General features: G+C 42.7%; 1 protein-coding gene across 1 annotated transcript; it reads right to left on the bottom strand.

Annotated features, from left to right (window-relative positions):
• Window positions 1-33,692: 33,692 nt before the first annotated feature.
• Window positions 33,693-136,428, bottom strand: ADAMTS18 (ADAM metallopeptidase with thrombospondin type 1 motif 18). Its single transcript, XM_035118770.2, has 23 exons — window positions 136,340-136,428; window positions 136,164-136,248; window positions 131,855-132,171; window positions 100,330-100,612; window positions 94,723-94,922; window positions 90,494-90,577; window positions 89,805-89,964; window positions 88,709-88,814; window positions 84,395-84,532; window positions 82,600-82,753; window positions 79,295-79,390; window positions 77,883-78,031; window positions 71,283-71,455; window positions 69,949-70,079; window positions 69,365-69,488; window positions 68,176-68,420; window positions 54,019-54,160; window positions 52,155-52,281; window positions 47,611-47,815; window positions 44,920-45,111; window positions 43,036-43,248; window positions 39,666-39,813; window positions 33,693-35,846 (listed from the first exon to the last, which is right to left on the bottom strand). The coding sequence occupies exons 1-23, from the start codon at window positions 136,379-136,381 to the stop codon at window positions 35,731-35,733; spliced, it is 3,630 nt and encodes a 1,209-aa protein (XP_034974661.2). The 5' UTR covers window positions 136,382-136,428; the 3' UTR covers window positions 33,693-35,730.
• Window positions 136,429-144,179: the final 7,751 nt, after the last annotated feature.

Raw genomic sequence — 144,179 nt, 5'->3', positions numbered from 1 at the left:
AACCAGAACTTTGTCCTAGGAGTAAACACCTAGCAGTCACAGGTCTTAATGTGTTAACAGCACTCTATAGAAGTAGGTATCAAGACAGGTGTTTCAACCCTTGACGCGTGGGTTTCACCGACAATTATCAGGTTTAACAGGCACACAGTGTTTCTCTGAGCAGCAATGAAAACAAATTCACAGCAAACTGAAGGCTGTGATGAATGTGATTTGAAGTAAGCCCTCTACAAGCATTATGTCTACACATTTAATTAAAGCATGAACAGCTCCACACCCAATAGCCTTGCCTACTAGTGTGTGACTGTACACCATGAACATCTGTAGGATGGAAGTCTTCATGCATATATGAAAAGGCTTCATATATGCTCCAGACTGAATATGTACATGCCAGGCAATGGGGCTCGGAAGCACAGCACCACACATACATTGACTGAATATTTGAGCATAATTTATGAAGAGGACTCTGGCAATCTAAACAGATCCCCACCCAGTTAATCTCATCTACTTTCCACCCTCTTCCAGTTGTCAACTGACAAAGAGTGGTATTCAGCTGAGTTTCCCTCACAGTAGACCCATTGAAATTAATTGACTTAATTTCAATGGGTCTACTCATAATAAAACTTGCCTGGTGGGTGGGATTCACCCCATCCCCACCCTATCTATTACTTGTTGTGTCCTTCAGTTTTTTATTGCCATGTCAAGCAATTGCCTCCATCACCCTTCCAAACAGAAGCCCCATGCACAGTTCCTTCAGTGACTACTTGGCTTATTTTTTCCCTAATAAATGGAATTCTAAGTCACATATTTTTGCTCTTGACACTTCCAAAGGCAATTTTTATGAATGGTTTTCTAAAATAACAAAAGTAACAACAACAACAACAAAAACCACTCTCTTTTATGTCTAAATGCCCCGTGAAGATGTTAATCACAGGCAATATAAACTCAAGCCAAAAAGAGCCATTTGGTTTCCTGAATTTATTGGAAAGCAGAAAGCAGCAGGATCCACTCTCTCTTTTTGCTTTATTTTCTGGCATTGAAGAGCTTTCAACCTTCAGACAGTATCATTTATTAATAGTAATCCGAGCAAGCAAAGTTGTTAGCAATAATGTATAGCCCAAAAACGCTATATGAAAGGGCAATAAATCGGACTCGGGTGGAAAAGAAAAACCCAAACAAAACAAAATATCCCCACATTCCATGATCAATCAGCTTTCACACTTTAAATTTATGCACTGAGTTCAGGCCATAAAGCAAAGGTAAAATATTTGGCCTCTTCAGTGAGAATTCCCCCCCCCCCAAGATGCAAGGAGGGGGATTCGTATAAAAATACCTTTGAACATTCTATGTAATCTCTCTTTAGTTTCATTTCCCCCTTTGTTTTCCCCTACCCCCTCATCTTTGATTGTAGAGAAACAATAATAATAGGATGCCATCTCAAAAAATAGCCTCGATTTTGTCCTTTTTTTAAAGGACTCATTCTCCTTGTATGAGCAAAAGAGGGGGGGGGGGTCGAGAAACTCCAATACATGAAAGGTACAAAGTATAGTATGAAACAAAGGGGACTTTTTAAGGTCACTTTGTGGGGACTTTTTCAGTCACATCCACACAAATGCATTTAAAGATGCCTTATACCACATGATCAGTCATGGTGCCCCCCCCCAAGAATCCTGGGAACTGTAGTTTATTAAGAGTCCTGGGAATTATAGCTCTGTGATGGGTGTCCTAACTCTAATGACCATTAACAAGCTGTGCCCTGTTTCCCCCTTTTTAAGGCGTAGTCATAAAGTAAGCCATGGCAGGATTTTTAACCTTTTGCAAAATATAAGACATACCCCGGAAATAAGACATACTTCCATGCCATGTGGAGCGAGACCGCCGAGCGCCCCAGCCAGTGGGATCCAGTATGCCAGCTGCGGCAGCAGCAGGAGGAGGAGGCCTGCCGTCCCGCCGCCCAGAACTGGCTGCTGGACCGCGGAGCGCCCAGCAGCGCCGGGTGGAGCGCCGGAGCCAGCGGCCTTGCCTCTGCCCGGTCGAGGAGGCCTGCTGTCCCACCGCCCGGAACTGGCTGCTGGAGCGGGCGGAGCACCCAGCAGCGCCGGGCAGAGTGCCAGAGCCAGCGGTCTTGCCTCCACCCAGCCAAGGAGGTCTGCCGTCCCGCTGCCTGGAAATGGCTACTGGAGCACGCGGAGCGCCTAGCACCTCAAAGCGCCCAGCAGCACTCAGCACCGCATGCAGCACCCAGCAGTCCCCCGAGCCAGCGGCCCGGCCTAGGAGACCATAAGGCACCGTAAAAACCGTTATATATATATATATATATATATATATATATATATATATATATATATAAAATATTCATGTCTGGAGAATGTGGCTAGAGAGGAGTTCTTCTTCCAATCTCAAGAACAACAGTCCCCCACTAAAACCCATTGGAAAAAGATTCAGGATAAGGGGCTTCATTGCACAAAACATAGTTGATTTATGGAACTCTCTGCCAAAAGGTGCCGCAATGGGCATGGGTTTAGTATGCATCCACAGGGGATCGAACCAATTCACAGAGGTTAGTTCTCTCAATGGCTATTTTAGCCATGAGGACTAAATGGAACCTCAGTGTTCAGTGTCAGTGGATGTCAGTTGCAGAGAAGAAACAGTGAAGGATGGTGATTTCATATCCTGCTGCTGTTGCCAGAAGAATGTAGTTACCACATGTGTGGAAACAATGGTGCCTTAGGTGGAACTGTGGGCTGATCTAGCAGGACTTACCTTAACCCCTAAATTGAACCCAACCACCCACTTTACAGTGGTACCTCGGTTTAAGAACAGCCCAGTTTACGAACGATTTGGTTTACGAACTCCGCAAAACTGGAAGTAGTGCCCCGGTCTGCGAACTTTACCTCAGTCTAAGAATGGAAGCCGAATGGTGGAAGGGCACCGGTGGCGGGAAGCCTCATTAGGGAAAGCACGCCTCGGTTTAAGAACGGTTTCAGTTTAAGAACGGACTTCCGGAACGAATTAAGTTTGTAAACCAAGGTACCACTGTATTTTATTTTGCTCCTCTGGGAAATAAAACAAGTTATTCTTTGTTACTCTGTAACTCCTGTTTATAAACTGAAACTATGTTGTATGAGTCTCACAAAAAGCTTAGTAGATCTTATCCCTTATTGCCTTCTACTGTGCTATGAGAATGTGTGAGATGGATGGCCTGTAATAAGCTACTCAACAAAAGAGGACTGTGAAGAAACTGCCATTGTAATTGGCTGATGTCAAGTGGATTAAAGAGACCTAATCCATATAATCAACTGTTTGCCAGATCCCTTTTATTGTAGGGCATGTGCACTTTGGTTTGAAATGAGAGCTGGCAGGAGCTCAGAGAAGCGCAAGAGACTTATCTCAAAGCATGTGCAGAACTGAGCCCCAGGCTTGTAACCTGGAGAGACCTTCTTAGGCCAAACTCATATCAGAGGTTTATAAAAAAATATAACAACAGGAAGGACATTTCCTTTCCCCCCTCATACTCCTAGAACTTGGATTATTCATTTGAGGCTGCAACACTAATCACACCTTCTTGGCACAAGTAAAGGTAAAGGTAAAGGGACCCCTGACCATTAGGTCCAGTCGTGACCGACTCTGGGGTTGCGCGCTCATCTCGCATTATTGGCTGAGGGAGCCGGCGTATAGCTTCCAGGTCATGTGGCCAGCATGACAAAGCCGCTTCTGGCAAACCAGAGCAGCACATGGAAACGCCGTTTACCTTCCCGCTGTAGCGGTTCCTATTTATCTACTTGCATTTTGACGTGCTTTCGAACTGCTAGGTTGGCAGGAGCTGGGACCAAGCAACGGGAGCTCACCCCGTCACAGGGATTCGAACCGCCGACCTTCTGATCAGCAAGCCCTAGGCTCAGTGGTTTAACCACAGCGCCACCTGGGTCCCCTCTTGGCACAAGTACCACTTATATAACTGCAAGTCAAGAGGCAGTAGATTCAGGAAAGCTTTTTTAAAAAATCACCTTCAAAGCATAACCAACTTATGGAATTTGCTGTCTGAAATGGTGATGTCTGTAAGCTTTGATGAGTTAAAAAAAATTAAAAGTATCAGAGAGAAGTAGCTAACAACAAGGCACCTGGCAACTAATTCTATTGAGCCTTCATCTCGCCATATATGGGAGGAATAAATACAGTATACCTCAGCTCTGAATATGGGATTACTGGAACAAATATGTGTGGTAGAGTGGGAATGATCAACAATCAAATGAAAATACTTGATCTTCAGCTGGGCAAATCTGATAGCTCATCATATCAGATCTGTTTGTCTTGCAAATGGGAGGACTGACATGTAAGCAAGAGACTCAAACTAAGCACAATAAGCTATTGATCCTTATCTTTCATATGAGCGCTGATTTTCTCCCAAAATGTCCATCTCAGCAATAAAGGACAATGGGAAGATGGTTGGGTCACAAATGTCTTCATCTGTGGCTTTAGTGTTCAAGTTCATAATTACACAGAATGTCTCCAGGGAAATTTGATATTGAACGTGAAATCAACTTTGTCTTGGACATTTTATTACACCTCTCTCTCTTTTTCAAACTTTTTTTGTAAAAAAATAGGGAAACCATGTGCCAACAGTGGCAGCCCAAGACATCTGGTTGTGGTAAGTGGAGTCCAAATAGGCTGCTAGGTGCAGCACTTTGCTGCAGTTATAAAAAGCATAGCTGCCAAGTTTTCCCTTTTCTCGCAAGGAAGCCTATTCAGCATAAGGGAAAATCCCTTAAAAAAGGGATAACTTGGCAGCTATGATAAAAAGTCTTGTTTGAGACTCCAGTTCCTCTTGCCTTCATCTACCTATCTCATGTTACATCAGTGGTGGGGAATCTTTTACAGCCAAAGGGCCTCATTTCCTTCTGGGTACCTTTCCAGGAGCTACATGAGGAGTAATGGGTGGAGCCAGAGGCAACAGTAAGCAGAGCAATGACTGTAAATTTTACCCGTGTATAGTAGGCTATACACACTCACACACACCTCCATCCAGGCAAACCAGATTCATTATTACACTCCAAGTAAGCAAAAGCACTCAGGGAGGATTTGAAGGAGTCCAGTTGGGTGTGGTTTAACAGTCAATCCCTCTTCTCATAGAACTACGGGAAACGTAGCTCTGTGAGATGAATAGGGGTTTACAGCCCATGTTATATTGTTGTTGCCAATGTGCTTATGCATGTTACCTCATACTGTACAATGGTACCTTGGTTCTCAAACTTAATCCGTTCCAGAAGTCTGTTTCAAAACCAAAGCGTTCCAAAACCAAGGTGCACTTTCCCATGGAAAGTAATGCAAAATGGATTAATCCGTTCCAGACTTTTAAAAACAACCCCTAAAACAGCAATTTAACATGAATTTTACTATCTTATGAGACCATTGATCCATAAAATGAAAGCAATAAATAATGTAGTATACTATAAAATAAATAAAGCAGCATTGTAGATGATAAAAATTAAAAAAAATTAAAAAAAACTTACCTGCACTGATGATAGTCATTGTTTGGATGGGGTGAGGGCTTTTATCCATTTCCGCAGTCACATAATCAATCAATCAATAGCTGAACTGGGATCCACACAGTCACAAAAAAAGCCTCAAAACAAAAAACGCAAAATAAATAGCAAAAACAAAAGCACCAAATATAAGCTCCGAATATCACCTCAGAACACTGCAATTGGAAATGGAAGGCTTGAATTACAATGAGGGGGGTGGTGTGTGTGCAAATTAGCAGTGCAACAGGAACAGAGGGCCTCAAAAGGGAGCAAGTTCGGCTTCCGAAAGAAAGTTCAAAAACCAGAACACCTACTTCTGGTTTTGCAGTGTTCAGGTTCCAAGTTGTTTGTGAACTAAGTTGTTTGAAAACTGAGGTACCACTGTACATTATGTTATTTCCAATGAGTCAGAAATCTCAGTGTCAATGATTTTAATGCACCTTTGGTATTAAGAGTATTTCCTTGCACAGACTACCAATGCACTCTGCACTTTGCAAAAATAAAACCCAATTCACTTCCCACTTCCCTAATGTGTGAGAAAAGGTTTATTGTTGCTGTTAACACAGGCTGTTAAAGAAGGACTAGTGGTATGAAAAGGCAGCACATTATCACATGGTTTATAAGCAGCAGCTTCTCATGGCTAAATGAGTTTGGGGATTTGCCAGATCACAGCATTTGCTACTACTGTTGTTGTAAATCATCACACGAAGCTTCTACTAAGTCAGGATGAAGCAAGGACAAGAACTGAGTCAGAAGAAAATGATTTCAGGGAGTTGTTGGGAAAGGAAGGGGTCAACAGTGGTTTTCCAAAATATATCAGCTTTACTACTAAACTGAAGTACTGGGGTTTTGTTATTGCTATTTAAAACAGGATCCACTTCCTCAGCTACAAGTAATACTGTGTTAAAATGGCAACATAATGCAGTTTGACCCCATGGAAGAGTAAAGTAAACAACAACAACACAGGTCAGTGGAGGGACTGGGGGACAAGTTGGATTATGTGGAGGTGTCCTTCCAATCAGATCTGCCAGCTGCCCAATGTGTGGGCAGTACACTGCTGTGTTTCCCGTCAGTGGTAGCAGGGCCATCTTTAGCATATCCGGCACTGTGGTGCAAAGCTCCCTGAACATGCGCAGAAACGACTTCCGGTGCCGCACTGCTGCTGATCCCGGATTTTTCAATCCAGGAGTTGGAGGGTATGTTCTGCACAGCTCTGCTGATAGTGGCTGGGGGGTTGGATTGCACCCTAAATCTTGGTTCTGTAAGATTTCCCCCCATTTGGTATAATGATTGGGAGACTAGAATATGCTGGGTGTGAAATATCCCATATAAATATAAATAATGATCTATTCCTGTGCCTTTTGAATTATGTCAAAAATAATATAGTGCTCTCAAAAGTCCAAGCACAAGTGTTATAGATCCTTACTCTAGATAGAATTGCCTTTGCTAAAGTATGGAAGATAACCCGCACGCCAAATATCAATATATTTGGCATTAGCAAGGAAACTATGAGAACAGGTAGAGATAGTTAAATTTACATTAACATTAAAGGGACATTAGGCATTTGAAGAAACTTCAAAAATATGGCCTCAGTAGTTCAATGCGTATAAAATAACACCTGGGAATAAATGATATAGTGATCAATTATATACTCCCAGGGCTTTTTTTCCCCAGCCAGAACTCACTGGAACTCAGTTCCAGCTCCTCTCGATTGGGAGGCATTCCTGGTGAGTTCCGCCACCTCTTTTTCTAGAATAATAGTCAACCAGGAGGGGCATTAGAGTTTTAGGCGTTAATTATGTATAAGTGGGATGGGTAGCGAGTCGATATGCATTTTTGGATGGTATGTTGATGTTTGTGTAAGTTTGATGTAGAATTTCAATTTCGTTGTTCTGTATGGGACAATGACAATAAAGAGTATCGTATCATATCATAATTATAAATGGGAGAAAAATGAAACCAAATGGGACCCACATGTATGGATTGCTTTCTCTCTTTTTTGTTATTTAAGGCATCCCCATTCATTCAGGGATTGGTGGGGTTTACATTGTCTTGTGGCAGCTTTTTGCTTTTGCCTTTAAAAATGTTTTGAATTGATGTCACACCAAGGGCATTCAGAGAAAACAGAAGAGTGGTCACCACAAGGTAGCCACTGATAGGATTTCCATGGTTCCTACCAACATAAGCTATGACAGAAACAAAAGTTAAAAGAACCTGCAAGAGGGAGAAAGAAAAAATAAGTAACAAAACAAATGTGAATGGAGGAAAGGAATTATGAAATGAATATGGTTTTGATACAGTAATAGAAGCAAATTAGCCCTCCATCTGTGTCTGTCTCACCCTCAGAATTCTCTCTTTTTTTTAAAGGTCCTTCTGCTCCTCTATTCATCTTCATATGATTCGCTGAGCTGTTGTTGTTCCTGGCTCCCTACCGGCACAGACTTAAAGGAGCTGATGAACAAGAGGAGGGAAATAATTGCAAAAATGTCGATAAAATAAAAGACATGGCTGCTTTTGAAAGCAGATCCAAAAGTTCTGACATTTAAGCTGGAAGAAAAGCAACCACTATACTTCATCCTGCCTGCTCCATCCGAGGACTTGAGCTCCTTGTGCAAAAAGTACCGTGATGAGATAAAATGCAGGGCAATATTTTCTTTCTTTCTTTCTTTCTTTGCCTAGCCAGCCAGCCATTTATTTTATTGCTCCAATCCATCTGTCTTTTTAGTGGCTTCATGATTGTATCGGGTGTCGCTGGAAGTGCTGCTGTTAAATGTCAAAAGGATCTACATAGCACTGTGCTTGTCTTACATTATTCTGCTCTGACATTTTTAAAAGGGGAGTGTTTTGATTTGGAACAGTATTTCAGGAAGCAGTTCTAAATGCACTTACCAGAGATTAAGCCCCACACAGGACTTACTTCCAAGTAAACAAGCACTTAACTCCCTATGTCTAAAAGATATGCATTCACAGAACCTACAAATTTCAGATCTACAGTAGGATGGTTAAAATATTCAGATATTTCTATTTTCCCTCTTCATTTGTCCTTCCCAGTTGCTGGGAATCACTTTAAGGGTAAGTGCTGTTGTGATCTTGTCCTGCTTCTGGGCTTCCCAGGGGGGTCTGGTTGGCCCCTGTGAGAAGATAATGGTGAACTAGATGGACCACAAGCCTGATCCTATGGGGCTCTTCTAAGGTTCTTGGGATTCTCACAAGAATCCATTCCCCAACACCCATTCCCCAACCATAACCCTCCCTGCCCCTTCCTTGCACCCTCCTTGAGGGTTTCTGCCTAGCTGGAATGTGTCCTTGAACTCTGATAATGCCCCTTGCTTCTCTGGATGGAGATGAGAGAGGGATGTAGAGTTAGAAGGTACCCTTCCCCAAGGGTCATCTAGTCCAGGCATGTCCAACAGGTAGATTGTGATCTACCGGTAGATCACTGGTAGATCAGTGGCTCCCCCCAAAGAAGCTAAAAAACATTGGCTCCCCTAAAGAAAGCTCAACATATTCGCCCTGCACCCCTAAAATGACCTGAACCACCAAAAACAGGACTTTCCTTCCTAAAAAACAAAAGCTCAATGTCGCTTTCCTCTTCCCTAAAGAACCTCAACAACTTTTATGTGAACCCCCAAAACAGGGGTTCCTTCCTAGAAAAAGCTCAACAACTTTGACCTGAACCCCCCCCCAAGGGAGTAGATCACTGCCAGTTTTCAACTCTGTGAGTAGATCACAGTCTCTTGGAAGTTGGCCACCCCTGAATTCTAGTCCAACCCCCTGCAATGCAAGAATCTCAATTAAAGCATCCATAACCTCTGCTTAAATACCTCCAAGAAATGAGAGTGCATCACCTCCCAAGGAAGTCTGTCCCACTTTGGAACAGTTCTTACTGTCAAAAAGTTCCTCCTGGTGTTAAGTCGGAATCTCCCTTCTTGTAACTTGAAGCTATCAGCAGGGACATAGGAAGATAGGGGTGGTGGGGGCCGTGTGCCCCGAGCGACGTGATTCCAGGGGTGCCATCGCCGCTGCCTGCCCCGCCCCCAAAATGCGCGCACCGCCCCAAAACACGTGCCACGTCATTGTGCATGGTGTGTCCCGCCCCAAAACGCGCACCCCGTCAGTGGGGAGCGTGCCTGCTCTCCGCCCCCGGTGGCGGAGCATGATGCTCCGCCACTGTCTATCAGTTCATGTCCTATCCTCCAGAGCAGGAGAAAACAAGCTTGCTCCATCTACCAAGTGACAACCCTTCAGATATTTGTGTGAGTGAGTGTGTAGAGACTAGCCTACTGTTCAAAGGCAAATTCCTACATGTATTGCGCCGCCCACTTTCTCCTCTATTCCCACCCACCATGGACATGTGACACTCAGAAGGTATTGAAGAAGGAAATGGGACCCTTGGAATAAAAGAGGATTCACTATGCTAACATAAGCAAAAGTGAGAGTATGTGAGTCCCTAACGCTTCAATCAAGGGAACAGAATCTACATTGCAGGTAAACTTCTGTAGTGAGCCAGTGACTGGGTTATTGTCATGCAGGGTGTTGTTCACCTAACCTAGTGCTTTGCCTGGAAACTGAGCATTAAGGACAGGGCTGATTAAGTTACAAGTTGGCACTGAAGCATTGTAACAGATGGACACAGGTAGCCAGCAGGGGAGAATCAGGAATATGTATGAATGCCACATCAGGTTTTGAGGGCATGTTTCCCATATGGGAACAGCCAGAGCAGCTGTCTGGATCTTACAGACCCTAAGAGGAAATGCCACCTCTAATCCAGATCCGCTTCACATTCACTTGTCTCAAAAATATATAAAATAGCATCTGCCACAGCTTAAGACAGGTTATTTGCCCCCAGTGAGCCAAGGAGAGTGAATGGAATAAATAAAGAGAATAGACATTCCGGTGGAGTTGAGCAGTTGGGGTTTTGATGGATTGTATGTGAAAAGGGAAGCTGAGGAAGTCAAACAACACTCTACAGCTTTTTGGCAAGCCAACAGCAAATATTTATTAAAAATGAAGGCGCAGGGCGGTGATAATCTTTTTTTTTTTTACAGCCTGATTGTGACAAGACGTCTCTTTTTTCCTCTGCAAGAGCCGATTATTAATGCCTCAAACACTTTTGGCTAAACTTGGACATGTGTGCTAAGCTGTGATAGCACATCTGAATTCTCCCTTTTCAGTTGACCCAAAATCAACCTTAGGTATATGACAAGGTCAGGGCCAGGGCCAAGGCCAGGATGGGGCCAGTGGGGCACTGTACCATAAATTTCAGCCTGTCCTCAGTTTGTCCCCACCTGCCTGCCTTCTTACTTACTGTCAGTTCATGGGCGTAGGCAGGGGGCAGGGGGGGCAGTTGCCCCCCCTAGAAGCAGGGCCGCTGGCCAGCCTGCCCTGTCGCCTGCCATCATGCTGTTCTGTGGCACCAGGGCACCTGGCTACCAGGGCCGCTGTGGGGAGGAGGACGCAGGAGGTGATCCTCCTCTGAGGCCGCCGCTGCTGCTGCTGCTGCTGCGCGTGTCTTCCTGGAAGATCCTGCAGCCAATCAGAAGCAGCAGGTGCCTCTGGGCGCCGCCCCTTCCTTCCCGCTGAGGTGGCCGAGCGGAAAGGAAGCGGGCGAGAGCGGAAAGGAAGCGGCAGCGGCATGGAGACTGCCTCCGCCGCCCAGACCAGCAGCATGGGCTCTGCACCACGCCAAGACAGAGGACGCCAACGCTGCCGAAGATGAGGCGGTGGCAGCGCCGTGAGTGGGCTTTTGGGACGGGGGTGCTTTTGGGAGGGGGTGGGTCCAGCCCCCCCCTGCACCAGCTGAAATCGAGAGCAGCTGTGTACAGTTTCCATGGCCCTTAACTTGGTGGTCTGCTGTGACCTGGGGGTGGGGGCTTGGAGAGGAGTTAGACACCCATCCTGCAGCTGTGCAGTCCTCCCACGGCAACCACTGAGGAGGAACACACATGCATAGCTTGAGCCTTCCCACGTTCCCACTTTGTGGCCCCTCCCCTCCCATGCCTTGGCCCCGCCCCTTGCCCCCTAGTTTTGATCCTGGGTACGCCCCTGTGTCAGTTTCCTCCTTCTTAGTGTTACCCCTTGAACTCAGCAGGGAGGAGAGTGTGGGCAAAACAAGTATTAGCTGACTTTGCCTGTTATTAGCTACATTCCAGCCACACAAAATTCAGAGGCTACTATATACACACACCCTCTCTGTCCAAGCAAGTCAGAGAGGAGAAATCTATCAATGACTACTAGCCATGATGGCAATGTTATGCCTCCACAGTCAATTGATAGATAGATTGTTTGATTATTTAATTTCTATACTACTTAATATATTAAAAATATCTTTAAGCAGTTTACAGAAAACTGAAGCAACAACAGACAATTTAAACAAATACACAATCACATATAAAAATGTTACATAAATACAAAGTTACTAATATATATAAATCAATACAAATCCATTTTCTTTCTCGCGCACCCTCCCTCACAGCTTCCGGGTTCTCACCCAGAGTACAAATAAACTCTCAACTCACCCACAGAAGCCTCACAATGAGAAGAGTTCCTGGATACAGCAGAAATCACCCTAGTCTCCCATGCTATACTTTTTATGGGCAGGCCAAAGAAGGAGTCTCACTTGATAGCCAAAATGGCCCCCCACTTCATTCCTGCCATCCTCAAATGGCGCAGTGAAATGGGAAGGCCACATTTCAGATCAGCCCTAATGCAGCACCTGGGAAATCAGGCTGCCTGTAACTATCTCTTAACGAAAATTTTATCAGCTATTAACATTTAAGAACACAGCATTGCACAGTTCCCGCCTGGTCCTTCAAGCCCAGCAGGTTGCCTCTGTAATAGGGCACTCTCCTTCCAAAATAAAGGCCACTCCACAAGATCAATGGAGAGAGTTGTTTCACATGAAGGATGTAAAATATGAAAGCCAAATGAGCAAAGACTCCTTTTATGTTCTGGAAGAGCTGTGGGGTGATTTTGCCATTATAAATTTTCAAAAGGTGCATGATTTAACTCTCCTAAATTAATAAGATGGTCTTGGTTCTCTGTTTTACCATCAAGCTGTGTGTATGAATTAAGCCTGCCTAGTTAGGATAATTCCTTCAATCTATTTCCTGTTCCCCATTTTCAGGGCTACTCTTCAACAAGTAGAGAACACTCTTACTATAACATTTAGTTAGCAAACAAGTTTATCCTGATATTCTTGCATTCTTCTTTTGCAAAGATTCCCCAGCTGTGTGTCTCAGGCCTGGTCAACTTTGGCATACACAGCAAGGCTGTTGTTTAAAGTTATTATTATTATTATCATTATCATTATTATTATTATTATTATATTTATACCCCACCCATCTGGCTGGGTTTTCCCCGCCACTCTGGGCGGCTTCCAACAAATAACAAAATACATTAAAAGATTACAGATTAAAAGCTCCCCTAAACAGGGCTGCCTTTAGATGTTTTCTAAATGTCAGGTAGTTGTTTATCTCCTTGACCTCTGATGGGAGGGCGTTCCACAGGGCAGGCACCACTACCGAGAAGGCCCTCTTCTTGGTTCCCTGTAGCTTTGCTTCTCGCAGTGAGGGGACCGCCAGAAGGCCCTCGGTGCTGCATCTCAGTATCCGGGCTGAACAATGGGGGTGGAGATGCTCCTTCAGGTATACTGGGCCGAGGCCGTTTAGGGCTTTAAAAGTCAGCACCAACACTTTGAATTGTGCTCGGAAACGAACTGGGAGCCAATGTAGGTCTCTTAGGTCTCGGTGTTATGTGGTCTCGGTGGCTGCTCCCAGTCACCAGTCTAGCTGCCGCATTCTGGATTAATTGCAGTCTCCGGGTCACCTTCAAAGGTAGCCCCATGTAGAGCGCATTGCAGTAGTCCAAGCGGGAGATAACTAGAGCATGCACCACTCTGGTGAGACAGTCTGCGGGCAGGTCGGGTCTCAGCCTGCGTACCAGATGGAGCTGGTAGACAGCCGCCCTGGACACATAATTAACCTGTGCCTCCATGGACAGCTGTGAGTCCAAAATGACTCCCAGGCTGCACATCTGGTCCTTCAAGGGCACAGTTATCCCATTCAGGACCAGGGAGTCCCCCACACCCGCCCGCCCCCTGTCCCCCCAAAACAGTACTTCTGTCTTGTCAGGATTCAACCTCAATCTGTTAGCCACCATCCATCCTCCAACCGCCTCCAGGCACTCACACAGGATATTCACTGCCTTCACTGGTTCTGATTTAAAAGAGTTCATAATCCAGTTCTACCTCAGACAGGATCTGTAACAATTCCCCGACTTGAACCTCCTGTTTTAAACCTTTTAACTGCTGTTATAACTATTTTAATTATTGTACATTTCAATGGTGGTTATTTTAAAGTGTTGATGAATTTCTTTTAGTGGTAATTGGTTTCAGACTTGAGCTGGATCTAGACACATCAAAGATGTGTTTCAGTTAAATGTGATGTAAACTCATACTGTATAGGGAAATCCGGTTGGGAAAGATGGGACTCCACAGTGCCATCTGGTGGCCACATTTAACAGTTGCCCAAGAAAAGAATCCAATGCAATGACGTGTTGCAGAGTACCTAATTCTTGTTGTGCAACAGCTGGTGCTTGTTGTGCAATCGGTTGCACAACTATCTTGGTGTTATACTTGTGCTTTACTTCATGTAACAGTTGGTCATTGTTGCACAACCGGTGGCACAACGATCTATATACTTGTTTACCCTTGTGCAGCAACATTTCATCGCCACAGGTCTACCGTTAGGTGACTGTAACAGTGCTACACTAGCTACAGGGTGTGCCTAATGATATGATTGTCCTGGAAAGAATATAGGGTTGTTACATCACACAGCCACTTCTGGCAATGTGTCCCATGTCAGCTCTCACTCACCAGTGCTGTACATGTCCAGTGGTGGCTGGTGTCTATTGAAGCTCGTAGAGTGAAAGGCAGAGAGCCCAACAAGAGGTGTTGGTGAGTAAGAAAAAGCAGGCAGATAGAGATTGGCTGAGAGCAGACTCAGGTTGGTATGACCCTGCTCCACTTGCCCTTATGGACAAGCCTCAAATGCATGTGCCACCCACCAGCTATGCCACCAGGATGCAGGTGGCACTGTGGTCTAAACCACTGAACCTCTTGGGCTTGCCAATAGGAAGGTCAGCAGTTCGAATCCCCGTGACTGGGTGAGCTCCTGTTGCTCTGTCCCAACTCCTGCCAACCTAGCAGTTCAAAAGCACACCAGTGGAAGTAGATAAATAGGTACTGCTGCGGTGGGAAGGTAAACAGTATTTCCATGTGCTCTGGTTTCCATCATGCTGTTCTGTTGCGCCAGAAGCAGTTTAGTCATGCTGGTCACACGACCCGGAAAGCTGTCTGTGGACAAACACTGGCTCCCTCAGCCTGAAAGCAAGATGAGTGCCACAACCCCATAATCACCTTTGACTGGATCAGGCCCGGCTCTAGGTAGACCCCCGGTGGCGCAGGGCACCATGGCGCCGGCCCGCCAGAAAGGCGCCGCGAGCTGCGCCCGCCCGCTGGCCGGCCGGTCCGCCGGTCCGCCGCGCAGCTGCGCTTGTAGGAGCCGCGCGGCGCGTGGCGCCCACCCACCCACCACGCTGGGAAACGGGGCGGGAGGGCACCAGAGAGATTGCGCTGTGCCTGTCCGCCCGCCCGTCGCTGCGCCCACCCGCCCACCGCGCTGGGAAACAGGGCGGGAGGGCACCGGAGAGATCCGGCGCACCACAGCGGCAGGGGCGTTTAAGACGGCCCTGGACTGGATTCAACTGTCCAGGGGTCCTTTACTTTTTTTACCTTACCTATGCATATGGCATGAATGAGAACGAGAGTTACATCTGTACAGCTCTTCCACACAGGGAAGAATCCTGTTGGGCCCAGGATCTCCTCCCATGTAGAGGAGGATTCTATGGTGAATAATAGTATGTGGTCTACCTCCGTAGTCAGAGGCTAATAGAGAGATGCCTCAATAGTTTCCGCAATCAGTTCTGTCACCTTAAAAGAGAGAGAGAGAGAGAGATTGATAATTTTGGCATCCCTAAAGTCTGCTGAGATCTCTTCTCTCTCCCAGATTTTTTCGATGAGCTTGTGAAGTTGTTGTGTACTTTCAATTCCACCCACTTTGAAGACTTTGACAGGTATCCCATCAGGTCTGCTGGCTTTGTTGTTTTTCATTTGGTTAATAGCTGTACACAACTCTCCCAGATTTGGAGCTACTGCAAGCTCATCTCTAACTTGTTTTTGCCGAATTCGTGAGAGGACCTCAGCAGCTACGGGGGAGTTGCGTTTAAGGAGATGCTGGTAATGTTCTTTCCAGCGCAGTGCAATAGCTTCTTTATCTTTTAGCAGTGTGGTACCATCTGCTGAGTGTAGAAGGCATAAGCCATGATTTATTGGCCTATGGATGGCATAGCTGCCAAGTTTTCTCTTTTCTCGCAAGGAAGCCTATTCAGCTGTACTTCCCAGGACAGAGCAGGGCTGTGTAGAATTATTAAAACAGCAGAGAGCATTATTGGCTGCTCACTCACCACCTTAGAACAAATTTACACCACCAGGTGCCATAAAAAAGCACTAGATATATCAAGAGATCCAACGCACCCTGGTCACCATTTCTTTCAGCTCCTGCCATCGGGACGGAGATATAGAACTATGCAGGCAAGAACGAGCCGTCTCAGGAACAGTTTCTTCTCTAGAGCGATTTTGGCCTTAAATGGAAAGCCTGGACTTTGAAGTCATCTTATTTTACTTGTTATTTTGTATTATATTTACTGTTTTTAATTAGGTTTTTATAATTTTGGATTATGCGGAATGCTTTATCGGAGTGGATGTAGCAACCGAGTAATTTCGTTGTTCCCGCAAGGGGACAATGACAATAAAGATATCTTATCTTATCTTAGCATAAGGGAATTTCCCTTAAAAAAAGGGATAACTTGGCAGCTATGATGGATGGTCTTTGTGGCTTAAAGAAACTGTACATCATGACTGTTGGCTAAGTGCTGGATCTCTTGAGCTTTTTTATCCAACAGGTGTCTTGTAGTTCTCTGGTTCTTCATTGAACCTTAGCCTTAAAATTGGCATAGTTTTTTTTTTCTCCTTAGTGGCACAGTTTCTATCTCTTTGCCAGATCTGAAAGGCCTTCCTTTTCTTGTGAATCATGCGTTCAATCTCACTGTCATTTTCATCAAACCAGTCCTGGTGTTTCTTGGTTTGGTATCCAATAATATGTTTACAGGCTGCAATAATGGATGTTTTTAGCTTGGTCCAGTGTTCCTCGATGTTATCAGGGAATTCTGAAAGCAGATGGTCCTTAAGAGTCGTTTGGAAGCAATCCCGCTTAATGGGATCTTGAAGGGTTTGAATGTTCATTTTGCGCCTTGGTTTCCTTCCTTGAAGCCTGTGCTGAGATATAATCTTGATAGCCATTGTGGAGCATATTGGTCGGTGATCTGTCCAGCAGTCGTCAGCACTCGTCATAGCTCTGGTAAGGAGCACATCATGGCGATCTTTAGCATGGACAATCACATAGTCTAAGAGGTGCCAGTGGTTTGACCAAGGGTACCTCCATGAAGTTTTAAATTTGTTTTTTCTGTCAAAAGAGTGTGTTGGTAAAAACAAGGTTGTGCGCTGCACATATTGTCAAAAGTAAGATTCTGTTCTGGTTGCTGTTGCCAATTCCTTCTTTCCCAATAGTCCCAGGCCACAGATCGAAATCTCACCCAACTTTTGCATTAAAATCACCCAGGAGGATAATTTTATCTTCCTTAGGCACCTCTGATAGGATGGTATCCAGCTGAGAGTAAAAAAATTCTTTAATGTCTTCATTGGCATTATAATGGTGCTTATAATAGTAGCCTGTTGGTTTTTTGTGAGTTTTATTCGAAGGGTTGAGAGTCACTCATTAATGCCAGTAGGGACTTCTGACAGGAGATTCACAATATCGTTTTTGATAGCGAAGCCTACCCCATGTATTTGATGTTCTTGTTCAAATAGACCTTTCCAAAAGAATGTGTAGCCTCCTTTTTCTTCCTTCAGTTGTCCCTCACCTGCTCTTCGAGTCTCTTGAAGCGCTGCAATTTCGATGTTAAAATGTCGCAGCTCTCTTGCAATGATGGCAGCTCTGCATTCAGGACGCTCGTTAACTGTATTATCCGACAAAGTCCGTATATTCCATGTTCCAAAGTTCAATTGTCTTTTATGATCAGGCCTGCCTTAATCACATCAAGCGCCGTGGCGCAAAGGTCCCTCCGCTGCCCCCCCCGGACTCACCACGGATGTAGAGGAGGGACATGGCACGGGCGGGCCGGTCGCCGAGGGCAGGCCGAGCTCAGGGGCGTCCTCCTCCTCCAGCATGGAGGCCTCTGCTGGGGGGGGGTGCTGCCGTGCAGTGCCCAGCCTCTCGTCCTCCTCATGCCCCCGACCCGCCAGGCCGAGGCCGGGACTCGAACCCGCAGCGGGGGGGGGGAGGCAGGCAGGCAAGGAGCAGGGCGAGTGGGAGGGCGGCCAGCCGGCCAGGTGGACGCCGGTGGTGCCTGAGGGGCAGCCCACCGAGAGGCGTGCCGGAGACCCCGTCGTGAAAGGCGATGCCGCCACGCAGCCAATCGCCGCGCCCAGCCAGCACGGGACAGGCGGGGCCAGGCCAGCCAGGATGGGAGAGAGGAAGGGCTCTCTGCACAAGCTGAGGAGCCCCCTCGCCCACCCCGTTGCACTCCCGGGTCACCGCCATCGAGCCGTGGCCCCCGGACCATTTCCCTGACGCCCTCCAGCACCCTCCAGTGCCCGGCGCAGTGGTTCACCGCGCCACTAGCCTCTATGGCTAGGACGGGCCTGTTTACGATTGCTAGGTGGTGACCCCACTGGGCGCAATAATCCAGTCAGAGAAAAAGGGAGGCAGACTATGTTTAGGGCACCTTTTCTAGCCCCTCTCCCTTTTCAGGGTGAGCAGAGTGGATCCTAAAAAGGGCTGCTCAGTCATGGATACAGCTGCCGAGCTGCTTAACTGCCTTGTTCCTTGAGTCAGAATGACTGAATCTGTATCCACCACCCATGCGCCAGTTCATGACTAGGGGCTTCCAGATTTCATTATCATTTGCCAATCTCCATGGGACTTTTGGTGTTTGGGTTTGGGATAGGTTTTTGGAAGACACCTGTGTGTGAATTTTATTTGTGTGTGTAGATCAGTGTTACCAACTTCTTCACAGTAAGGCTCTGTTCCGATGGCATGAGTAGTCATGATGACCAGTAGATTCTTATCTGCTGCAGCCTTCATCTGCCTTTACAGCCATTGTAACATACCACTTGTTATCCTCCGCCTGTTCTGCCATTGAGGACTTCTTGGATCATTCTTTTTCTAGCTCCTTCCCTTTGACCTTACTGCCTTGGGTGACCCTGCTGGGAGTATGAATCATAAAACCACAGAATCATAGAATCATAGAGCTGGAAGAGACCACAAGGGCCATCCAGTCCAACCCCCTGCCAAGCAGGAAACACCATCAAAGCATTCCTGACAGATGGCTGTCAAGCCTCCGCTTAAAGACCTCCAAAGAAGGAGACTCCACCACACTCCTTGGCAGCAAGTTCCACTGCCAAACAGCTCTTACTGTCAGGAAGTTCTTACTAATGCTTAGGTGGAATCTTCTTTCTTGTAGTTTGAATCCGTTGCTCCGTGTCCGCTTCTCTGGAGCAGCAGAAAACAACCTTTCACCCTCTTCTATATGACATCCTTTTATATATTTGAACATGGCTATCATATCACCCCTTAACCTGAGATTCCCACCGGCCTCGCTCACAAGGGTCATAGGAACGTGCAACCCCACTCACCACGACAAGGTGATGATCCAGCGAGTGAGGTTGACAGGAGTGATACCCTGTTAGCATATTAAACTTCCTCCCAGAGATTTGTGCTGGCTGCTTATTTGCTACCCGGGGCTAAAATCAAGATCTTTCTGTTGATATATAATCTATGGATCACCTTCCCCCCATATGTGCCCACTTGATCACTCCTGTCTGTGGAACTGGCACTTTTACAAGTTCCACATAATGTTCATTCTTCACTTGCAAGGAATCAATCCTCCATTGTGGCAACACTTACTGTTTGGAATTCCTTGCCTATTGATTAGGCTTGTTATGTTCACTGCACTGCTTTTGGTGCCTGCTCAAAATTTTTTTGGGATAGGCAAACCTACCCTGTCATGTCATTTTAACATGTGATTTTACTTTATTATGCACATTTGTGTTAAAACTGCTGGGTTTATTTATATTTAGATGAAGTTTAAGAACTTCTTTTTAACATTTGATGCTATTGGTATTATTTATATAAGCCACTTTTAGGCGACTAAACAGCATCTAAATCCTGTTAAAAAAATAACTAGGAGAACTTGTCATTAAAAGCTAGTGTCTGATTTTGCCCTTTTCCTTCTCTCTCCCAATCCATTTTCCTTTCAGCTCATATAGATTGGGTGGTTAAGTCTCAATACAGGAACTGCCTTGTTTTTTATTAATCTGTAAACCACTGCAGGAACCTTTTTGGGGTTAAGAGCTTTATTAACCAACAAGGAAAGAAATGTTTTAAATAAATAAAAGAAGCATCATGTTTTTTTTTTGGCACTGCTAAATCATCAGTGCAGTTTATATTCCAACACATATTACTCCTTAAAGATGCTTGCTATTTTTATGCAACATGGCCACTTGGTGGCGGAGTAGGAACACTTACGTTTTCCTGCTTGGTGTAGAATAAGCACTCAAAAGCTTACATTTATTTCGTTCTTCAGTCATGCACTAGAGGACAGCAAAAGCATGAAATGGGAGCACCATCGTTTCATACCTGTAGCAATACAAATAAATAACAACTGTAAGATTGAATGCATTGGGGGATGCAAGTGGCATGTTTTCAGCTGTAAATGTAAGAAGAGTTTTAAATTACCGGTAGTTAGCTCCTATAAATTTGCTCCTATAAATTTGTCTTCAAAAAACCTTCATTGTGGACCATCTTGGCTGTGAGTCCTTGCAAGCCTTTTGTCACCTGGCCTGGGAGGGTGAGGCCCTGACTGACTCCAGCTACAAAAGCTGAGGCTTCTGAACAGACTTGTGGGTTGGGGGAGCTGTTTAGGGTTCTTGTTGTTTTGCATCTTTTGTTTAAATCTTCCTATCAATTATGTGGAAATTGTTCAGTTTTGTTGATGATGTTTTATTTATTATTTATGACTACTTTTGTGCCCCCAAGCTTTTATTAACCGAAGGAAAACCTATCCTTCTGTATCCAGGCCTTTTTGTATAAAAATGGTTTTTGATCTAATGACCCCCCATCAGAATGAATGACTGTGTGATGCACCAACCACATGTGCCTGGATGCAGTGGGATCTGTGACTCTAATGATTGGTATTGCGGTGAGACAAGCTATTATGGTCTGTTCTCAAACCCCGAAAAGTGTATTTACACCTTTAGCCTTTCTTAAATGTACCTGATTTGTAAATGGTTCTTATTCTGTAATTCATAACCTATTTAAAAAAGTATTGTGTTTATCCTTTGTGTGGCTTCTTGGAGTAAGCATTGGCTCTGAATCTGTTACCTGGCTGCTTGGTCATATGCTACTGACTAACTTGTGGGTTTTTAAGGGATGCGGGTGGCGCTGTGGGTTAAACCACAGAGCCTAGGGCTTGCCGATCAGAAGGTTGGCGGTTCGAATCCCCGCGACAGGGTGAGCTCCCGTTGTTCGGTTCCTGCTCCTGCCAACCTAGCAGTTCGAAAGGACCTCAAAGTGCAAGTAGATAAATAGGTACCACTCTGGCGGGAAGGTAAACAGAGTTTCCGTGTGCTGCTCTGGTTCGCCAGAAGCGGCTTAGTCATGCTGGCCACATGACCTGGAAGCTGTACGCCGGCTCCCTCAGCCAATAAAGCAAGATGAGCGTCGCAACCCCAGAGTCGGTCACAACTGGACCTAATGGTCAGGGGCTCCTTTACCTTTACCTTTAACTTGTGGGTTTAGTGCTCAAAAGACCGTGAGTGGACTGTTTGGTTTGTGGTTTTGTATTCCAAGGACATCCAGAAACAACCTAGGTTTCCCTTGGTCCAGGATTTGCGGGGCTACAGGTTCTATCAGGAAGGGTTGGTTTTCCCTAGATTATTTTGGGGCTAAAGGTTCTTAGCTTCTTTACATGTTGTCAGCTATGGGATGTCAAACCTGAACACAGTTGCTGTCTAGAGGGCAAACACCCCCTGGGTCACAGACACCATGACACCATGCAATTACATATTTAATTTATTTTAAAAACATATTTACTGCTTTAAATTTAGAAATCACTAGAAAATAACAATTAAAACATCCAGAAAATCATAATTAAGGATGTCAGAGAATTCAAACAAAAATAGAAATGGGAGCAGAAATTGCCAGTGGGCAAAGTTGTTTCCTGCCTTTAAGCCAGAGGCTGGGGAGAGAACTTTCAGTTTTGAATGTCACAAAAATATGGTTCAGTGCTTACGAAAACCACTGTTCTTGGCTTGAAAGTCTCTTGGAAGATCAAGAAAAATTAAGTTATTCTGTTGACAAAGTCTCCCATGATATTCTTGTGGAGAAGCTGGTAAAATGTGGGCTGGATGAGGTAACAGTTAGGTGGATTTGTAGCTGGTTAACTGACCGAATCCCAAGAATGCTCACTAATGGTTCCTTGTCATCCTGGAAGAAAGTGACCAGTGGGGTGCTGTAGGGTTTTAGCCTAGGCCCGTTGTTCTTAAATGTCTTTATGAATGTCCTGGATGAAGGAACTGCAGAAGATACCAAACTGGGGGGGGGGGGGTAAGCTAATGTTGTAGAAGACAGAATTGTGATTCAATATGTCCTTCACATATTGGAGAACTGGGCCCAAACTGACAAAATGAACTTCAATAGGAACAAATGTAAGGTTCCACACATTGGCAGGAATAACCAGCTGCTCAAATATAAGATAAGGGATACCTAGCTTGCTAGTATTACATGTGAAAATGATATAGGGGTCTTAGCAGACCACATGAGTCAACAATGAAATGTAGCAGCAAAAAAACAAATGCTAGGCTACATCAACCGAAGTAGGTATAGTGTCCAGATTAAGGGAAGTAATAGTACCACTCTATTCTGCCTTGGTCAGACTACACCTGGAATACTGTGTCCAGTTCTGGGTGCCAGAATTTTAGAAGGATATTGACAAGCTGGAACATGTGCAGAGGAGGGCAACCAAGATTATCAAGGGTCTGGAAACCAAGCCTTATGAGAGATGGTTGAGGGAGTTGGAAAAGAGGAGGCTGAGATAGCCATCTTCCAATATCTAAAGGGCTGTCACAAGCTTGTTTTCTTCTGTTTTTTTTGGGGGGGGAAGGACCTGAACTGATGGCTTCAAGTTACAAAAAAAGAGGAGATTTTGACTAAACATCAGGAAGATGTGTCTGGCAGTAAGAGCTGTTCAACAGCTCTTGGAATGGACTCCCTCAGGAGGTTGTGGACTTTCCTTTCTTGGAGGTTTTTAAGCAGAGGTTGGATGGCCATCTGTCATGGATGCTTTAGTCAATGGCAGACCTTGAGGTCTCATATTTCCATAGTGCCCTGTGTGATGCCAAAACTTGGTGCCCCCCCAGGGCCGTCTTAAGCACCTTTGATGCCCTGGTGCCGTGGTGCGATGGATCCCTCTGCCGCCCCCCACCGCCCTGTTTTCCAGCGCGGCGGGCGGGGCTCAGCGCGTGGCGCAGCCACCAAGGGCACTGCTGCATGATGGGTGGTGGGCTTAGCGCGCAGCGCTTAGTGCGGAGCCGCGGGCGGGCGGGAGCAGCTGCGTGGTGCCCCCCCTGGTGGGCCGCCGCCGTGGCAACCCCTGCGCCACCCAGCCTGGCCATAGAGCCGGCCCTGTGCCCCCCATCTTTTGCCTTTCATTCTACATGATACTTGCACAGAGTTGTCTTTAGCATATGCACTGCAGGTGTGCAAAGATCCACCCAGCGCCCCCAAATTTAGTTTAGCCCCCAAATTAACTTTTATTATGCCTTATGTAACTATTATCATTTGATAAATAGCGCTCACGCCTGCGCGGCTCCAAAATGAGTTTGTGTGTGTGTATTTGGTTTAAAAACAGCTTTTCTAAAGAAGACGAAGAATACATTGGGAATGGGTGTAAAGACTCCATGCATGCGCTTACGGTGTCTGAAAGATGAGATGGGTGGTCATTGTGGGCATGCGTGGGAGAGCCATCTTGGGCAGCCTTTCATTGTGGGAGCAACCTTATTTCTAGAGGAGCTGGGAGGGCCCTTGCGAGCGCGCATATATGAGTTCTTCTTGGGAAGGTTCCAGGGCCTGTGCACATTCCCGTCACTAGATAGGCGCATTCTGTTTCTGTCTGTCTCTCCCTCTTTCCTGTCACTCGCCCTCCACCTGGCTTTGGTGAGTGAGACTTTTCAGAGAGCTCTCCCTGAAGCAGCATTAGCAGGCAGGAAGTACAAGATCAGTCATGTCAAAGGTGCCACTGACCCTGCTGCCGCATAGCAGCTCGATACAAAACGCTTAGGCGGCTTCAGCAGCAGGTGCCGGGCACCCCCCAGAATTTGGCGCCCAGGTGCCCCACACCCCTTGCACCCCCGGGTAAAGACGGCCCTGTACTTGCAGCACCCCCAAGGCTCCATACCCAGTGCAACAAGTCACACTTGCCTAAATCTGCCCCTCTTGCCTAAATCTGCAACTCCTTCATTGCAGCGGGTTGGACTAGATATCCCTCAGGGAACCCAAGGGGAATTTGTTTTCCCCAAAATAATCATAACATGCATTCTCAGTTTCCCTTCTCCTTTACTTCTTCATTACAGATGAACATTACAGTTTTAAAAAGGTAAAGGACCCCTGGACAGTTAAGTCCAAAGGCAACTATGGGGTGTGGCACTCATCTCACTTCAGGCAAAGGGAGCTGGCGTTTGACCACAGACAGCTAAGTTGTAAACAGAGAGGAACCTCTTTTATGCAGACTGTGGTTCAAAAGCCAGTGACAGAATCGTTGTTCCAGAGCCCAACATTTTCATCAGTGGAGTTTTTCTGTCAGAATGAATTATTGCAGGATTGCTTTGTGATCAATGCTATCTGAAGAAGAATGTTCTGATGAGGGGATAAACTGGGGGCCAAATGAGGAATTAAAAGAGTGTGTCAAAGTTTCTTCCCTTATCATTTTGATGTACTGTACAAAGAAATGCAAAATTTATCAATGGTTAAAGCTTGTTTAAAGCACCGAGCAACAACTGAAATAGCTATTTTCAGCTAGGTTTGTATGTATGTTATCATGAAAAGCATTAATTTCAGAGAAGGGGTTTTTTTTAAAAAAAAAAGTGTTTTTTTTTGTCAGGAAAAAACTGGCCTGGTTCCAATCAACAATTGGTTCAGAAAATGTTGTGACAAAAATCAAGAAGAGACATGTATAAAAGCCAGCTCCCAAGAATAACAAACTTCCTTAGCTGTTCTCTCACTTCAGCTCAGGGAAAGAGAACTTTTACCATATCAAAATCAGGGGAAGCTGTCTGAAGCAGACAGTTTTTTGGGGAACGCACATTATATTATCAGCCATAGACAGAGCATGAAATCTAGTGTTCTGCAGAAAATCCCCCCCCCTTTAACTGTTCTCTCTCCTTTGATAATTTTCAAATGTATTTTATTTTCTTATTAAAGTAGAGACATCTTGGAGAAATTCTCATGGGCAAGTGTGAGAGTTTCTGAGGTGCTTATCTTACTTTTGATGTGGCCAAAGGGTGTTTTGTGAGTAGGGATGCTGGAAAACTTCAATTCAATTCACATCTAAAGGCAAACCTACCTAATTCACAAGTTATGAAACTTTATGCTAACCAAAACGTGGCCATTCCTCAAAATGTGCACTGTTCCAAATTTAGGAATGCAGTTCTCTAGCCGAGAAATGTGCGCAAAAATACATATATTGGGTAAAGTGTGCATTAAAAAAAGCACATATTGCTATGGAAGGTAGGGCTTGAACCAATGGTTTCAGGTTGCGAAAGAGAAGATTCTGATTAGACATATGGGAAAACTTTCTGACAATAAGAGCTGCTCCACAGTAGTCTCCCTCAGGAGGTTCTGGACTCTTCTTCCTTGGAAGTTTTTGGATGGTCATCTGCCATGGATGCTTTAGCTGAGATTCCTGCATTGGAGGGGGTTGGACTAGACTAGATGACCATTGGTTCCCTTCCAACTCTAAGATTCTATGATTCTATGGTGAAAATAGCATTTTAAAAAGCACGATTATCAGGGTAAACTGCTTTACAAAAATGTGTGTGAAATGCATAGAAGCATGTGTACATTATGAGAAATTTGCACTAAAAGGCTGCTGAATTTTTCACGACGACATTTTTTTAAAAAAAGTCTAATTCTGGAAGGTTGCTTGCAGGAAACTATATCTCATTAATGCATATCACTATTTTAAAGAAGTTTATATGCAAAGCAAATAAAATAGGTTTCAATTAAAAACATGCAATAAAACGGAAAGTTATCAGTTAATTCTACCTTTCCCCTTTTAGCTGCCCTGAACTGAGTGAAATCATTATTCCATCTTACAAAGTATTTTCAGCACTGACCAGCAGTGGTTCTCTAGGGTTTCAGATGGAGACATTCACAACACTTCTTGTGACCTACCACTGAGACCTTCCCCACATCCAAGCTTTTTTTTAAAAAAAAAATGTGTTGGCTAGCTAGTATTGGGGGAGCCCAGCAGTCTGGTTAGTTTACTGCCATCCCCTTTGTGGATGGCAGGAGCTGAAGCCCTTTGAGCTTTTTCAATCATGCAATTCCAGGGTTCAGAGCTGCAGACAGAGTTCAGTGTGTTGTTAATATCTCTCAAGAAGAAAAAGTGATCTACTTGAGGAAGTAGATCCTTGGAAACTTTAAAAATAACTTCCCACATTGAAAGATATGTAATTTTGGTGTGTGTTTGTGTGTGTTTTAAAAGTACTTTAGGAATGGAGAGAAGAAGCCAACTCCAACAAAGTGGTGAGAGGAACTCTTTGAGCACAACTATATTTAAGAAATCTGAGACTCTGGGCGTGGTTTTGTGTGTACCAGTGGCACTTCCACTAAACACTGGTGGGCTTTCAATAATGATACCAGTGATGCTTGGTCAAAAGCAACATGACAATTTGTTTTTAAAAATACCAGTCACTGTCCGCTCCACACGTGTGCAGTGTCAGCTGCTAAAAACTCAGCTTGCTGGTTCATGTCTTGAGATGAGATGCTCCTTGGAGCTGCAGTTGTGCTCTTAGAATGATTGCTTTGAATGCTAAATGCACAAGCAATCATGGAGAGGGCAATCTGGGGAACTCTGCACATTAGGGTTAATTCATGTGATGTGATTCCATGCATGATCACATCAAGGGACTTTGTCCAGTGTTTGCACATTGATAAGATACCACACACAAGTATGTTCAGAATTGGAGGCAGTATGTCTCTGCATACCAGTTGCTGGGAACTCCAAGTGGGGAGAGAATTCTTGCATTCAGATCTTGCTTACCGGCTTTCTATAGGTTGGTTGACCACTGGGAGAACAGGAAGCTCAGCTAGATGGGTTTTTTGTGATTATGTTCTTAACAGCCAAACTTAATTTTATTGCCCTGGCCGATCTTCATATCCATGTCAAGACCACTCAATCGACAACAACTCATAGCTTTGTGAAGGCCATGATGCCCATGGGATTGTCCCAACATATCATTGGCCCAACTCTTATATAGCAGAGCACACTCTAGAATTGGTCTTCTCTATCTAGACATGATAGTTTTCTGAAAGCACAGGATTTTACAACCTGTCCTTTGCCATGGTCAGGTCACTTCTTGTTGAGCTTTGGAGTCACAGTGATCAATACATTCTGCAAGGGTAGAAGAGCAAATGGGATCATCTGGCCCTAGAGGTTACTGAATGGCCTAGTGGGAAAGCATCTGCCTTAAATGCAGAAGATCCTTGGTTCAATCCCTAGCATCTCCAGGTAAGGCTGCACGTTTCCTATGTCAGACTTTGAACAGTCTCTGCTAGTCAATGTACACAAAGCTGATCTAGATAGCTTCCTGTGTTTCTTAAATGCCCTTTAAAGATGGTGAGAGGAGGCAGTGTGATCATGCCTGAAGAGAACTGAAAAGAATTTAGTAACTGATGCTAAATTTATAGGGTGAGTTATGAATTCTCTGAATCCAGGGAATTTATCTCCTCCTCACAACTTATGGCCAGCAGGCACCTTCCAGCCCATGATGCTATTTCCTAGAGTCCTCTGACCCATTTATAATCAGATTCCTTTCCCCAAATATTACTCTGCTTCCCAGCTGGCAGTGATATTCATGAAATATTCCTATTGACTTATCAGTGTGAACCCCTGAAGCATTACATTTTGGATGACCAACTCCTGTCAAGAGGTGGCAAGCAATCACAGCACACAGCCAACAAACTGTCCAATAACCCAGAGGTGTTGCCTTAAAGGCCACTTGCCAGTCAGATAATTTTACCATGCAATACAAGCATCATTCTATGTTCCTTTCATGGAGAGTCATCAGTTCACCAGATGTGCCCTTTTCATCATCTTCTAGCCAAACCACTCAGCTCCTTTGTGGGGCTTCATTTCATTTCATTGTGGTTGTCTCATTTCTTTTATGGGATGTGGTTCTCCCTGACTATGACTTGTTTTTCTTTGGGCTTATGAGGAACTCCACCGTTTCCATGTAAGAAACGTAATATGCATTTCCCTCCTTGAAACATCCTTTTAATGAAATTGTTAGCCTTCAAAAGGACATGTTGTAAGCGAGAAGCAGTATGCATGCAGGGGGAAATTTCATGGAAATTCTCTAATGTGATGAGACTTCACTTATGTCAAGGGATGGAGTGCCTGGTCTGTGACTCCTATGTCCACCCCCGCTCTCTTTTTCAAAATAGATAAATAATGCATCTCAAAATCGTACAGGCATGTAGATCAACTGCCACGCTACTAGTCACCTCACCTGAAGAAGGACATTGTACAGCTGGAAGAAGTCCAGCAAAGGGCAACAAAATGATTAACTGGATAGAACAACTCCTTTATGAAGAAAAGTTACAACATTTGGGGCTTTTTTGTTTATAGAAAAGGTAAGGCGGTGACACGATAGAGGTGTATAAAATTATTCATGTTGTGGATTGAGAAGGTATTTCTCTGTCTCTCAAACAAAATACTAGAACTCAGGAACAGCCGATGAAGCTGTATGCTTGAAGATTAATGACACATTTCATTAAAAAGCCCTTCTTCATGCAGTGCATAGTTGTGGAATCCCCCCCCCCCAAACTTGGCTAGCTTTAAAAGAAGGTGAGACAAATTCATGGAGGGTATCAGAGGTTTCTAGCCATGATGGCTATGTTTGACCTTTGCTGATCGAGGCTGCATCCCTCTGAATCCCAGTTGTTAGGGACTGTTGCGCTCAGGTTCTGCTTGTGAACTTCCCATAAGCATCTGCTTTACCACTGTGAGAACAGAGTGGGTCTTTGGCCTCATCCAGCAGGGCTCTTCTTACTGTCCTATTACAGCCATTTGGCAATGATTAAGATGAGGGGGGGGGGAACTATCCATTTTCTTCCTACTCCATCCATATCTATCTGTCCATAACACCCTCAGAGACAATATGCTTCTGAATACCAGTTGCTGGGAATCACAAATGAGAAGGCGGCTACTGAAATTCATGTTCTGCTTGAGGCTTTCCCACAGGCATCTGGCTGGCCACTGTGAGAAGAGAATGATGGACTAGATGGGCCTTCATATGTTCTTCTCCACACAATTAGTATTACCTTTACTTTGGCTGTGATGGTAACCAAATCTGAAGGGTTTTTTTTGTGATTACTGTTTTACCATCAACTTAGACTACACAATATGATATGGGAAAGCTAAACAGTTCATTTCTACTATTTTAGCCTAATTGCACATAGTGGGATGGAACATTGGGAGAGGAAAAAAAAACTCCTTTGAAAGGCTAGATAAGCAACCCTGATTAGTGAAATTGTTTGAATTTGTTTAGCTCACATTGCCATTTTTCTTTAGTCCAAATTATAACCTTTCAATTGAATGCAATAGAACAAAGTCCTCTGCGTATATACCAACGTGGTGGTAGGCTAAACAAGGAAGGGAAAATAAGGGCAGGACTTTCCAGAAGTGTGGCTTCCTGAGAATGTTCTTGGGTCAAGAAACAAAATGTTCAACCAGAAGCAAAGCTTGGGTAGGGCTTTCTGTGGCTGGAGAGAAGCAGTGGTGCCGTTAGGTAATTTTAGACTCTGGACTTCATGGTCTTAGGGTGGGGAGCTCTTTAGATGGTAATGTGAATTACTTCACCTACTTTAAAATATGGTGAGTCAGCTCTGCTGTGCTTAGAGGAACCTTCTGCTCATTCTGCTGAGTGGAGCACTAGAAATTTACCCGAGAGTCCTGCCCTGACAATACCACTGGTGAGAAGACAGGAACGGGCCCTCCTGTAATGATGCAAAACCACAAAGTATGGACTGGAATAAAAACACTGTTGATCTGCAAAGCACAGTTGGGGAACCTCAAGCACAGGGGTCAAATGTGGCCCCCAAGTTCTCTCTATCTGGCCCTTGAAACACTCTGCTTGGTGACATGCTTTGCATCTTCCTCAACTGTTTTTTGCCTGGCTAGTCTGTGTCCTTGAACTCTGATAATGTCTTTTTTTATTTTTTGGATGGAGACTAAAGAAGGGTATGTGAGTGTGAGTAAAAATGAGTTTGCTGTACAAAGAAAAACATTTTTTGCTCTGCTGATCGTTCCTCATACCTCACTCACCACTGGCAGGTGGCCCCCAGAAGGTTGGCCAGAAGGGAATGTGGCTCTTAGGCTGAAAATGTTCCCCACCTGTAAAATGTTCCCCATCTGTAAAGAAAGTAGGGCTACTATGGGTCCAGCTTTACTAGGACAGCCCTCTGTTTGAAGGCCTGTCCATTCTAAGACCAGTTTAAATATAAAGAACCATAAGAAGGGAGAACAGGGTCCTTGTAGTTGCTAGTCAACAGTCAACACCTGGCCAGGGACACAGGTCACCTGGTCGCAGCCTATGGTGAGACTGTATTTCTACTTAAATTCTAGTAATTATTCTAAATTTGCCTCTATACATATAAATTAGCAGGTGCTAATTATATGCAAATGCTCTATTTTCAGGGATTGGTTTTCTCCTGTCTTGTGATGCATTAAGTGGTCATTCTAGGAGACAGTCAACAGTGTGGAAAGAGAAGTCTTTGGTCTTTGGCTTCTCCAATAGAGAATTGCAAACTTTAAATCTATGACTAATGTCCCAAATAAGAGTGTTTCTCTAATATATCAACTATTATTATACCTCCTAGTCCTGAAATTTGGGTTATGTGGCACTTGTATGACAGGGGTTGACGGTGTGGGGGCAGCAATCCTTCATGAAGCCTGGATTCTCAATGGAATGGAGAGTACTACAAAGGCATTACCATCAGCAAATGAGAGAAAATGTAATCAATTATGTATTTTTGAGGCCTGAAAGCACCAGTAGTAAATACCAATCATATTCACTTGATTAATGTCCACTCTGGACATGGGATGAATAAATGAACATTGTAAATTTCTTCCCCCATTTGTGTATTCATTGGAATACTCTGACATTCCCACTCATACACAGTCCCTTCTCATTGTCGCCTAGCCTCCCTCCTTCTCATCTGGCTATTTAATACCTCTTGTTGTCCGACATCCAGAATAAATTTCCAGTTCTTTCAATGGGTGTCCCAAACCTGAAACTAGAACAGCATGGATGAACTGAGAGCCTGACATCTGAGATTGTGGGCTGTTTTATTGTAGCATTAAGGAATCTCAAAAAAGCTTGGCTTGAGTTGCATCCAAGAATTTGGAGCTTTTCAAGATTCTAAATGCAATCCCCATTCTAATCTCCATTTCACCTACAGCCCTTAAACTGGAAAAAAATGTGGATCCACACTGTATTATGTTGGAAATATCTGCTTTTCGTTATCCAGAAACAGTGCATCCATAATACCAATACACAATTATCTTGCATGACCAAGCTAGAACAGAGGGTGGGGGGCAGGTAGGCCAATTGGCATGCACCTACCTTTTTGAAGGGGCCTACTCCAAGTACCCCTGGTAGAGGCAAATGGAGATCTTTGGTAAAGGTGATTGAAATAGAGCCTACATTTCATTTCTGGACTGGGCATGTTACCAGCTTTGCATGCCCGGGTTCATGATCTCTTTAATGAATTATATATTTTCCAAGAAGTCCCAGATTTACAGAAGCCATCCCAGTTTCTGATTTGATCCCAGAATGTCCCACTTTTCCTTAAGACATCGATATTTTCACAGTGGCTGTGGGGGTGGGGGGGCAGTGCGCTCCTGGTGGCACGTCTCTCGGGGCGACAAGGTGGCGCCCTGCCACGGCGGCGTGAGCAGCCATCGTGCCACCACAGCCGCATGTAGAGGATCCTCCGCGGCTGCAGCCACTAGCGGAGGATCCCACCCCTCCCAGTCTCCCTCCCTGGCTCCCCATAAGTGGCTCCTGCTTTGCCGCTTTACAGTGAGCCAGAGAGGGGCGGACAGGAGCCATGGCTCCCCCTCCCTCCCTGGTTTGCGATAAAGCGGCAAAGCGGGAGCTGCTTACAGAGCTGCCCCCCCCCAGCCTCCCTCCAACCCTGACTTGCTGTAAGCAGCTCCCACTTTGCCACTTTACAGCGAGCTGGGGAGGAACGGGGGCAGATGGGAGCCATGGCTCCCAAGAAGGTGCAGCTGTGCCAGCGCCCCAGCAAAGTGGTGTGTGGGGGGGGGTGACAAAAAAAAATCCACATCGGGTACCACCTGGGCTTGCTATGCCTCTGTTTTTTCATCAGAGAGATGTTTGAGGGTATGAAGTTAAGCAACCCCCAAGCCAAGGAGATAAGTAACTATAAAACCTTTAGTTACAGGTAGGTAGCCGTGTTGGTCTGAGTCGAAGCAAAATAAAAAAATTCCTTCAGTAGCACCTTAAAGACCAACTAAGTTTATATTTTGGTATGAGCTTTTCGTGTGCATGAAGAAGTGTGCATGCACACGAAAGCTCATACCAAAATATAAACTTAGTTGGTCTTTAAGGTGCTACTGAAGGTATAAAACCTTTAGAAGACATCAGAAGGCAGCTCTGTATAGGGAAGTTTTTTTTTTAAAATGTTTAATGTTTTATTATGTTTATATATATATATATATATATATATATATATATATATATATATATATATATTGGAAGCTACCCAGAGGCAACCTAATCAGATGGGTGGGGAATAATAATAATAATAATGATGATGATGATGTTGATGTTGTTGTTGTTGAATTTGTTGTTGTTTAGTCGTTTAGTCGTGTCCGACTCTTTGTGACCCCATGGACCATAGCATGCCAGGCACTCCTGTCTTCCACTGCCTCCCGCAATTTGGTCAAACTCATGTTCGTAGCTTCGAGAACACTGTCCATCCATCTCATCCTCTGTCGTCCCCTTCTCCTATTGCCCTCAATCTTTCCCAGCATCAGGGTCTTTTCCAGGGAGTCCTCTCTTCTCATGAGGTGGCCAAAGTATTGGAGCCTCAGCTTCAGGATCTGTCCTTCCAGTGAGCACTCAGGGCTGATTTCCTTCAGAATGGATAGGTTTGATCTTCTTGCAGTCCATGGGACTCTCAAGAGTCTCCTCCAGCACCACCAATTCTTCGGCGATCAGCCTTCTTTATGGTCCAGCTCTCACTTGTTGAATAGGACATCCCTATTTTCATCAGGGATGTGCCTGGCATGCTCTGGTCCATGGGGTCACGAAGAGTTGGACACGACTAAACGACTAAACGACAACAAATTGTCATCAGAGATATGTTGGAGGGTATGAGGCAGCTATCAGGCCTAAAATAAAGCCTCCTATATATCCACATAGCCTTTAAATGTTGGTGCATATTGCTACAGTAAGCCATGATATCAAAAATATATGCCAGGCATGAGAATGTACAAGGCAGCAGTTGTAAAATCAGGCAGCAGAAACAGAAATGCCATTCACATTGCTCTGGATGTACATCAAGCTTTTATTTAAAACGTGTATGTGTACCAAACATAATGAAATAGTTAGAGTATTTTTTTCTTATAAAACTTATAAAATAATTAAATAGTACACTTTATACTTTGTGCTTCTTTCTTTTTACACCATAATCCATACTTCTATGTAACACTATTTTGCTGTTGCTGCCACTTACTTGGGAAGCAAGTGATAAAATAAAAAGAGGGGGGAGCTATGCATTAATAAATTAATATTTTTACATCAAATAATAAAAAATGACACATTTCTAGAACAAAAGTTTACCAGGGGGAGGAAAATGTCCCCTAGAAAGTATCAGTTTACAACGTTCAATATTTAAGACATGGAGAATTTAGAAGCCAAGATATGGTTCTAATAATCATTTCTTAAGCATATCACAGAGAAGACATGAATTTTGTTTTGTTTCATTTAAGCATTTGCAAAAGCAATTCGTATTTTTAACTGACCACTGTCTGCATTGGTGCTGATGGGGATACTTTTAGTTTGGATCAGTGAAGCTGAACTACATTCATCAAATGAAACTAAGGAATTGGGTGGAAACAGAGGGAAGTGTCATTTTTAGCCATTCCTCAGAAAAATTCATTATGTTACAATCTTTCTTTAGTTGTCTCAGTTTGGGCAGAGAGGGGGGTGATAGCTTTGTCCTCCACATGTTTGCAGTCTGGGCATCCAAGATACTGTGTGCCCTGGTTTCATTGGCTTCCAAGTGTACAAATGTGAGCACCACTGCAAAAAAAATGTGTTGGTGCTTCATTATTCTGGACTAGCTACCCAGAACAAATAACACAGATCATAGGCTTGGGTCCCACATGAACAAAGGCACTTATGTCCATGCAGAAGGCATCAATAGCTTTCCCCTATTTACCAACTGTGTATTGGCTCCAGGAGGTCAGAAAACCCTCCAGAGTGGCATTTTACATGAGGGAATAATGGTGACAAGGAGAAAATAAATGACTCAATTTGCATAAGCCATTGTATTGTACTGGCACATCAGTCAGTGAATTGAATCATGCAATTTGTTCTTATCTATTGACTTTATAATCTAAAAAACAACCATATTAATTTAGAACCCTGTTTGAATTCACCAAGATTCATTTTGCAACTTCAGTTTCCAGAAACTGGTTTATGAATTTCATGCAGACCATTTATACTTTTGTGGCAACAGCTGAGTTTTCTTTCTAGGTGTAATGTCTGGAAACTCAAGTTTTGCAGCTGAAAGACCTAGTTTCTGCGAGTTCTCCAAAAGTGTGAGTGTTCAAAACTGAACTCTAAATTAGCATATTCTGGATGCCGATGGGATTCTGGGATTCTGGTGATCATTTGTTTCAGCACTGATGATAAAGATGCCTTTGTAAGTTACATGAGTTACTTGAATAAAATGCTAGTCTGCTCATCCTACATAGCAATGCCCTAAATGAAGATGCTCTAAAGAAAAGTCCTGTTGTGTTCTCTTGGATGGGCATCTCAAGGAGTGCCTGCCTCTCAAGTGGTTAGTAAATCATGACTGAGTTACTAATCAATGTGAAATGGGGAACAAAAGAAAACTAAAATTCTACCATGATATAAGCCTTGCTTTCCCAGCAGCAAGTGAAATAGAAAAGCACCATTTATCTTGATAGTGCAGCAAATGTGCTTACTGTGAATAACATCATGCCTATGTTATGTACAGCAACACATTATCTCAGCAGCCACCAACATAATTTCTCGGGAGTTGTTTTCTGCTTGTTTTCAAGGGCTATGCTAACTAACATTGAAATAGCCAACATATCTCTTCGTATTACAATGATACTGCCTCATTGTAGGTTCTGTGTGCATACCACTGAGCAGAATATTAGCACCATACTGACTGTGCTACTGCACTTTGGAGATCAGATATGACCATTAACAGAGTAGGGTTAACGACAAATAGAAAGAAGGCTAAAAGTTGCCTCCATCTGCTAGCATTCAAAAATACCCTGTTTGGAAAAAGTCCAGTCCTTGTGTACTAATCCTTGGTTAAAAGCTGTACCATAGAACATCTTGTTCTACAGTACCCAAGTCTCTTCCACTGGTCATTCGTGGTTCTGGAAGACCTTCTAGAAAAGTTTGTCATCGTCTTGCAAGGGAGGCTCTTGCCATTGAAGTGCTGGACTGACTCCATTCACATCAGTTCTTCCGTGTGCACGATTTGCAGCATTGCTTGCCGTAAAATTTGTGATTGCAGACACCATGCTGGGGGACCAGATGGCACCAAGTGAAGAAGTCCACACAAGAAGGATCATCTGCAATGGTGAAATTCCAGACAAGAATATTTAGTATTTTGCAGTATGCCCTAGGAACACTGAAGCTCTGGGACACTTCATGCACCTGGACTGGCTGATGACATGGACATCTAATTGCTCCCATGAGTGCTCTGTTCGTGTGATCTGCATTAACACTGAAGACTCAGGATTGCAGAAAAGCTTCAGTGAGCATACAAGACTCATGGCATGCCTGGATTGTGGATACTTACCTGTAAATTTCTGCTAGCTTTCTTTTCAGAAGGAAAACAACTCATGCAAATAGGAGCTGAATGCTCTTATTAGCTGGTTCGTTTCACACATGTAAGCCGCCTCCAAGGACTTAAGAATTTTATGCATTCTCTGTCTGAGAATGTCAAGAGCTGTGGGGCAGGGGGTGGGTTCCTTACAAAAAAACCCCCACCAAAATGCAGATACCTGAAAACATCTCTTGTTCAGCACATCTCATGCCCAAGAAAGTCACCCAAAGAAATCTCATTCATTGTGCTATGCTTATTACATGACGTTCTCCTGTACACCAATCTATTCAATGGCTTTCTCCTCTCTCAACATGGAATATGCAGCCACAACATACTATCTGTTAGAGTAGTCCATATGTCATGGAGCACAGTGGGAGGGAAGCAAACTGACAAATGTCTATGAGGTGCGGGGGGATTTCAGATTGTGTATTTATTTTTACTCCATCCTTGAGCCAAAAGTCCCCTAGAGCAACTTACAGATAAAAAGAGAAACAAGCCATTGCCTACCCCTCAGGCTCCCAATCTAAAGGACATGACACAAAAGGAAATAGCGATGAAGAGCAGGAGAAGGAGGAAAATATGCAAACTGAGACATCAGTAAGTGCATTGCAGAGTGCCTGGTTGAAGGGTGAAGAAAGAAAAGAGTCCTTCCAGGCATTGGAAGTATGGCCCAAATTCTCCAAAAAAGAAACACCCCCCCTTTTTTTAGACTATCATTTTGAAAAAGCAAATATCAGTTGGTTTAAAATATTGCATAGCTGAAGCATTCTGTAGTTTGGCTGCAACTGATTAATGCTTTACCTAAAAGTGAATAGCAATGAATCATGTTGCTACTCTAGAAATACATTCCTTAACAATTTAAATTGCAGCATTAAAGCAACATAAGAGAAACTTGGGAAAGATTTACTGCTGAGTTCAGCTATTATTGGAACATGGGAAAGCCTTCCAGTTTGCCCTCAAAAATAGTAGTTCATAGTACAGGAAATTGACATGGCTTTTAATCTGTATCCTTTTTATTTCAGATGAAAGGCTTAAAACTGATGGCACAGAAGAGACTCTTCTCATTTGTAAAAATCACTCACATCTTGACATAATACATAGGCTTCCAGCTATTGACCCAAAGATCTCCTGTGACATGAATAGGTCAGTGGCAGAAAGAGGCTTGGCTTCTACAGATTTCCCTCGTCATGGCTTTGGTCGCAGGATAATCCATAAGTTATTGGTCAAAGTCATGGATCCAGTAAGGACCACATGAGCCTGCCCTATAAGGATCCTCTTGCCCACAGGGATGTAAGAATACATCCTTTTCAGTTTTGCCCTGTATTCATTGCACACAACACCATTTCCATTCCACTGAAGTTCTTCTTCCAAAACCTATATTATTCATCTCACCATCTGATGTGGCAAAATTACTTAATTTATGTAATTTTTATAATTAATCATATTGTCATTACATTATTCCACCCCATTCATTTTATTGCAAAGTAAACATAATGCAAATAGTTGGGGGTGGGCAGCAATCAGTTATGTATCATTTGCAGTCTAAAAGCAACAACGAAGGCAAATACTGTTTGTATTCACTGGATTGATTTCCATTCTAGACATGGAACAAATAAGTGAAAATGGGTAGTTTCCTATTTCTATGTCTGTTGGAATTATCCAACATCTCTACTTATCCAAAAGTGTTTTCATTTTGTACCATGTTTCTAGGCATAGATCCGTACTTTAAAACTCCATGTCTGAGCCCCTTTGTGTGTGTCCCCCCCATCCCCGCTGGCACTTTCCTCAAGAGAACCTGTTATTTACCACTGAATCAGCACAAACAGCAATCTGCGGAAAAACTGCATTGCCATTTGTTCTGATTCAGCATTAAAGAACAGGTTTTCCTGCTATCTACCTGCCCTCTTACTCACATTAGTCTGCCTTTTTACATACATCTGACCCAAAGGGTGCCACTGGCTATCAGCTTCCGCCTCCTTCATTTCTGTGTTGTCATTAAGTAGGAAGAAGGATAGGAGCAAAACAAGAATTAGTTAGCTCTACCTGTTTCTGGCTCCACCTACTGTTGGCCTCTCTGCTTTTCAACTCCACTAGCCACCACTGAGCTTTGAGTTACAGTACCCTGCTGAGTGATGGAAATGAGAAGAGGGGGGGGGGACGAGCAGAGGAGCAGACCCAGCTTGTCTAGGGAAGCATGTTAACTCTCCCTGAAAGGCTCATTTCTTTCTCATGATCTCTCCCCAATGACTCACAGGGCTGGAACTATGTGGTGGGTAATTGAGAGTGATTGGCTTCAATACAGTTCCAGCGCAGCTGGCTGTGTTCGCTGGTGGAGACAGAGACTTACAGCACGGTGAAGAAATAATTGATCTCCAGAGCCTGAAGACCTAGTTACAATAAAGTCAGAAGGACTTCTACAGCTGCAGGGAGGGGGAAGGGAAGAGGCTGGAGTGAAATGAGTAACAGATACTGGATAAGAAATCCAGTTAGGGGAAGAGAAATGGAAAAAATACCGTCTCAGGACAGAAAGTGGATATTATTATTGGTATTAACTGGGCAAAAATAAAGGTGGATGAAACTAGACCCAGGAACTTCTTGGAACGAACCATTCCTGGAAGTTCAAGGGGGGTGGGGAGATCTACACACACACACGCACACCAAAAAACCCTCTGGAACTCTCTAAAAATAAGTTCTTATGTTTGTGGGTTTTTATATAAAAATGGTAGGAATAAATAAGGAAGCAGTAATTTCAGGCTAGGATTTATTTGTTCATCCCTTTTGACCATCCACGATTCAGCTGATTCTAATGATTTAGGACCGGTCTACCTCACAGATGAAAACAACTCACTTTATGACTCGTGGAGGGACTCCAACTCTATAACAGGACACAGGCCTTTTGTGCAGATGGTCGCAGGCTCAGTCCTTTGCATCTCCATTTAAAATAATAAGGTAGCAGGTCTTGGGAGAGACCACTGTCTGCATCCTGCGAGTGGTGGCTGGTGCCCATTGGGAGTGGCAGGGCAGCAGGCAGAGAGACCAACAGCATGTAGAGCCAGAGCCAATGACAGCCAGAGCCAAAAAATTCTTGATTTCCCCCCACCCTCCTAGCTACTTAATGGCAATACAGAGACTAGGAAGGGGAAAGATGACAGCCAGTGCCATCTCTTGGGCTGGATGTAAGTAAGCAGGCAGATGCCAGGGCAGGGTGGCTGATGTTAGGTGGAGCAGTATTCCATTTCCTAATGTCTCCCTGGGTAGTTGCTGCTCAGAGTAGATGACACTGGGCTAGGTGGACAAACAGTCTTATCAGGAATAAGGAAACTTCCCACGAGGCCTGCATGGAGTAGACCGCCATAGACAGGTGATGCCTAGTTCTGCAGGCCTTCCATATGTTTTACCCATATTTTGCCTTACTTTGCCAACTACTCAGGCAGAATTGTCTTGTCAAGCAATTCAACCATTCAGTTCTCACTGGCCTTTATGTATCAGCTCTCAGAAAGGGGCAAAGCTTGGGAGATCTAGTCTGCTACACATTTACTTTAAATAGTGGGACAGTCTTTACCTTTCTTCTCAGGAGCAAGGCAGAAATTAGTATTGCAGGCTCTTGACATTGCAGGTTTCTGTTGAGGCAGGCAGCCCACAGCTGGTTGACCCTGACGAAGGCATTGGACAGTCCGTGTCTGCACTCCTCCACCACATGTCACCGTGCACTGTAAGGGACAGAAAGGATAAGAGATTTTACTTCCATGAGGGCCTTCAGAGCTCCAAGCGTTGAATTCCTTTCCATTTACTCTTCTTCCACATGAATTTTTCTATACAAAAGCCATCAAAGAACCATAGGCATTTGGCACTTGATCCCTGAAAGGTTACGGGGAAACCCAAAGGTGGTAGCAAGGAGTAGGGTCTTTTCTTTTCTATTGATATATCGTTTTTATTACAGTTTCTATTCACCCCCACTTCCCCAATACAGATTGGTATAGTAAGGATATAACACCGTAATATAACTAACAACTTTTCTATCTCCTATTTGGCTTCCATTCTTCCTTTGCTGTCATTATAAAAGCAAGTTTTTGTATGCATTGGGTATCCATTGTATTAATAATTTCAGACCAAATATTTCATAAGATATCTGTACATTATATCTCAAACTTTACTTTCCCCTTCATTATTCCAATAAACATTCAAATTCATATATTCATGTTTCTTGTGCATTTTGTTCCAGCTCTACTGTTCCGATTTTCCCTAATTTATGTTAATTCCTTTATATAGTTCATAAATTTTCCCCATTCCTTGTCAAATATTCCATCACCTTGGTGTCTGATTTTTCCTGTTAATTTGGCAATCCCTACATATTCCATAATGTTTTGCCTCCAGTGTTCTACTGATGGGACCTGCCGTTGTTTCCATACTCGTGCTAACAACAGTCTTGAACCTGTTGTAGCATATAGGAAAAAATTTTGATCGTCTCTCTTAACATCTTCATCCATCATGCCCAATAGGAAGGCTTTGGGTCACTTTTTGAAGGTATACTTAAATTTTTTCTTTAGTTCATTATAGATTGTTCCCCATTTTTTTTTTAACTATCTCACATCTCCACCACATGTGGAAAAAATCTCCCACTTCATTTCCACATTTCCAACACAGTTTGTTTCCTGTTTTATACATTTTGTGTAATTTAGCTGGTGTAAGATGCCACCTATATATCATTCTGTACACATTCTCTTTTAATACTGTGGACGCTGTGAATTTAATACCTGTGGTCCAGAGTTTAGTCCATTTGTCATAATCTAAATTGTAACCTAAATCCATGGCCCACCTTGTCATCACCACCTTAGTTTCCTCATCCTTGGTGTGCCACTCTAATAAGAAATCGTATAGCTTTGATAGCTGTTTTTCTTTATTTTGTACTAGTATTTTATCTAATTCAGATCTTTGATGTGCAAATCCTCTCATTCTTTTGTCATTTTGGTAAACATTATATATCTGATGGTATTCAAGCCAGCCTCCCATCCTATCCTTTAGCTCCTCGTATGGACTACGGTATGTTGTTTTCCTCTACCAGGATCTCTTTATAGGTCAGACATCGTCGTTCCATATTTAATTTTTTGACCGCCCATGCTTCCTGCGGGGATAAGAGGAGTAGGGTCTTTTCAGTGTTACAACCTGCATTGCAGAACTTTCTCCCAGGATAAGTCTACACATTGGAGTCTGTATACCTGAAGGAGCGGTATACCTGAAGGAGCGTCTCCACCCCCATCGTTCTGCCCGGACACTGAGGTCCAGCTCCGAGGGCCTTCTGGCGGTTCCCTCACTACGAGAAGCCAAGTTACAGGGAACCAGGCAGAGGGCCTTCTCGGTAGTGGCACCCACCCTGTGGAATGCCCTCCCACTAGAGGTCAAAGAGAACAACAATTACCAGACCTTTAGAAGGCATCTCAAGGCAGCCCTGTTTAGGGAAGCTTTTAATGTTTGATGGATTTCTGTATTTTAGAATTTCTGTTTTGTTGGAAGCCGCCCAGAGTGGCTGGGGGAACCCGGCCAGATGGGCGGGGTATAAATAATAAATTATTATTATTATTATTATTATTATTATTATTATTATTATTATTATTATTTATTTCTAGTCAGGCTGTGCACTGGATCCACCTAAATCCCAGATCTCAAAATAAATCAGGCCAGTTGGGGTTGACCAGGGATTTGACTGGGCTGGGCTGAGGCTGCTTCAGGTCATACTGTGTCAAAGCCCACCCCAGGAGCAATCGAAGGCTGTCAAAGGTGGGGAAGAATCTGGCAGCGAGGAGAATGGGAGAAGAAGGAAATATGAAGGCAGTCTGAAAGCATCTCCTTCCCCAACTCCTGACTGCTTGTTTAATCAGGGTTTAAAACACCAATTAAATGCTGTGCCAGACCCCTTGCCACTTGGCTTTGAATTATCCCTCAGGATGGCTAAGAGGTATTAGGAATCTGCCTGCTATCCTTCTCAAGGGGGAGGGGCCCCAGTGTGGTTGAAATACCCTGATCTTATTTTCAAGAAACCCCACTATCCATTAAGATCATGTCCCCAAGACACTTTCATCTGATTATGAAGCTTAAGGTTCAAAAGCTGCATGTATATGCTATCAAATAAATGCTTGTCTTGGGGATATGGGACTGACAAAGTAAGCAAGTTCCAAAATACAGAAGCTTGTTTGAGAGACTGTGGAAACAAACACAGGCGGATCCAGTAATCAATCATACTATTTAAGGAATTCCAGACAATCTCTGTAGATCCCCAAGGACATTGTGCATAAAGATTTGTAATGGTTCAACCACAGTGCAGCCCTCTGAAGATTGGTATGGAAAAGATGGTGGAATGCAACATAGCTGCAACAGCAGAAACATTGTTATATAAAGCACTTCTCCGTTTCCAGACAAATGAATCACTTATACCAAAATGGTGCTGTTGCTTCTCTTCTTCTTCCTTAAGTGATGTACAAATCACAGTGACAGGAAAACAAAGAAGAAGAATAGGTCTAGGGGCCAAATGCAGCCTCTAGACCTTTCTCTCTGGCCCTCGTGACTCTCCTGAGCCACATTCCACACCAGCCCTGCTTTGCTTGAGTGTTTTTGCCTGACAGGAATGTGCTCTTCTACGCTGAGAATGCTTCCTTGCTTGCCTAGATGGAGGACAGAAAGAGATGTGCAAGTCTGAAGAAACTAGTCTACTATGCAAATGCAAAATTTGCATTTGTTGGTTTGCCTAATTTGCCTCTGCCACACTCACAATTGTCATTTGGCCTCCAGAAGGTTGCCCAGAGGGAGCTGTGGCCCTCAGGCTTAACAAGTTCCCTTTCCCTAAACTAGAGAAAAGGGAAGAACTTGGTGATAACAAAAAGTATGAAACATGGTAGAAATGACTGGTTTAGATCACCATATAAAGCCTCTTCTCTCACCTGTTGCCAAGGTGAAGAATACCACCCTGGCACCCTGTGGTATAAATGGTGCAGAGAACATGCTCCTCTGTTGCAGCCTTCCTCCAGTTCGATGTTTGGCTTCATAAGGTTTCGGCAACGGCGCTGTGGGAAAGTGATCAGTTTGCCACTGAAACTTTTCTCGCTGCACTGCATTTCTCGCCGCTTCACACCTGGGCCACAGGTGGCCGAGCACTATGGGTAGGAACGGGAGAATATGTCACTTTCGGTTTCTCTTCTTTTCTCATTTTTCCAGACTAATTTTCTCCACATCAATTTGCATTTTAAAAAAATAAAAACGTCCTCATAAAACTCATCAGTGTTTCAATATGAAATTCTTCTAATATACACTTTGCTGTATGCACTTTTGCCTAATATTTTGCAAGCAATTTCCCCTAATATAATGCATTTTTATATGTAATTTATCAGTAATACATGCATTTTTAAGCACACTTTACACTAGCATATGCATTTTTATATACAGGCATGTCTCACTTCATTGCACTTTGCAGATATTGCATTTTTTACAAATTGAAGGACTCAAGGAGCAACAGCTGCTGCTGGGTTGGTGGTGAGGCTGCAGGACCCTATCCCCCACATGCTCCTGCTGCTCCTTATGAGAATGTGGGTGCAGCAACAGGCAGCCCAGCCATTTCCAGGGGAAATTCCCCACCCTGCTTCCCCTCATCTGGCCATCGCAATGGAACTGGCTAGGGCTAAAGCCCACCCACTTCTGTAGCCAGAGGAGCCTGGGGGAAGGCTAAGCATGCTTTCTCAGGGTAGCCATCAAGCTTCTTATTTTAAGTAACTGTCACAGCCACCCCAGCCTTCAGCAACCATCCATCAGCAGCAATGACCTTCCGTGAGCAAAAAGATTATATCTAGCTGAAGGCTCAGATGATGGTTAGGATATTTTAGCCATAAAGTATGTGTTAATCAAGGTACGTACATTTTTAAAAACAACAACAACAACACAATGGCATTTCACACAGCATAATGCAAACATAATTTTACACTGGGAAACAAAACAAAAAAAATTGTGTGTGTGATTCACTTTATTGCAGTACTAACTTTATTGTTGTGGTTTGGAATTGAACCTACAGTATTTCTGAGGTAAGCATGTGCATTCCATGGATGGAGAAATGCATTGCAAAATGTGGATAAGTGTGAATTTTGAAGGATGTCTTGTTTAGATCTGCATGTTGTTTTGGAAAATGTGGACTTGGAAACTTTGCCTTTAAATACAAACTGAATCAAATGCCCCACCACCACCACCACCACTATTCCTAACAGGAGAAAACAAAGTACACAGAGAATATTTATTTTAAAGATACTGCCTGGATAATGGGGCTTCATTTAGAGAGTTAAGTTAGGGGCCATCAAATAGTGCCTATTGGCATAATGGCAACTTTCAGGTCTTCCTCTGATGCCCACAAAGCCACTAAGCTCACTGTTCTCTTGGCCATGAGGTGGCGAGTGTGGCTAGCCTTGAAATATGCAGAGAGAGCTGAAGGAAAACGTTGGAAGTGACTCTCTTTCTGCTTCCTCTTTCAGCATTTTGTGCATTTTGAGTGTCAGAAGGTGGCCCTTGGGCTGGAAAAAAAAAGGTTATACATCCCTGCTACAGGTCCACATGCCCCACAGTGGGTGGACTGCACCAACTGTCTCCCCTCACAGCTCCAAGCAAGGAGACAAACCTCTCTTCATGAAGTCCAGCGACAAAGGGGCATTGTTAACTTTTGCATTATTAACAACAGATATTGTCTGACCAACGAAGCCTGACACTCCTTTGAATATAACATCATTTGATTTTCAAATATCACCCTATGGCTATCTAAGTCCTGTAGAGCATGTTGGTTGTTGTACCTCACTCCAAGCAGAAATCACCCATTGCAGACGATCGTTTTTGGGGCACCGTTCCAACACACACGTCTGTTGCAATTCTGGCTTCGTTTGACTGCTGCACATATTCTCCGGCAGGATTTTCAGGGTGGAAGGCCCTACACTTTTGCAGACGACATCACGTTTTGCAATTCCTCTTCCACAAGTTTTGGAACACTTTATGGGAGTTTGAGAAAGTTGGATGTTAAAGACTTTAAATAGACACTACTATGCCAAAGTAGGACAACAAACAAAACGGTTCTCAACCCTGTCCTGGAATTCACTGTGGAATTCAAGGCATTATTCCTGTGGTTCCAGGCTGGTGGTGTCCCATCCCACAGTATGTTGGCTGCATCAAGTGCCTTTGGACAATGCTCAGGTAATTCATATAATTGTCACCTTCTGGGGTATGTCAACAGCCAACATGTTTGGGCAATGGCTAGGACCCCAGTGCCGTGTGACATCTCACCACTGACACTTGCCCTTGACTCTCTTCTTAAAACAAACAAATAAAAACACCACCAAACTCTCTTACCAGTCATGGTGTGGATTGGTTGTTACCTCCCCCCCCCCGAAATGTCTCAGAAGTTGGTCATTGTCTTCTGTTTGGGGGGAAAGTGGTTGCCTTATAGAATCACCAGCATCACTATGGCAAGTCCCCAAGGGGTCCTAACATACTTTTAGGAGACTCACATTTGGATGACACTGTGCAAAGGGTCACTGGCCCCGACCTTCAGAAACTTAAACCCAATCCAAAGTAGGAAAGGGAAGTAAAGGAAAGGAAACAGCTGTAGCTGGCCATTTCTCTATGGGTGAAATTGCAACACGTCATTCTAGATTGCTCTCTCTAATTAGGCAGGAGTAAAACTAATTAGTGTAAATTGCATAAATTTTGACTAAATGTTATGAGATAAAATACTGACAAAAGCTGTTTGGCTCTCCTTTGCCAGAGATGTTTAAGCAAAGGCTGGGCAGCCATGTGCCAGGGAAGAATGTAATTGAATCCTGCATTGAGTAGGGTGGGGAAACATTAGATGGCTTCCACAATCCTACTAGTAGTAGTAGTATTACCACTACAACTCAGTACTACTATTAGGTAGGCAACATGTTCAAGAAAAAATAAATGCATCGATTTTCCATAATGTTTGTTGAACAAAGAAAAGTCTTTTTTTTCTCGCGATCTCACAACTACAATGTAATCCTTAGATTAGAATGCTTTTGCACCAGCACATTCACTTGAATAAAAAAATGTGATAAGTCTCCCTTGGCAATATTAAAAGTATATGTTTCTCACTTCAGAATAAAAGCTCTCAGATACCCCACACCTTTCTGAAGCAGGGGTGTGTGCATATATTGGAATTTGCCCGAGGCCCTAAGCTACCAACTCTGCTTCTAAGTGCAGGGCTTTTTAAACAACAACAAAAACTGTACCAGGATTTTCAGCTGCTTGGAATGATACCTTATCAAAAAGAAGAAGACATCAGTCATCCTGGGTGTTACTCATGTTACACTGGATGCCTGATTAGTGGGGGGTGTGGGGGTTAATGGATGCAAATTGATGAGATAAGAAATATCTTTCCCTAAATGCCTCTTCACTCTACTCCAACTGAACATCTTAAGCCAGAGGTGGGCAACTTGAGGATCAGGAGATGAATGCAACCCTCCATCCTTCTATCTAGACCTCAGTATTCTCACAAGACCATGTCTCAATGGTCTTTCTTGCTTTGCACCCTGAGTGTTGTCCCCCCCCCCCTGCTTGGAATATGTCATTGAACTCTGACAATGCCTCCTGCTTGTCTGGATGGAGCATAGAGAGGCTGTGACGGAGAGTGTAGAAAGAAGTCTACAGTACAAAAGCATATTTGCACTTGTTGCTCCTCTCCCTTTTGCCTTGCCTTTTGCCACCGACATATGCACTGACCTCATCCACATCACCAGTGAAAGACTTTGAATGCTCACATTTCAGGGGTGCCCTGTGCGATGCCAAAATTTGGCAGCCCACCACCTCTCATGCTCTGTTCTACATCATTATTGTGGAGCCACTTGCGGAGCGGCACCCAGTGCAGCCAAACCAGTTGGGCTATCCTAAAACTACCTCTGACAACATGAAAGCAGGTAACATATGTAGGAGCACTTCTTCATAGCTTCTTTAGACATGCTTCCATGCTTGCTGGTCCAGGAATTAAGATCAATTTTCAGAGACCTTGCTTTTGGTGCTGTCTTGGGAGATTTGGTGAGTAAGCAAAAGAGCCTACCAGAGGGTCCAAGAGCAGAGCCCTTTCGCAAGCAGCACCCTGCTGCTCTTTGAAGATCCAGGTTTTGGCTATTTAAAAAGCAGCATGCTGTTTGCAAAAGGGATTTTGAACATCCCAACAATCAGGATATTCACCCATCTGTCAAATTTGACCTGGCAGGGGTCAGGAAATAAAGGTCTGGCCTCCAGCCTTAAAATGTTCCCCACTCTGGACTAATGTTAGGCCTTCCCTTATGGTGAATGAATACCAATTGCTATGAGACAGCAGTGGGGAGGGATTCTGGTGAGCTTCATGGAAGCATCTTCTTGGCCACTGTTAGAAACAGGATGCTCAAGAAGATGGAGATCCAGCAGAGCTCTTCTTATGTTCTTACCTATAATAAAGACAGTGCAAAATAATGCTAGCCTTTTCTTTTCATTACCTGAGACCATGGGCCAGGACTCCATTCCGGTGGACAGTCTTGGTGGTTACATGCCTGGATTTGTGCTGGTGTGGTTACTGGGCAGAGAGCATGAGCCACAATGTCCTCCTTCTGAAAAGCCTTTTTCTGGACACACTGGATTGGACGACTTTGTTGCCCTCCACCACAAGACTGGCTGCAAGCACTCCATTCACCTGCTGACCAACTTCAAGAAAGAATGCATGTGTTGACTAGATAGCCAAGAATCAGACAGCTCAAAACAGAGGAGACATCTCTATATCAGCCATGATTATAGCTACTAGGGGGTTTCACATGTTATATTCAATGCGTGTACAATCTGTCTACTTGTGTACGCAAACAGTTGAGCTGGATACTCATACAATTATTCACTTGTAATGTTCAATGAATGTAAAATCTGCGCACCTGTGAACACAAGAGTGCAGCCGCACTCAAGTGTACACTCTTCCACATAAACACTTGTACATGTGTAGAGACAGATTGTACCTTTCTTCAGTGAACACACCTACTAAAATGTTCCATCAAGGAACCAGAAAGTAGCAGCAATCCCCTACACATTCATTGTTTGGAGTACTTAAATAGGATGCTACAGCCTCTAAGGATGTTGATATACAACATTATGAGAAAAACTATAATGGCAGGAAAGATAGAAAGAAATGCATATATTTAGTTTGATCCTCAGTTGGAGTATTATAAGTAGTCATATTTCGCTCCCAGTAGGAGGATTATCAAAAACATGTTGGGCAGTTAACATTTCTGATTAAACTTGAGGTAATTCCCATCAAATTGGGGCTGATCTCTCTCGATCTCTCTCTCTCTCTCTCTCTCTCTCTCTCTCTCTCTCTCTCTCTCTCTCTCTCTCTCCTCCCTCCCTCCCTCCCTCTCTCTCTCTCTCTCTCTCTCCATATATTACTGCTTTTCACACACCTCCTGTCACACACACTTTTTCCTCCTTCCTCTTTCGCTTTGAATTTTACCCCATTTGTATAATTCCTGATTCACAGGCTGTATCTACTCTAATTTGAACAAATCTGAAAGTAACATTGGCCATTGGCCATTCTCTTGCCGTAGGAACGGCAGGTCCTCCCCAGTCCAAACAGCAAAATCTTAAATTTGGTTCAGTAGCCAACTGGTAGCCATTGCAATTCATTTGGAAATGATCTTATATGCTCATGGTAGGAGGCTTCACTTAGCAGCCTGACCACTAACTACATCCTGCATTAGCTGCAGCTTTCAAACCACCCTTGTGTGGAGCACTTTGCATTAACATAATCTTGAGGTTACCAATGCATGAGACACTGTGGCTAGTCTATCGCAGACCCCAATGAACATTAAGAACATGAGTCTCCCTGGGTCTAAATCCAGCATGACAGCTACTACACTACAAAGGCTCTCACCAATCTCAACTCATCTTTCAAATAAAGGAAGAAAGAAATATCTTGCTAAATTAAACCTTCCTGTAATTAGAGTATGGAAGATTTAGAAGCTACCAACTGGCAGATGAATTTCCTCACAATGGGAGGAAAGCTCCCATAGGCAGCAGTGGGAGCTTTGTTTTCTTTGCGACTAGCAGGTACGTGGTCTGAGACAGTTGAAACTGGTAGCGTGGAAGGCAGAGTGAGCAAGCGTTGGTGGAGCCAGAGCTAAAGGCAAACTCAACATTTAGGATCCACACACCCACCTTCAAAGTGCACACAGAATTTTCCCGTCAGAGTCGAGGCATGCAATGATGATAGCTACTTGTGTGGCTTTTTCTGGTGATTAAAATAAATGCTACGTTTTAGAAGTTGCCAGCCACAATTAAAAGGCAAATACAAACAAACCGGAGAAAGCTGAAGGAAACGTAATGGAAGGCTTTCCTGTCTGCAAGAAGTAAAGCCCATGGGTACAGAAATAACACTTGGCAGAAGATTAGTCACATGCAAAACAGATTGTTTGGTGAGGGGAGGTTACTTCAAATTAGTTTTCAGACAATGTTGGGGCTCAGGGCTAGGCAATGAAATTGCCGAAGCTGTCACACGATATGTTACTCCAATTAAACTTTATCTCTGCCTTCTTGTGGTTCTGCTATAATATCCTATCCTATTCGTTCTTATGCAGTATATTTGTGTGGTGATATATCATCATCATCACCACCATGGGGGGAAACGCCCACCCACTTCTGCATAAGATTCTACTCCGTGGGTGAAAATTGATGGTTTATGTAAAACTTCTTGAATTGTGCACTGGACAAATTGAATTGCACAGCAAATAGGTCCATATTTGCATACCCAGATGCAGCCCCCCTGCCCCGGGGGCCAGGCCTTCATAAAAGAAAAAGACATGATAACATCCACTTTATTGAATTCAGGTATAGGTAAACCTTGGCATAGGCATTGGGTGTGTATCCCTCTAAGCTCCCAACTGGGGGTCTGAGACATGTCAGGGTCAGTTAGGGGAAGATGGAACCAGCAGAAAACACTTGTTTACACAGGTAGGTAGCCGTGTTGGTCTGAGTCGAAGCAAAATAAAAAAAAATCCTTCAGTAGCACCTTAAAGACCAACTAAGTTTATATTTTGGTATGAGCTTTCGTGTGCATGCACACTTCTTCAGATAGTGTGCTTCAGATACTTGTTTACACAGTTGGTCCCACCCCAAATTGCTGAGGGGAGCTCCAAGGCACTTCTGCCATGTGCTTTGGACAGAGACTCCCCTCATGACCCCTCTAATGGGTTACCCTGTTATTGCTTCTGCAGGAAGCAAGTGAGTCACCTCAACTTGAGATGTTAGATTAAAGGATTCTGCCCAAGGCCTATACCGCCAAAGTTGTGACAATTGCTATGGGAAAGGCAAAACATGCAGAGCAGGGGAAATTCCTTCCAGCCTCTGAAAACACAACCATCATACAACCATAGCAATGCCCACATTTCTGGAAAGAAAAAGGGTTAGCCTGCAAGAGAATGAAAATAGAGGCTGGGCTGGGTGGGTGACGCTCTGGGCTGACTGCGCTGCTGTTAGCAGCATCAGACCCAATTTAAACTTGAGGAGAGGAGCATTGAAGCCTCCTGCAATGCAGTCTGCTCCTATTGCCCCCCCCCCCGACAGTTGCGGATTGGGCAGAATTTGAACCTGGGTTAGGTGAGAACCTAGTAGGCTCTGTGGCAGCCGGACAGGAGGAACAATGGCTGGGCAAAATGGTGTGGCTCCAGGAGGCTGGGGAAGTGCCATGCCTGGTTGCAATTACTGCCCACCCCTTGAACTGGGTAAGCAGTCATTTTCTTTTAAAAATTAATTAATTCCAGTTAAAAAAGAATCTAAGAACAAAGAAGAAGACAGAAGTGCCTAGAAAGCGATGAGTTTTTATTGACGTTTTAATAATGTTTTAATGGATGCTGTTATGAATACCAACACAGTGTTTATTCATTTGCTCCTCTGAATTGGACAGATTTGGTTAACAGATGAGCTTCCCCATCTGTGGTTCCCTTTCTTTCCTATATCCCTTCCACCAAGGAGGTAAGTCTATAAATGGCTTAAATGTTGGGAAGATATAATCTTTACTAACAGAAGCAGTATCTCTCTAAATACCAGATGCTGAGAAAAAATAAAGAAAGAAGATGGTTATCACATTCATGGACAAATATGAGCTACCACAGGCATCTGGCTGGCTGCTGTTGGAAACAGGATGAAGAATTGGTAGAACTTTTTTCATTAAAACAATTTTTATGTGATTCATATTTGAAAACAGACAGCACACCTGTCTTTCATCTTCTTTGTTCTTTAACCTTGGGTCCCCAGATGTTATTGGACTACAACTCCCATCATCCATCAATATTGGCTAAGCTGACTGGGGATAATCCAAGGCTAAAGAGCACTGCTCTAGGCTAAACACACTTACTTACTTTCATTCACATTGCCTTTTGGCTCCATTATTCTGGCTGTTTTTCCCCACATATTGTCCCATAATTGTAGTTGTCCCCCCAGCAACTCTTAGAGGATCCCATACTCAAACCAATGGAGGCACTGAGATGTTCATAGGAGTGTTCACATGTTACATTCAGTGAGTGTACAATCTACGTACACAAATAGTTGAGATGTACACTCACACAGTTATTCACATGTAACAGTCACCAAGTGCATAGTCTGTGTACCCGTATAGGCAATAGTTAAACTGTACCAATTAACAAATGTGAACACTTCCACACAAACACTTGTACATGTATAGCGACAGCTCGTATCTGTGTTCAGTGTAACATGTGAACAAGCCTATTGTCTCTTGCTATTTGCACTCATAGGCAATGTCCAGGTTGGGGGTGGAAGCAGAATTGAGCTGGAATGGGCCTGTTTTGATCCTGTTGCACTAATTTGAGGAAGGGTTCGAATTATTGCCCCATCCCTAGTCCATACAAATCAAACTCTTTATAGAGGAGGGTTTGAAATCATCTGTCTAGGAAGCAAAATAGGTTTATTCCACAGATTTGTGAATTTAGACTCAAACATAAAGACCCATAAAAGAAATGGGAAGGGATGATAAATTCATAATACATACTAGGCTGGGCAAGGATTTGCATTGCATATCTTTGTCTCCGTCAAGGGCTTTGTGCTTGGACCACAGAAAGAGGCATTGACACGGACACGATGATCTTGTAAACATACAACTTTTGCTATCAAGTGCCCTATGGAGAAAACCAGGAGAAATTAAAAAAAAATATGTAGGAGAGAAAGAAGTTATTGTAAAAATGAAAAAGTAACTGAACATAGCACTGTAGTTCATCAGGCAATTTGCCTCTGAACCTCCCCCCCCCAATCACTGGCATGTGGCCCCCAGAAGGTTTTCTATGAGGGAATGTGACCCTCAGATGAAAATGCCACCACCTTGAGCTCCAATAAATAAATTGGCATGACTAGCTTAGGTCTTAATTTCAAAAGTTCTACTGTGAGTAGTACTAATGTTGGATACAAGCCTTAGTGTTATTAATGTTACAAAGCATTCTTACTGGTTTTAAAACATGAGTCAGAGGAATTCTCACAATGTGTGTTGATATTTTTCAGTATAATTTTAAATGTTGCATAGTTACAATTGATTTGAAGGTTTTGAAGGAATCGAACCATTGAGTAGGGTTTTGAGGTTTCATTTAAAAAGAAGGGGAGCCTGTATTGGATTATTTAATGCATTGAAGTCTGGGGGGGGATGACTAAACAATAATGTACTGTAGCTTTCTTGAAGATGGCAGGAAAAAGAAGGGGAATAGGGTCACAGGGAGGAGACACTATCTCAAGCAAGTTTATCTTTGGAAACAATTAAGGCATGAATTCAGATCTTTTTGAAGAAAAGATATGATCAGAAATGTAAGAAGACGGATAAGAAACGTGAGATGGCAAGAAAGAGAAGGAAATTCAGAGACAAAAGGAAAGAAAGGGGTTTTAAAATCTAGATAGCGCAAGGCCTGAAATAATGGAGAATATAAAAGGAAAATATTGGGAAAATTGATTCATGAAATGGCAGACAAAATATGAAAAAGTCATGGAAAACAAAGGCAACGAAGAAAATTGGGGATAGATAATAGAGAATAAGTAACAGAAACCTTTGCAATAGTGCTCAGAGCAGTGCTGTATTAGCAATGGCTATCCTATACCATTGCCTTTATGTGCCAGGCAAAAATGTTTGTTTTTAACCAAGCCTTTAGTTTTTAACTATCTATGGCCTTTTTGCATGGTTGGGATGTTTTGATGTTTGTTGAGTTGGTATGACAAAAATAGAAGAAGAAGAAGAAGAAGAAGAAGAAGAAGAAGAAGAAGAAGAAGAAGAAGAGGAGGAGGAGGAGGAGGAGGAGGAGGAGGAGGAGGAGGAGGAGGAGGAGGAGGAGGAGGAGGAGGAGGAGGAGGAGGAGGAGGAGGAGAATTGATGAAATGTGACCTTGCACTAATACAAACTTATCTCCCCTCTGTCCAGGGTTATTTTCTCACCCTCAGAGCTGATGGGGGTCTTGGGGGCACTGATTTGGGGGAGAGGAGGAGGAAAGCCCCGCTGAGCTAGAAGGATTTGTTATGCTGATACCTGCAAGCACAATTATTTAATTGAATCCAGCCCCTTATGCTCTCTTTATTTTGCAAGATATTTTGTGTTAGTAGGTATGGAAAGTCCAATATATATGTAAAAATAAATAAAATCAACAAATTAATAATGCAAAGACCTATAAACAATAGGAAGACTAAAGAAAGGGAAATCAGCAGCAATAATATATTATGCACATTCAATCAACTGAAATTCAGTTCATCAACCAAGATTCCTGTAATCAGAAGACCCTACTTAAATGTATTATTCAATCTTAAAAAATATATATGCTGGAAACTATATTTCATGAATTTTTGACATATTCATTGAATTCAGACTTCTGGAGTAAGTTACTCACCCCCGCCACACGTAGCTGAGCAATCTGACTGCACTGTTACCCATGAGTAGCTATGTCTCTTTGTGAATATCTTGTTCTCATTTATAATCTTAGAGAAGGTATATTGCCAAGCAATGCCAGGATTGTTGCCTTGTAAAAGGATCTAGATAGCATGGAGAGAGAAATACATTACGAAGAATGAAGGGAAAAGAAAGGTTAAGGATGCAATCTTAGGCAAGCTTACGTGGGCGAAAGCCCAGCTGAATACCACAAGATTAACCAGGAAGCAGATGCCTTTAGGACTGTGCCTAAAATATGCAGTTAAAGATATAATAGAATCACCCTGATCTGCTGTGGTTCTGGACACTGATGTGTATCTGAAGATCCTTACCTGCAAAGGCTACCCAGGTAAGTCCCATATATTAATCATTTTCATAGGAGATTCCTTTCACACTAAAGAGAAAAGTTAACATACACTAGGTCTTCTTCCATTGGCTAGAGTGGGAATGTGCACAAACTTTCAGTTGGAGAAGGAACAGCCCACCACCTCAGTGACCTCTACCTTTATGTAACCCTCATCATGAGGATTTAGCACAAATAAAAGGAGATAATGCAATGTATTGCTCTGGACTCCTGGGAGGAAGGGTTGAATACATGTATAAGAAAGTAAAGAAACTCAGGTCCGCCAGCTCATAAGTCCTCAATATGTACAGTCAAAATGACTGTGTGTGTGTGTGTGTGTGTGTGTGTGTAGAAAAGTCTGTCTTTTCCATCATGAGCCATTTAATTTTACACTGTTGCTGATTCTGAACAGGCCAATGGCCAATTACTAAAAACCATCTGCTTCAGTTCAGATAACTACAAACTCAAGGAAGGCTTGCTGTTGGAGGTAAATTCTATTGTACCCTGCAGAAGCAGTTTCTGAGACTTTGGCTGCATTAATTCAAAAGATGGAATAAAACAAGGTTCATAAAGGCTTACAAGGAATTCTATTTTTCATTCAAACTAGGAATGTGCAGATCCCTATGCCAGCATGGCATAATGGTTAGAGTGTTTGACTAGGACCTGGGAGAGCAGGGTTCAAATTCCCACTTAACCATGAAGCTCACTGGGTGACCTTGGGCCAGTCACCATCTCTTAGCCCAGGCATCCCCAAACTGCGGCCCTCCAGATGTTTTGGCCTACAACTCCCATGATCCCTAGCTAACAGGACCAGTGGTCAGGGATGATGGGAATTGTAGTCCAAAACATCTGGAGGGCCGAAGTTTGGGGATGCCTGTCTTACCCTAACCTACCTCACTTACCCAGGAGTAAATCCCATTGAACTCAATAGGGGTTTACTTCTGAGTAGTATAGGATTGCAATGTCTCTACAAGTATGCCGGGTGGCCCAGATTCAATCTCCAGCATCTTCAGCTATGGCGGGAAAGAATTCCTGTCTGAAACCCTGGTGAGCTGCTGCTAGACAATGTAGCCCAAGGATAGCCAATGTGGTGTCCTCCATACACTGAACTGCCAGTTCTAATCAGCCCCAGCTGAAATTCCCAATGGAGAGAGACAGTGGCTGTTTAGTAGACAATACTGAGCTATGTGGACCAATAGTCTGACTCAGTATAAGTCAGGGCCCTGTGTTAGGAACACAGAAAGATGCATTATACGCCAAGTTGGTCTAAAGCACATGCCCCACCACTGAGCTACAGCCCTTCCTTGTGTATTCCCTAGGTGTTATTATATATCTGTGGAGGCTCCACATGCATTTTGGAATCTTGGGTAACTTCTCCATTTTAATAAAGCCTGAAGGGTATTGTGGTGGCTTGCCAATATCAACCCAGTCCTGCTTGGATTAAATCTATGAATGGATACGGAATCTAAATTGGAGCAGGTGTGGAGAAAGGCTTATGAAAAATCAGCAATAAAGGTTACATTAAAAAAAAACACCCAAGAACATACAATTAATATTTTTCAAGGCAGAGAAGTGGATATTAGATCTTCAGAAAATGTACACCTAGGGGAATAGGTAAAGGAATGGGGTATGATAGTGAAAACAGTAAAACAAATTTGCATATTCAGTCCATTAACACCGAACATGTAAAAGATCTGGGTAGCTCACTATTATTTACTGTTGTTATAGAAAAGTGTGCCTGTTGTGAGGAGGGAGAGGAGGCAGAGAAAAGGATGATATATTTTCCAGTCCCATTAGCCAGATTCTATTTCAGTCCACAAATTCTGGTAGAGATCCAAACCGGAAATATATGGCTTAGTCCAGATATATATATATATATATATATATATATATATATATATATATATATCCAGAAAAACTAATAGCTTGGCTCTCTGCTTTATTGCAAGACCCAGGGTTGAGGAAACACCTAATACCAGGCAAATGTAAAATAATGTATGAGATTTTATGGAGACCAGGGGTATAATCAGCCTCCCTTTTGCACCACCCACCCAGACAGACAGCAAGCACATGCGCATTGTGCACATGTGCAAGAGAGAGAGAGAGAAGAAATTATAAGAAGTTGCAATGATACATAGATACTATCATCACAGAATTGGAAGGGATCTCAGACCTAATGCAATCCTCCATGCAGAACCTGCAATGCAGGATGCAATTACAGCATCCCTGACAGATGGCTGTTCAAATTCTGCTTAAATATCTCCAGTAAAGGAGAGCTCACCACCTCCTGAGGCAGACAGTTGTTCAACAGTTCTTATTATTAGAAAGTTTCTCCTAATGTTTAGCTGAGATATGCTTCCCTGAAATTTCCAGCTACTGGTTCTAGTCCTGCTCTTTAAAACAAGCAGAACATGCCTACTCCATTGTCTGTGTGAGCGTCCTTCTGATATTTGAATATCATTATCACACCCCTCCTTATTCTTCTCTTCTCCAAGCTAAATGTACCCAATTCTTTCAACCATTTCTCAATGGACAGGGTTGTCTTAAGCCTATCTGGCGCCCTGGCACCGTGGTGCGAAGATCCCTCCGGCGCACCCCCACCCCGCTTCCCAGTGCCCGCCGTGCGGCCCGGCGCCCTGGCACCCTGCACCACCCAGCCTTCCCCTGTCAATGGACTTGGTTTACAGACCACTGACCATCCCAGTCACCCTCTTCTGGACACCACTCCATTTGGTCAATGTCTTCCTGAGTCTATTACCAACTGTGCATCCTTCCTTCATCCTCATACCTTTGGATCATCTTTCCTTAGCTTTCCTACCCATCCACTATCTCTTCCCAGTCCTCAGCCATCCCATCCAAGCCGACAACTTTCATTTCCCTCACAGAACTAGATAGCAAACTGTTTGCTCCTCTGAGTAACTGAACATTTCCTGCCACCAAACTACCTCAGCTAATCAGCAAGAAAGAATTCACTGCCACTAGTGGAATACAATTACACTCCTTTTAAAAGTAAGGCATATATCTAGTGTGAATGTGCTATGAACCAAATACTGTAGCAAATCCGGCATAAACTTAAACTGAGTGTGGGAACCCTGAGGTTTGCAAGAAAAGTGTACATTTTGGAGAGGAGCCCTACCTACACACAAGCACATGACCATAACCAAGAACGGCTACAGAAATAGGTGGCATATGTCCCTTCCATACAAAATTAATGTATATTACATGTCCCCTACTGGTTTCTGCAATATCTCTGGTAACAGGCAAGTGCTACACTTGATCAGGGCTGATTTCAACTAATGGCATGCTCTTAAGCCACAATCTTACAGCCAGGGCCGTCTTGAGCAGATCGCGCGCCATGTTGCTGAGGGGCGGAGATCGCTCCGCCGCCCGCCCCGCCCTCGCAGGGCGCAATTGGTTTCCACGCGGCTTTGCCGCGCGGCGCCCTCCTTGCCAGGCCGGCGCCCAGCTTGCCAGCCCCCCGCCGTGGTGCACTACGCCACCGGGGGTCTATGTAAAGCCGGCCTTTTTACAGCCATGTTTGTTAGGGCTGTTGAGTGTGAGATCCTGACAACATCTGGAGGGCCACGGGATCCCCATTTCTGATATATACAGTGGATCAAGCACTGCATAGCTGCAGAGTAAATAGTCTAATCTTACAATACCATATAATATTTATTTAAGGATACTGTTTATTTTCCATTATCAAGGCAGAGCTATTCTCAGCTTGTCATCTTCCAAAGTGACAAGAACTTGTAGAATGTAAAACATTATCTCTTCCTAGAATACTGTCAAGCATTCACTTAGAAAGCTTTTCCATGGGAATCCAATATCTGAAGTCAATGAGCAGCAGCATATTATTAAAACTACAAATTTGGAAAGACCTCCAGTGCTTCAGTCTACTTAACTGGACACATTCCAGAGACTTCCCTGCCAATTGGCATTTGCTCCCAAATTTACAGCTGGCAAACAACCTCCTTAAACATTTCCAGGTCTTCCACAGAACTGTTTAATGTCTACCTTTAACACACCAACCACCTGACTTCAGACACAACACTCAGCAGCTTTGACCGCAAGGCACAGAGTTATAAAATTTACAACTTTGTACGTTGAAAAAAACCACAGGCTCAATGGCTAATACCTGCCAGAACTATTCGGAAGAGCAAAACTTTTGCTTAGGGCATTAAAAAAATTGAAACAATGGGCAAATTGAACTCTCTTGCACAAACAGCCCTTTTCTTTTCCTGTTAATTTTTATTTCAAAGTAAAAACAATAAATATTCTTAAGCAGCTGTGCATCTATTTTTCTGTCTTGGTTTTCCTTCCTTCCCTTGGCTATTACTGATGTGTAAATGACTATGTACATTTGTGGATCACTGAAGCAATTCCTTGTAAATGTACATCAACACTTCCTTTAGGGGAGAACTTCCTAGGGAGATTTTAGGCTGTAAACATGCATCTAGCAATTACTGTAGTACTAACTTGCAATTGATTGCCTTGAATTATATTCAAGGTGCTGCCCAGGACTCCTCCTGCCGTGAGTGCCTACAGGCCCTGTCCCTGCCTCTCTCCACCTGGCCCAGGGCGGGGCCTGTGGGGCCTCATAAGGACTGCTGCTGCTGCTGCTCTGCTGTTGGGGCTGCCCAGGACTCCTCCTGTTGTGAGTGCCTACAGGCCCTGTCCCTGCCTCTCTCCATCTGGCCCAGGGCCTCATAAGGACTGCTGCTACTGCTCTGCTGCTGGTGCTGCTCAGGGGAACTTAAAACAGCACAGAGTTCTTTTTAAAATGTTCTTTTTTAAATTTATGTTTTTTGGGGGGGGGTGATAGGTGGAAGTGACTTTTGTCGGGTTTGGGATTTTGTTTAATTTTGGTATATTTGTAATTTTTTTACTGGTTTTGGTTTTTATTGTTTTATTTTGGTTTTTTGTTTTTGGTTTTGTTCTGTTTTTTTGCTGCTTTTTTAAATAGAGGTTTTTATCTTGTTTTTAAGGGGAGGGGTCAGGGCCAACAAAATGGCTAAGGCAGATTCCACGGGGGGGGGGATGCACTGGGGCCTCAGTGGTCACAGGTAGGAGGAGGAGTTACGCTAAGACCAGACCATGTCATTACCGAGGAGGCAGGTTTAGTCGTTGTTTGACCCGCACTGTCGCACGGCCTCCCATCAGAGGTCAAGGAGATAAACAACTACCTGATATTTAGAAAACACCTAAAAGCAGCCCTGTTTAGGGAAGTTTTTAATCTGTGATATTTTAATGTATTTTAATCTTTGTTGGAAGCCGCCCAGATGGGCGGGGTATAAATAATAAATAATAATAAAATAATAATAATAATCAATGGATGTTTTAAAGATTTGCTGAGCCAGCAAATGTGGAATGGCATGTAAAAGGTAAAGGTAAAGGTAAAGGACCCCTGGACGGTTAACAGTTTTTTTCCTGCAAATTCAGACCACAGGCTTTGACAACTGGCACTCATCTCGCTTTCAGGCCAAGGGAGCTGGTGTTTGTCCACAGACAGCTTTCTGGGTCATGTGGCCAGCATAACTAAACCAATTCTGATGCAACAAACACTGTGACAGAAACCAGAGTGCACAGAAATACCATTTACCTTCCCGTCACAGTGGTACCTATTTATCTACTAGTACTGGTGTGCTTTTGAACTGCTAGGTTGGCAGGAGCTGGGACAGAAAAATAGGAGCTCACCCCATTGCAGGGATTCGAACTGCCGACCTTCTGATTGGCAAGCCCAAGAGGCTCAGTGGTTTAGACCACAGCACCACCCGCATCATGTACCAACTATGGTATTTAGGTCTATAAAGTAACACTGTGGTTATAGATTCATAAAGTAGAATCATAAAGTTGGAAGGGATATCAAAAGTCATGGAAGAGGCTGGGAACAAACTAAAATTAGTTGCTACTGCCTATCATTGACTCTGGCTCCATCTACTGCTGGCCATCTTGCCTTTTGCTTTAACCAGTACCAGTGAGCACCAGCCACTAATATTTAATACAGGAAGTCTAATGCTACAGTATCCTGATAGGTGGCTATCCAGCCTCTACTTATCATCCTCTAATGAAGGAGAGTACAGTGGTACTTCTACTTACGAATTTAATGCATTTCGAACACACATTCGTAAGTCGGAAAAAAATGTAAGTTGAATCCCATAGGAATGCATTGGGAGAAAAAATTCGTAAGTAGAAAAAATCCTATCTAAACCGCATCCAAGATGGCGGACGGAGCTCCATTCGTAAGTAGAAACATTCGTAAGTAGAGTTATTCGTAAGTAGAGGTACCACTGTAAATCACCTCCTGAGCCAATCTGCTCCACTGTCAAACACTTCATACAAGCAGGATGTTCCTCATTATGTTTAATCTAAATCCCTTTCCTTATAATGTGGAACTATTGATTTGGATCCTACCCTTTGGTTGGAGATGGCAATCAGATCACCTCTTCTGCAGATTTTTAGAAGACATCTGAAGGCAGCTCTGTTTTTTTTTTTATGTTTTAAAATTCATCTTTATTAAGTTTCAAAAAGCATAACAAGTTAAAATCATAAAATCATACACAATCATACAATCATACACTTATTCCCAATCAAAGAAAAACAAACAGAAAAAGAAAAAAGAAAAAAAATAAAGAAAAAGGATAAAAGAGTTACCTTCCGAGTCATTTCCCACCGCTTGTCTTCTAAATATATTTTAAAAATTGCGTTCCTTCATTTATCATGTCTATCTTAATTTCGATTAATTTTGTTTTATCACACTAACATTTTCCAGATTCTAATTTTCCTCATGACTATCTAATTTAAACAGATCATCAACTCTGTTTTAACACCATTTCTTTTAAAATATTCCTCTACCACTCCCCATTCCAATTTAGATTTCTGCTTAGAAGTATTCCGAATTGCTGCCGTCATTCTTTCTAGATTCATAAATTCAATCAATTTTAATTGCCATTCTTGGATTGTGGGTAGATCTTCCTTCCTCCATTTCCTAGCTATCACTAGTCTCGCTGCCACGCTCGCATACAAAAAAATATTTCTTTTGTTCTCAGGAATATTTTCTGGGATAATGCTCAATAATAAATACTCTGGTTTTTTTCTAAAAGTCAACCTCAACATTTTTTTCATTTCTTCATAGATTTCGTCCCACCATTTATATATTTTTCCACAGGCCCACCAACAATGAAAAAAATTTCCTCCTTTCTCGCCGCATTTCCAACAATTATCTAAATCATTCCTATATATTTTGGCCAATTTACTGGGAGTCAAATGCCATCTATAAATGAGTTTTAAGATATTTTCTTTTATATTCATACTAGCCGTGAATCGCATTGAAACCTTCCATATACTCTCCCATTGTGCTGCATAGATCGGCCTCCCTAAATCTTGTGCCCACTTTATCATTACCTCCTTAACTACTTCATCTTTTAATTCCCATTCTAACAAGAATTTATATATTTTTGATAATGGCTTTTCCTTATTTTCTATTAATAATTCTTGTAATTTTGACTTTCCAATAGTAAATCCTATTTTTTTATGTTCCTGAAAAAGGCTTTGAATCTGTACGTACTGCAACCAACTGTTGCAGTACTGCTTGATCTCTTCATATGGTTTTAGTTTCCATTGTCCCTCTTCACTCACCAAAACCTCTTGGTACGTCAACCATCTTCCTTTTTTCCACCTTCTCCCTAGGGCTGTCATCTCGAAGGGCGAGGCCCACCATGGTATCTTCGGTTCCATTAGATTTTTAAATTCTTTCCAAATCTTAAATATTGATTTTTTGATCACATGATTACTAAATTGTTTATTTTTCCCTTTCTCTATTTCTAATAAATATGTATGCCATCCCCCAACGTTTCTAAATCCTTCCACCTCTAGTAACTCTTCATCTTCTAATATTAACCAATCTTTAAGCCAGCACATACACGATGATGCATAATAGAGTCTCAAATCTGGTACCCCCCACCCCCCTCTACTTTTAACATCCGTAAGTAATCTGTACTGGATCCTTGGTTTCTTGTCCAACCATATAAATTTACTTAAATCTCTCCTCCATTCTTCAAAAATCTTTCTCTCCCCCAATATAGGCAACATTTGAAATAAAAATAAAATTTTTGGTAAAATTGCCATCTTTATTGTTGCTATCCTACCTGAGAGAGAGAGATTTAAGCCCCTCCATCTCTCCATATCTTTCTTTATTTCCCTCCATAATTTTCCATAATTATTTTCATATAAATCTATATTATTAATACTAATTATGATACCCAAATATTTAAATTTATTCACAATTTCCCAATTTGAAATTTGTTGCAATTTGCTTTTGTCCAATTGTCCCACATTTTTCAACATCATTTTTGTCTTTTTTTCATTAATTTTTAATCCTGATATTTCTTCAAAAGAATTTAATATCTCCTCTAATTTTTTGATTGAAATCTCTGGTTCTTCTAACATTACAATCATATCGTCCGCAAAAGCTTTTATCTTCAAATTTTTATCTTTCACTCTGATTCCTTCAATTTCCTCCTCCTTCTTAATATCCACTATTAAAAATTCTATTGATATTATAAATAACAACGGGGATAGAGGGCAGCCCTGTCTTGTTCCCCTCTTTATTGCGAAATCCTCTAATACCTCTCCATTCAATATTAACTTAGCCGTTTGATTATTATATATTGAATTAATTCCTCTCATAAATTTATCATCTATTCCAATTTCTTTTAATGATCTTTTCATAAATTTCCAAGATAGAGAGTCAAAGGCTTTTTCTATATCTAAAAAGACAAAGGCTGCCCTCTTCCCCGGAGACCAATCCAAATATTCCAATAGATCCAGTACCACTCTCACATTTTTTGCCAATTTTCTTCCCGGTAAAAATCCTTGTTGGTCTTGCCCTATAATCCTAATTAATATTTTTTTCAATCTAGCCGCTCTGTTTAGGGATGCTTTTAATGTTTAATTGGTTATTTTATTTTATCTTTCTGTTGGCTGGGGAAACCAACGGGGTATAAATAATAATAATAATAATAATAATAATAATAATAATAATAATAATAATAATAATATGTTGTTGTTGTTGTTGTTGTTATTAACCTCTTTCAACCATTTATCATAGGATTTTGCTTCTAGAGAAATCACCGTCTTGGTCACCCTCTTCTGGACACTGATCCAGAAGCTACACTCTGGAGCAGCAGAAAGAGAGTGTGTGTATGTATCAGCTCCTTCCTAGAAGGAGGATAAGGCTGTCAATGACTACTAGCCCTGATGGGCTGCACTAGTGAAAATCCATTATGAAACCAGAGTGCTACAAATGGATCTCGTCCACAGTGGAAAATGCAGACTTCTTGCAGAGGGACTTTTCAGAATGACTGTGGAACACACTCAAATAAACTTTAGGGTGGGCAACTCCGACTTGCATGTACTGAGAAAAATCTTGAAATCGAAGACAGGGAGGTTTTATGTGCCTTGCTATTTCTAGAGGGCATTTAGAAAGCAAATCTTAAAAGTGACATGAAAAATGGAGAGTTCACACAAGCCCACTGAGGGCATTGACAGGAAAAGGTAGCCTTTGAAAGGTCCTCCTATGATCTCATTTCTTCTTCAGCTGGCTTATATTTGTCATGGTATATATTTCTCGCTCCCTCTTCTTTTGTAAACATCATGTGCAAACGGCACCCATTTAAAGGATAGAGCCCATCTAATCTTTTTCACTTAAGCAGAACCCTTTTATCCCTTACATTGAATTTACATCTGTATCTCATAAGCCAGGCTTTGCTTTGTCCAACACACACTTTCTTTAGGGGAAATCAGAGCTAAATTATCTAGTAGCTAATAATAAAAGCAAGGCTTTCAAACTCCAAGCTGGCTTTCACCCAGTGACTGCTAGCCTAAATTATCAGCAAAATCTTTCCACCTGGCTTCCTTTTTTCATTTTCCCATCACCAAAGAGGGGAAGAAATGATTTATCGATTTTAATTAGACATCTCTTTCCTGCATTGATAGTAGGTTCCTTTTTGCCTTGTCTCTTTTCTCTCTCCACCCTGACACCTTTGCTTCTTGTGAATGATTGCCACTTTGTTTAATGTCCCATCCCTCTCTTACATGTTGCAGTGGAGATAAACTTATCCAATTCTATGACAGTTTGGTAATTCCCTCATTCAATATGAGACAGTTTTGTTGAAAGCTGCAATATTCCCATTTATATTGTGATCTTCTTTTTTTTACCCAAACCTTCTTAAAGTTTTCACACATGGCAGACCATTTCAAAAGATGGAAGCAGGTGGTTTTGTTATCAGATTAATGTTATTACTGATTGTTGACAGAGTGCCTGGAGAAACCGATATAGGTCATTCTACCGTGTTTCTCATATTATAAGACATGTCTTATATTTATTTTTTCCTCAAAAAAACACACTATGGCTTATTTTCAAGGGATGTCTTATTTTTTTCCTCCTCCTCCTGCCGCAGCCGGCATTGCTGCTGCGCCTATCACTATGTCTTATTTTCGGGGTATGGCTTATATTCATTGAATGCTTAAAAATCCTGCTATGGCTTATTTTATGGGTATGTCTTAAAATATGAGAAACAGGGTATCAGACTTGAAATCTGAGGTTGAAACTATACATTAAGCCTGGGACTCTTTGCTCAGCATTTGATTTTATTTATAATCCAAATCAGCCAGGAGCAAGCTTCCTCTGAGTGGAAGCAAAGCAAATTGGGAGATTTGCCCTATTTCCCCTCCTAGTATTGTTTAGCTCAAAAACAGGGATGGGCCTATCAGTCTATTTCTGTTCCATGTCAACTTTACAAATGTTCAGTCCCAAGTCTGTTCCATCCCATTTTCTGGAGACTTTTTTTAAAAAAATAAAGACACACACATTTAAATTACACATATTTTTCTACACACTATTCTCTACAATAGGCACTTTGTGCACATTTTGCATGAATTTCACCCTTAAAATAAATATGTAACTTTGCATGCTTTCCCATGCATTCTGCCTAAAATATCCATTTGAGTACACATTTTTATATTCATTTTCAAACAAAATTGGTATCACAAAGGTTGGAGATATCTGCAATCCTATTGTTAACTGCATTCTAATCTGCATATTAATCCAGAAACTTTAAATTAGGTTAGTTCACTTTAATGTAAACCGGAGAAAACTCCCCAACTGAAAATCACCCTCCCCGAACTGCTTTTTGCTCCCACAAGGGGAAAGATACTCGGTCTTTACACCTTTACTTAATCACTCTCCGTCTGCCTTTCTCGTAAAGGTAAAGGTAAAGGTAAAGGGACCCCTGACCATTAGGTCCAGTCATGACCGACTGGGGTTGCACGCTCATCTCGCATTATTGGCCGAGGGAGCTGGCGTATAGCTTCCAGGTCATGTGGCCAGCATGACAAAGCCACTTCTGGCGAACCAGAGCAGCACACGGAAACGCCGTTTACCTTCCCGCTGTAGCGGTTCCTATTTATCTACTTGCATTTTGACGTGCAGGAGCTGGGACTGAGCAACGGGAGCTCACCCCGTCACAGGGATTCAAACCGCTGACCTTCTGATCAGCAAGCCCTAGGCTCAGTGGTTTACCCAATCTTCCCTCTGTTCCTTTGGGTTTACAAAACAAAACACATAGATGGAAGATTCACGGAATTCTGTTTGACAAGTAGTTTAGGCCTAAGGGGGGATAGGGAAGAATTTGATTCAGCTCACATTTAAAGGTGAACCTACCTAATTTGCACTTTCTGAAACAACATGTGAAACAAAACACAGCAATCTTTTAAAATTTGCAATTTTCTGAATTTTGCAATGCAGCTCTCTAGCCAAGTAATATGTACAAAAATGCATTTAGTTAAGTAAAGGAGAGCATACACAAATACAGTATATTAGGGTGTGTTTCTTTTGCAAAAATGTGTATATTAGGCACAATTGCATAAGAAATTATATACTAAGAGAAAATCACAGTAAAATGCTGATGAGTTTCATAAGGCCAATGACAGGTAAATGTGGAGAACTGAATATAAGACTGGAGAAAATGAGAAGCAGAGAAATTGAAAGCGACAGATTTGCTCATCTCTAAATACATAATCCACACACATAGAATTTGAAAATTGGAGAACAGAAAATTGAACCCAAAAATGAATCCATGCTCAAACCTAAGATTGATCATGGCTTCATTGTCTTTCTAAAGTTTTAAGGCTAAGTTACAGTGCAAGCAATGATGAACCAGGAATGGGGTCTTCTTTGTCAAAAGCCAATCCACCTCCCATCTAAGTCTTTAAATAAGTTTTATAAATTGAAACCAGATGACCTTAAATTACCCTTGCTGGAATTTCAACAAAACATGTTAGTGTTAAACGTTTTAAAAAAAATCTGCATGTCTCCACTCAAGGCAACTCATCTACATTACCAAAACCATGTGCTAAAAGCTGACATTGATTTGCAATGCCAGGTGGTCATATGTCTGCCATTTTGGTCTATTTTCCACCATCCAGTCAGAATCTGACTATTTTTGCAGGATTAAGTTTGGAATCCACTAGAGAGATGCTATTTTTAGTTGTACAGTACAGTCATACATTGGGTTACAGATGCTTCAGGTTGCGTCATTTCAGGTTGCGTCCCGCGCCGAACCCAGAACGGGTTACTTCCGGGTTTCGGCGCTCGCGCATGCGGAGAGACACTAAATCACGCTTTGTGCATGTGCAGAAGTGCTGAATCACAACCTGCACGTGCGCAGCCGTGGCGTGGTGCTGTGCTGCGGGTTGCGAATGCTGCGGGTTGCGGAAGGCCTCCCGCACGGATCACGTTCGCAACCTGAGTGTCCACTGTATCTGTTTTTATAGGCTCTGTAAATTCACAAACAGCAACCTATACATAATGCATTCTTTTGACATCAAGAAGCATTCCAAAATGACTCCCCATGTTCTGCCTACTTTTGTTTCTCATCCACGTACTTATTTTGCTAGTAGTAGCAAGAGGAGGAAGAGGAAGAGGAAGAGGAAGAGGAGGAGGAGGAGGAGGAGGAGGAGGAAGAAGAAGAAGAAGAAGAAGAAGAAGAAGAAGAAGAAGAAGAAGAAGAAGAAGAAGAAGAAGCTGTAGTAGTAGCAGCTGTAATCACCATCACCACTGAATACAGTTAAACTTCCAAGTTAAGATGCACAGGGTTGTACCTTTTGCGTTGAAAGTATTTCATGTCAATTATTTTAAAAGATTGCTGTGTTTTGTTTCACATATTGTTTCAGATATGTTTCCATGTGCTGCTCTGGTTCACCAGAAGCGGCTTTGTCATGCTGGCTACATGACCTGGAAGCTGTATGCCAGCTGCCTCGGCCAATAACGCGAGATGAGCGCCACAACCCCAGAGTCGGTCACAACTAGACCTAATGGTCAGGGGTCCCTTTACCTTTTAATCTTTCAAACAGCTATCAGAACATCTTCAGCATCAATATGAAATGCAGGAAAAGTGAATGCTGGCCTTCAGGCTGTCACATGATCCCCCCCCTCGAGCATCTGAAGTTACCCAAGTCTTTAGGCAATGGAGGAATGAGGGCAAACACCCCCACCCCTCACCCTGGCTGACAGGAACAATATTCTCTAGAACACCCAAGACAATATGTCTCATACCTCTGTAAACCATGCTTTAAAACCTTCCAGCATGACTATGCTTACAATCCTAAATAGGAACATGACTTCCTGTTCTTTTGTGCGATTTAACCTGTTGGACAGATGCTGCACCAAGCTCAGTTTGTCTGCATCAAGAAAAGAATGAGGAGAAGAAAGCTTACCTCAAATATGAGTGTCTCATTAGTTGGCCCACTTGCAGAAAGCCTCTCTGGATGGCTAAACGAGCGCTGATACTCAAACATGGTCCCAGCAAAATAGAATTTCCCAGGCCAATCAATTGTCCAGTCTTTTGTTAGGTAATACCTTTTGCTCAAGTTGCGCACTGCAAGGTAGCTGCTAGACATCTGCACTTCCTGGATTTCAATGCTGCGGGCTCCTGCTGGAATCGTAACAATTGGGTAATAATCTAAAAGTTGGAGAAAATGTAGGATTTCATTCCAGTTGTAATGTAGGATTTCATTCCAGTCGTAAAAGCATTTCCTTTTAATCAAACCAGAATATCACAGGCTTTTTTCTGTTGTAAAAGGTAAGACTATTATCCACAGATCATGGACCTTATCAGTTCTGCTCTAGGCAGGCAATAATTTCTGGTAATACAGAACCCCACTTACAATTTTCTGGCTACAATATGGCCATAGACAGGCAAGGCTTTGGGAATACAAGCAAGAACCAGAGCAAAATTTCCTTTGGGCAGGTTCTTGTAGTGCTGGCTGAAGGTGTCCATATGGTCCATATGGATGCCCAGCACACATCTCACAGGGGGCATTAATTGAGAAGGTTGCCAGCACGCTAATAAAATTGGTGTTTATTATGTTATTAGTATATTGCAATTGTCATGGCCTTTGGCTAACACAATAAACTTGTTTAGTTGAATCATAAAATGAGCAGTGATATCCTTTGGACACCACAGACCATGCAGATGCAGGCCTCGATCCACCTAGCAAGAGTGGAAGAGAAAACTTTCTGACCCAGTTTTAAGGGAAGAAAGGGGGGGAAGGGGGTCAATCATCCAAAATGACTAAGGTCCGACCATGTAAATTTTCAGGGCTCTTTGTATGTGTAGAGTTGCCATGGCCTCTCTGTGGGATGAGATGGGCCTGGGCAAAAGGTTGGTAGGATGATCTACTGTTATCTGTGGAAGGGTGAGTTTACCTGTGGAACAAAGAAAGGGTCCATTTTTAAGACAACTCTATCTCTGTGGAAGGTACAGATTTGCTGCCACATACACCTCTAACTTTTATCTCATATTTTATCTCATCTCAGTTTTGCACATCGGGAATCCTGAACTACGAGAAATCACAGTGCAGAGGAAGATATACCACAAAGTCCTAGCTCAATGGGTTTTCTTACCATTAGTTCTATGTTGGGTCAAATAATGGCCAGAGAAGAACTTGCATGTTGAATTATCTCCTTTGCAAACTCCGCATGCATCCAAAACAGCTTTAGATCCAAGCTGACGGTCGCACCCAACTTGCTGCAACAAAGAAAACATGAGTGAAAGACTAAAAGGGTACATTAGACTGTTAGGGTACTCCCCCCCCCAGCTTGCAAAGTTCATTTTTAAAAGGAACAAGTTCTAGTTCTAATTCAACATGTCCAAAAAGGAATTAATTTCAGCACCTTTAAGCTACAGCTCCCAAAATTCTTTGGAGAAAACTATGAGTGTTTAAAGTGGTATCACATCATGTTAAATGTATATGCAGAAAAGGCCTCAGTTCCATTGGTTCATACAGTCCAGTATGCCACTTGGCTAAAACTACCTAAGTTTCAGACAAATATGGTTTTCCATTGCCTGCTACCAACATACTCTTTTTTAAAACTGGGGGTGCCAGGGATTGAAGCTGGGACCTTGTGCATGCAAAACATTTGCTCTACCACCGAGCTGTAAAAAAGCAAAGTGGCAAAAAAACCAAAACCTTTTAGCTTAGCCTTACTTCACAAATCCCATCAATGCACACATCATCTCTGTTCATGGAGCAAGGGGTTCCATCTTTCACTCGGTTGGACATTGCGAAGAAAAAGTCAAAGTCTTCTGCAGTGCAGTATAGTTTGCAGCGATCTTCCTCTGAAAAGACATTAAAAGGGCAAATTATGGAGTAAAATAATTAAACAGTGTTGCCATTCCATCCTGGAGACGGATGATAGTGCAAGGAATAAAATGAACATAGGTAGCAAGAACATTTGTGTAAATAATCATACGGTTTCTGAATGGCCCAGCAAATTGGAACATAACTTACCACCTGGCCACACCAGCACACACACACACACACACCCCAATTCAAAATCAGGGACAGGCAGGCTGGAGGTGGATTTGTGATTGTTACCATTCATTATTTTATCAGTATTAGATTTATATTGCTTCCACCCTTCCTCCAATGTAGCATTCATTGGTCTGCTTTTTGCTATGTTATCCTTACAACAGCCCTGAGGGTTATGTTAGGCTGAGAGAGAATGACTGGTCCGAGATCACACAGTAAACTTCATGGCTGAGTAGTGATTTTAAAACTGATCACCCAGGTCTTAGTCCACTAAATATCCCTCAAAGTTCATGGACACTTTCCAGCCAGGAAAAACACCTAAGGGTGCAAAGCTGGGCTAGTGAGGGGGGTGGCCAGGGGGGTGGCCAGGGGGGTGGCTGTGTGACTAGGGAGGAAGTGTGGCCTGGGGAGAGTCCTGAGAGGCAGATAGAGGCCTAAAGCACACTACCTCTGCTGTTGGATAACACAATATAATTATCCTCCATATTCCTGCTGGGAAAACTGAAGCTGAAATGGAGTGGTTCCCTAGAACCACCTTGTGGGGTCATGGCAGAGGTGAGATTCAAACTAGGGATTTCCTGATTTGCAGCTTTGGTTTGTATCTAACTAAATGCTACCTAGTGTTGACCCATGGAAATTAATGAACTTAAGCTATTGATGTCCATTTACTTCAAGGGGCTGCTTTGATTATGACTAGCATTAGCTGCAACTCTCAGTCTCTCAGCCACTACATTACAACCATTCTCCTCCAGCTACATCTCTCTTTATGGACTGTCAGATTAAGTAAATCTTTAAATGCCTGAACTTTTCATAAACAATATTTCTCTGTGTTGCTGTCAACAGCTTATACTGCTGCCGCTGTTGTTATTAAGGATTTTATTGTCGATTATCTCTATAATTTGTTGAAAAGTGTCTTGAGGGTCTGTTATGATGGCAAGGCAGGGTATTAGAATTTTGAATGAATAATGCAAGACATATCAGAAACTGGTTGCATGCTGTTCCTGGCTTACCTTCCACTTTCATGTAGGGCTTCCACTTATAGTACCATCCACGAAAAGGTTTGCTGTTATATTCAGCACACTGTTGGGCACGGAAGTCAGGGCTACTAGACATGCATGGTTGAACATTGCAAAGTTGATAAATGCGACTTGAGCCCTGACAGAATTTGCCACCGTACTGAGGCCTATGGAGAAAGAAAAACCGTTTTGCAAGGCCAAACACAGAGCAGATGATCAACTCTCAAATGCATATCATTACTGTGGTAATTTGGTTTGCATATGTCTTGGTTTGCATACATTTTGGATTACAAACATGTCAAACCCGGAAGTGCGTGTCCCGGTTTGCACACCTTTTTTTGGATTACAACCTATTATTATTATTATTATTATTATTATTATTATTATTATTACGAACAATTTTTTTTGGAGGCCCCATTGGCGAAAGTGCGCCTTGGGTTACAACCTGTTTTGGTTTACAAATGGACCTCCGGAACGGATTATGGTTGTAAACCAAGGTACCACTGTATATCTACTTCAATTGTAATCAACATCAAAATAAAAATTCTAATCCAAGAAGCTTTGTTTCAGATCCTGTGTTTTGCTTCATTAATCAAAACAATGAGCTCAGAACATGCCATCCGGCAAGAACCAATATATGTTCAAGAAAATGATTTGTTACCTGGTAGGTCATTGCATCCTGAATAAAATCAGGAAATGCTCTCTTGTTTTGGATCAACTTATTTTTTATGTGCAGGATGTAAGAACACAAGAGAAGTCTGCTGGATCAGACCAATGGCCCATCTGGTCCAGCAACCTGTTCTCAAAGTGGCCAAAAGCATTCTCATCCCACTTACATAGCTGCCAAGTTATCCCTTTTTAAAGGGATTTTCCCTTATGCTGAATAGGCTTCCTCGCGAGAAAAGGGAAAACTTGGCAGCTATGCACTTATGGCTCCCAGCAACTGGTATTCAGAAGCAATCCTACCTCCAACTGTGGAGGCAGAGCATAGCCATCATGCCTAGTACTGTAGCCATGAATAGCATAATAGTCATCAATAGCCCTCTCCTCCATGAATTTGTCTAATCCTCTTTTAAAGCCATCAAGGTTGCTGGCCATCACTGCCTCCTATGGGTTCCAAAATTTAGCTATGCACTCCATGAAAAAGTACTTCCTTTTATCCCTTCAATGGATGTCAGCATGTGAACATAGTTTCCTAATCCAGTCAATCACTGAACATTTATTTATTATTTTACATTTAAATAGCTTTGGGAGGAGGAGCCTCTTTTATCTATGGTTTCAACCACACATTACCAGAATTTGTTTGCTGGTAGGGCAGAGTCACTATGCTAGCCTCCTGGCTTGTTGGACACCTTAGCTTACTGGGGGAGTCAGGGACAAGTGTGTGGGGAGACCAGCATATGTAGCATGCAGCTGTATCTCGAGGGTATCTCAAACACATTACAGCTGTCGGGTGATTGTTACCAAGATCACAATACACAGGGAGGAATGATTTATACCAGGCATCCCCAAACTGCGGCCCTCCAGATGTTTTGGCCTACAACTCCCATGATCCCTAGCTAACAGGACCAGTGGTCGGGGAAGATGGGAATTGTAGTCCAAAACATCTGGAGGGCCAAAGTTTGGGGATGCCTGATTTATACTTTCTCTCTTCAGCTGTAACACTCATACCTCTGAATGTTACTGCAAAGCACACACATGACAACAAGACATAGCTGAAAAAGTAATACATTTTAAAACAAAACAAAACAAAACAGGGTTATTATGTAGCTGTAATTGGCAAGAAATAATTTGGCTCCACTGGTCACTGAACTTCTACACATCATGCAACTTTTCCTTGACTGACCTAAAGAAGGTTCTCCCACGGGTCTGATTATACAATGCATTCATTGAGCAAGCAAGATCAATTTTGTTCCAGTTTTTCCCCCCATTCAAATGTCATCAACCACCCAAGCATGTATTCTAAATAAAACACACGTCATGTAGTCAGCCCTGGGCTAATCTTGGTTGACCTTATACAGGACTCCTTACATTATATTAAATTGCCCTGGTACATGACAGGGAGAAATGTTTCCAAATTAACCCACCATATTTACTCAACAGTGGTGCTCAAATCCCTGTATAGATAGTTACCACTGAATGTTAAGTCAGTTACATACTACAGAACAGAGGCCCTATTTTGAGGTATTAGAAATACATATCTCTTAATATCCTACTCAGTTGAATCCATCATGGGGGTAAATTGTTAACATATGTAGGACAGAAATCCAGGTGTGAGATATATATATATATATATATATATATATATATATATATATATATATATATATACACACACACACACACACACATATACATCCTCTGCTCAGACTCAGCATTCTAGTTCTTGTATTACTACAAAACAAGCTGGAACATGTTTCCATGGTTTGTGTGCCTTGAAAGCTAGAATTCTGATTCAGAATATCCTCTTGCAACCACTGGCAATTGATTAACATCGGATCTAATTTTTTATTAAATGTGAAGTTCTTGGTTCTGGCCTAAATTATTGCAATCTCCCTCCCCCGATCCCACCCCCCAACAACCTCTTTATGAATCTGAGGCTGTGCAATAGTAAGCGTCTTCATCTTGCAGATTCATCATGTTATATACTGCATATTCATGGTCCAGTGCCCATTTGATCAGATTCAAGTGGGTCCTAGTAATCTTTATGCCACAATAAATCTGTTAAAACTTTATGGTGCAATAAATATGCAAACCTTTAAGATGTCACCAGACTGTCTTGCTTTTATTACAACCTGCTCACATTCTGAAGTCAGAAACATTTTTTTTTTGGAATTTGGAATTATCAGTGTGGCATAATGTTTAGAGTCAAGGGTGCTAACTTGAATAAAATATGGTGGAGGGGAAAGGTAAGCCCCACCTCACATAATCGAACGCAAGATACAGCACATAGCTATCAACTTTTGGTGGCCCCCTCAAATATTTTATTGGGTGTGTGCGTGTGTTTGTGTGAAGGGATCTCGGCCCTTAGGAGTTGGCTCCTATGGTTACCTCCAGGTTCACAATCAGTAAATCTATGAATACCAGTTGATGGTGTGAGGAGGGAGAGCGACATTGGGGGGAGCCTATCGCTTCCCTGTGTTGCCTTGCTTGAGGACTCACTAGAAGCTTGTGTTTGGATTCTGTGTGAAACAAGATGCTAGACTAGATGGGCCTTCAGTTTCACCCACTAGGCCTCTGCTTACATTCTTATGGTCTATTAAAGTCACACCTCTTCAAAGTAAGCACGGTCATGCCTGGGCTATTAAAGCTCTATATTTTCTGTATAGAGTCAAAGGTTTATGGAATTCCATGCTTGCACCATCCCTCCAGTATTAGACTAATTACTGTTTTTAGTTGTACACTCCAATTTCATTTGCAGCCCTCCTGATCACTCATCAAGCTACAGCATGCAGCAAATAAAAAGTACATATGTTGAAGCTATTTTGTTGCTTTGGAAGATTTTTTTTTTAAGTACAAGCACATCTAAAATTGCATTCTAATATTTTTGTGAACAATACACTATTATGCAGCAGGTAAGACTCAATCCCACATATATGAGTTACTATGAACGTTTGTCTCCAGGGCTTTCTTCATGTTCTTTACAGCCAAGCTATTAAATTATGTAATCTATTTCTTTCTCAGAGAAAAATATCTCGATTGTAAAATGTTGTGATGTATGGGAAACAGATCCACAAATTTACACTACAGCAGCTTGTACAAACATAATGATTTTAGCAAATCTGCATAGTTCTGTTGTACTGTGGATGACCTCCAAAGGTGTTTGGTGCAGTAAGGTCGTATCTAATGCCTTGAGATGTTCAGAATACCAGGGCCAATTTTCTTACAAGCTCAACACATTCCATTTATATTGTACATTCTAATGATGATAAAATTGCTGGTTATGCTGGGGGGGGGGCTAGAATCATAACGTCAGACACAAAAGGGTTATGAGACATGGTAGGCTCAGACAACAGCCCCACAATAGGAGCCATGTGGTCACCATGTGGTAGGAATCAATGGAACTAGGATTGTCTGACTGTACATGCAATGAACTCCATAGTATGTACTTATTGGACAAGACAAAAAAAATGAGATTTATTTATTTATTTGGACCTTTTCATACCCCCCTTCATCTGAGATCATAGAGCAGTTTACAATATAGTAACACAAAAAGACGTAATATAATAGCAAACAAAAGCAATACTCCTTTACTCTGCTTACAGTTTAAAGGTCCATAGATTCTTTAATTAGCCAAAGGCCTGAGAGAATAGGAATATTTTTGTCTGCCACCTAAATATAAGTAACAAAGGTGCCAGGTGAGCCTTCCACGAATGCTAATGAATCATTATGGCACAAAAAAGATTAAAAGGTTCCTACCAAGTATATGACAATATTAATTTTCTGCGACCACCATAACTTAATGGAGTGATGATTCTATCTCTCAATGGCATTTTACTTCAGAAGTTTGATGCATTTCGTACTCGTTTTATGATTAGGAGGCTGAGATCCAACAATTCAATATAATACTGAAGTTTGCCAGCAAATATTTAAAGGCTCAAATAATTAAACAAATGAGGAAAAAGAGAAACAAACCATGAAAGGAGGTATGCAGTTACATATGGGAACCCACAATTGTTACATAGCAGTGGCTGAGAAGTAAAAGGGGAGGGGAGGAGAAGGGATAGGGGGCGGGATAAGGGGGGAAATATATATCGGGGATTTAAGTGTATTGAAATAATCACAAATGTCATTTTATTTACATCTTATGTTTTATTTCTGTAATTTGTAAAAAAAAATCAATAAAGCTTTGTTTTTAAAAATTAAAAAAAGGAAAAAATGTAATACTGAAGTTTCATGTCCACCACAAATATTTCCATCAATTCCAATTTGGCTTTTCACAATAATTCCATAGCAGGGGTCCACTGGTCATATAACATATCTATGTATGACCTACATGTGGAGGGAGGAAACCAGATTGAATCCAGTGTCTCCGTCCCCCACACACCATGTTTTGATTGTCTCTGTATGCTCAGAGATCCTGCAAAATGTTTGATCAGTGATCTTGCAGAATGCAGTGTTCTGAACATGTGGCATGTGCTAATGCAGGCTTCCTCAACCTCGGCCCTTCAGGTGTTTTTGGCCTACAACTCCCATGATCCCTAGCTAGCATGACCAGTGGACAGGGATGATGGGAGTTGTAGTCTCAAAACATCTGGAGGGCCCAGGTTGAGGAAGCCTGTGCTAACGTATGTTCACACATTGCATTTAATGACTGTGTAATCTGTGTACTTGTGTACACAAATAGTTGAGCTATACACTCATACTGCTATTCACATGTAACATTCAATGAGGGCACTATGTTCATGTATAGCTGTACAAATCAATGTGAGTATCACTCTTTCACACAGCTATACATACAGCTTGTACCTGTATAAGTGTAATGCCTGAACAAGCTTACAATAAGCAGAGCTCAACAATGGGACAGCAGGGGCGATCTTCCTTCTCTCTATGCCCCACTTGCACATTGTAGGGGATATGTTGTGAGATCTGCCCTACAATCCTAGAGCTAAAGCTAATCAGATCTTAGCTTTATATAATCCTCTATATTGCCTGGCTGCAAGCCTAATTTGAAGAGAAAGCTGAATATGTGTAACATGCAAACAAATAACTAACTAGCCAAAATTAGAGTTGTCTGGACATGCCATAATCCTGGTAGGGTTTACGATCTACTTCTTTCAGCTTTAGCTGAATTATCACTAGAAAGAGGGATCAACCAACATCAGACATTGGAGCAGGTGCTCATACCAGAACCCTCATAATCCAGAAATGAAATGTAATCTACTGCAATCCTCTCCATACATAGCTGACGCAGCATGAGAAATGGCATTCAGTTCTGAATGAAATATGCCAAACACTCAAATCAGTTGAGACTCCACAGTTAAGAATTGTCTTATGAGGCTGTGTTGTTGTTGTTTTATAAAAAAATGAATCACTTGACATTATTCTTTTGCTAAGGAATTGATGTGAAGGAATCTGTGGTCATCCAGATGTCAAGTGTTATAAATGTCTAACCATGTAGAGGGCATGGAGTGAAGAGCACCACCCCCTCCACACCCATTTTCCCGTGTTTACTGGAAAGGTCTGATGGGGGATTCTATGTTTTCAACCTAATACCTTTGGGGAAGGCCATAGCTCAGTGGTAAATCTAACAGGTACGGAAGGACCTCTCTCTGAAACTGGAGAGCCACTGCCAGTCAGTATGGAAATACTGAACTAGAGAGACAAACAGTCTGGGCTTTGTATAAATCAGTTTCCTGTGTTCCTGAGTCTCCCATGGTTGGTGAGACCCTACCCTTCCCTACCCTATGCTCTCTAAATATTTGAACATTCAAAACATTCAAATTTGGTTGAATCCAGCCCATAAACATCATAAAGGGGTGGGTGGGTGTGGGTGTGGGTGTGTAAACTGAACACAAATATTTACTTTGCCACCTATCTTGTTAGGATACAAATAATGATAAAAAATAATACCTTTTCATATCAATGTCTTACTTTGGATTATTGCAGTGTCTCTCTTGGTACGTGACTCCACCCCCACAGGTCCGAGAGCAACTGGACCACTCAGACCACATGGACCACTGGCCATTAACAGGCTTGGGACCATGGTCTCCATATTGTACACATTGACCTCTTCGACACCACTGTAGGAGATAATGTAGAAAACCAATGCTTTGTCAGTATCTATCAGGATGGCTGGGTAAGGTTGAAAAAAGAACCAGTTATAATCAGTTATGAACCACTAGAGTGGAAAGGAAGCTAAGGCAAAGAGTAGGTGGCAAGAAAATGGGGAAACTGGAATTAGTGGCAGAGATCTGAGTGAATGCACCTCCTAATCCCTTCCCAACCATTGTCCTGTCCTACCTTCAAGGTCAACACTGTCCCAGGTGAGCTATAACCAATGGAGGTTGGTTCCTTTGGTAGAATGAGGCATTGTAAACTGGCCTGTGATCCTCAGATGAAGGGCAATATAGAAATTTAAAATAATTGCCCCATCAGCCTCAGTCTGTCCTCAGCCAGCCCTCACCTGCTTCCTTTCTTACAACCAGTCCAGGAGGTGGCTCTGGCTGTCAACTCAGCAAGGGGGAGGATGGGAACAAAGATAGAATTAGTTGACTCTGCCCTGTCATTGACTCTGGTTCCACCTACCATTTGGGCTCCCAGCTTTCTGCCCTACCAGTGGCAATGGATACCAGCCGTCACCGGGTATAATAATACATTAGGGTGGGCACACACATACAATTCAATGTGCCTAGATGCAGAATGTGTGTGCCATTCCTAGATCTCATCTGGGATGTTTATAACACTGTTGAGGACAATAAAGGTAAAGGTAAAGGGACCCCTGACCATTAGGTCCAGTCGTGACCGACTCTGGGGTTGCGCGCTCATCTCGCATTATTGGCCGAGGGAGCTGGCGTACAGCTTCCAGGTCATGTGGCCAGCATGACAAAGCTGCTTCTGGCAAACCAGAGCAGCACATGGAAACACTGTTTACCTTCCCGCTGTAGCGGTTCCTATTTATCTACTTCCACTTTGATGTGCTTTCGAACTGCTAGGTTGGCAGAAGCTGGGACCAAGCAACGGGAGCTCACCCCGTCACAGGGATTCGAACTGCCGACCTTCTGATCAGCAAGCCCTAGGCTCAGTGGTTTAACCCACAGCGCCACCAATCACAGTGGATTTTATGTGCATATGCCTTTTCAGAAGATAGGAAGCTGCCTCATGCTAAATTGGTTGGTCAGCCTCAGTCCTGTCTATATTGACTGGCATCGGATCTCCAGGGTTTCAGAGAAGGATGTCCTCTGGCTCTGCTTGGAAATTCTGGGGTGAGACCTTCTGCATGCAAAGCAGGTTCTCTACCACTGAGCTTTGGCCCTTCCCCCACTTTTGCAGCCTTAGTAACTTACCATGCCTATCCCACAGGGTGTTCCTTCTGCAGCTGGCATAAACTTCGTCTCACATCGATGGCCTACTTTATGGCACCACAGTGATTTACATATATCCTGAAATTTATAAGAAGAAGAAGACACTCCCATTAATCTCAGTCTTTCCTGACTAGAAAAATCCAACTTGTCTATTCTGATGTGAATGAGAGGCCTGAGATTTATAGGTTAAGGTTACCAGATGTGCCCTTTTCCAGGGGACAGTCCCCAGATTTACAGATCAGTCCCCTGACAAAATCGACTGAATTCGACTGAAGTTGAAAAGTGCCCTCGGATTAATTGAAAAAAAATGGTAACCTTAATATAGGTGCTTGTGTACTGTCTTGTTATTGCAGTTTAAAATATTTTCATTTAATTTTTTCTCCTTGAGAAATGATCGATAACCAACCAACAAACAAAAAACACAATAAAATGAACAAAATCAAATCTTTGAAAAATCTAGAATATTCGCACATACATGCAGATGACTTTTACCCCCCACCAACACATCATCACTTGTTAACTGTCTGCTTTGAAATGCATTGTGATTGTCACCAGTTCTTTCAGTAGTCTTAGGTCTGTGATAACTCATTTAGTCAACTTCAAGTCTTCCCATGCTGCTGCTGTCACTAAGGATATGTGAACCAACCCGTATTGCATGCTAACTTACTTTCCCAACTTTTCCTCCTCTACAGTAGTGCCATCAAGGTATGACTTGGGGGGCAGAAGGCCTTGAGGAAAGAGCACCCATGCTGCTACTGGGGTATAAGAATGGGACCAAGGAGCCCTTCATTTGGAAAGCTCTAGTCTGGAAAGCTCCAATGGTGCTCTTGTGCTTAGGTCTAGTTTTTGTGCTTCCTATACACATCTTTGTGACCATGATGAGAACAGAATGCTGGACTGGATGGACCATTGGTCTGATCAAACAGGTTATTCTTATGCTCTCCTGAAAAGCTTTCCCAGACTTGTGCACCAGTCTGATCCAAATGCATGCTTGACTCATATTATTATTGTTCTGCTGCCTCTCTTTCATCAACAATACTATCCAACTGGTTTCCTAAACAAATCCCCTCATAGCTATTTGGATTCCATACCCTGTCCTTTGCCCACCCTGCCTCTTAACAATTCAAGCTGCAGCAAAGGCTTCTGCTTCTCCCTCCTTGAAATTAACAAGATCCACCCCTTCCTCCCCATTATAGCTGCCAAAACTCTGTCCCCTATGTCTTGTTGTGGCTTGCCTCAAATACTGCATGCTCCTCTTCTCTAGCTCTCTTTTATCACTCCATTTCCTCTACTCTGTCTAAAAGCTTGAATCTGTATGCCTCTCCCCACCCCCTGGTATCCTGTGTTCTCTTCCTCTCCTTTCATAGATGCATTTACTCTTTCATATCAGTCTTTGCCTAGTGTCCTCTTATTGCCTTGCGTTTCCCACCTCCTGCTGGTCATCTGTCAGTGCCTATATCAGCTGTTACATTTGATTTGATTCTATTCATTTAGGAATCAATTGAGACCAATGTTTAAAATCTCTAACAACCAGTGTTAGCATAGGAAAACCAGCAACATTGTGTTACTGCCAGTAATTAATTTGTGAATTGTCATGATGCTATCTTATATACGTATAAACTTTCCTTACAGGTGTCACAAGGTGTACTTGATGACTGCCATGGTCTCTTGAATCTGCCTCAACAAGAATTGCACACCAGATGTTGCTTGTTTTGAGCATGTTTTCCAAACAGTAACTTGAAATAGTGGAATGGGTTTTAAGATCAGAACCCAGAGGTATATTGTTGAAATTCTTTCAAGGGAAAACTAAATATGGATTTACAGAAAATTAAACTGGAACTAAAGAGATGTTGGAATCCTGGTGCAATAAGAGGCTGCAACTGTTCCACTCTGCTCATAACTAGTTTTTAACTATTTTTTTCCTAAACCCAAGTATATGTATAAGATTAATCAATTTAATGAAGTTGTGCTTAATTAAAGGTTTTTGCATCTTATTGATTGCTGTATCAATTAGATGAGAACTCAGACCTAAGCATGGGAGTAGCATAGTGGCTAAAAAACTGAATCGTGAATCAGGAATTTCCTGATTCAAATTCCATCTCTGCCATGAAATCACTAGGTGGTCTTGAGACAATGCCCCTCTCTCTCTCACCCTCAGTCCCCAATCTCTGATATAGGGTTATTGCAAGAATTAGAACATAAGAGCTCTGATGGATCAGGCCAATGAGCCATCTAGTCCAACATCCTGTTCTCACAGCAGCTGACCATGCCTATGGGAAGCCCAAAAGCAGGAGCTGAGTTCAACCAAGCTCTTCCAGAAACTGGTAAAGTGGTACCTCGGGTTACAAATGCTTCGGGTTACAAACACTTCAGGTTACAAACTCTACTAACTCAGAAGTAGTACCTCAGGTTGAGAACCTTGCCCCAGGATGAGAAAAGAAATCATGTGCCAGTGACATGGCAGCAGCGGGGGGGCATTAGCGAAAGCTGCCTCAGGTTGAGAACGGTTTCTGGCTAAGAACGGACCTCCGGAACGAATTAAGTTCTTAACCCAAGGTACCACTGTATTCAGAAGCATAGTGCCTCCAACAATGAGCTTGAACATAACCATTGTGGCTAGGAGCCCCAATAGCCTTATCCTCCACAAATTTGTCTAATCCTCTTAAAAACATCCTAGTAGGTGGCTACCTCTTGCAGGAGTGAATGCAGTAGTTTATGCACTGCATGGAAAAATACTTTCTTTTGTCATCTAGCTATTGCATGGGAAGAGCTTGAAAGTGCTTTACAAATGTAATTATTCTCACTTCTAGTAGCAATAGTAGCATTACTACTACTACAGGTAATGCCATTTTAGACCTGGATTACGCTATGCAGTTTGCAAGCATATCTGTAACATCCCTTTTTCGGATGCAACTATGCACTGCTTAAAAAACTGATCGGCTTAGTTCCATATTAGGCAAGAAATCACACTAAAATATACCTAAAATAACAGTGAATCTTGGGCATCCCCTGCGCCTCTACCCCGCCACCCCGGCTCATTGCAATTAGATTCTGCATCCTGTAAGCACAATCTCTCCCTGCAGCTATGCTGGACCACCTTGACTTCCATCCAAGCCAACACCTTCAAAGCAAGCAATGGCTTTGCCAAATTATTTAAGATTTAGAAACAGTGCAGACCCTGGAGCTCATTGGAACCCCTCCACTCATTCATAACCTTCCCATTTATAATTCATTGCTATTCCTCAGTGCAAGTTCTAACGTCTGTCAGGAAGATGCGAATCTCGTACCTTTACAAAACTCAGATTGCAGAGCTTTGCTTTTGCTCCAAATTGCCATTTGCACTGGGTGTCAGCATCATAGATCTGTCCTGGGAGCTTATCGGGGTATTTGTATTGTCCGGCTTGTTTGGGTTCATCTATCAGGCAAGCTGCTTGAGCAGTACTGAAGGGAAAGAAGGGAAGCATCTGTTAAGAATTGAGGTTGAGGTTGAATCCTGACAAGACAGAAGTACTGTTCTTGGGGGACAGGGGGGCAGGCTGGTGTGGAAGACTCCCTAGTCCTGAATGGGGCAACTGTGCCCCTCAAGGACCAGGTGTGCAGCCTGGGAGTCATTTTGGACTCACAGCTGTCCATGGAGGCGCAGGTCAGTTCTGTATCCAGGGCAGCTGTCTACCAGCTCCATCTGGTACGCAGGCTGAGACTCTACCTGCCCGCGGACTGTCTCGCCAGAGTGGTGCATGCTCTAGTTATCTCCCGCTTGGACTACTGCAATGCACTCTATGTGGGGCTACCTTTGAAGGTGACCTGGAAACTACAGCTAATCCAGAATGCGGCAGCTAGACTGGTGACTGGGAGCAGCTGCCAAGACCATATAACACTGGTCCTGAAAGACCTACATTGGCTCCCAGTATGTTTCCGAGCACAATTCAAAGTGTTGGTGCTGACCTTTAAAGCCCTAAACGGCCTCGGCCCAGTATACCTGAAGGAGTGTCTCCACCCCCATTGTTCTGCCCGGACACTGAGGTCCAGCGCCGAGGGCCTTCTGGCGGTTCCCTCACTGAAAGAAACAAAGCTACAGGGAACCAGGCAGAGGGCCTTCTCGGTAGTGGCGCCCGCCCTGTGGAATGCCCTCCCATCAGAGGTCAAACAGATAATCAACTACCTGACATTTAGAAAACATCTGAAGGCAGCCCTTTTTAGGGAAGTTTTTAATGTGTGACATTTTAATGTATTTTAATCTTTGTTGGAAGCCGCCCAGAGTGGCTGGGGAAACCTAGCCATATGGGCAGGGTACAAATAATAAATTACCGTATTACTATTATTATTATAAGAATAGGGTCTTTTTATCACATGTGTTGTTCTAAGTGGTTTACAAAAATAAAAAAACCAAAACATTAAAATACGGAGATCCATAATTAAAATTCACAAAATGACAGTCCCACTAAAACATTAAAATAGACATATTTGCAATTATAAAATACAATAAAGCAATCCAATTAAAACAACACAGCAATTGAAATGAGAGACTTAGATAAGGAGATCAAGTGACTTAATTATTTCTAGCTCAAATCACATTCAGATGTTTTCACCCAAGTCCCACTTACTTTTAAACATTTCATTATTCCTGTCTAAATAAGTGTCCGTGTTACTTTAATTTTATTTAATTTAATTTAATGCCTTTTGCTTGCTTGGCTGAACAGCATGTGACTTTATGTAGAAACTAGCTAATTGTACAAAACTGGCCCCACCCACCACTGGCATGTAGCCAGGATTTTTGGTAGGGTCCAGGCTTTTCTTGGGGGGGGGCAGGCTTTTGCTTGGGGCCAGAACCTCAGATTTGAATTGATTTTTATTGTTTTATTGATTGGGGGGCAGTTGCTCCCTGCCCCCCCCCCCCGGCTATGCCCATGACAGTAATGAATAGGACCAACTGGGACATTCAGCTAGTAGGTGTGACCCCAGTATCCTGCTCAATGTGATGCTAATCACTTGATTCACTATGCTCCAATAGGGTTTTACTTTTCAAGGCTATCTTCCTCAGGATCAGAAATCAAAAAGATGCCCTTCCAAGCTGAAGCCTACCTGAGAAATTTGTTGAGATACTGCCGGCTGCATACAGACCATGAAAACACTCCATTGTTTCCCGTGAGGGTGGGAGACATAATGTTACCTTCGGCTTTTCTGCAAGGATTCCCTTCTCCATCATGAATCATGCCAAAACTAGAAAGTTCCAAGATAAAATAAAAACAAAAGCAGAGGCTTTCACAATGTGTAAGGACAAATGATATGGCAATGTTGTGGTAATGCAAATTATTAGACTACTTCATGAGTGCTCCACATGGGTAAGCATTTGGAAATGACAATTGATACAGAATGTAATTGGTTAGTTGGTTGTTGGGTTGTTGGGTTGATAAGCTGGAATGTGCACAGAGGAGGACGACCAAAATGATAAAGGGCCTGGAAACCTTTGATTGTAGATGTGTCAATCACTATTTCACAAAGGGCCAAACTAGATATGAAACCAAAAGTAGAACAGGTTGGTTCCAAAGGGTCTTCATCTGATGGAATGACTGAAGCAGGAGTCTTCATCTGAAGCAGGAGTCTTCATCTGATGGAATGACTCTATCTGAGGGAAGCTCTCCTTCTGTGAGGGGGGGAAGACTCCATATGTCAGAGAAAGGGAATCTTTGGATCCAATCTTTAAACACAAAACCAGCCCATATATGCAAAATGGGGAAATGGGATCTGATTTAAAAAGCAAAAGTGGTGCTTGAATCAAGCACCAGTTGTATCTTTTTATGTGACTTTATGTTCAAGTTGTGGAAGTTTAGCTGTCAGGTCTAGTTTCCTCCAGATTTCTAACTTTAAAGCCTCTGGCTTTTGTAATTAAACTTGAGCTAAGCTGTGGTATCCTTCATTTTGTAGGGAAGGAAGTTCCACCAAACTTTAAATGATTTATTTGACAAAAAAAATTCCTATAATTGTTTGAAACATTCCCTCCCATCTATAATTACTATCTGACTGCTAATAGGATCATTAGGCAACACTTCTAAGGATCATCTGCCTCTAGGCATCCGAAGGCCATTGCTGCCAATTTCCTATATTATACAGCTGAAAAGGCACACGCTTGGACAAATGACAATGGAAGAAATTTCTAGCAGTTATTGCCAAATGAAAGAATTGCAGTCTTTCCAAGATACTTTTTTTGGAAGGCATTTCATAAATCCTTCCTGTCCGGATATCTGCATTCATATGCCAAGCTGAAAAAGGAAGGTTATAATAGGAAGAAGGAGAAGGAGAAGGAGAAGGAGAAGGAGGAGGAGGAGGAGGAGGAGGAGGAGGAGGAGGAGGAGGAGGAGGAGGAGGAGGAGGAGGAGAAGAAGAAGAAGAAGAAGAAGAAGAAGAAGAAGAAGAAGAAGAAGAAGAAGAAGAAGAAGAAGAAGAAGAAGAGGAAGAGGAAGAAGAAGAAACCTAGAGGGAATGACAAATGGTCTATATTACTTAATGACAAATAGAAGAAGAAAGTAAGATGCAAAAAATGTGTGTTTATTACCCAGCTTTACCTACTTATTTTCACTAGGCACAATCAATCAGGACAGTTGTAGGAGATGTCCTTTTGCACAGCTCCTATTTAATCTCTATAGGGCTTCTACAAGAGAGCACCACAGCAGCATTCTCTTAAGCAGTTAATTCCAATACAGTGGTATCTCGGGTTACAAACACTTCGAGTTACAGACTCCGCTAACCCAGAAGTAGTACCTTGGGTTAAGAATTTTGCCCCAGGATGAGAACAGAAATCCCGCACCAGTGGCGCGGCAGCAGCGGGAAGCCCCATTAGCTAAAGTGGTACCTCAAGTTAAGAACGGTTTCAGATTAAGAACGGACCTCCGGAACAAATTAAGTTTGTAACCAGAGGTACCACTGTACAGCCGGAGCCAGGAACCTCAGGAGAAATTATAGCATTCTCTCTTTGTCTGGCTCCCAGGACTCTCCCCAGGCCCCTCCCCTGCCTGTCTCTTTCTTTCTCCCCAGGTCATACCCCTCACCAACCCTGTTCTGTACTCTCCTTGATTGCTTTTGCTTGGTAGGAAGATGTCCTTAAACTGCTTGCATGGTGGGTGGGCATAGAAGCCTCTGGCTTTTGCCTATCTGGTATGTACAAAGGAAGAGATGCAGCTCACTGGTAGCACATCTGCCTTGCATGCAGAAAATCCCCAGAATCTCCAGATAGGTCTGGGAGGGGGCCCTGTCTGAAACTGTGGAGCGCCTTTTAAAAAAGACCTATGGTGTGACTCAGTATAAGCTTCTGTGTTCTTATCTGTTGCTCTACTTGCTTTTGCTTCTGGCTCCACCCACATTTCCCTCTATGCCCCCACAAAGTCAATGGGCAAAGCTGAAGCCCTTCGTTGCAGGCACCCACAATCTTCAGTGTGAGATGGCACCTATGCTGGGGAGAAATGAGATTTTCTGACAAATGGAAAGACAAGCCAATCTGTGCTATGTGTTGTACATTTCTTCATGGCTGAATGAATTTCCAGCCAATCAGTGGTGAGCAAAACAGACTTTTCCAACAGGGGAACCTGATCCTAGGAAGAAGGTTATTGGTATGAACCACTAACAATGTGCTTCCTTCTCAATCCCACCAATGCAATTATGTACATCTATACATAATAGACCACCCCATGTGGCGCTGTGGGTTAAACTACAGAGTCCAGGGCTTGCTGATCAGAAGGTTGGCGGTTCAAATCCCTGTTGCTCGGTCCCAGCTCCTGCCCACCTAGCAGTTCGAAAGCACATCAAAGTGCAAGTAGATAAATAGGGACCGCTCCGTCGGGAAGGTAAACGGCGTTTCCGTGCGCTGCTCTGGTTCGCCAGAAGCAGCTTTGTCATGCTGACCACATGACCCGGAAGCTGTTTGCAGACAAACGCCAGCTCCCTCGGCCTATAGAGCGAGATGAGTGCCGCAACCCCAGAGTCGGACACGAATGGACATGATGGTCAGGGGCCCCCTTTACCTTTATATATAGCCTGAAAGATCTAGTTCTGAATTCCATCAGATATTTGTTCCTGCCCCCCCCCCCACTGAAATCCCTGACAAAGTTACCACTAGGTTTAGGATTAGCCTTTAATTCCTCATTTCCTTTCAGATGGACCTGCAAAAGGGCCACTCATGTAGCCATGAGGTCACAGTCAATGCTCTACAGTATATTTACACAATGAGAACTGAATAGCTCCAAGCAGTCATGCAGAATCAGAGATCCATGTAGCAAGTGAATGGGATGACAGCAGCATGCCCATTGACAAAAGGGGGACAAGCTGAATGGAACTGTCAAGCCAACAATGAGGAGCTTCTGTGCAGGATGTGTTTTCATACAGATTCCTGAACAAAAGAAATTCTGAATTTAATTCTGCCTCCGTGCTCAAAGCCACGGTTAGCCTGCAACTGATACCTTGGGAACACAAACATTCACATATATATATTTAAGTGCAACATTCATCAATCTCGAAAGTTCAGGTAGCAAAGAGTTGATTTAAAAGATCAAATGTAAAATAGTTGATTAAAATGCAAATGTAACTAAATTATCCAAAACCTCAGATCCCCAACCCTCCAGTGGGTTTAGGCTAGTGATTTTGGAGAAATTTAATTCACTTCACTTTAAAAGGTGAATCTCTCAAAACTGAACTTTCTGAAACAGTTTGAGAACTGAAACAGATATCCTTTGAAATGCACAATTCTCCAAATTTTGTGATGCAGTTCTCTAAATGCCAAATAATTTACAAAATGCATATCTTAGGCATATCTTTAAACTGATGAAAACAACATCTCCAAAAATGCCTTATATTTGGAGATGCTGTTTGGAAAAATGTGTACATCAGTCAAAATTGAATACAAAAGTATTTATTAAAATAAATTTACACTGAAATGCTGAAGAATTTTAGCATTTATTTTTTTAAAATGCTAATTGCTCCCAGCTCTACCTTTGGAGTTGCCAGTTTAAAATCAGGCCCATGATGGAAAAAATCTTCCTCTTCAGGGGCTTTCTGTAGGTCCCAGTCAGCTGATCAGCACAGATTGTAAATCCCACTAAGGATCAGCTGCACTATGAAATCTGCCCTAAATCTCTTTTGAAGTTTTCCCCAACACTCTAGAGCAGGTTTGGGGAGGGCATGGGATGTGCATAGTTGGAGAAGTACCTTTCACTGATGGTACTTAGCACTGCATTAGATAAAAGCTGTAATGATGGAACACTGCCGGATCAGCAAGGTCATCATCTTCTATCAAACATAATAATAAAATATCAGCCAAAGTGGTGTGTATGTCTGTCTTTAGTAAACAGTAGTAAACAGTCTTTTAGTAGCTTGTAGGGAGGGAAAGACTCACGAGGAATAGCTTACTTGTGTCCAGATTCATGGGCGATAGTAAATGCCAAACCAAGCCCCGTGTCCTCATTGATGGTACAACTGCGGTATTTACTGCACATTCCACTGATTGGAGCAAAACCTGCCAGGGAAAGGATGGTTGAATGGCATTATATCTTTATTCTGCCGCCTAACATCACAGAGATTCAGAACATAGTTTGTGTTAGGAAGATTTGGTGCTCATTTAAGCTTTGTCATGCACAAGGCAAGCTCACATGCACATGGCAATGCTGGGCCTGATCCAAGAAAAATGCATTCTGTCTGCAGCAGTTATCCTACAAAACTAACACGGGCTCCTTTTCTCTGCTGACTCAACAACAGTCCCGTCAGTTAGGAAAGCTATTATGGAAAAGGGCGCCAGCTCTTTCTCTGAAGGTCATCCAGAAAGAATGAGAGTGCCCTTGGCCAGAGATATTTTCAAAAATCTAAAGCAACCTGACTGCATTGAAAATTCCCCAGGCACAGTGCCCATCCAAAATGGGTCCTCCAGAAGACCCTTTCCTTAATTTCAATACCACTGAGTCCAAAATGCTGATCAGATAATCCTGTAGAAAACTGTGAAAGACTGACATATAAACTTGCTACTTTCAAATTGACTCATTTGTGCTGGGCTGGCCTTTGGGACTGGGATTAGCAATGAAGGTAAGTATGTTGTTGAAGGGAGGGCATTAAAATTGGGAAACTCATATGTGGTTTTTGGACAGCCTGGGCAATGTGCCTCCTTTGATTCCTTATAACATGACCAAAACAAAGATCATATTCCAAGCTATTCCTCTCAAGTTTCTTTCATTGTTTTCAGTTTATTTTAAAAGCTTCTTGTTGTAACGATTCCTTAACTCTCTGGAACTCTCAATGCTTTTAAAACAGGCACAACTTTGCAGCTGGATTGCATCTACCACGACGTGAGATATGTTCATTTCTCAGCTGTGATACCCTATAATATATCCTAGCAAATGGTGTCCTGCCTAGGAAGCTACCCCTCCCAGAGCATCCATCATGTCCATCAGCCCCATAGCTGGAAACATGTGGGTGACACAACGTTGAGGGAGGCTGCCATAGAATATGCCCATACCTAAAGTGTCGCATGGTTCATTCTTCCAGGAGCATATATCGAATCCAGTAAGCAAGATGGCATGGTCATGACGCTTCCCATTCTTTCCAACCAGAGCTGATTGCCACTGGCAAAAGCTATTTAATGACTGGTCTGCATGATGGTTGATCATCAGTCCACCCTACAGACAAGAGGAAAAAATTCTACTACCAGCAACTGAAATAGGAAGAATTCTTCAAAGGCAATGAAAGTCTTATGAGGAAAGATCTACAGGGCCTGATCAAGGGAAAGGGGGGAGTGTATGTCAAGGGTGACAGGCTAGGCGAGCAGCAAAATTCCCAGTTGGCCAGGAATGGGGGAAGAGGCTTTTCCAAAGGGATTGGCTCCAAGGCCAGTGAGCTGCATCTCCTTCTCTACCAAACCTGGAAACAGAGGGTGGGTGATTGCTGTTGTCACTCAGCAAATGTGAGGCAGGAGTGGTGGGGCTGAGCTGAGGGTGCATGCCAGAGAGAGATGCAATGAGATGACAACAGGCCTGCCCTGCCACTGTGCCTGCTTTCCAGGCACACTGTAGCCTCAATCATTGGTAGTACAAAAATGACACATGCTCATATGTATGATTTACAACATCATGAGAATTCCCCTATGGAATTCCCTCTGTGGAATTGAGCTTGTAGAAACCCCTCTGAGTCTGATGAAACATCACTTACGGGTTCCTGTTCCAGAAGGAGAAGGCTCACAACTACAATATTGATGTCACTTCCAATTGTGCCATCCTTAAAAAGACTTGATACCTATGTGAAGGTCAGCACAAACAAAAAAGAAAGGAAAATAACAAGTAGTAAGCAAAAGGAAAATAAGTTTTTAATTCATCCCTATACTATATTAAATGTGGACAGCGCAAATATGTGCTGGGTGACATATTAATTTACAAAGACATGATCCTTCAGGAAATATTTCTATGCAATTCACAACATGAAATTTATTGGATCATCAGTCCAGCACCGAGGGCCTTCTGGCGGTTCCCTCGCTGCGAGAAGCCAAGTTGCAGGGAACTAGGCAGAGGGCCTTCTCGGTGGTGTTGCGCCTACCCTGTGGAACGCCCTCCCAACAGATGTCAAAAAGGAAAACAACTACCAGACTTTTAGAAGACATCTGAAGGCAGCCCTGTTCAGGGAGGCTTTTAATGTTTAATAGATTATTGTGTTTTATTCTTCTGTTGGAAGCCGCCCAGAGTGGCTGGGGAGACCCGGCCAGATGGGCGGGGTATAAATAATAAATTATTATTATTATTATTATTATTATTATTATTATTATTATTAAACATTTTTGCAGATAAACATTAATGGCAGTGACAGCCCAGTGTCTTCAATACAATAGCCGGATGACTCAGTGCCAGAATTTGAACTGGGGTTCTTCCAGGTTCACAGCTCAGTTGCTTACCAGTGGTCACATCTGAACATAGAGTGAGCCACAGCAAGCCCCAAGGTCATGTGCTACCCTCTCCCCTCCTCCTTTGGCACAGCCACATCAGGAGGCAAAATCAAGCTTTCACTTCTGTTTTCTGTTAACCACAGTTTAGTGTTGCATTCAACCCCTAAACAGTGATCACAGCTAACTATGGTTTGGCAAAAGAAGACAGCTTCATAACCCATCATTTGAAGTCAAAATTAACATTAAGCATATTGTGTCAATTTAATGGCATCACAAGATGCCGTTAAACACCACTGGGTAGTTACTTCTGGGAGAAGTATTCCATATTCCATACCCAGGTGTCCAGGTCTCTATTCCATACCCAGGTGTCAGGCTTTAAAGGTCAGCCCCAGAACCTTGAATTGAGGCTGGAAATGAATTAGAAGCCAGTGCAGGTGAAAAAGTACTGTTGTGACCCTGGTTAAAACTTCATAGGTCAAGAGCAGCACTTTGAATTGTGCCTGGAAACAAGCTATGAGCAAGTACAAAAAGCAAGTGTGGTATTCCTTCACATCCTGAGCAGCCTTCCCCTCTGCCCTGAGCTTCAGATCCAACCATCTGTACACTGTCCCTCATTAATGAAGGGTGACTGGACTGATTTCCAAAGAAGGGGGCATTCAGACTTCTGAGCAATGCTCTAGCTAGCATAAGCAAGGGGAGAGGTCAGGAGGGGAAGGAGGGAGCAAGTTCATAACCTTATTTCCTTCCTCACACCGGAGCAAGGCTTAATCACTCAAACAAGGCCTTGAATTTGAGTGCATTGTGTTCTTTAATTTAAAATGACACAGCTTCTTGAAAGCACAAAAGCCATGCGTGGACCAGGCCAAGCACTGCTGTGAAAAAGGAAATGGTTTAAGAAAGAAAAGCACATCTCCATACATATATTTCATTCTATCTTTGCTACACAAGACCATCAGGCAGCTTTGAACCAAGGCTCTGCCAAGGATTCTCTCATTTCCATCTGTGCTCTGGAAGTCGTATAGTCAGAACAGCCAAACCAAAAAAATACTGGCAGGGTGGTGAGGGAATACTCAATTTGCTGAAAGTTTGCCTTGTTTCAACGTCTGCTTTCTTGCTGCCACCCTCGATTATTGCCCCTCCCCTACAACTGTATCTATGCACTTGTGCACATTTATGTTGGGTTGTTGTTGTTTTTAAAAAGATAACATTTGTACACACGTTTCCAACACAAAAATAGTCATCCAAACTGGTTTAAAATTAAAATTGGAATAATTGGGTTGTATTCAACATAGGACTAAGATGAGCATTCTCCTTGCACAACATAATGTTCTCTCCCTCTCTCCAACACCACACAGCCCCTAAACTGCCAACTCAAAACTCAAGACTCCCAGCTTGGGCATTGTGATTATAAACTTTATTCCAAAAAATAGGGCAGGGTCCCAACAAAGGTTACAGATTCCTAAGGCATGGTAGGGCTCTACAATACACGGCAAGGCAAAAACAAAGAAATTGTTCCAACACTTGAAACACACCCTGAGCTCCCCCTTTTTAAGAGCAGGGGGGCACAATTATTTGTGCGGTCATTTCCCCCAGACCTGGGACTGGACAAGCAAGCAGTCACAGCTGTAAGTAGACAAAGTTCACAAGGTCTCTTCAAGCCAGGCAATTACCTCCACAGAGACAACTGGAGCACCTTCACCATCAAATCTATCCTTAGGTGCCTCCCTTGTGATGGATGGTCCCTTTCCACTAATGGGAGGCACCAAGGCCCTCTCCAACAGCAGTGATATTCTGTTCTGGGTATCTGATTACTTTGGTTCAGCTCCGAAGGCCGTCTAGGGGTTCCCTCATTGTGAGAAGTGAGGTTACAGGGAACCAGGCAGAGGGCCTTCTCGGTAGTGGCCACCCATCAGATGTCAAGGAAATAAACAACTATCTGACTTTTAGAAGACATCTGAAGGCAACCCTGTATCAGGAAATTTTTATTGTCTAATGCTTTACTGTTTTTTATTGTCTAATGCTTTACTGTTTTTTATGTGATGTAAGTCGCGCCAAGAGTGGCTGGGTAAACCCAGCCAGATGAGTGGGGTATAAATATTATTATTATTATTATTATTATTATTATTATTATTATTATTATTATTATTTTATTTGAGGTGGGTTGCTCTTCTGACTACCTGCTTGTTCTCGAAGCTACGAACATGAGTTTGACCAAACTGCGGGAGGCAGTGCAAGACAGGAGTGCCTGGCGTGCTATGGTCCATAGGGTCACGAAGAGTCGGACATGACTAAACGACTAAACAAACAAACAATAATAATAATAATAATAATCCAGTCCAGATCCCCACTTTGGTTTTCCCTGAGGTCTGACTCTTCTCTAGATTCTTGATTACTCCAGGGGTCAGCAACCTTTTTCAGCCGTGGGTCAGTCCACCGTCCCTCAGACCATGTGGTGGGCCGGATTATATTTAGGGGCGGGAAATGAATGAATTCCTATGCCCCACAAATAACTCAGAGATGCATTTGAAATAAAAGCACACATTCTACTCATGTAAAAACACCAGACAGGTCCTACAAATAACCCAGAGATGCATTTTAAATAAAAGCACACATTTGACTCATGAAAAAACACACTGATTCCCAGACTGTCAGTGGGCCGGATTGAGAAGGCGATTGGGCCGCATCCGGCCCACGGCCTTAGGTTGCCTACCCTGCTGTACTCCAATCCTCCAGCACCTTCCCCCAGGCTGGGCACCAATCTCTACCTTGTCATCTGAACACCCCTGTCTTCATAGGCTTCATGACATGAAGCAAATCTGGGGGTGGTGCTGGGTGCACAGAGGTTGAAAAATCCCACTGTTCTTGCTGAAATCCTTGCATTAACCGGCGAGGTTATTGGAATACTGCCCACTGCAGGCAGCAGCATCTACTGTTCTTCCTTATCACCACCACCACTGTTGGGGCCAGAGTGAACAAGCAAGTTCCAACAGTGAAGGGAATGAGCAGGTCAAGGAGACTCTTGGTACAAAGGTGTGGGTGCTCAATAGACACACAAACATGCCAGCCCCTAACACTGGCCCCAGTATGTAAGGATCTTGGGTAGGTGCTTGTAGCATTGCTAGCTAATGACAATTTTCTAGGAAGCTCATCTCGAAATACATCTCAAAATGTACATTGTGGTAAGTGGTTTCAGTAGCTGTGGTGGCAGAGGCTGGTAAGGAAGGCGCTGTCAAGCTTACCAGGCTTTGAGAAGGTGTTGCAAGGATTCCAGGGTGCTTTCAGAACCCTCCCAGCTCCCTTCCCAAAGCCCAGTAAACAAGAAAAACCCATTGAGTACGCAGATTGGGCGGAGGGGGAATAAAGACATGGAGAGCAGATAGCAATAGGTTTCCCTGGCTCTCCATTTATTAATTTTACTTCCCCACCTGCCTAACTAATGTGAGTGCAAGTCGAGGGCTTCTTGTACTGTATAAAATGATTCATCAGCTGCACCACCCTTTCTTACCATGTTCATGACTGTCAATATGTACGTAGTCACATTCTCCTTGCTGTGCTTCTCCAGCATTTTCCTGTCTGCCACAACTAGAGTTTCAACATTCAAACTTTCACTCTTCTGACTTTTAATGGGAGATCTTTTCAGCCTTGCCGAGCTCCGATATTCATCAGACAGGATGAATGTGTCCTCTGTGGGTGGTTTAGGTGTGTCTAAAAGGAAACAGAGCAGAGATTTGGAAATTGCTCAGAATTGACTTTTCTTTCTTTATGACCAGTTCAGCTCAGTCCTAAAGTGTTGAGCATAGCTGCCAAGTTATCCCTTTTTTTAAGGGAAATTCCATTATGCTGAATAGGCTTCCTCGCGAGAAAAGGGAAAACTTGGCAGCTATGGTGTTGAGGGACTAGAACCCTGAATGAATCTAGGATATTGTGATGGATACCAAATGCTGATTAAAATGGGTTATTAGATGGGGAGTCCTTTTCAATACATTATTAAGTCCTGATTTGTCTGTCTTTGTTAATTTTCTTTTTAAAGACACTTAATACACCATGTCACAGAGAGGAAAAAATCTATCTCGAAAAGAATGAGTTTCACATGCTTATGTGGGAAACATTTCTAATTTCTACCTAATTATTGGTTATCTCCCTATGGGGCATGTGTGCACGCACACACACATTCTCCTGTATATCTAGGGACCAATTCAAAAAGCTATACTGTGTGTGTGGCCCACTGATGATTCCACACACCCCAGGCTTCATTGTACACCAATCTTCAGAGCAGCAGCAACCCCAAGAGCACCTGTGCTAGGATTGTTGCAACAGCAAGCAATATTATGGTTACTGCTTTGGAATAAAGTTGCAGGAAACCTGTTGATCATAAGCATGGTGCCTTCTGGACCAAATGAAAACAGATGTGTATAGTTCATGCTAGTTTGTCCTAACAGACCAATGTTTCAACCCCTCCATCAAATAAAGGATTCCAAATGAGGGTTGAAACCATGCATTTTTAAGAGAGTTGAAGGTGGGATGACCAATGAGCCATTCTTTCTATAATGAATTGTATGTGCTTGTGGATGAACCGCATAGCTCAGTCGGTAAAGCATGAGACTCTTCAACTCACGGTTGTGGGTTCGAGTTTCCTGCATCGTAGGGGGTTGTACTCTGCTGGTACCTTCCAACTCTACGATTCTATGATTCTGTGTCTTTGTCATACTTGCACCTCTAGGCACATGAGATTTTGAAGGGCTGCAGAAACCTACACTCAGGTCTCTTTACACATGACATGTCGAGGATACATCTGAGGATGGGTGAATCAGTCCATTTTAGTTTCTCCCACTTTCTCTCTTTTTTTTCAATCTTAAATTCAGCCCTGCACATTTTCACATCTGTTTCTGATCTGTTTGTTTATTTTTAAAATCCTCAAGTAAATGTTTCAGCATTGCAGTACAAATTTCTCCTAATATAAACACTCTTGTGTGCAATTTTGCCTAATATCCACATTTTTACAAAACAGTTTCCCCTCGTACTATGCATTTTGCATGTTGTTGTTATTAATATATACATTTTATGCACACTTTACCCTAGTATATGCATTTTTGTACACACTGCTTGGCTGGCATACTGTATTGCAAAATTCGGAGAAGTGTGATTTTTGACGCGTGGCTATGTAGTTCACATACTGTTTTGGAAACTGCAAATTAGGTTTAACTTTCAATGTGAAATTAAATGAATTTCTCCTCTATCCCATGGTACACATTATTTATTTTAACAGCACACCTAAAAATGTTAAGTATGAATGCCTGTACATGTTTGCTTGGACAGCTACTGTGCAAATGCACTTACTAGGAATCCTGGTTGGCTGCAGCTCCCTTGCCTCTGTGTAATTTGAGAAATGACTCAGAGACAATCATGGGATTTGTATCTACAGCATGGGAAACATTGAATTGTATCCAATGTTAGTTCTACTCAAAGCTGACCCATTGAAATTAATGAACATGACTAAGGCTCATTAATTTTGGTGGGTCAAGTCTGAGTAGAACTTAGCTGAATGCAACCCAAAGCCTTTTACTCAACATCTTAAACTTTTCACAGCTTCTCTCACCAATGTATTTCTGTGCCCAATGTTTTATTATAGGGACAAGTATATAACTATTGTTACAGCTAAGTTAAGAAATATGTGTCTATCATACTGCCTTATTTTATAATTCTAGACATCTCATCATTTAGCTGCATTTTTTATTTCAACAATATTATTCTTTCCCTTCTGTACAGCTTTTCTCTGTTGCTTGAGTCATCTGATACTATCCGCTCAGAAGTCAAATGGTTCCTGATCTCTGCTTGTAGCACCCTGGGGACCTGAACTGTGTGGGTAGATCTGGGAGAGGAGGATCATGCCTTAGGGCAGATGGCCACCCTTAATGGCCATTGGTTTTGCTTTCTTCAAACCCTGGAATTCGATGTCTCTATAAGCCCTTTGTCATCTCTCTTACTGTGTCTGCGCAGAGCCTTGCTGAAGGGAACCAGTCTTGATTACAGTAGAAACTTCCATGTACTACAGTGATACAAAGGAGCAATGATGGTAGTGTGCATGCAGTTTATACAAATGGGCTTCAGCTACCCCTCCTATCTGTTTTGCCTGACAGCCCCACCTTTTGGCAGCTCTGGATAGTTCCAAGTGAGCTGACCCAACCTGAAGCAAGTGAGGGTTATATCAATCCAATTTGACCAAAGCCCAGATCGACCCAAATTGGCCCAGTTTGATTTCGACTTTGGGCGTCAGCTGAATCCAGTGCACAACCCTATGAAATATGCTTTTCATTCATTCGATCATGCATATGGTATTCTACTGCAAGAAACTGTGGCCAGAGAATATTTGGGCCATCTGAGCATTATCAAGCCATTCTGTGCTAGACAAAGAAGTGGTCAAATCAGGTACTGTAGAAATCAGCAGTATTGCTAGATGAAGCTTTTGCTTGACTATACTTATCCATTCAAACTGCAAGTAGGAACCATATGTTTCGGTGCTCACAAATATGTAAAATACCTGCATAGAGAAAATGGACACATTGGGGAGAAAAGCTCTACCATATGTTATGGTTTATTTATATCCCACTTTTTGGTCCAAAGGCCTCCAGTGCAGTGAACAACATATTAATACAAAAGAAAAGTACAATAAAGAGTACAGCCAATCAATCATGTCGCTTTTCAATTGGAGACCAGGCTAAGACAGAGAGAGACAATCACAGACGGGGGGGGGGGCTGCTTCAGCCTCTCACCTAGGAACAAGCACATCCACAAACAATGGCCCATGCCAGAGGTCCCTCACTCTTGCCATACCTCAAGTGAGTAACTCACTCTCCTTCGGAATTTTCCCTTTGGAACTTCTCCACCAGTGGCAACCCACTACCAACTGCGGCCTCAAAATAAATAGGCTTCCCCCTTGGAAACCAGCCACAACTGTGTCAAAGTTCTTTCCAAATGCAGCTAGCTGGCCAAATCTTTTGACTGTGCCAACAAGCTACTGTTCTGCATCTGCAGCAGGAAAAGGTTGGAGAAGCAAAGATGACATACGCCATATTTGACTACCCCGCTAGCTACTATTTTGGAAGTTGACTTGGGGAAGCAAGGTTTGGCTAAGTGAAGCAGAGTCAGGGGGTGGTCTGTAGATTTAATGATGACTCCCCTATCTTGTCATCCTTTATTTGAGAACTAGGCTCTAGCCAGAAGCAGGCTACTGGGTGGTGTGAAGCCATTACACTATCTTTCTGGCATGTGGGTCACTACTGTTTACTGCGGGGAAAGAGGAAGTTGTTTAGTCATTTAGTCATGTCCGACTCTTCGTGACCCCAGCCATACATGACTAAACAACCTCCTCATTGCCTGGCCCCTTTCCCCACAGGAAACAGTAGTGACCCACATGAGGAGGTTAGTGCAGTGCAACTGCACCAGAGGAACCAATCCAGTGCACCTGCTTGTGCATGATCACCAACCTCAGTCTCCTTTTTTTTTTCTTCACTCACCAAGTGACTGGAAAGGAACAAGTGGGGGTGCTTTTCTCTCCTCACCCCCCAAAACAACAAAACAGATCAATTTGTTCCCTTCCTCTTTCTAGGTGGTGAGAGTAGCAGAAATAATCACGTACTCCAAAGACAGAGTACTCTGAAAAATGAACATAACAAGCATGACTGTCTAGAAAAATGGGAAAGATAAAGGACTGACACTGCTGTTTAGGCACCCCAGTCCTGGGACCCATAGCCTGGTCCTCAGGTTGCCACTGCCTCCCCTAATCCTGTACAGAGGCTTTGGGGAGTGGGGGTGGGGCTCAGGGAGTAACAGCAGGAAGAACATGGGGAAAGATCAGTTGTGTAAGTAAACTTCCGTCCCCTTGCCTTTTGAAGTCAAGCCCCAAAGCACATGACTTCATTTGTTTAGCTGGGAATATGAGATTATATGGTCTTCACATGATATATATGTTTAGTGCATGCAGACAGTAGTTTCTCAGGCCACCATGTCTTGAGATTAGTCTTGTCTTTGCTGTTACTATTAAGAAGAAAAAGGTTATTAAAAAATGGGGGAAGAGTTTTACTAAAGCGTGACTTGCTAAACACGATCCACTTGGCATGCCTTGCTCTGTAATTATGTATCTTGGGATAAGTGGCTTGAAAAGAATGCTGACTAATGCTGATTCTATAAAAGCTGCATGTTGAGTGCAATTATTAAAGAAAGTTAAAAGGGGCAAATGTTACACATAGGCCGCAAATGCTGAAATGGGAAATCTTTTTCCCATTATTATTTTTTTTAAAGCTGATCTATTGCAAGTATGGGTTTAACTAAACAGTCTTTTTAAAAACTACAACAAAGTCATCTTTCAAATTGAAGCAAATGAAAGCCACACAAATAAATAACTAGGTCTCTAATGGGGAACACTAACAACCAGAAAAACAAGGAATCTCAGACGAAGCTGCAGCAATCAATTCCCATTGTAACTCAGGTTTGCTTTCCTAATGAGATTGCCAAATGCATCCAGGTTTGGTGTTCATAATGGGGATAAGCAAGCAAACTAGCTATCCAAAGCAGTCCTAATCATGGATTAATCTAGGAGAAATGAATTTGTGGTTGCCTCTTGCCCCTTGAACTCCAGCTGCTTAAGGAGCCAACATGCCCAGAGCTTCTGTTTATCCAGAGTTATGGATTTGGGAAGCTATGTATGCACTAGGCCAGTCTTTGCCAGCCTGGTGCATTCCAGATGTTTTGGACTGTAATTCCCATCAGACCAGCCACAATTCCACTCCAATTCTAAATGTATTTTAACAATCAATTCCTCTTCTCCAGGAACTCTAGAAACTATAGTTCTGGGAAGGGAAATGGTGGTCTCCTAACAACACTCAACACACTTCAGACTACAGGGAGACTGTTTACAATGGTACAATAAGGCTTTAAATGTATAGTGCAGATTGTGGGAGGCACTGATCATTCTCTTTTATTTGGACATTTAAAAAAAATGCAGCAATCACCAAAGCAATGCCTTCAGACCACTGCAAAAACAAAAACAAACCAAACACCTAATAATCTCAGAACTACTACGTCAAGAAAAGAGATAGAAAGTTTCCTTACATACATTTCTTGCGACGTCCACAAAAATGCTGCTTTTGAAACCTTCCGTGGTGGTAACCGTGAGCTTGGACGTGAGACTTGTGGGCAGTGTGATTTCTGTGATGGCCAGGGGGGAAGTGATGGGGATTGGAATCTACTTTGTACCGGTGCACCTTCTCTTCAGCGGTCCGTTTGTACAATACATGAGGGTGGTGTCCGGCAGGTGGCGTGTAGTGGTGTTCCTGTGCTAGGTGTTGAGGTAATGGAGATATAAGGAAGTCATTCTCCTGTGTCCTTATCAAACCTGACTAAAGAGATAAATATAAAGAAAAGATAAGGTTATACTTAGGTTCACTAGGCAAAGGGTTTCTTAAATGCAGCCACAAGGAATCTTAAGAGAAGGTCACCAATCTGCTCTGTTACCTTGTATGAGATTTGATCACACTATGGTCACATTCACACCACACATTGAAAGCACTACACTAGATCCTTAAACAATCATGGCTCCCCCCCCAAAAGGATTCTAGGAACCATGGTTTGTTAAGTGTACTGAGATCCCTATTCCCCTCCCAGAGCTACAATTTCTAGACTTCCCTGTGATGACGGGTTGATTATTAAACCACTCTAAGAATTGAGGCTCTGGGAGGGGAATAGGGGGTTTCCTAACAACCCTCAACACCCTTAAAAACCACAGCTCACAGAATTCTTTGGGGGAAAGTGTTACTGTTTCCTCAATTAAAAACACACAAACTGATGTGGAAATATAGAGGACCAAATTTAAGATTGCAAATTTGAGAAACTAAGAGAAACTAAAATTGACAGATTTGGTCATGTCACTTAAGGAACCGCAGGTGAACATTTGGCATGTGAACATTTGCAAATCTCTTTGTAAATATTTGCTAGTCCTATTGAGGTCTCACTTCTTAGGTTTTAAAATATCCACAGAACTGTGCACAAGTCAGAAAGCTGGCAAAGCTTTGTGAATCACAAAGTTGTGCACTCTCCTTCACACACCCCAGAATTAGGAATGAAAATGCAAAAAAAAAAAAAAAACAACCCATTCTCTTATTATTGCTTTTAATATATCCAGCTTTAGTTTAAAGGGCCAACATGGACTTTATTGAGGTCTGTGCTGCTGCAAACCTTGTTAACCACTTGTCGGCTTCTTTAGTATATGTTTAACATATTCATCAAAACCAGATGTACAAAGAAGTTTGGTTACTCAAAGACTGTATACTCAGAAGCAAGGTACCATGTTGTTATGGTATTCTAATGGTATCTTGTGAGCTGCCCTGACCATTTTACATTTAAAAGCAGTATATAGATTTTTTCACAAATAATGCTGTGGTAGAAATACAATAGCATGCAGATATGTGTCCTCTTTTGACCTTTTTGGTAACATAGTTACACTTTTTTGACTATACATATGTGGCCACCCTAAATTCCTTCTGGGTTACTGGGTATATGATGACATCCTAAGAACTCCTTCAGATGACCTGTTCATTGAGCATTCATCCTGATTTACTTGATGTGGGAGCTAGACTATGTCTGATCTTTATTGCACATTTGTCCTGATTTGTTTGCAGGGAGATTATACAACAATGAGCACACACACTAATTTGCTTTGGGAGTGTTTATAAGTTTTTCCATTAATCAGTCATTTATCCCACATTTTGAAGTGCATTACTCTGTGACTTTCCTAACTGCAAAAAATGCATGTTGTTGGGTTTTTTTTGAGTGGATTTGTTGCACTGGTGTGACAGAACTCTTTAATCCACTTTCATTGCATAAACCTCAATTTCCAGTAGCACTTCCACAAAGTACTGACAGTCTAGAGGTGACCTAAAAGGTTTCCACACAAATAGGATATCCGGGTCATTATCCTTCTTACTACACAGATTGTATCTCATGTTGCTAGTTGAAAATTAGGATATCTTCACATTAGCAGCTTAAAACACAGCAAGGTCATCCCCCATCTGCATTTCAAGCCTCATTTGCACAGTGTGTTCACATCTGAGAAGGGGCAGAGAGGTCTTCCTCAAATGTACATTATTGGTTTCCCCACCGCTGCGACCTCACTCCCATGGAACTCCTTTCTATGAAGCTGTTATCTGTGTGTGCACAATGATCTCTGCATGTGCAATGGCTTCCTCAAATGTTCCCACTATTGCCTACTCTGCATCCAGTTTTCTAGTCAGATTGAAACTGGTTTGAGAGAAGTTACAGGGAACCAGGCAGAGGGTCTTCTCAGTAGTGGCACCCTCCCTGTGGAAACCCCTCCCTTCAGATGCCAAGGAAATAAACAACTATCTGACTTTTAGAAGTAAAATAAAAAAATTCCTTCAGTAGCACCTTAAAGACCAACTAAGTTTTTATTTTGGTATGAGCTTTCGTGTGCATGCACACTTCTTCAGACTTTTAGAAGACATCTGAAGGCAGCCCTGTATCAGGAGATTGTAAATATTTGATGCTTTAGTATGTTTTGATATATGCTGTAAGCTGCCCAGAGTGGCTGGGGAAACCAGCCAGCTGGGCAGGGTATAAATAATAAATAACTATTATTATCTTGTCCCTAAGTGGAAGCAGAACATAGCCATCATGGCAAGTAGCCACTGATATTCCTACCTTCCATGAATTTGTCTAATCCCCTTTTAAAGCCATACAAGGTGGTGGCCATCGCTACCTCTTCGGGGAGAAAATCTCATCATTTCATGATTGTTCTGTGTGAAGAAGTACTTTCTTTCATTCTGATTCTACCAACATTCAGCTCCATTGGATTACCTTGAGTTCTAGCATTATGAGAGTTCTAGCCTTATGACCTTGTGTCATTCTGGGGCATACTTGTAAATGTAAATGGCTGCTTGATGCTCCCTGGAGCACTGTCATAGCAGCCCCTGTGAAGAGGCAGTGACAGAGCAGGAGGCCCAGCAGAGGACACTTTGCTCAGGGGCCTCCTCAAACCCCACGCAGCTGTGGCTGCAGTTTATTACACTATGAAAATAAGAAAGGAGACTTCACCAGGAGCTATTTGTTCCTCCCTCTTTTCAAAAGAAATTAACTAAGCCTGGCCAGCCACATCTAACATCTTCTTTGGAGTAAAACCTTTGCTGTCAATGAAAATACAAAAGAAGCTCATCTTTGGCAAGGGTTTAATTCATTTGCTTGCTTTGTTCAATGTGCTGGTAATCTTCAAACTGGCAAGCCACACTAGGGCATGGAGAAGCAGATCCCTACAGGGGACAGAACTGATATTTTAATCCTTAAGATATATGTCATCATTTATTAAGAAATGACACCATTCATACGAAGTTCTGGGCAAAAAGGGGGGAAGGGAACCTCGTAGTCTTCTGGTATTCTGCACCAGAAACAGGGCATCTGCTAACTGATTTTACAGAGAGAGAGAGAGAGAGAGAGAGAGAGAGAGAGAGAGAGAGAGAGAGAGAGAGAGAGACAGAAAAAACATAGTAAATATGTTCTTTATTTGCTATTCTAAAGGTTTCCAACATCTGAAATTATTCCTAGAGGATTCATTTCATAAATGATTTGAACCATATGAATTGAATTGTCTGTGTTTCCCTTTCAAGAACCTGCTTGTGATGTGCACTGCATTGCAGACATCACATTGGTGGGCTGAGAATTCCAATGATGTGCAAGGAACTTATTAGGACTGTCCGCTGATTAAAGAACGCTCAGATGATTGATCACCATCCCTTATTATAAATCTGCATATTACAGAAGGCTGGAAATGGGTGCCTTTTTGAGATACTGAAAAGAATGTAAGAATAATTTAATGAACAATTTTAGCTACATGTTGTTATTCATATTTGGTTTTTTTATTTCCTATTACTGTAACATGCCAAAACTACATCAAAACACAAACAAACAGGAATGTATCCCTAATTGGAGCCTTGCCAGTTTAACTATTCCTCCCTGATTAAATTTGTTCCCCATTGATTAATCAAAGCTTTAGTTGATTAATCAGTTGATTAAGCCAATTAAACCCCACAGTCCAGTTCAAAGTTGTGAGGGGTAAACTTCCCTTTGCACAGCATTGTGGGAGAAAATGGGTAAGGTTTATGACTTGAAAAAGTCATAAGTTGACTTGTAAGTTCATTGCATCTTTTCACATCGCCATATTTTAAAACATTTCATCAGCTGTCACTGAGGCCTATGACTTTAACTGAAAACAGTGAAACACTCAAACTATTTGTACAGTGGTACCTCTGGTTGTGAACGGGATCCGTTCCGGAGGCCCATTCGCATCCGCATCCTGAAACACCGTGTCTGCGCACGCGTGTGACGCAATTTGGTGGTTCTGCGCATGTGCGTGTGCGCCGAACCCGGAAGTAACCTGTTCCAGGACTTCCGGGTTTGGCGCGTCAGTAACCTGAAAAGACGCATCCTGAAGCGGATGTAACATAAGGTATGACTGTATTGTTTGGTTAGTTGTACCCTTTGCAGAGGACAGTTCTCTGTTTGAAGTGCTGTCAGAAGTCTTTCTTCTGTTTGAAGGGCTGCCCAGTCCAAGCTCCATTTATAGACAAAGAAACCTAAGGACAGAGATCAGGGGCCTTAAATTTGGCCATCAAGAGCAGAACTGAGCAGGTATTCAAATCCTCTAGTCAAAGTCTTCCCCTTTAGAGTGAGGTGTGTTGTATTTCTGTCTATACATAAATCTGTTCTGGCTCTGTCTTCCTTCCCTTATTCTAGTATAACATAATAATATTGCCATAATCCCATAACTAGCAGCGAATGGTGTGATAAGTCGTTACTGCTTACCAGGAGGGGAAGGAGAGGGCACTGTGGCACAATCAAACCACTCATAGGAGCCAACTCTGAGGGCCCAAGGTCCCTTCATCCCCCATAAAATATTAGAGGGGGTCAGGTCCCCGCAAAGTTGGTGCATGGACATTGCCATTCAAATGATGTGTGTGCACCATGTCACGTGATTGATTATGCGGGGTGGGGCTTACATGCCCCCACCCAATATTTTATTCAGGTTGACACCCTTGAAACCAGTACAGTCAATCCAACACTCCTTCTGGTCTATCAGCACTGCACCACCCTCCCTGCACCTTGCCTGTCTCCTCCTCAACAACCAGCAGCAATTCACTTGCCTGGATGTTGGCTAAGTGCCTTCACCACACAGTCTATTCTGTTTTAATACATCTACTCACTGGACAGCTGGACCAATTCATATAACAAACCAGGTAATAATGGTGAGGCTCACCAACATCACTAGTTCCAATCTCTCATTAGAAGCCATTATCTTCTTATGTATGACAATGTTTTATTGTATGTACCAATAAAAGGCCCAGTTGAGACTAAACATAAGTAGAAATTATATCTGAATCATCAAAATAAATCTGCATAATGCCTGAATGTTTAAACAAACTGGAAAAGTTTATTTCCAGAGAGAGAGAGAGAGAGAGAGAGAGAGAGAGAGAGAGAGAGAGAGAGAGAGAGAGAATGTGTCTGTGTGTGTTTTGTGACATGATACCTTACTGTATTTTTAAAATAATTTTAAAAAGGTTTAGGAAGTATGCACAGAACAGCAGGCCGCCACTTCAACAACTTGGAAAAGTGACCTAGTCTTTACCCTATGCCAACTGCAAAAAACAAAACAAAACATAGATTGGTGATATACTATCAAGCCATGAGATCTGTGCACCCAGAAGGCCAGAGATCGGTTCAGCCTTAGGTTTCATAGCACAGCCTGGTGTGATCATTATTGCTGAAGTGCCAGTGCTGGTGATGGCAGGGAACAGGTTGGCAGCTGATCACACTGTGCTAAACTATCCTTGATTTAAGTAGTACAACTTGCATTTCCCCTCTTCTTTCTTTTAGATTTTATGCTGGAAAACTTCAAATGTAATTGAACAATAGCTGTCTCACTATTATGTCATGGTGGTTTGCATTGCATCTGGTTAGAGAGAATAAAAATTGGGTGGTGGCCGTGGTTTTGAGCCCAGCCTCCAGACAGAAAACATTAAGCTTTTTAATGATGCATCTGCTAGAAGTGGTTCACACTCCAATATAGATATAGATATCACTTCATTACTCATTACTTGATGACTCACAGCTGAACGTGAAAAGTGACTCAGTTCAAAAGGATTGCATCTGACATAATCTGAGCTGATATGGAAGTTTCACCTGTAGCATTTTATACCTCTTGGCGCATTCAAGCATGCAAAGTATCACTTCCACAGACAACACTTGATCACTGCAGCATTGTATTTTGAATGCATGTCATAACCCATACCACTGCAGAGGGGTAACTGCTCACCCCTGGGTGTCCCCCACCCCTTGCTGCTGCTACTGCTGCGGCTCATTGTTTATTGGCTCTCTCTTCAGCATCCATCTGGTTGGCTGTGTGGACAGAGCCAAGAAGAAGGCAGCAAGTAAATGGTCAGCCATGACCATAGAAAGGAGAATTTTCTGTGCTGAGGCAAGGTAGGGCAAGGCAAGGCAAGGCAGATATCAGCTGGGTGCAGGGTGACATTATACAGCTTCTAGCAGATACTAAAGCAAAAAAAAATTAGTGCATGCAAACTCAGCCAAATACTACTCAATTATTCTGGACTGCATACCTGATGTTAGTCATATTGAGCAAATGAATATTATGTTAATGTAATCAAACTGTCAGATAATGAGATGTCTGAACTTGAGAACATTTATTGGGATTTGTTACACTAAAGGATTTGTTACACAAGTGCCTTTATGATGAAAACTCTTGAACAAATGGGATTATGAATTGAGTATCTGTGTGGTCAAGGTTATGATAACATGAAAGGCAAAGAAAATTGAGTATAAAAGAGAATCCTGGACATAAACACATATGTCTTTCTTCTTCTTCTTCTTCTTCTTCTTCTTCTTTTTGCCCTGAAATGCACACTCTTTAAATTTAGTAGTCAATAATGCCACTAAATGTTGTCTGGAAGCAACTAGTTTCTTCAGTTTGGTTCAACAGATCTATAATTATTTCTTTGCATCATCTCAGCATTAGCAAATTCTAACTAGCCAAATATCAGACTTAGGTATAACTGTTAACCCACTGAGCAAAACAAGATGGAGAGTTGGATCGATGCTTTGAAACCCCTGAGATATATGTAATGCTTTAATAGAGATATTTGATAACACGTGCCTAAAACGCTTATCTGGAAATACTTCCCAAATTGAAGGTGAAGCCCTTGCTGATGCAATATGTAAATTCAAATTTGTGGTATCTATTTTTACATGGTGCAACATCCTTTTTTGAGGTTAATCTTACAAGCGAGCTACTACAAAATAAGGAAGCTGATTTAAATTCAGCTACAAACCAATTGCAAGTGACCAAGAATTACCTTGTGGGCTGCAGGTGTGATGGGACTTTCAACAAGTTTTGATAGATGCTACTGAGATTGCAAAGTAGCTAGAAATGCCATTTAACGTCAAGACAGAACAAGTTAGAAAAAGGAGAAAGAAATGGCAGTTTTGAGTATGAGGCCCAAGAAGAGGCACCACAAGATCTAAAGCAGAAATTCAAAGTAGGTTTCTACCTTGCCAATGATGATTCTCATTCTCATTTTTAAAAAAAAGTCCAGTAGCACCTTATAGACCAACTAAGTTTGTTCTGGTATAAGCTTTCGTGTGCATGCACACTTCTTCAGATACACATTGTAATTCCCACTGCCCTAACAGCCTCCTGAACTCTACACCACATTGTTCAAGGGGAGTTCCATACTCTCTAGAGTGCCTTTTCAGGGCATTTCAGGGGAGAGGAGAGGAAATGTTTCATTAACTTCCTTTAGTTACAACAACACATTTTATTACCCGTCACAGAACTAGTAAAAATCCCTTAAGTTAATTTAGGATCCAAATGATTGATAGTCAGTTGAAATAACAAGTGTTGAACAACTTGTGTTGTAGGCTGAGGAGTGGACTTGGGCTAAAAATAAGACTAAAAGATGAGCAGAAACAAAACAAAAATCCTGACAAACTAAATGCTTTCAAGCTGCCTGGCTTCAGTTTTGCTATGAAAGGGGTGTGTGGATACATTCAGCATAATGACATAGGTTTCTTGTAGACTCTATATTTTTAAGCTTCAAATGTTAAACTGGCTTAAACTACATAGCATTTTAGTTCCCCCACAAATTAAAGGATCTTCAGTGATCTTGAACCATCAAACAACCATTTTGTTCTTTGGCTAGAAGACCGCTCAGTTCAAGTTAGTGCCACAAGAATGAGCACTATTTCTGAATGCTCAGCAATGGTTAAAAACAAGGTAGGAAAACTAGTCTCCCTTCTAATTATTCAGATATGAACAGAGAGAGAGACGAGGTTCCACTGAATGGTGCCTTTGTGCTTTGGCAGTTGAGTGGATCTTTTAAAAACATCTCCGAAACATCCGTTTCCAACGTTGTGTAGCAATGATGCAGTATTTAAATCCATTTCCTGGGCTGGGTTTTTTAAAGAAATCTTGCATTGTTCCGTACTTTAAAGTACAGAATTTAAGTACAAAGTGAAACACTCTACATTCAATCTTAGAATGTTTCCCTCTGTACTTAAATTATTTGGCTTTCTCTGTAAAATGAAATGCTGAAATATAAAATAAAGTGATGCCTTGCTTCCTATTCCCCTTCTCCCTACATCAATGAATGTCTGGTGGAATTACACTTTATATGTAATCCTGTCGTATCTTCTTCCATAATCTTTAACATTTTTTTCACACATACAGTCAACAAATGCAAAGAGTACAATTCAAAGTGTAGGCAAAAAAGGACATGGCTATTCTTAACATCATGCTTGGGGGAGGGGCAGACTTTGGTCATTTGGCTCCATAAGAGGGGGCAAAATTTGGTGTGCACACACATGCCAGTTACCCATTTAATATAGGTCTTATTATCATTATTTTGCACCCCCTCTGCTCAGTGTCCTATGTGGAGGAACAGCTCACACCATCCTTAATTTGGCACTACTGGGGAAGGGCCATTGCTCAGTGATAGAGCAACTGCTTTACATGGAGAAGGTCTCAAGTTCAGTCCAGGCATCTTCAAGCAGTGCTGGAATTGTCCCCTGTCTGAAACCCATGTACTGTAGGTGGTCATCACTGCTATTTTGCAAGGTTTGTTCTTCGATGTGCTTGATTATTTTAACGTTAACAAAACTTTCCTAGGACAGGTGTTGAGCTAACTGGCCTGAAATGTACAGCATCCCTTTCTTAAATTTGGTACCTACTTTCCTGCCCTCAGGTATACAAACTGTTCTTATGTACAAGTTACACAGAGGAGCAGTAATTTCATCTTTCAGTTATTTGCGAAATCTCATGCAGATACCTCTAAGCCCTTGCTGGTATTCTCTCTGCACAATTGTTTTGTGGTTAGTTGACTTATTTTCTTGAGATCTTGGGGTTTCTTTAGGTCAAGGAAAGGGCAGAATGCTTTACTTGGGTCCTGCCAAAAATAAGGGGGTCTAGAATGCACCCCCTGTGCAAAATGAGGATTGTCTGTAGAATGAGGGGATAAATGAGGTAGGAGCACTCAGCCCTGATACTCAGCTCATGAAATATGGTTTAACCATAAACCATGGTTTATGAAGCAGGGAGTAATTGTCGAAACCGGACCTGTTTCTGATAGTTTCAGATCTCCTGCCTCACCATAGTATGCTGTATGCTGTTCCGTAATATTCTGTTGTGTAGACAGTTTGCGGAAAAACACACTGTTTATTCAAACCAAATCATTTTGAGTAATCATCATCAGAGGCCCTGGAAAACAAAGCAAGACTAATTTCCTGTATGCTTTGCTGAGGGACACACAGGGAATAGCGTTGCTTTATTTTCCCAGTGTTCCCAGTAAGGTTTATTTGAAATTCATTGGGCTGAATAAATAGTGTGACTTTTGTACACCATAGGGGCTCCCCTATTTTTCATTTTCCTTCATCATACACCATATAAATCTGGAAACAGGTACCCTACAGATGCTACTGGACTCCAGCTCCCATCATCCCTGAGCATTGGTAATGTTGGATGGGGTGATAAGAGTTGTCATCCAAAAACATCTGGAGGGCTTCAGGATCCCAAACCCTGTTGTGCATCTCACTAGAGGGTCTTTTGGGAAGTGTACTCTCTATAGCCAATGCTATGACCTGTGGGGTAATGTTTGTACTTCCTGTCTAGTGTGCTTGCTCATGTTGCTCATGTGGGACCAGTGAAGACTCAAGACAAAGTCAGTGGCCAGGAATGAGGTAAGGCTTCAAATTAAATCTGCATGTAGGAAAGTACAGGCCTCACCAGGTATGAGAACTTCCATTCACCAAGGCAAAAAACAACAACACTCGATTCTCATCAGTCTCTCTTCATGAACTGCAGCAATTTGTTCCATATCTCATAGTATTTCCATGAGTCACTCAACTTTCAAGCAATTTTGGGGGTGCCATGAGAGGATGCAGAAATGTTTACCACAAGCACAAAGCCATCATCAGGCAGTGCAATTCAACATATGCAAAGCGCTTCCTTCTCACAACTGTGAAGGTGGTGGAAGCATCTTCCATCCCTTTATCTTTGGCAACCATTGCTTCCTTTTTTGTAATTCCTTGTATCCAAACTCCATCCTAAATCCACATTTGCTGACTACAAGCCATAAGATATGCCTTGTTAAATGCAGTGCAAAACCACACTCTAATGGATGCCAGATGGATTTTTATTTGCATGTACCTTCAAAGTGTGTAAGCCTGCCTGTAGCAAGGGAGAGCAGAGATATAAACTGCCCTATTTCCAGACCCACCTCTGTGCAATGTGCATCAGCTTTAACCCCAATTTTAAAGCTGGGGTTAGGGACACTCCGGGGAAAGTAGCAAGCAGGACTTTGCTTACCAACCACACATACACTTTACATTCTTTGGGGTTGGGAACTGTAGCCCAACAGCCCAAGTCAGCATGGCCAATGGTTCAATGTGATGGTAGCTGCATTCTAGCAACATCTAGACTTCATAGGTTCCCTGGCTCTAGAGCATTATGTAAATGCTACAAATATTATTCAATCCACGCTTAAATCTCCCCTTTTGTCCCTTTTCCATGGTCCTTCATAGAAAGATCTGCTGCCTTCCAGATGGTGCTGAAATCCCTTCAAACCCAACCAGCATGGCCAAGGGTCAGGGATGATGGAAGCTGTATTGGGAAGGGCTGTGGCGCAGTGAGCATCTGTTTTGCATACAGAAGGTTCCAAGTTCAATCCATGGCATCTCAAGGAAGGACTGAGAAAGGAGCTGTGTGAAGCTCTGGAAAAACCACTGCTGCCAGTCAGTGTAAACAATATTGAGCTAGAAGGACCAATGGTCTGACTAATTATAAGGCAGCTTCCTATGTTCCTAGATCAGTAATATCTGGTGGAGCACAGATTCCTCACCCCTGCTGTATTACATTTCAAATCAAAAGTATATGTCACCCTTTTAAAATAGCATTTCCAAACAGTTCTGGTCCGCAGTGAGAAACAGGCTTAAGATAGGTTTGACAATTATGTCAAGGGGAACTGTTTAAGCAAGGCTGTTGTGAGCACAGGATAAAAATATAGATATTTTATTAGTAATGACAGTTCCAAAATGCATTGCAAAGCAAACAGGAAGCCATGGGATTATGCTCTGAATTCCCTAATGCTTCGCTTGTTTTGTTGTGAAAGGAAGACAGTGCAGTATTTCTCATATGTTTGAACTGTTTCTCATGCACCAACAAGAACCAATGATGAAATGTTGAAAATATAGGTGAGTGATACAGAAAGAGTTGTCATAAAGAGAAGAGAGACAAATGCATCCCTGTAGAGAATGATGATTTAAAAAAAGCAACAAATCATTTATTTTATGCAAAATAAATGTAAGGTTTAGTTCAAATACCAGGAAGTCACTCTCTAAAACTTTAATCTTAAGTGAAGCCAGGTAGGGAGAAATTGGGCTCAAATCAGCTAGGGATGGGAGAATGTGGCAATTTCAGTTTCTTTCACGTTCTCTCTCTCTTTTTTTTTTACTCTTCAGTTGTCCACACTTCCACATCAGTTTGCATTTTAAAAAGTCCTCATTAAAATTAATCAACAATTTAGTGTGAATTTCTCTTAATATAAACATTTTTGTATGCAGTTTTGCCTAATATACACAATTTTGCAAAGTGATTTATTGGACTATAATTCATTTTGCATGCTTTCACAAATATGTGCAAATTAAAACACAAAAAGACATTGAACATTAAACTAGTGCTAGCCAGATGTTCTCATGATGTTCTTGCCTCGCCACATATCCCATGTGCCTCCGGTTTCTGTGAGATCTTCTCCCCCTCATGGAACTTCCTGCCCCACTTCCAGTATTGAGATATCCTGATTAACAGCTCACAAAAGAAATCTATCAAAATGATCTGCCAGAATCATTCTCCGTTCATCCACTATCTGGTCTCCATTTGCTCACATGCCAACTGAGCCTAAAGCTGAACCACTAAGCATAGGAATAGGGAACCTTCTTCAGTCCAAGTGCCGCATTCATTTTACTGCAATGACTGAGAGCGACATCCCAGCAGTAGGTGAGGCCAGAGGCAGAACTAGGCAGAACAACAAATGTAAATTTTAACTTGTTACAGTGGGCTAGCTTCCACACGTTCACACACCCCTTCTTATGCTATTGAACTCTAACTCTAACCCTCACCCTTCTCTACCCTCCATGCAGATAAGCAAGAGGCATTCTTAAAGTGCAAAGACACATTGCAGACAGGCAAAACGCTTGGATACAAAGCAGGGCTGTGGATAGTTCTGAAGGCCTAGAGAGTCACGTTTGGCCCCTAGGCCTCACCCTGACTAGACACCTCAAGTACTGAATGGGAACCACCACCACCTCAATCCACTCAAATCTCTAAGTCCACAGACCCAGCACACCAAATATGGTAAAACATCAGATACCACATCCTTCTGTGGAACAGACCTTTGTAGAGGGGCAAGTGAAATGTTTTGGACAGGTGCATTTATTGTCTAAAAGATAGCTTCAGGGACAGATAGATATGTTTTTAGCAAAAAAGCAATTCAGTTTTCCACCTGAACCAAATTGCTCAGCTGCTGAAGGCTGGGGAGATAGAATGGGAAAGTTTCAAAAGTGCCTAATTGTGGCCTGAAATCAGTCAATTTTGTTTTGTTTCTCTTTCTTCCAGTCTTTAATTCAGTTCCTCTAAACACATTTTTGCATGCATTTTTCACTAATAGAAATCATTACTGTATGTTATACATTCAATGTATGGCCCGATTTCCCCAAATTTATGCACCTGTTTGGTTAGAGGACTGCAGCACAAAATTCAGAGAAGTGTGAATTTTGAAGGCTAGCTGTGTTTCAGTTCCCCTATTGGTTTGAGAAGTGAGAATTAGGTGCCGTAGTTTCTCATTTAAATGCAAACAAAACTGAATCTGTCCATGCTCTCTAGTCCAAACAAAAGCTTGTGGCCAGTGCACACTCTTCCTCTGCCCTATTGCTGTTTAGATCTGCAGAGAAATGCATGAAGGTCTGAACCTGATCGTGATTTCCCTACATGCATTCACATTGCTCCTCAGCCTACTCCCCCTTATTTATTCCATTTACAATCCCAAAAGATACATTTTGTATTGAACACAATGGGAATGTTCATAGGATCACTGTGATCATTTCCCCCCTGAATGATACTAGTTTACTTGGCTTGTCCTTGGGAACCAGCAGGGAAAGGAAAGTAAATGTCATCCTTTCTGTTTTCCAGAAATTGCCCATATGCAATAAAGAAACATTCTTGGCCCATCTGAATCCCATTCTGATATTAAAGGGTGATAAAGTAGTAAATTTTATTCCTGTTTGGCTACAGTTCAGGCTGTGTTAAATCTGAATTCCAGAACAGCAAGTATTTCTGCTAAAGATCAACAGGTTTAAAGATCCCATCTCTTCGCTCTTTCCCTCAAGATGTTCTGCAACAATAAGAAACCTAGATAACAACTGTAACCTTAGATATATAGTAAACCAGATAAACATCCCCAAACTTCCAGATTTAATAGCAAACAGATCCCAGAGTGCAAAGCATGCCTGTTAAACTACAACTGAATCATCATTATGCTGTCTGTTAAAAATGACACATTCTTGAGCCAAAAGCCCAGCGTCATAAAACTGGCTTTATAGCACTCAACCAAGCTATACGGTAGTTGTGCATACAAACACAGAATTTGTGGAACAAATGTGACTAGAAATCTATGCAAGTCACACAGTGACACAAGTTCACACACCTCCCCAGCACAACTGGATATTATGAAGGACCTATGAAAAGAAGAGCCATTTTATAGTGGTTTGGTACACAGAAGATCCCATCTTCAGTTTCTGGTATCTCCAGTTACAAGGCTCAGGGAGTACGTAGCTGATGGGAAACACTTCCACCTGATATCCTGGGAAACCACTGCTGCTCGGAGTAGGCAAGACTAGGAAAGACGAACAAACAGTTTGCCCTGGAATTATATAGTGGGGAACTTTGGGTCTCCAAGCCTCTCTGTTCAGCCCTCAATACTTTCCCCAGGCCACATCCATCACCAGCCTTGTTCCAAGCCCTTCTCAAGTGCTTTTGCCTGGCTGGAATGTGTTCACTAGCAATCTTTAATTTCTAGGAAAAGAGATGCCTGGAAACATCATCCTGTCCTCTGAAAGCCCATTCCCCAATTCCAGGTGGGTGGGAATCTTCTACAGTCACTCTGTGGTGTGGGCAGCTATATGCCTCATGTTTTTGGTGCAGAAAGGAAATGTGGAGGCAGATCCTTAAAGAGCCTTAGTATCATTCCAGCACAACCTGTTGGGGGATTACAACCCAAGATTATTATTATTTTAAAATGTTCCATTTAGCACAGCAACATTGTGCACTTCCCCACCCCATACAAAGCAGTTACATGCTATGCCTTTGCAGTTCGTTTGGGATGGCTGTATATGTCCTAAACCAGGCATCCCCAAACTTCGGCCCTCCAGATGTTTCGGACTACAATTCCCATCTTCGCCAACCACTGGTCCTGTTAGCTAGGGATCATGGGAGTTGTATGCCAAAACATCTGGATGGCTGAAGTTTGGGGGTGCCTGTCCTAAACCATGCGGGAGCATCTATTGCTTATTTTCATACATGAAGATCAGTCACATGCTGCCCTACAGAAATTCCAAGATGAGAGGAATGGGTGACATGAGAGAAGCTACATGAAGCTATACTCCTTCCCTCCTTTCCCACTTTTTCTTTTCAGATGTTTATAAACAAGGATGGGGGTGGGTAGACAGAGGGGGGATCTCTGAACATTTTCTTACCATATGGCAGACATGTATTGGATTAATTTTTGTTTCAAGCTTGCGAGTACCATTTCTTCTTGCAAACCTTTGCCAAGTGGAGGGTTTCCAACATTTACTACCTAGAACAGCATGTTCTCAAAAGATGGTCCTTGGGACCACCATCAAATCAGTGGCACGAGAAGAGGCTTAATGGTGGGTTTAATAATATTTTCTGCATTAACACAATGCTTTAGAAGTGAGGAACCTACGTACTCCAGATGTTGCTGGAATACAAATCCCATCACCCCGACCATTAGCTATGCTGGCTGGGGCTGATGGGAGTCTAACAACCTCTGGAACAGCCATCCCCAAACTGCGGTCCTCCAGATGTTTTGGCCTACAACTCCCATGATCCCTAGCTAAGAGGACCAGTGCTCAGGGATGATGGGAATTGTAGTCCAAAATATCTGGAGGGCCGAAGTTTGGGGATGCCTGCTCTGGAGGGTCGTAGGTTTCCTGTCCTTGCTGGAGAGTGTTCAAAGCAACCCACATTCATGATCTCAATCATCACTATAACAGTTCTGTACAGAAGATCTGTACTGTATATTATCCTTTTATTACAAGTGGGAGACTGTGGGACAGTAGCTAGCTTTAGACTACTTAGCGACTTCTCAACTGAGTCAAGATTCCTTTTCTTTTGTTGGTGAGCTTCCTCTTCACACACATATCTCTATATCCACTCTGAGCAAGCTATGCCAAGTACACAATATGAATGAAAAAGCCTTTTGTTAACAGCAGCCAAATTTCACCTGGCTTCAGAGTGGAAATGCCCCCAGGGACAGTCTATGAAGGTGTGCATTGACAAAGTGTGGTGTTTGCTTATAATTGACAGGGTATCTATACAAATTAGGACAACTTTCTACTCTAATTGCAAATAGAATATCTTCAGGAGAAATAATATCCATTTCTGGTATATGTTGACTCTTAAAAGAGGTGTGTAAAAAGGGAACAAAGAAAAATCAATCAATCAGATAGATAGTTGTGTAATATCTTGTGTATTATGCTATCAATGAATTTGTTCTCAGGGGGCTTGGAAAAAAGAATATGTAACTGCAGGAGCAGTCTAGGACATTTTTCTGCCTGGGGGAAGAAATTTTGATTTTATTTGCATTTTAATGAAAGACTACCTATTTTGCACTTCTCAAACCAATATTGAAACCAAACCACAATTATCCTTCCAAGTTCAGCTTCTGCATTACATATGAGGAAATTGCTTGCAAAAAAGATTTATTGTAATGACTGCTTGAAAAAAATGTGTACATTAGGAGAATTTTGCGCTAAAATCCTGACACATTTTCATGAAATTTTTGAATTAATTTTTTTAAAAAATGCAGATTTCTGTGGAAATGTGGAGGACCAAATTTAGGATTAGAAAGATGAGAAACAGAGAAACCAAAAGTGAAAGATTCATCTATCCCTACCCCACATTCTGTATACAGAAGCCAACTGGACTAGGCAATTAAATACTGTTTCAACGTGGGGATGGGCAGGCAGCAAAACTAGTTTGCAGGTGGAGTAGGGTAGGTCACATGGCAAACCCAGCTCTGTACTACAACTGTGGGGAATGCCCAGAGATGGCTGGCTGGGGAAGTGGTTGCTACACTAGCTGTGAGTCACTGTCACTGACTGGGAGGGAACAGGAGAAAGGGGAAGCAGGGGGAGGTCAGCATGGTTCAAAACACACTGCTGGAGCTAATACGGCAGTCCTGCCAGTGCACTTGCACCACACTGACCTCTCTGCTGGCTTGTCATTCCCTCTCTCCTTTCTGGTAAGCATCAGTGCCCTCCAGGAGGCTAGTGCAGCAACTCCACTTCACCCAGTGGGTTGGGTGTTTGGACCTTAACTTGTCCTACACCCCAATTAGGCCTTGTTTTGATGCAGGACATGTGACCAGAGCTGCTTTAACATTAGCTTGTGCTTAACTCATGGGAAAATTCACAGCAACAGTTCCCATTCAACAACCTTTGGGTGTGTGAATGATTAAAAATGACTGTGATCAGGTCCACATGCTTGAATTTATTGTCCCATGTGATAGTGATAAATCACCCATGCAAATCACATATCAAGTTCATGAAATGGGTGTTGAGCACAATAGAAAGTGAAGTATTGAACAAATGGAGGCAGTGTTGAAGATGCTCCTTTCTGGAGCACCATTGGAACAAACGTTCTCCCATAGTGCCTTGCCTGAGAGTCCAGCAGTGAAGCGGCCTGGATCTCAGTCATTTATTTCTTTGTTCTTTTGCAGTTGCTACTACGCTCTGGCAGCAGAGTCAATGCACTCTCGTCTCACAGGGAAGCAAATCTGGCAGCTGTAATCTCCAGATGCCAGACTTGGGAGTACATTATGTGCAACAGCTGGTTCTCTGGGTATGACTGTTGAACTTCCAGCCTACTTTCTCTGCTTAGTGAGAGCTCAGCCAAAGGATTTCTTTCATCTTTCTAAGGCTGCAATCCTAAAATGGGTGGTAGGAAGAAGAACCGAACCATACCAATGAACACCCTACTAGCTGCATGTTGGTTAGGTGGAAGGGTATTCTCATGCTCCTCCATCTTTTTCCATCTGTGTTGATGGTGGTGGTGGTGGTGATAACCATTTTCCTCCCAACTGAAATGATGACAAAAACTATTCCAGCTTTAGGGCTAACATAATTACTTCCCTGATTTGGGGGCATATCAGGGGACTGTGGAGGCATTGGATCCAACACTCCCCACCCCCCTGCTCTGGCTTTAGCATGCCTTCAGTACATCCCCACCATGCTGCCTTCTGAGCCCTACTGACATCGTATGTGGAAGAGTTGTAATTTAGTGGCAGAGAATCTGCTTTGCAGGCAGAAGAACCTGGTCCAATTCCTGGTATCTCCAGGTACAGCTGGGAGAGAACCGTGTCTGAAACGTTAGAAAACCTCTGCCAGTCAGTGTAAACAATACTGAGCTAGATGGAACAACTCAGTGTCAGAGCTCTGACATAGTAGAGTAAGGCCTGTGGAAGAAGGAAGCACTCGATATCAGACCTCCTTCTTCAAGTTTGAATCTCTCTTTCTCTTTTGTCTGGTGCTTCTTATGGCCCTAGAATACCCTCCCAGGGACTGTAGGATTGCAAAACCAAGAATCTCCACACTGATCTCATTTATACATGAATCACTGCCTTATCCACATTAGTATATGCAGATCACCAGAAATATGGGAACAGCAATGGTCATCATAGGAAAACACCGCTTGCCATTATTATTATTATTATTATTATTATTATTATTATTATTATTATTATTACATTTATAACCCACCTTTCAGCGCAAAGGGCAGACAAAGAATTCATGGTACCACAATACAGCAATATCACAGAAACATAGCAATCCAGAGTAGCAGAAGAAACTAGTTCTTAAATCAGCCATTTTCATAAACCAGATAAATTAGCACTACAAAAGAAACTCACATTACACCAGTGAGGGTGGTCTTGGGTAGATAGGAAATAACACCATGAAATAGCATTGTTCTGTCCTTCATTTTATATAGAGGTTGCTTGGGAGCATTCACTTTCTCCAAGAGACAATATGCTACCATATTTAGTCTTGCAAACTTTCCAAGAAAGAATTTGCAAGAACTCTGTGACTGGTTTGAATAGCAGGTGAGTTTCATTAGCCCATTCATAATGATTGCTCCATGAGCTAAAGAGAACACCCTCGCTGCAACTGACCCAGACCACTGCACAGTGAGCAGAGACTTGTCTCTCATTATTCAGGGCATTTGTGCAGACCAGCAGAATAACAATATTCAGAAATTCGGTGCTTGGATGCACTTAACAGGATTTCTTCAGAATCAAAATTGGAGATTTATTCATGGATGACAGTCAGTAATCCCTTTATTGGCTCAAATTTCTCTTTCTTTCAGGAATATGTTATTCTTGTTAATCTACTGTGATGCTTCTACATGCATTTGGCCCTTTGAGTTCAGCCTATAAGGCTGTTACTCCAAGAACTGTAATCCCAAACTGAAGAATTTCTGAATGGCAGGCAAGGCGTGAGTATATTTATATGCATGAACTGCTGCTAATGTTAATAAGCTTCAGATATTTTAAGTTGTTGGCCTATATAAGAAGTGCCTTGCTAGCAGTTGTGACCCATGAGGTGGGACAAAGCCAGAGAGCCACCCACTTGACACTGCCGATTACCTAGGTGGGTCTAAGGTGCGACAAGGCTGCAGTGAGGTCAGGACTGCACTAGCATGGATCTGGTCTTAATTTTGCTTCATTATGATTGATACAAAGGAAGCTATTGAAATTAGAATCAGTGCCTGGAGGCAGTAATGGGTTGGATGTGGGCTAACAAATTGAGGCTTAATCCAGACAAGGCAGAGGTGCTCCTAGTCAGGAAGAAGGCAGACTCTTCAGATATTTTGAAGTCTGGGGGTGTTCCAGGACTCAGATTTACACCACTTATGCAGAATTAAAGAACAACTAGCCAGTGCCCTGAATCAAAATGATGTGGGCATTTTGTGGGGAACCTTTTTATCAATCCAAGGTCAGCATTCGCTTGTGGGCAACCTTCCGGGGTCACATGATGGGCAGGTTCAGACACAAGAGTATGCAAAGCAATGGATGTGGCTGTTAACTTTGTACAGTAAGCTGCATTCCAACCATACAAAAGTCAGAGGTTTCAATATACACCACACCTCTCCAGCCTTCTGCTGAGCAAGCAAGAGGCACTATCACAGTTCACGCATTGAAGCCCAGCAAAAGCACTCAGGGAGGATATGGCCTGGGGAGGGCCTGGGGGTCAAACAAAGGAGTTCCTTGTCCTGAAGTTACCCCATTTTTAATCTAGGTGGTATGCACTGCTGATGCTTTCTAGAGCGATCAACTATTTTTGGAATGGTGTGTCTTCAGATTTGAGAAGCCCCATGCATGTTTACAACTTGATGAAAACAACATCTTAGGCTCCATTCATATGTTATCCAGCACGATGTACAGAAGGGACAGTGGACCCACACAGCTGACCCTGCCTTCAACATTCTACAACTTTCTGGTCCTCCAACATCTGTGTATCTCATATGGGCATATGAACAGGGAAAGCCTATGCATGCATAGTTTTATGTCCATGGGTTTCCAAATGATCGGGAAGCTTGTTCAATCAAGGTTTCAGATGTCTCTATGCAGATATCCACACACAACTCTTTGTCAGGGATGGGAGGCAAGAAAGCATGCAATATTGGGGCAGGGCTAGCAGCCTGGCCCTACAGGGTCTTCTGCATGGCCCAAGCCATTTTGCCACTTGAGGGAGAGAAGATGGCACCATCCTCCATCCCACATACAGAAAATGATTGGACTACAACCTTTTTTTTCACCACAGGGACAGCTTTCTCCAAAGAGTAGCAAACTAACATTGTGAGGACAGCAGAGGCAATGCAGCCCACACAACTGCGTCCCACAACACTTCACTACCACTCCCCAGCATCTGCTACCTAAGGCAGTTGCCTAATGGTAGGGCTGGCCCTAAGCCTGCTTGAAAGGGATAATGCATGAAGCAAGCTCAAATCAGCTTGAATGCATGAAAGTAGAGTTGCCATATTTCAAACAGTGACAATCCGGACAGAAAAGCTGTTGAGCTTTTCGTTGATGTTTGGCAACCCTGTAAGAGTAATCACAGGTGAACTACCATAAGTTAAGATTACATGTCACATCAAATGCTACTCATACAAAGAGTCCTTGTTTAGCAGCAAAGACATGTGACACTGTTTGCATTGCAGCCAGAACTGAACTATCCGTCTAGGATCAGGCGATGATTTGCAGAAGAACATCTTCTTTTACCTGCATATATCTAGCATATATTTTTAACCACCTGCAAAATGTAACCATGCTTGTTCTAGACACATACATATTGGAAAGACTTATCTCAAACAGATCTAATTCATTTCCTTGACATTTCAGGGTTGCTTCTCCATAGTCTGCCCTTGGAGTAAGTGAGACATTCCCCCCCCCTTATATTCGCACTTCGGAGTTGTGATTTATTTTCAACAGTACAAAATGTGTTATGCTATATTTAACTATGTTTGAAATCACAACATAGTCTCACCACTTTGGCAGATATATATCACAAATAACCCCTTGCAATGCATATTCATTTTTTCTAAAAATGCCAAAAGGTTGTAGAAACTTGTTCCACAGTCTGAGGTAGAAACCTATATCTTCATCACATTTATCATGACTGGGATATTAGTTCTTTTGTTCTTCTTTTAAAAGAGAAGCAATGTACCGTGCTTCTCATATTATAAGACACGTCTTATATTTATTTTTTCCTCAAAAAAACACACTATGGCTTATTTTCAAGGGATGTCTTATTTTTTTCCTCCTCCTCCTGGCGCGGCCAGCATTGCTGCTGCGCCTATCACTATGGCTTATTTTCGGGGTATGGCTTATATTCCTTGAATGCTTAAAAATCCTGTATGGCTTATTTTATGGGTATGTCTTAAAATATGAGAAACAGGGTAGTATAGTGCCTTGGTGTTCATCTGTTGGGTTGAGAGCCACACATTATACCAGGGGTCACCAAACTAAGGCCCGGGGGCCGGATGTGGCCCAATCTCCTTCTAAATCTGGCCCACAGACGGTCCGGGAATCAGCATGTTTTTACATGAGTAAAATGTGTGCTTTTATTTAAAATGCATCTCTGGGTTATTTGTGGGGCATAGGAATTCATTCATTTTTTTTCAAAATATAGTTCGTCCCCCCACAAGGTCTGAGGGACAGTGGACCGTCCCCCTGCTGAAAAAGTTTGCTGACCCCTGCATTATACTCTGAACAGGACCGGTTCTATCATTAGGAAGAGTGAGATGACCATCTCAAGCAGTAGCTGAAGGACAATGACAGATGGAGGACAGAGCTGTGCAAGTTGTGTGACTTGCCCTGTGCCTCCTAAAATACAAAGCAATCCAGACACTGATCCACCATGCTGTCACAATTAAGATTTTTAGGACTTTGACCGATAAGCAGGACAACCCACCTGTCAATGATTTCAAGTGGCCACCCACTTGCCAACGTCTTAGTCTAGCTTGTCATAGTAAGAGGGTCTTTGCCCTTGACCTGGGATGCATTTGTTCACTGTCCGTAATCTTTTCAAGTACTAGTTCTAAAGTTCTAGTTCACGTTCTAAATGAATTACTGCTTTCTAACATCTTACATAGCTTAACATAGAAACTCTTACAGATGAACTTTTATTTTTTAAAAAAAATTAATAAAATCCTAACAGTCCAGATATTTCAATGCTCATTTTCTTTTGTCGGCCAAAAATATTTAAAGACTGTCACCGAGAAGGTAAGTGTCTGGCATTGCACGATACAAGAGAGAAGCTGCCCCAGCTGCCAGCCCTAAAGCTTAGGTGGTCCTTCAGATAGTGTGGTTGGAAAATCTTTGGTGCTTAAAACTTTAATTCCAGCACCTTGAATTGGGACAGAACCCCAGACAGATAGTAAGTGTAACTGGTGCAGAACAGGTGACCTATGATTCGAGCACCTAGGTCAAGGTTGGGAAACCTCTGGCACCCCCAGTGTTGCTGGACTACAACTCCCATCATCCCTGGCTGCAGCTGACGGGAGTTAGTGTCCAACAGTATCGGGACTGAAATCACAGATCAGCCACTCCTGCTTTGAAAATTGGTCAGTGTGGGGCGAATGGGCACAATCTTGATTCCAAGTAAAATATATTTAGAAAGCATGCTACCCAAACTCAAACATCTGAATCTCAAGCTCTAATATGCACATCTTTTTGCAAGGAATCATCTCTGCCTGCAAATAACCTGCCACATCAACCCTTCCCCAGGAAACCCCCTCAGCACAACAGGTGCTATGCTTCAGAACTTGCCTTCCTAACTTAAATTTGTTCCCAGCCTTCTCATCTGACACAGTTTCCAACTACTGGCAGGTTTTCTAAATTGTGACTATTTTTATATATATTTCTACCTACAAGAAACATTTTCAATTACAATATTAACTTTAAACATTTCCTGTGGTTTGGACTAGACTAATTTAAAGCATATGGGATTGATAATAACATCCTACATCCTAAGCCTCTTTGAAGGAGGGAAAAAAATCAATGCAGGATTAGGAATGTGGCACAGAACTTAAGTTTATTTTCCCCTATAAGTACATTCCCATGCATATGTGTGTGTTTTTTTTCTCAAATTAAGTATAAAATTTTGCAGAGAGAGATGGAGGGGAATGACTGTTCTGGTTCTAATGCTAGGGTTATGACGATCTATTTATTCCATGAGCATTCAGTTGGTTTGCCACTGGTAATTTAGCAGAAAGTGCATCTGTGGTCCCTCCAAGGACCAAACTAGACATCAGATCAGTGATCAGATACCATCCCATCACCAGTGATGAAGTAAAATTCAACTTGCCTGTCCAGCCAGCTTCTGTCCATGGAATGCAGAGGGGACTCCATCTTGTCCTTCCCATCAGGCAGCAACATGTCTTGGGCCACCCCTGCTCCAGGATTCTACCCTGGAGGTACCAGTAGCCCTGTACAGAAGTTCCACAAATATATGGAAGGGGATATGGATTGCATATGCATTCCCCACTCCGGATGTCCATGCATTTATTTTTTATAAAAATATTTTTTTTGAAGGTCAGAACAGATCTTTCATATGTTTCATATGTAGTTCTTTATCTCCTTGACATCTGATGGGAGAGTGTTTCACAGAGAAGGTGCCACTGCCAAGAAGGCCCTCAGCCCCCCCCCAGCCCCTCTCCAGATGGTGTCCCTGCTACTACAGTTGCTACATAATACTGGTTTTGATTTGTAAAAATTCAGTTAGTGTGGCAGTACCTGCATTTTGGTACTCCCTGCCTACTGATATCAAGCAGGCATGTATTTCTTTTTAGCACTTGCAAAAAAAAAACACCCTCTTGTTTAGACAAGCCTGCCTAGATTCTTAGAAAGTTGAGGTAATTTTAGTTATAGGGAGGTAGCCATGTTGGTCTGACGTAGTCGAATCAAAATAAAAAAATTCCTTCCAGCAGCACCTTAGAGACCAACTAAGTTTGTCATTGGTATGAGCTTTCGTGTGCATGCACACTTCTTCAGATACACTGAAACAGAAGTCACCAGATGCTTATATATAGTGAGAGGGTGGGGAGGGGTATTACTCCCTCCTTGTGGTGGGAGTGGGTGATTGACTGACTGATAGCTGTTGACGACTGTTAACGACTGCAATTGGTGCCACAGGAAAAAGCAATGGGTGAGATGGCTAAAGATAGCTTTATCATGTATAATGAGAAAATAATCCAATGTCTTTATTCAGGTAATTTTAATCAGTTTTAATATTTTAACTTTTGTATGTTTTGAAGTACTGTTTTCAATTTTTTCTTGATTTTCTTGTTTTATATTTCTGTAAACCACTTTTGAGGGTTTGTTTTGTTTTAGTTTTTTACAATCAAGTGGTGTGTAAATGTTATTAAATAAATAAATTCCCATCATCCCTCACCATTGGCCATGCTTCTTAGGGCGATGGGAGTTGTAGTTTGGCAATATCTGGGGGGGGGCATGGGTTTCCCCACATCTGGCCTAATGGTATACAGACCATTTCTGGGAAGGTTTTCCAACTAAGCTGCATTGACCTTCAACAACTCACATTAACTGTTTTTCAGCACCTGTTATGTCCCCTCACCCGAAAATATGGAGAAGGAAGCCAAGAAGTATCTGCTTGATATTATTTCTCAACACTCCTATCATCGGCAAACCCATATATCAAGATTTTTCAAGAACTGACAAGTTCCTGTATTTGAAGACAGCCGTTTAAAAATGAGAAGATTTCAATGTCAGCAACTGCAATTTGGCATCCCCTCTTATCAGTTTTAAACTGGAACGAAATTCCCGTTTGACATGTTCCTTGTCAACATGACTGCCACCTTTGTAAAACTGATTTTTTTAAAACATATATATAATTTTATATACACAGCATTCTAGTCTATTCCCCTACTGTTTGAAACCAAAACTAATTTAGCTTTCATCAGTCCATAGCCAGTCAATTCAATGTCAGAGCATATCAGTGCACAGTGCCTGCTGTTCGCTTTAAATTCATAGCAGACCTGCCAAAAAAGAATTTGGCAAGAAAGCAGCAAAGCCCCTTTCCCCACCGATAGGATCAGAAAGGCAGACAGTAACATGATCAGTGGCTTTCTTATCCAAGGAATCTACACTCAGACCATGTCTACATGCAGGGCCGGCCCTACCATTAGACAGAGTGAGATAGGCAGCAGACGCCAGGGGCTGTGGAGCAGACAGAGCTGTGTGCGCCACCCAATCTGCCCTGCACACCCTAACCTAGGCTGTTTCCCTCAGATACTGTGGAAGATGCTACCCTATCATCAATGATGAAGGAAGATTCAAGTGCAATTCCATTTGGCTTCTATTTGGGGATTTGGGGAGGCGGCATCATCTTGTCATTTGCCTCAGACAGCAAAATGCATTGGGCCAGTCCAGTCTACATGAATTTTGTGTGTGTGTGTGTGTGTGTGTGTGAATGAATGCTGATTGACAGTTGGAAGAGGAATGAAAATGAGGGGGTTGGGGATGGAGTAAAGTAGCTGGAATCCCAAACATCAGCACACTATGCTGCAGCATTTTGTTGCAGGCCTCCCTTGTATATGCTAATGTTTGAACTGTGTTATTGACATGCTGATTATTTACTGAAGTTATTTATTACTGTTATGCCTAGCATCTCCAGGCAGGGCTGGGGAAGAGTTGTATCTGGAATCCTGGAAATCTGCTCCCAGTCAGTACAGACCAGGATTGGAAACCTGAACTGGATAGCAGGCCAGATCCTCACCTTTCCTATCCCTCATAGGCCAGGTTTGACATCACAAAGATGCCAGGTGATGATTGCTGAGACTTCAAAGCACTACAAAGGCCTTGCAAAGAGCCCTGCATGGTGCTTTGAAGCGCAGCTGATTTGCAAGCAACAGGCTTGAAAAACAGTCCATCAGTCAGTATTCAGTGACTTCAAGCCTGCATTCTGCAGGAAGTGGCTTCACAAGTGAGTCCCACATGTAGAACTCAGCCATGCAGCTGATCCAGGTGCATCTCTATCTGCCCACACTTGGCATCACTGGCATGTGGGTCAAGTGGCCATGAGTTATGGGAAACAGTCATGGGTCGAACGTTGCCCACCCCCTGAGGGCCAAAGGTGTAGACAACACTGTGTTAGATGGACCAATTGTCCACTTCCTCTGCTCTTATTTGAGTGGAGGACATAGGTCACTGTTACATCAACTGTACCAGGTTCTATCTCCTATAATACCAGGTACAGTTCTGAAAGTCTCTCATTTGGAATCCTGGAGAGCTTCTGCCAGCCAGTGTAGACAAGACAGAGCTAGAAGGACCAAAGGTCCAACTTCTTATATCCCCCCTTTTTGAGAACTTAGCATGATGGATATGTCAATCAATGACACATGGAGTTCAGTGTCAGCCTCATTGTAGAGTTGTAGTAAAGCACCAGGTCCTCGTTCCTCCCCCACCCAGCTAGCTTATAGAGGGACTTTTCTTCTCTCTTCATAATCTTCTATCCAGGCAAAAGCACGAAGTAGACATCTGAACTGCTGAATTAGAGAATGCTCCCCAGCATGCTGCTCCCCGCACTACACACAGAGAGACCAAAAAACAAGTGAGATCAAAGAATCCCTGCAGTCTATTGAAATACAATTGCTTCCAAATCACATTGTGGTGTTCCAGGCTTCAAAGAATGGGTCACTGCCATTTTATTGTGGAGAAGCTACTGCTAATGAAAGGAACAATGGAAAGATTAGTGCTACCAACCATGTAGAAGCAACACCACTTTCGGCTTAATTGCAGTGAACAAAGCAAATAGGAAAGAAGGCTAGCCAAGTGACAAAACATAGTAAGGGAAAGGGGGTGGAGACACAAATGGTGGTTGTCCACAAGAGACTCTCAATCAAAGCACAGGATTCCAAGCATATGGTTACACCCCTGCAGCCAGAATGGTGTCCTCCACAGTATGTTGAACTACAACCCCCAACATCCCTGATAATCAGCTATGCTGTCTGGGGACTGATGGAGTGCAATGTCTGGAGGGTCCCACCCTTTATCAAGAGCTTTGCTTCTTATTCCAGGAGACAGGTCAGAGTTCTCCAGATGTTTTTAGGCTCGCAACTACCTTCAGCCCCAGACAACATGTTCAATGGTCAAGGATAATGGAATTCAGGATTCCAGCAACATATGGAGGGTGGCAGGTTTCCCATTATTAAGACAGGTGGAACCTACCATAATTGTCAGAAGCAGAGGAATGGGACTCATTGCCAAAGGAGTGGAACTTCAGTGCCAAAAAGCTTGTTTGTCCTCTAAGCAAGGGTACAGGGTTGGTACAGTGGACAAAAGTATCACAATAGCTACTCCTTGTTTACAGAACCTTGATCATTGTTATTGCATTGTTATTACAAACTGATAGAAAAGTGGTTATTAACTTATGTTCTCCATGCAACAGGTAACACTGAGTAAATGAAGGCATCTCATTCAGACCTGAATATGTGAGAACTGGGAACAGCTGACATTAGGAGCAGGACCACCAGGTGTGGTCCATCTCCTCACTCACTCACAGGGGCAAGGAGTCCTACAGCATCAAACCAGTGGTCCATCTAATCAAAGCATTGTCCATTCCAGCCTGGTTGGACAACAATTCCAGTCATCCCTGGCCAGTGACTATGATGGCTGAGGGTGATCACAGGTGTAGTCCAAAACATCTAGAGGTTGGGGAGGCTCTGAATGCAGCTCTCAAAATATTCAGATAGGTCTTTCCAGCCCTGAGATCATTTTAAGAGATGAAACAGGAAACAAAACCTAAGATTTTCTGTGTACAAAGTGTGTGGTCCACCACTAAGCTATAACCTTCTCCCCAATGCTTTCTGACAAATCACTCTAAGAATGTCTTGCATCTCCATCTCACACTTAGCTGTAGAGTACTGGGCAAGTTCATTTATTCACCTAAGAAAGAAGTCCTATATTTTTCCCAATGCATTTTTATCAGTAAGAGCCAGGCACGTCACTTTAATGTAACTGTCAGTATCTCATTCTTGTCTGCACTTCAGAGCTACATTTCAAAAGCTATTTAAAAAGCTTAATCATTGCAGTCTTTTCTGAAACCGCAAAACATTCAAATCCACTCTGCTGCCAACATTGCACTCCAGGGATGCAATGCTTACTGAGAATAACCCAGGATGAAATCACACCAGGGCCACATTTTAGTTGCATGTAAGTAATTGAGGGCACTAGAAGAAGGGGACGACAGAGGACAAGATGGTTGGACAGTGTTCTCGAAGCTACGAACATGAGTTTGACCAAATTGCGGGAGGCAGTGCAAGACAGGAGTGCCTGGCGTGCTATGGTCCATGGGGTCACGAAGAGTCGGACACGACTAAACGACTAAACAACAACAATATAACATTCATAATTGTGTGCAATTAACATAGCATCTCATTCTGATATTGTTACATTAAAAGACACTGAATAGTAATTGAAGGTGGCCAGCTGAAAAAGGAAACAGGGATCCCATGCTTTGAAGAACTGAGGAGCAAGGGGAATTTCACCAGGTGTAACTTTACATATGCAGGAGCCCTAGTCTCTTTTTCACTCAGCTACCCTACATGAAAAAGGGACCCAGGTGGCGCTGTGGTTAAACCACTGAGCCTAGGGCTTGCTGATCAGAAGGTCGGCGGTTCGAATCCCTGTGACGGGGTGAGCTCCCGTTGCTTGGTCCCAGCTCCTGCCCACCTAGCAGTTCGAAAGCACATCAAAGTGCAAGTAGATAAATAGGAACCGCTACAGCGGGAAGGTAAACGGCGTTTCCATGTGCTGCTCTGGTTTGCCAGAAGCGGCTTTGTCATGCTGGCCACATGACCTGGAAGCTATACGCCAGCTCCCTCAGCCAATAATGCGAGATGAGCGCGCAACCCCAGAGTCGGTCACGACTGGACCTAATGGTCAGGGGTCCCTTTACCTTTACCTTTTTACCCTACATGAACCAATTGCTAAGTAATTAATTATGATTTGAGGTTTTGAACACTCTTTTAGCATATGTACTAATTTACTTCAAAACAAAAACGGGGACTCTTCCATATGACCTGTTTATTGAGCATTCATCTTAGTTTGCTTGCACAAAGCTTACACAGAGGTTAGACTATGCCTGATCTTTACTTATTATTCATTCTGATTTGAATGTTGGAAAGTTCTGCAACATGCAGTCATCTCATTTTCATTCACTTTAATATGTTTGCATGATGTTTATATGTATTCCCACTAATCCTCCCACACTTTGTAGTGCATTTCTCCATCATGTTCCTAACTACAAAAAGTCGGTTGTGTATTTTGAAGTGGATCTGGTGTGCTGAAGCGAAATAACACTTTAATCCATTTCAGTTGCACAAACCTAAATTTCCAATATGTGCTTGAATTCCTCCCACAAAATACTGACAATCTGGAGACCACCTTAACAGTACAATCATAAGAACTAGGCTCTAAATGTTTGTTTGAGTTGGGTCCAATGTTAGCTCTACTCAGAGTAGACTCATTGACATTAATGGACATGACTAACTTAGGTCCATTAATTTCAACTGGCCTATTCTGTATGAAGTTAATTGCATACAACCCAATGATTCTGACATTTCTGTAAGAAATTTCCACTCATATAATGCATTTTTGTATGATATTTTCATGAACATATGCATGTTTACACACATTTTAGCCTTGTATATGGTTTTTGGGGTACACGGCATCTGGGGACCCCACCAGAAAGATGCTTCATGCTGCTCTTTCAGATGCTCTGCTGAAATCAATGGGACCTAAGTTAGCTGTGACTAAATCTTTGCATTGATATCAATGGGACCCTCATCTGTATCCAACCCTATGTCTTTCCCAAAGTAACATACCAGAAAAACTAAACATAATGGGGTACAGTTAAGAACACACCTGAGCAAGTAATTGGATATGCCTCAAAGTTCACACACACACACACACACACACACACACACACACACACGTGCAAGGGACAAGCATGTACCCAATATCATCAAGTCCACTGAGATAGAGCTTCAATGTCCCTGAATTCTGCCACTAGAAGCCCACACTAATAACATTTTTAAAAGACTTTCCCCTCAAAAATGCAAATACCAAGACAATGATCTAGAAAGGTACTGCCACAACCTCTGAATCCCTAGAGTTCTCTGTAGCTCTGCAACTTCTGCCCAGCCTTGCCTCCTGCTCTGCCTTCCTCCAGCCTGGTCCTGCCTTTCCTCACCTCTCACCTTGCCACCTTCTTTGTGGGATCTTGCACTGCGCTGGAATCTGACAGGTACAAGGGGAAAGGGGCAGTTGGGGAGTGTATTGAATGATAGAAGGCAGAAGGCTGGAGACACTGTTAGTTTAAGAAACAGACTTTCTGGGTGAGAGTTTTCTGCAGTATACTAAAGTGCAGTCCCAAATCAGTAGCATCCATTGTCCATCTCCATTCCCAGCCTCCGTGATTTCATCACACACACACCCCAAAATAATCCACATCCATAAAGACTAGAAACACAGTCCAGGAGTCTAATAGACGATTGGCACCAACTGCAGCAATTAAAAACTTGGACCCTTTTTTGATAGCCCATGTTCTTAGTAAGAGTGTTAGTCATGACGGCCATCAAATGAGTAGCCTTCAATGAAAACAACCTCTATGTTTCCCTGCCCTTCACTGTGGTTCATATGAGGAAATGAGAGCTAACAGTAGAAGAAGAGGAAAGACTATACATACATTATGCAGGAAGGATCTCAAACCTTTCCAACCAGTTACACATATATACACTGTGAATATTTTGGGCAGATTACCCAAAGGATTAACATCTGCACATAATTGCCCTTAGAAGTACTTTCAGGAGGCTTGTCTTTTCAGGAACCAATCTTAAGATAACCACTAGTTTAGCACAGAAAGATAGCATCTGTAATTATAGCTCTCTTGTTGAATATGATTACATTGGCAAGACAGGTAATGGGGGTGGGGGTGGGGAGTTGGGAGAAGGATTGTATGTCAAACTGAATGTTGCAAGGTCATAATAACCGTGTCAAAATGGGTCCATCCCACCTGCATTCTCTTAACAGGTTTAGGATTCCACTGTTCCCTAACGGAGTTCTTAGTACAAGCCAAGGCAATAAAGGAAAGGGTCTGGAGGCTGGGTTGCATTTAAGGGGACAGCATACACTTACCAAGCCTAGGCATGTAGATATGGCTACTGAAGAAGAACTATAGTTCCTTATAAATCCCTGATAGAAACACTGTTCAACTTCATGTTCCTGAGAATGCACAATGCCATCTTTCCCAAGCACCTGGACAGTGAAACCATTGCCAAAAAAGGCCGAAAGCTGGAGGTCCAAGAGAAGTTCCTGTCCAAATGCTGAAAATTTATAGTGCAAGGAACTCTTGGAGCTCACGGTTGATCGTTTCCTTCTAGCACTGCGCAAAACATCATGCGTGATGTACGATCCACTGGAGTCCACTTCAACAGGGGTGACAAAGATGTAATCTGGAAAGGGAAAGGGTTTGTTAGCCATCTGCCTTCATGAGCCAAGGGCATGCCTGTTCATTTATTAGTTGGTTAGTTTGCTTTTTTGCCTAAAAAATTAACCTCTGTGAGACATTTTTATACAGCAAAGCAGGTTTTCAGTAGGGCACATTCATTATCACCATTTGCAGAGTGGCACAGGGAGTCTGCAGTCTGTGTTGATACAGCCATGCATGCATAAATACTTCTAAGCAATGTCAGCCGGCCCCACGTAAATGACAAGGATTATAAAACTGGACGAGTTTCCTCTCTGCCCTCTGATCATTCCCGCCAGGAGAGACGGCTTGGCGTAGCTGTGAAGTTTCCCACAGTCACTTTGGAGAAGACATTTGTCATCACCAAGGTGTCATTTTTTCCTCCCTTGTCCCTTCAATTAATTGATGACAAATGGGAAGGTGGGTTCCCCACCCCCGCGCAATCTCCCTGTCTCTCAAAAGCAGAGTAAAGAATACTACAGTCCCAGGAGGAATTGCACACAATTTGTTCAACTGGATTAAAGGATTTAATTATTAGTGTCTCAAAGGATTCAGCGTTCTCCTCCACTAACCCCACCAATGGAGGCTTGGCTAGTCTGGTTTTTAAAGTTGTTGCTGACCTCCTGTTGAGAAAGATCACCTCAAACCTGCAATTTTTGCCTCTGTTTCTGCTAATTCAGCTGCAGTGTGATTTCTTGTTCATGATCAAATAAACAAAGAAGCACAATGAAAAGATTGTGAGGCAATATACAGTACCTTGAACAGAATTCCTAAACCACTGCTGATCACTGGCATCCTAACTCCACCTGATTATGACCCTATGGGCATTTTTAGGTGACAAGATGAACGTGAAAGGATTACATTATGTATGTAATACTGGCTCCAGGTTTTGAAGTTGAGGCAAGGCGCTCCAGAGGGGCGGGTCCTCTCTCTATAGCACCCCGCTCCAAGACATTGTGGCTCATACACTTGCCCATCCATTTTAGCCCCAATCCATACAACCAGAGAGAGCACATAATGCAGGTGGAAGGTCTGAACTCATGTCATGGCTTGCATGCCTGGGGACAGCAGATGAACATAGGCAGTGACAGCAAAGAAAATCAGGAGGTGGGCTGGTGCAGCAATGGGGTGCCTCTGGGTCCAACAGGGGGCCTAATTTGCCCCACAATACAATTTCCCCCAAATCATGCCCACCTGCCCTGCATCTGACATTCTATATGACAGCAGGTGTGCATCAGGTAAAGATGTGACTTCCTGCAAAAAGCAGAATTTGCAGGCATTGCAATCAGCTGATCAGCAGCACCTGCAAAACACCAGATGATTGGCAGGTAAGCGAACTAGCTCACCTGCCAAAACAGTCAATGGGAGTTAGAGGAGGCCCAGCAGGATGTGTGACCTCTGCAGGTCTCTCTAGCTGGGTCTCGGAACTCTCCCCAAGCTACCTACTATCCCTCTCCCCAGGCCGCACCCCTCACCCGCTTGCTCCAGCCTTTACATTTTTGCTTGGATGGAATGTATCCCTGAACTCTGATCATGGCTCTTGCTTGCCTGAAGTAAACTAGCCTGCTGTCCAAAGGTAAATCTTACATTATTGCTTTGCTCAGTTTTGCCTCTGGTCCTGCTCACCACTAGAATAGAGCCCTCAGATGTTTGCCCAGAAGGAATGAAAAAGGTTTCTGTAGAGGCTTGATTTTAGTTCTAAATGAACTGAGAACATTTCCTAGAATATGCCCCCAACTCCCCAGTGGTTGCATATTGTTGGGGAATATCTGTCATAATAAGTATGCCCCCTTTGGTAATTCTGCCCTTCCAATTAAAGCATTTCTTTAAAAATCCCAGATTTCCTAGGAGTTCTAGATCTTCAGCAACATCTGTTTTCACATGCCATCATCATCATAATGGATGGCCCGTTAAAATTAGTGAAGACTGATTAATGTCAATGGGTCTACTTTGAATAAAATTGAGTTGGATACAATCCAATGCTTTTCTTTTTTTTCCTTAATGGTAATCTGAACAAGGAAAGCAACTGGCAGAGCACCTTTCTCTGCCAAATTTGTATGGCAAGAGAAAAGAAGTGCAGAATTGCTAAGTAGCCCATCCTGCATTACAGGGGGTTAGACTAGATGACTCTTGGGGTCTCTCCCAACTCTACAGCTCTATACCTCCACAAAATGTAAGCAGCAATAGGTTGCCTTTGTGTTAACACAGTGGAAATGATATATCACAATCCTTTCACTTTCCAGTGGTGTTAATCAGTGGCAGAAGTTCAGGATGCTAAACAGGCTGGTAGCCAAAAACGCAAGCAGCTGCGAGAGGGAGGAATTCCCCAGCGAACAGACACAAGGCACACCAGGATTTGCCTTTCCCAGTCCTGTGCGCACTGTACTTGTTAACACTCCCAGCTAGCAAGAGCACCACACTTCGATCTTCCTGAGCTACAGAACATTCACAGCTGGACATCCTGCTGAATCTATTTGTATATAGATATCCATACAGAACATGAGTAGGGTTTTTTGTATTCTTCTGCAATATGAGCTGGAGTGCTAAAGCATGCCATGAAATTGTTTGTAACATTATCTTTTTTTAAAAAATGAGAGCTTCGTCTTCAGTCCATGATTGCCTGCAATCACCTGTTCTCTTTGAAATCTAGGAATCATTGCCTGCCTGTTCACACACGTTTTAATACACTGCAACATTACCTTGGCATTTCATTCTCTTTCTTTTTGGGCAGAAGGCTGGAAGTGCTTTGAAAGTGTAGAGATTCTTTCTACTGAGATGTTTCAAAGAGAGAGAGAGACTTGATCTTTTTCTTACAAATCCTTAAGAACATATTCTTTATTGTCTTCCTTTCTTTTCACACTTCTGACTGGTTTCTTTCCACATTGCTGAAAGAGCTGTGCAAAGAGACTGATATTCACCAGTTTCTGTTCACCAGTCATCAGGAATGATCTCCACCTCTATTTCATTTACACAGAAGCAAGCCCTTCTGGCTCCAGTGACATTAATTTCCAAGTAGCCCAGTCTTTGATCCTCCATGTTGAAACAAATGGAACTTTTACTACAGCTAAATGGGGTTTGAGCTATCAGGGTACATATTCTGTGATCCTTCCATCAATTTCTCTAGACTATTCCTATAGCCTATTGATTCTATAGCAGTTTTAACTTTCTGTTGGACTAGATTACCCTTTCAATCGCTTCCAACTCTACAATTCTATGATTCTATTATTTAAACATCAAGGGCAATAGCAATTAACAAAGCCATTCTCCCCAAAATTGTTCAACTCTTACCAAACCACTACACAACTGGCCATCACAATGTTTAGCCTCTCATTCATTTCTGTCTCAGCAAAGAAAAAGCTCATTGCAATTATTGCATTGCTCACTTGTCACAATCCTCAAACAGTCCCATTTTACAGATAAGCCACACTGAGGCAGTTGCCTGCCCAACCCCCCCCCCCAGTGCAATCCTATACACCTCTCTAGTCATAATTAAATCCCACTGATTTGCGCATGGTTTACTCTCAGGAAAGTATGTATAGCATCACACCCTCAATTGAACTCCATAACCAAATCAGGATTTGAACACACCTGGTCTCTTAAGTCCAATTTTCAGCACTCAATCCACCACAATGGTCGAGTCATCGCTACTTTTGACCGAATCAAAGCATTGGTCCACCTAGCTCAATAGCGTTCACACTGGCAGGCAGCAGCTCTGCAAGACTTCAGAAGGGGCGATTCCTAAAACTACCGGGAGATGCCAGGGATTGAGCCTGGGACCTTCTGCCTGCCAAGCAGGTGCCCTGCCCCTGAGCTATGGTCCTTCCCCGCTGAACTATGGTTTGCAACATATCTTCCTACAGTGGCCTCCGGTGAAACTAATCCCAATGTTAACAATTTCCCGCCTCCTGCTCCCATGGGCTCCCACACAGGCGAGAAAGAGGCTCATTCATTCGCATTGCAACCGAAAAGGGTACGAACCGTGGTTGAATCCGCCAATGCCGCCGCTGTCACCGGTTAACGCGGCCGCCAAGGACACGCAACAGAGGCAGCACAGCTGCAGACTCTGCAATAAAAGAGAAAGAAGAGGTGTATCTCAGGGATACATGGGGAAACCTCCATCGGATCTCGCCCAGCTGGCTCCCACCACCACTTACCTTTGCAATGCTGCCGAGCCAGAGGATGGTGAGCGAGTGCATCGGGGTGGCGTCGCCGATCGCCACGGGCAAAGTCCACAGGAAAAGCAGCAGGCAATCCATGGATTCTTCCTCTCGCCTCGGTACATCTGGGAAGGGGGCGGCCAGGAGTGCGGGGTGGGTGGGGGTGCGGTCGGTTTACCTGTCGCGGCCACCGCCGCTGCCGCCTCCAGCAGCAGCAGCAGACACGTGCAGCGGGAGATCCCGTCTCCTCCGCCACATGTTCGGGGAGATGGTCATGGGGATTGGCAACCCCCGCCTGCACCGCCCACCGCGGGCGCAGGGCAGCCCATGCAGAAAGGAGCGCCGAGGGGATCCCTGCTGCCGCTGCCCGCCCGCCTTCCCCGCCTCCTCCGCGGCCAGCGCGCAGCTTTTGAAATCGGCTGCAGCTCCGCCACCAGGACGCGGCGGCCCCAAGGCGCAGCTGCCCCGGCTCGCTCGCTAACTCGCTGCGCGCCGCAGCCCCTGGGGAGCGGGAGCAACGGCTCGGAGGGGGCGCAGCGGCGGAGCGCACCAATCGGGGGGGGGGGAGAGACGGAGAGGGGAGCGAGGAGGCTGCTTGGTGGCTCCGGGCGCTTTGGCAGCAGCGCCTGCTCTCAACTACCGGGGATGGGGCGGGCGCGGGGAGGGAAGAGAAGAGAAGGATCGGCCCTTCGCAGGCTCCCCTTGCTCCGGGCTGCTCCTTCCCCTGGGTTCTGTTTCTTTGATCTTCTTCAGCCATTGGAACCTTACTGTTCTATCTTGGTGCATTGTATTCAGCCGAGCTCTATGCACAGTAGACCATTGGTACCAAGGCTAAGTTAGTCGTGTCTATTAACTTCGACGGCGGAACTAACTTAGGATACAAAGTGCTGCTTCTGTGATCTAAGTGCTACTCAGAGCAAAGCCATTGGAATTAATAGATCTGTTAGGCATGCCCATTAATTTCAGAGGCGCTGCTCTAACTAGGACTAAGATTGGATATAAAGTATTAGCTTCACCGTCTGTATTAAGGAGGAATGACCATAACTTGTGCAATTGGTTGTAAATCACTTAGAAGCCTAAAAAACGCTGCCTGAGACTTTGCTAGAGCTCAGTGTAGATCAGGATGGCTATGTCCTGGCCTTCTAGGTATTGTTGGCTAGGCTAGCTGGGACTGATATGAGTTGCAATCCAACAACATTTGGAAGGCAGCAGGTCAGCCATCCCTGGTCAGTGCTGAACAACGTGGACCAATGACATGATGTTGAGGCAGGCTCCTATGCTCCTAATCATGGTCATAATGATCATCATCATTGGCGAAGGAGGACAGGGAGTAAACCGCAGAGCAACTCTAAGCAGGTTCACTCAGATGCATGTTCCAAATGTGGCTCATTCCCAGGCAAGTGTAAACAGGACTATAGCCAGAGAGAGGGGTATTGGAGAGGGGGAAAGGTGGTCAGGGCATGAAGGATGTTGCCTTTTTTGTGTGAGGATTTTTACACCGGCTTCCTTCATGGGCTATCAGTTCCCACAGTTGATATTGTTGAAAGGTATGCTGCCATACCTATGCTTGATTTGGGGGGGGGGAGACATCAGCCAGCCTTGCCTGCAATGCCATTCTCTTTTTTGTTCAAATATTCCTTCTGTGCCCCCAGCCAACCTTAAGAGGCTCTAGCTCCCTCTGCCTGCCCTCTGCTTCTAGGGTCTATGAGTTCAAGGTCGACTTCCAGACAACCTGCTTATTGAGCATCTATCCTGATTTGTTTGCAGGGGGTTACACATCATGACAGGCAATTGTTATGCCACACTTTCCAGTGCGCCCTTTCCATCACAGCAAATGGTCTGATTTATTGTTGTCCACTTTTATTGTGCAATCTGAATTTGTTGGCATGAGCTTGACTCCCCCCCACAAAACAGCAACACTTAGAAGGGCCCTAATAGTATTGTGGCACCTTAAAGATAAGCAGATTGACAACAAGTCTATGCTTGTATACTCAGACATGTGTTCTATCTGATGAAAACAGGAGGACTTGCTCCAAGATAAGTGTGTAATAGGACTGCAGCTTTATTGTGGCAGAAACAGTGATTAACTAGAGCCTTTGTCATAAACATTAATTTAGCAGATTTTTTTTTCCATTGCCACACTTCATTTATTTAGAACTCCTCCAAAAAACATATTTATTGAGCATGCATCCTCATTTGCTTGCAGAAAGCTTATGAAGGGGTTAGATTATAACCAGTCTTTATTGAGCGTCCATTCTGATTTCTTTGTGTAGAGATTATATAAAAAATGATCGGTCATTCTGATTTGCTTGTGGTAGTTTATATGTGTTCCTGTTATTCATTCATTCATTTCATAGTATTCAATACATTTCCCCGCCACATTTCTAGCCACAAAATGCCATTTTCTTTTTTTTAGAGTGGATTTGTTGTACTAGGGTGACAGTATACTTAATCTACTTATGTTGCACAAACCTAAATGCGCTTGAATCCTTCCTGTGAAATAGCGACATTCAGGAAGCACACCTTTTTATTACATTTGCATCCCACACTTGTTCAAAGGAGCACAACAAAACATACAATGTGCTTTCTCCACCCATTTAATCCTCACAACAATCACCTGAAGTAGCAAGGGTCTAGCCCAGTGGGTTTGATAGATGAGTGGGCATTTGAACTTGAGTCCTAGTTCAACACTAGGCATGACTCTGGGATGGGAAACCATCAATCATCCAACAGTGGTTTACCTTTTTTCACAGCTGCCCCACACTGGATGACATCTTCATCTAACTATCCATTGTGACCCCAAGCTTATTTATTTGTCATGCAGAGTATAGGCAAATAATGGCCCAGGAGATGGTACCATCATCCCTTCTATGTATATGGTAGCACTTCATCCCTGCCTGTCACTGTTCCCCATAACTGCTCAATATGTGCCTTTTCCATGCAAAACTGAAATGAAAGAGTGACCAACCTTCACAACAGAATGATAATTGGTGGCAGTGTCATCTCCCTAGTTTTCCTATCCTAATCAAACATTTTCTCACTCACTACAGATGTTAAAATTCTGAACGGGATGAAGTGGCTTCTAACTCGCGAAAACATACATTGTAATAATTGGCATAGTTTTAAGTTTTAACAGTGTCATTTTTATTTCAATAGATGAGCACTACTTCCCTCACTATCTAGACAAACATCACCTACTACATTTCCCACCAATCACAGATTTCTGCAAGAGATGGCATCAGAACTTGTCAACCAGCTTGGGGAGAAAAGTGTTCACTTTGCATTTTCATGCAAGCCAAATTAATTTGCACTTTCTGAACAATAAAAATTTATGAATATCTGTACTTTTTTGAATTTTGTGGTGGAATTCTCCAACCCAAAAAAAATCCAGTGTGAAAGGTGTATGCGGAAATGCATATATTATTTATTAATTATTAAATTTATATCCTGCCCTTCCTCCCAAGGGATTCTAGGGCAGCAATGAGTGAAAATAATGTACAAACCTACGTTATGTTAGGAGAAAATACCGGTACTTGAAGAAATTTGTATATTAGGCCAAATTGCACATGGAAATACATATATATCAAGAGAAATCTACATATAAATGTGGATATTTCCTGCAGATTTTAAAGGGAAAAAAATGCATATTGATGTGAAAATCTGGCAAACTGGACATAAGGTCAGAAAAAATGAGAAAGTGAGGGAAAATAAAATCGACAAATTCACCCTTTCCTAATAGAAAGGCAAGGTGCATGTATAAGAATATAAGTTTTACTTCAGCATAGCGGAGTTTTGCCCAAGTTTACGTATCTGGAGATGCATCCAGGATGATGCTTAAATTCAGACAGGAGTTTGGGTCCAAAGTTGTTTTGCTCTCCCATGTCTATACAACTGTGGCAGTGATCTCAAGATGTACTACATTCCAAGAAAGTGTTCATATAAGCCCTGTTAGAGTTCTCTCCCCCCCCCATAGGATTAACATCACATGGGGAGAGTGCAACCATACATGCTGGCCCCAATCCTGCTATCACATCATCTGCTAGCACTGTGAATGGGGATATCCTGTGCATGTTTAGTAGGCCTCACCTCTGCAGGCTTGCCACCAACACGTGGACAACATGAGAGCAGAGGATGTGAAACCAGGTGTGGGGCCAGCACATGGATGCTCTGGGTGGAGCGACTCAAGATGCTCCCACTCCTATGCTGTGTAGTGTAGAAGCTCAATAAGTAAGGGCCATAGCTCCTTGATAGGGCATCTCCTCTGCATGTTGACGGTCCCAGGCTCAATTTCTGACATCTTCAGGTAGGGTTGGGAGAGATCTCTGCCTGAAACCCTGGAGAGCCACTGCCAGTCAGTGTACACAGTGCTCAGCTAGATGGACCAATGGTATTCTTCAGTATACTGTAGAGCCCAATGTTCCTATGTCTTCTGAAGGTGACTGTGTTCACTGTGTACACATAAGCATTAAATTTAGGATTAGCATCAATGGATCCTTTCACAGGTGTCAGAGTCTGAGCACCCCTGCAGAACCCTCTTTAAAAAAAAGAGTCATACTAGTTCATACCAGCTTTAGATAACCTCCACATCTCTTCAACAATGCCATGGAAGTTGAGTTGATATAGAAAAAACATGGGTTCTACCATGAAATTCCAGTGCAACCAAAATAAGCCCCTCGCCAAGGAACCCATTGTATTTGGGGTTCCTCTGAACAGCACTTTGCAGTTACTTTGCACTGGTTAAACCAGAGGCTGAATTTTTGCTGAGGTGCCAAAGCTATGATAGGGCTATGCCAAGTTTAGGGTTTGCATAGTTGAATGGTGCTCTATTTGAGGAGGATGGTTTCCACAGAAAAACTAGCATGTCAAGGAAATAGCGAGAAAAGTCTTAATCTGAAAAGGACCCTTACTCTATGCTACTTCTGGCTTCTCTACATGAATCCTTCTCAAAGGACAATAAATTTAAGTGGTCTTAGAGTGGGGAGGAAATGACCCGAGAGATCTGAAGTGAATTGGGCTGAATTAGACCCAAAGTCATTGGAGGGTTTGATTTGCTTCTTTTTGGGCTTAACCTTTGGAAAAACCACCCAAATCTATTTTGTGTGGTGTAGTTTTTGCCATTTGTGTTTCAAGGGAGACACTTGAGATTAAACTCCCTTGTTCGAACTGTTCTGGTATAGAACACTTGAAAACATGTGGGGTGAGGGGAGCTCTTCCTCACAATAAGGGGCTGGGTGGCCCATTTTGGCAGCTCCAGTCTCACATAGCTGTGAACCAAAAAAAAAGACACTTAGCTGAGAAGATGTCCAATTGCCTTTTACAAGCATGGTGTTTATTTGCAATGTGATTATGCAGCCCAATAAGCACATTTCACTTCTCTGCATTGTTTCCTGTCCATAAACATTAAATAACTTCCTTAGCTTGGAATGTTTCTTTCTCTTCCAACCTTCTATAGCAGGGAAGGGGGACATCAGCCCTCCCAAATCATTTATTTAATTCTATTTATGAGCCTAGTTTTATGGAACTCAATTCCAGTTGAAATCAGATAGACCCTCCCTGCTGAATGGTGCCTACTGAATACCAGTATGAAAGAAAGAAAGAAAGAAAGAAAGAAAGAAAGAAAGAAAGAAAGAAAGAAAGAAAGAAAGAAAGAAAGAAAGAAAGAAAGTTAACTGAAATCTGATTTCATAATTCTAATGACTTTTATCTGCATTTGTATTGAGTTAGTTGTACACTGCTTTGAGACCATTGTTATTAAATGACATATCAGTTGTTGGAAGGAGTAAATGAATAAATAAATGTTAATCACGTCCTTTGAAACCTCTCGAAGTGATCTAACAATAAAAACTGTTAAAACAATTTCACATATAGAAACAATTAGGACAATGTCATGTATGAAACCATTTCAAATCCAATACAGATGCAGACTTGGAAATAAAAATCTCCATTGGCAAAATTGTTGGTGGTCTACTGCTCCCATCATTTCTGACTGTCTACTGACTGCTATTTACTGTGAGTGGCCTTGACAAAATTGGAGAAGGCACATTATAATTGTATAAATACAATAAACAGAAGTAGGATACAGATAAATCTGTCAGTTTCAGTTCATCTCAGTTTCTCATTTTCCAATAATAAAGTCATTTCTCTACATTTTCACCTAAAATTTCAATTTGTTTAAAAGAGGAAGGGACTCGTGAAAATTTGGCAACGTAAAAGTGAGAATTTCTCCTAATAGATTTATTTTTGTATGCAATTTTTACTAATACACACATTTTTATTAGTGATTTCCCCTAATATGATGTATTTTGCCTGTTGTTATTTTCACTAATATATGCATTTTTGTACATATTGGTTGGATAACCCCATTGCAAAATTGAGAGAAGGTTGGCTGTGTTTCGTTCACATATTGTCCTGAGAAGTGTGAATTAGATCATTTCTCATTGAAGTGCAAACAAGATCCAGTTTCTCCCCAGTCCCTGCTCTTGATAAAATGTATCCATTTCCAAAATAAATGCCTGAGCAACCTCCCTAGTAAAAATAAATAAAAATAATCTGGTCGATGGAAACTTTTGCATGGGCAACTTTTATCATATGGGTTTAAAAAGCTTGTCTTGTGCTTTCTAGGTCCAAGTGGTTTTGCCTTTGCCCCACTGCTTTCCCCTGGAAAACCCACTTTTCAGTGCTAAATCAGAGTAAACATCAGCCTGGAGAAAACATGATTGATGTTTGCTCCGATTCAGTGGCAAATAACAGGTTTTCATGGGAGAAAGTGGTGGGGCAAGTGGAAGTGGTAAGGTATATCCTGGAACTGGGCTTGGCTGGCTGCAACTTTGAACTGGAGTTCTGCATGTATTGTTGCAGGCTCCACTTCTCTTGCTTAATGCCCATCCTCACTGAATTTGTCTCATCCCATATACATTATGAACTATAACCACATCAGGGTAGGGAAGAATTCCTTAGATCAGGGACATGGAACCTGTGACCCTGCAGTTGTTGATAGACTCCAATTCCCACCTGCCCAATGGCTGCAAGGATGAAAATTGTAGTCCAATGTCTGTTGGTCATCTATTTTCACCTTGCACGGGCAAGTATTAAGTATTAAGATACTCCAGAAAAAGGTTGCACCCCTTTAAACAAGTACTTTTCTCTCTCTTTCTCCTGAGAAACCAAAGACACAGCACAAAGCAGTTGATAAAGAGTTCCTCTTGCCTTCCAGTCTTTTCCCACATGCAGAATTCATATTAACATCAGCAGGACTGACAGGCATGCAGAACAAATAAGCTTATTTGCTTTGACTTCTTTTGTTAGAGCAAATTCTCCACTGTGCAACACATTGGCAACCACTAAGTATATCTAAGCAAATAACTTGGGAGTGCTCAGTTATGTGACAACTCTGGCCTCATTTTCCAATGCCAATTGATGTGGGTGAAAGCGGTAGTTCTAGTCTCCTCATTTTTTATCAATCAGAGATGCTTCTGTCAATTCCTACCATGAAATTTCTGTGTTCTTTGCTTGCCATTTGGGATAGTGAATATGTTGAATATTAGAAGATAAGATACTATAGATTAATGGGACGTATAGAGTGGTATGCAATGCTAGACATACTCAGAGTAGACTCCCTGAAGGTAATGAACCAAATTCTGTACTGGCTTAAGCTTCCTGATCATCTTCAAAGCTAGTCCCATGTAGAATTCACTGCAGTAGTCTGGGTTGGGAGGTCACCAGGACATGTATAACTAAGACTAAAAAATCAGTCCAATAACAGCCATATTTGGTGAACCAGCCTAAGCTAAACATAAAGGTAAAGGTAAAGGGGCCCCTGCCCATCAGGTTCTGTCGT

The sequence above is a fragment of the Zootoca vivipara genome, chromosome 6 (genome assembly GCF_963506605.1).
Source record: "Zootoca vivipara chromosome 6, rZooViv1.1, whole genome shotgun sequence".
In the NCBI taxonomy this organism is placed as follows: domain Eukaryota; kingdom Metazoa; phylum Chordata; class Lepidosauria; order Squamata; family Lacertidae; genus Zootoca; species Zootoca vivipara.
Note: the sequence above shows the minus strand (reverse complement) of the source record. Positions and strands in the feature narration are given on the sequence as shown.

Coding starts and splice junctions, on each gene's coding strand:
- ADAMTS18 (XM_035118770.2), bottom strand. CDS start 136,381: ATGCACTCGCTCACCATCCTCTGGCTCGGCAGCATTGCAAAG. Junction 68,421..69,364: donor GACCCAACATAGAACTAATG/GTAAGAAAACCC, acceptor TCCAACTTTTAG/ATTATTACCCAATTGTTACG. Junction 52,282..54,018: donor CTCAGCTACGTGTGGCGGGG/GTGAGTAACTTA, acceptor TTTTCTCCATAG/GGCACTTGATAGCAAAAGTT.